Source organism: Cnephaeus nilssonii (assembly GCF_951640355.1).
Source record: "Cnephaeus nilssonii genome assembly, chromosome: 14".
Taxonomy (NCBI): Eukaryota; Metazoa; Chordata; class Mammalia; order Chiroptera; family Vespertilionidae; genus Cnephaeus; species Cnephaeus nilssonii.
The window spans coordinates 41,862,966-42,007,144 of NC_137085.1; the positions used below are offsets into that span (position 1 = coordinate 41,862,966).

Below are 144,179 nucleotides of genomic sequence, written 5' to 3' on the forward strand. Positions count from 1 at the left end.
TGATAAATTAAAATTCAGACATCTTTGTGGGCTCCTGAAAGTATCATAGATCCTCGGCACTGTGCCTCCTGCCTAATGGGTCAGTCAGTCCTGCTATTAACTGAGATCCACAGTCTATGGGACCAAACCTTAACTCTCTACCCTGGAGTTCAGGGCCTCCATAAATCTGACTGCTGCTCACCGTTATAAGCCCATGTTCTTCCCATAGGAAGGCCTTCCTTTCACCGTGGTCTTTCAGGACCACCCCTGAGTAAAGGTATATTACAGATGCCAGCATATTAGAAGGTCCTTCAGGAAACCAGGCCCATACACCTCCTCCAAGAGGTCATAGAAATCTTCCCATGAAGACATGTGGATGAGGCGAGGAGGGCAGTGAAACAGGGGACCAGGTAATGTAAGAGGCTGAGCCACCTGCTTGGCAGTTCACTTGACTCGTGGATCTGCATGGGACTGATCGCACATATCCCGTTTCCATTTGTGATGGAACGCTGCTGCACACACAGCCTTCCATGGTTCAGCGGAGACACCCATTCATGTCAGGGAGTTTGGGTCACACGGATAGATGATGGCCCATGGTAAGGCTTTCAGGCTCTCCCAGGCCACAAGAGCAAGCCAGAGTTGCTTTCATATAGTCATGGTTGTCAGCAGGTCGAGTCTCCTACTGGAGATTGCTAGAGGTTCCATAAGACAGTCTGTTGGTCACGGACATTTGGGTATCATTGGATACGCTGGTTTGTGAGGCTCAAGTGGCAGGGCAACTTGCACCACAGCCTGCACCTGCTTCAGGACACTTTCTTGCTCTGGATCCCACTCAAAACTACCAGCTTCACAGCTTACCAGGTAAATGGGTTGGAACTGCACACTCCAATGTGGCCTATGTGGCCTCCAAAATCCAAAGAGACCCAATATTCGCTGTGCCTTTTTACGGTGGTCAATGCAAGGTGCAGCAACTCACCTCTCACTTTAGAAAGACATGTGTCCAACTGCTGCACTCCCTCAAAACATCACACATGTTTACATTCCATTCCCTCAAGTAGATTACAAACCCCTGGGGCAGAGACTGCCTTACCCTTCCGTGGAAACTTCCCTAGCACTTGGGATAGTTTGTCATGAGCAAAGGAATGAAACTACTTCAATGTTCAGAGCTATGCCATTACATGTCCATAGACCAAGTTACAAAGCATGACTTGAAAAATGATCGGCCCAGCCAGCGTGGCTCAATGGTTGAGTGTCGACCTATGAAACAGGAGGTCACTGTTCGATTCCCAGTCAGGGCACATGCCGTGTTATGAGCTTGATCCCGTGTGGGTCTTGCAGGAGGCAGTTGATCAATGATTTTCTCTCATCATTGATGTTTCTATTTCTCTCTTCCTTTCTGAAATCAATAAAAATATATTTTTTTAAAATAATAAAACTTTTAAAATGATCTAAAGAAATAATCTGCCCTATGTGTTCTACTCAATTCTAATAGAAGAACATCACAGTGATTGGAACATAATGGGAAAGAGCAAATTAATTCAAAATTGACTGAGTCAGGTAAAACTCTGAGAGCATTTAATATAGTCCCAGCAGAACGATTTCGACTCTTCTTGAGTGATTCCATAGGTAGGCGTGAGCCAGTCCAGCCTCTGCTTTTGATTAGCAGGGCTTAAGATGAAGTCAGATCACCACCACCATGTGGCTTTAAAGTGATAGCTGACTAGTGGATGGTAATTTCCCGTCTATATTATAAGGCCCCCTTTCCAAGGGGTTTTTGTGCATTCTGCTAAATGACTCTGATTTTCATGTCCTCAACAGATTTTTTCTTCCCTGAATGCCCTTCTAATATGCCTTGTTTTTGACAATCAATGGCTTAGTACAATTTGCAAGGATTTGTTTCTCTCTGCTGCAGATCGATTCCTATCTCGCCTTGATTTATGAGGATGCATTTAACCTATCACTGTCAAGAGGGATAGTAAGATAATAAAAAAGCAGGCAGCTTTATTTCTTAGATTCTATTATAGGATTTTATTATAGGATTTGGAGAATACGAAAGAGATAGCAGAGGGTTGCTGTAAGAGAATCAATCACTCAAGTGTGCTGCTGCACATATAAACATTCAAGACCAACAAGGGCTTTATATGTATACAGAATATGCCTGGACACAAATAAATATTCAAGACCAACAAGGGTTTTATATGAATACAGACTATGCCCTTACCTTCACAGCTTGGGGCCACATAGATTGATACATACATTTTAATTTAATAACAACATAAAATCAAAGTGCTACATTCATCTCTGGTGACCAGAAATGGTACACATAAAATAATCCACTGAGTGATAATGGGCTGGGGTGCCAATTACTCCCCGGGAGGATTACATTTCCATTTTTTAAGTTTTTAATATTGAGAAATAACATACAAATGAAAAGTGCACAAATTTTAAAAATATAGCTCAATATATAGATATGTACAGTATATGTGTGTGTATATATATATATATATATATATATATATATATGTATATATATGTTCATGTGTAGATAGGCATGTAACTATCACTAGATGGAGAAGCAGGACATGTCCAGCCCTTGAGAAGTATCCTCCGTGCTCACTCTTACTTATTACCAACCTCTCCAAAGGGCAACCACTATTCTGACCTCTATCAGCATAGATTAATTTTGCCTGTTTTTTTAAAGTAATGTTTTTAAAAAAATATATATGCATATATTTTTAGTGATTTTAGAGAGAGTAAGGGAGAGAGACAGAGGGAGAAACATTGATGTGAGAAAGAAACATCAATCAGTTGCCTCCAGCATGCACCCTGACCTGGGTATGTGCCCTGAGTGGGAATCAAACCCGCCTCATTTTGGTGTAAAGGACAATGCTCCAACCAACAGAGCCACACTGGTCAGGTCTACTTTTGCCTGTTTTTTCTTTTCATTTAAATGGAATCATACAGTATTTCTATTTTCCATCCAGTTGTGTTTGTTTGCTTTTTCATTATTAAATTGTGAGATTTGGTATTGTTGCTGAGTACCTCACTAGTTTATTGTTATTGCTGAGGAGTATTCTATTGTATGTATTTACCACAATTTATTCATTCTATTAATGAGGGCTATTTAATTCCTTTTAATAAAATTGAATAAATTGCAAGTGAACATTTAACAAATTGTATTCAGGTATGAATCACAAAATAACATATCAAAAGTCAAGAAACACATTTTCCTCCTCTGCATATCCAGGGGCAAAGTTTTGAAAATGCTCTTCCTTCTCTGTTATAGCAACACCTAGTGGCCTAACAAGCCTGCAGGTCTGGATGGGAGCATTTGCATTTGGAAACAGGGGGTTTTAGTTGTAAGAGACCTCAGACAGTGTCTAGATGTCCATTAGAACTAAGTGACATCTGGGCTCCACCAGAAATCATTTAAATCAGAATCTTTGGCAGGCAGAGCACAAGACTGGTAGGCTATAAAAGCTGCCAACATGGTTTTAACTTCCAGCTAAAGCTGAGAACTAATCTAGACTAATGGTTCTCCAATTTTTGCCAAATATCAGACTCCCTCGAGGGCTGAGGGCTTGTGTAAACACAGATTGTTGGGCCCCACCATGGAGTGTGTTTCAGTAGGTCTGGGGTGGGGCCCAAGAATTTCAATTTCTTTGACTGATGAGAGAGAGAGAGAGAGAGAGAGAGACAGAGAGAGAGAGAGAGAGAGAGAGAGAGAGAGAGAGAGAGACTTGTTCCACTTATTTATGAATTCACTGGTTGTTTCTTGTATGTGCACTGACTGGGATGAACCTGCAATCTTGGTGCTTGGGGACTACACTCTAACCAACTGACCTATCTGGCCAGGGCGAGAATTTGCATTTCTGATAAGTTCCCAGGAAATGCTAATGCTGATGCTGATAGTCCAGGGACCACATGACAAGAACCACTGATCTATACCAACTCTGTTATTTTAAGCAAGGAGAACCTGCTGGCCCAGCAGGCTGGAGTTATTTGCTGGAGTCATAGACCCAGGTGGTGACAAAGTTATAATTACAACAAAGCCTCACCATCACTTTCCCTTTCATCTGAAACAAAACTGGATATTTCTGATTATTATGTCATCTGAAGCTTTGCTAAAAGAGAGACCACTTCCCCTCACACACATACACAAAGATATGTAAAGAGTAGAAGAGTGCTAGGGTCTTTCTGCAGATGCAAGGATTCAGGAATCTGGAGAAGGGCTGCACATAGATGGATTGAGAGACTAGACAAGAAATATAAATTTGGTAGGCATGGGAGAGCCAGGGGAGGCTCCACTTTCTAGTGAAGTAGGCTCCCCGAATGTCCGAATGTCCAGATCCATGGCTTTTTATTTCCACATTTTGCCCTTTAGCAAAGCAGATATACATATCAAAGGTAAGGTTTGGTAAACAATAAAGGACCATCAGGTTGGGGGAACTGCCCTCAGTTGTCTGGCAGCAGGCAATAATATGCAGATCTTCAGCCCTGCTGAAGGTGTCCATCAGCCTTCTGATGAACTTCTTGCATAATTACGACCTGCTGGAATTTGCCACCAGCAGAGGAGGGTTAACTCTTTTATATAAACCTATCTGCAAAAACTTAAGCATCCTGAGGAAGTAAGAAGATCATATACACTAGGACCAGGATTTGAGAGGGATGGGAGAGAGAGGCGATGACATTCCTTTGGGCAATTTGAACTCAGACCCCCCACTCAGGAAAGGGTGCATCTGCCTTCCAGCACCCCTCTCGGTCCTCCTCTCCTTCAGCTACTTCCCAAAGGCTGAGCTGCTGCCAACCAAATGGGCCACAAGGTCATAAGTCACCCATTCAGGAGGCCAATTGTTTGTTTCTTCCACATCTCTCATAGCACAAGATTCAGTCTGTTTTGCTGTATTTCTCTGTGACTTCTAAATCTCACTCACATTTACCCTACAATAGAATTTTTCCAAATATGGCTAGCTTGGCGCAATCTGAGGTTTAGACGGCTCTGTGCCTAAGCTTCTCTAGTACTTATGAGCCCATCCTCCTAGCTGTGCTAAGCACTCTGTTGTGACAGTGCACTTAGACCTTGGGCTGCTGAGCCATTTTGACCTGCTTTAGTGGCACCCTAACTATCAGGTACCAACATAGTTGAGGAGCTTTGCCTGTGGGGCCAGAGGATCTGTATTGTAAATACACAATACAAGTGATTCTGATGGAACCCAGATCTGGGGACCACTGCCAATATCATATCAGATATATACTGAGTAATCATTAATCTCAGTTTTGTGTGAGTTTTGGGGAGAGGTTCAGTTTAATGGCATTACACAGTGATTTCCAGTTCCACACTTTTGGGAAGCAGAAAAATTTTTTTTAGCTCAAGATTCTCATTCTACCAAATGGGAAGAGAGAAGATAGAAAAGAAACTGCATTGGCCACAGACTGCAGGTGCAGGACATTTGCATTTAAGATATAAAAATTGTTTTCTTTTTTTAAAAAAAATTTTTTCAAAAAAAATTTTATTGATTTCAGAGAGGAAGGGAGAGGGAGAAAGAGAAAGAAACATCAATGATGACAAAGAATCATTGATCAGCTGCTGCCTGCACGAACCCTATTGGGGATCAAGCCTGCAACCCAGGCATGTGCCCTGACCAGGAACTGAACCATTACCTCCTGGTTCATAGGTTGATGTTCAACTACTGAGCCAGATGGCTGGGCTGATTCAGCAATCTTTCTCCTAGGTATATATACCCAAGAAAAATGAAAACATGTCTACACAAAGACTTCATATGCAAATGATCACAACAGCATTATTAATAATAGCCACAAAGTAGAAACAATTAAAATTTGAGTGGGTAAACAGTATTAGTATATCCATACAATGGAATACTATTTAGCAATTTTAAAAAAGAAGAAAACAAAAAAAAAAAAGAATAATCAACTGCTGATACATGTTACAACATGGATATATCTCAAAAATGTTATGGTAGGTGAAAGAAGCCAGACTTAACAACCATATATTGTATGATTTCATTTATATAAAAGGTTCATAAAGAATTTTATAGACAAAGAAAGATAGTTGCTTAGGGGTTGGGGTTGGGAATGGAGAGTGACTAAAACCGATCATGATAGATCTTTCTTATGTGATGGGAATGTACTAAAACTGGATTGTGGTGATAATTGCACAACTCATAAAAGTATACACTTAATGGTCTATAAATTACACCTCAGCATTTAAAAAGTACAGAGACAGAATTATTACATTGTTGAAATAGTTTTTATAGAATTTTACAGAATTTACAGCACAATGAAGGCTGATTCTTTTTTTAAAATTAATTTTAGAGAGAGGAAGGGAGAGGTATAGAGATAGAAATATCAATGAGAGAAAAACATCAGTTGGCTGCCTCCTGCACGACCCCTACTGGGGATAGGCATGTGCCCTGACCAGGAATTGAACCATGGCTTGCTGGTTCATGGGCTGACGCTTAATAACTGAACCACACTGGTTGGGCTGATTTTTAAAAAAAATATGTTTTTATTGATTTTTAGAGAGCGAGGGAGAGACATTGATGTGAGAAACATCGATTGGTTGCCTCGGTATGGACCAAACCTGTAACCTTTTGGTACACCGGACTGGATCATGCTCAACCAACTGAGCCACACCGGCCAGGACAAGACTGATATGTTTATCAGAGGTACCCAACCATTCCCGGGCCAAGACCCCTTTCTAACAGCAAAAAAGTGACAATCCTGCATATTTGAATCAAACCTTTAATATAAATTGAGGAAATAATCATTTCGAGAATACTTTGAACTCTGTAATAATTTAATTGATTTGCATTTAACTAATCATGTCTACTGCATATAAAAACAGTAGATAGATATGCAAGACATAGTCCTTATTCAAGCTGCTGACAAGGCCTAGTGCGATGTGGATTCATGGGCTTCTTGCAACCTGGTGGGGTCAGCAGTCCCTGAGTGGAAACTCCCTCAAACTCTTTCGCCTCCTAATGCAACACTGAACAACAAAAGGAAAATTACTCCTTTATGTTCAATTCCATGGTGATTTTCGTCAACTCTGCAGTCAGTTTTCAGCTGGGAAAACACAATTGATTGTGGGACTATAGTCATGTCCCATGGCTGGGGAAAATGTGCTTGAAGAGTAGGTCATGGAGAAGGAGGAAGTTGTATGACTGAAAAACGACAGAAAGGTTGACTGGTGGATGCTTGTCCAAACATATAACGGAGCTGTTTTGTGGATTCCTGTTTTGGCTCCAATCTATCCCAGGGAGCCCATTTCAGTTAAAATCAGTTGGGTCTCCACAATTCTACAGTTCAAATGTGTATTAAGTGATCGTGCCAGGCAGAGACAACATGCCCCCACGTGGCTTCCTCCCTCTGGGATTTTCATTTTCCGTAGGATATCCGCTCAACTTTACGAACAGTGGCGCGGCATCACTAAGTATTTCCAGAACGACCAATTGAGTACTTTCCACATGTAAATCAATCACTTAATAGGATCTGAAATGTACTATTTCCATTGCCAAGAAATGGATTCCAAAACTGTTTCCAAATGATTTATAAGAAATACTTGCTTCTTTCAGTAAGTCTTGTTTTTGTCACTGGCCATTAGTGTTGCGAAGGTGAGAAACATAGAGGAAATCTATTTTAAAACGGTGTGTAACTGTTCAATGCATTTCCAAATAGTATGTTCAGTATGCTTTGGGGTAAAGTGTAATAAATACACTATTCTCCCAGTGTTTCCAGATGTTCTAGGCCAGTGGTCGGCAAACTCATTAGTCAACAGAGCCAAATATCATCAGTGCAACAATTGAAATTTCTTTTGAGAGCCAAATTTTTTAAACTTAAACTTCTTCTAACACCACTTCTTCAACATAGACTCGCCCAGGCTGTGGTATTTTGTGGAAGAGCCACACTCAAGGAGCCAAAGAGCCGCATGTGGCTCGCGAGCCGCAGTTTGCCGACCACGGTTCTAGACATTCTTAGTACATTAATTAAATATTTTCCCAGAATAACAATTGGACACCTATAGCTTTTCATCTAGAGCACTTCACCAGAAAACAGACTGTGGATACTACTGAACAGTGTGAATCGTTTCAAAGTCAGGTTACCTGCTGTTTCCTGCCTTTGCGGGCGTGCTGTAATAGCCTCTGCTAAGGGACGCCAGCTCTGTGCGGTGGGAGACCATCTTTCCTGACTGCAGCTGGTCCTGGCAATTTCCCCAGGGCCCATTCATTTCCTCTATCAGTCATTCAGGTTGCTGTTCCCCATGTTACCATCATTTTTTTCTTTTTTCATAATGGTAAAAGAAAAAACCTCTTACAGATGAAAGACAATAAACACCATAAATGGAACGCCTACTATGGGCCAGGAGCTGTATGGATACTATATTTAATAGTCACAGCAATCTTCTACTGTAGAAATCATTGTCCTTATTTTGCAGATACATAAGTTACACATAGGTAACCTCACATGGGTAAGTGCCTTGAGCCAGGGTCACCTGACCAGTAAGAAGCAGGGTTAGGATTCAAACAAATGTGCCTCCTACACTCCTAGAGTGCCTCTATCTCCTACTCTTCCTGAAGTCAAGATTTACATGGCTTTATCTCAAGGCATGAATTTGACAGAGGTGTACTATTAATTTTTTAAATTAAATATTATAATTACTGAAAAAAAACCCACTATTATTTATTTATTTATTTATTTATTTATTTATTTATTTATCCTTTATCCTTACCTGAGGATATTTTCTTATTAATTTTTAGAAAGAGTGGAAGGAGAAGAAGAGACACAGAGAGAGAAACATCGATTGGTTGCCTCTTGCACGTGTCCCGACCAGGACTGGGGGATGGAGCCTGCAACCGAGATACATGCCCTTGACTGGAATCGGACCCAGGACCCTTTATTCCGAGGACTGATACTTTAGCCACTGAGCCAAACTGGCTAGGGCTTATAATTACTTTTTAATTCAGGTGAAATTTACATACAATAAAGTGAACAAATCCTAAGTGTTACACTTTATATTTCTAGGCACTTGTGTAACCATCACCTAGACTCTAAATCCATGATAAAGATACGGGTGATTCCAGCACTCCAGAGGTTCCCTCATGCCCCTTCCTGGTCAGTCCACACCCCCAAAGGAAACCACTATTCTGATGTCTATCCCATAAATTAGTTTTATTTTTGAACTTCGTATGAGATCATAAAGTGTATAATCTCTTGTATGTGGATTCTTTTGCTCATCATATTTGCGAGGTTCATCAATGTATACAATGTATAAAAATGGAAAAGTTAATTTTCCCTTGCCTCAAAATGGAAAAGTTCATTTATATACTTCAAATTAATGTTAGTGGTTTCAGAAACTTCTAAACCGGATTTTGGTGAAATAAATAGCTTAGTCAACTTAACACTTAAGTACAATTTGTATTTTCATATCTAATATATTTTTTAAAACCTTCCACATTAATATCAAGTACCAACTTTATATTTCATGATAATGCAAATTATTTTCTTTAAAATAAAACACATTTTTGAGATTATAAAAATATTAAAAGATAATATAGAAATAAAAGGTGAAAATTCATGTGTAATTTTATGTAGCACTATCTTTTGAAAGCCTGGTGCTTCAATTCCTTAAAAAGTCTTGCAGATGAGATTTTGGGAAATCATAATTTTTTCCATATGTATAATTACTGACAAAAGTGTGGGATTCCTTCTATGGAGAGCTGAGTAAGTCATCCCAGCATATTCCCCTGACTGCATTAGGGTTGTCAGTAAAAACTGTGGAAAGGAGCCTTGCAACATTCAATATTACTAACAAATCTGAGCAAAATGAGTGACAAAATCTATGCCACAGTGACATAAAGGATGGCTATAGTTTTTTTTTTAATTTTTTTTTTTTTATGTAACTTCTTAACTGGGCAACCATTCAGTAGAGGACTAATGTTACCAGGGAAGGAAAAGACTTAGAAAGGATGTAAGGAAGGGACAGAGGTGTGTTTGAATTAATGATATTAAAAATTTCGCTTAAGAAAACCCCCAAAATGTTTAGGAACATAAAATATTATTTGTAGTTGAAATAATATAGGCTTTGGAGCCACAAAGACTTGGTTTGAATCTTAGTATTATCTTTTTTACTTTGGCAAATTATTAAACCTCTGAGCCTTAGTTTAGTCACCTGAAAGATGGAGAATACTTATTCAGAACTTACATGAAAAAAAAAAAAATATATATATATATATATATATATATATATATATATATATATATATATGCCAAGTACATGTAACAACTTTGTTTTTCCTCTCCTGATAATTATTACTGTATTAGGAGACAATCACTACAACTTAAGTACCCGGTACAGCTACAGACATATCCAGAATTGTTATAAACACCTATATTCCTTCTGTTACACAAGTAGGTCTCACAATAAAGTGACATCACCTAATTGGAAAGATTACAGGTGTTATGATTCATATGTGGAAATCAATAGTCATTAGGGAAGAATAAAAAAAAGTGAATTCAGTTGTATCAGCAACAGCTAAAAACCTAAGCACTCTCCAATGATGCCTGGGAACCAACAGTTCTTCAGACAAAAAAAAAGAGAGAGAGAGAAAGCTCTAAATTGTCTAAAATAATAGAAATGAGATCGTGACAGAGGGCCTGACTGTCTGCAGAGTCCTAAAATAGCGGTATTGAAAACAGTAGAGCCCTAACCGGTTTGGCTCAGTCGGCCTATGGACTGAAGGGTCCCAGGTTCAATTCAGGTCAAGGGCATGTACCTTGGTTGCTGGGCACATCCCCAGTAGGGAGTGTGCAGGAGGCAGCTGATCAATGTTTCTATCTCTCTCCCTTCCTCTGTAAAAAAATCAATAAAATATATTTTAAAAAGAAGAAGAAGAAGAAGGAGGAGGAGGAGGAGGAGGAGGAGGAGGAGGAGGAGGAGGAGGAGGAGGAGGAGGAGGAGAAGAAGAAGAAGAAAATAGTGGAGCCGAAACCGGTTTGGCTCAGAGTGTCGGCCTGTGGACTGAAGGGTTCCAGGTTCGATTCCGGTTAGGGGCATGTACCTTGGTTGCAGGCACACCGCAGGAGGCAGCTGATCGATGTTTCTGGCTCTCTGTCCCTCTCCCTTCCTCTCAGTAAAAAAATCAATAAAATATGTTAAAAAAGAAAATAGTGGAGTTATCCAGTCAGCAACTCACATATTCGTATGCACACTAGCCCTAATGTGCAGAACAGGTTCTGGGATCAGATGATCGTATAGGTTCAAAACCTATACAGTGTTTAGCTGTATGCCAAATCACTTAACCTCAGTTTCTTATCTATAAGTGTACTGGTAAATCATGTTAGTTATTGCTACACAAGGCCATAATGAATATTCAATGAGCTTCTCATGTAAAGGGCGTAGTTTAGTGCAGTGCCAGGATATATTAAGCACTCAATGCATGTGCCCCTTGCCTTCTAGGACATCTTTCTTGATTTTCCTTCTACTCTGGTCACTCCGCAGCCTCCTAAGCTGCAGCCAGGCACAACTCCAGCAGTCCTGGCAGAGAACAGCTGCCAGAGGCTTGGAGCTAGGCAGAGACTTCCGAGGTCCCAGCGCTAGAGTCCGGGCTTACCCGGGTGGTGAGACCTTGATGAACACCCTTGGCATTAAGACCCCAGAGAATACATGCTTAGGAATAAAGACAACACTCGAGGAGTAAGAGACAGAAATGAGGACGTCTAGAAAGAAGTGTGAAACTGAAATAGACCACCCCTAACAAATTTTAAGCCCAAGTTCTGACAGGAGCAAGGTGATCTACAGTAATTTATTTTTAGAGGGAGCCTCTATAATGTATCATCTATAATTTCTAGCATACAATAAAAATAATTAGACATGCAAAGCTGGGGATAGTGACCGAAAATCAAGAGATAAAATAATCTATTAAAAATAAACAAAAGTGAACAAGGACTTCAATAAATCTATAATTAATGTCAAGAAAATAGAGAAAAATATGGACAAGAAAGGTAACATGCAATATTTTAACACAGTTAAAATCTATAAAAAGATTCAGATGGACATTTTAGAACTGCAAAATTCAGTATCTGAAGTTAAGAATTTATTAGATGGGTTTAAAAGCAGACTGAACACATTAATCCTATTATAGAATTAATAAGTGCAAAGACAGACCAATAGAAAACATAAATTGAAGCACAGGAAAAAAATGTAAAAAAAGAAAACAGAGCATGAGAAAGACAGGAATAAAAAAGTTCCAACAGTAAATCTAACTGGAGTGCTGGAAGCAGAGTCAAGAATAAGAAAAAGCAGTATTTGAAGAAATAATGACCAACAGTTTTCCAAGTCTGTGTAAGGATATTAACCAATAGATTAGAGGTCAGAAAACCTTAGGTGGCATAAATAAGAAATTCACAACTTAGAAATTATAGTCAAATGCATGAAAATCAAAGATAAAAAACATATTAAAAGCATGTGATCTTACCTCTTAGGACTCTCTTCCTTAATCACTCTCTTCCTTGCTGTTCCTTAAACATGCTTGGCAAATCTTGCGTTAGAGGCCTTGTAGTGGCTGTTTCCTTGGCCTGGAACACTCTCCCCAAAAATGTCTCTCCAGACACCGTATTTAAAAACTAGAGGCCTGGTGCACGAATTCGTGTATAGGTGGGGTCTGGCCAGCCCACCCCAATGGGGGCCATTGGGCTGGGCCGGTAGAGGGGAGGGGATGTGGGAGGTTGGCTGACCCCACCCCTGAGGGGAGGGCCAATTGGGGCTGGGGCTGGTCCCACCCCCGATTGGGGTTGGGGGGCCGATTGGGAGTGGGGCCGGCCAGGGGGAGGGACCATGGGCAATTGGGGGGGCCAATCGAGGCCCCAATCGGGCTGGTTGGTTGCTGCAGTGTGCGTCATAGCAACCAGTCATCCCAGTCGTTCTGGTTGCTTGGCTTTTATATATAGAGATCATAGCCTACTTCCCACCCACCTGTGCACCCTCCTCTCCACCCCATCCATGCCCTTAGACTTCCAATCATACCACTATGCCTTATTTTTCCTCACAGAACCTTTCACCTTCTAATATGTAATTTACTTATTATGTTTACTGCTTATTGTCTGTCTTTACCCACTGAAAGGTTATCTCTGAAAGGACATTTGTTTTGTTGATTGTTGTACCCCAAGTATCTTGAACAGTGTTTTGCACACATAGGTGCTCAAAGATTATTTGTTGAATGAATGAATGTTAACCATTATATTGTTACCATTATTAATCCAAGCCTTCTTAGCCACCAAATAACTTGCTTGTGTCATGTCCTCCCTATAATATAGCTTTCTCTATTTATCTTTAGAAATGCTTTTGACATGTGACACATTGGTACTATGGGGTAGTAATTAAATAAAAAAACACAGACTCTGAAACCAGATTGTTATTTAGCAGGAAAGGAGTAAATGGGAAGACTAGATATAGACAGGCCATTTATACAGTTTTGTGAAAAATCTGCATTTAGCACTCTCCAAGTCTATTCTCTGCTGATCAGATGCATGCCCAACAAGGCCTGCGTAACATGAGAAAACGTTTGCCTGTCAATCACACCTAGAAACAGGAAATTGGCCAGCATGGACATGGCCATTACATGTGCATGAAATCTAAATATATATATTTCTAGACAAAGAAGGCTCTAGGTCTCTGGCTCCTGGAACTCCTGCTGCAGGGGGCTATGTCGCAGGCACCTGCATGGCACATAGCCATGTTGGGCTCCATTCATGGACTAATGAGCTTTAATTAGCCTGAATGCTGAACCACACCCGGCTACAACATGGAACAGGAGCTCTGGACACTGACCTTGTTTCTGACTTTGCTGGACTCCCAGCTACACCTTTTCCAGGACCGGTTAAGGAGCAGGGGACTTTGGAACCCAAGAAATGTAACTCCATGCCAATAAAGCCTGTTTCCACATCCCATCCTCCAGCGGGGGCTTCTGAAAATGCTTCTTTCAGAGGCGCCCCCAAAACCAAGTCTGGCCCTGAATTCCTCTGGCATCAACAGGATTCTATACACACACACACACACACACACACACACACACACACACATACACATTCTGCATTCCAGATACATATGTCTTCTTTCGTAGAATATAGGCAAACAACCAAATTGATGCTCATTACTAATTAATTTATACACACACACTCATAGTAGCAATAATAGCACTTGTGTAGTGGTTTTATAGGTTCTAAGTATTTTACATATTAATGCATTTAATCCTTCTAACAACCTCTTAGAAACCAAGGCACAGAAACATTAATTTGTATCAAGTCCTATAGCTATTGACTGAGCCAAGATTTAGATCCATGTTGGGCTTCAATTAAACACACACACACACACCTTTTTAGATTAGAAAGGATAATTCCTAAATAAATAAAAATGAACTAAATAGCCCTAGCTGGTGTGGCTCAGTTGATTGGGTGTCATCCCATGCACAGAGGGGTTGCCAGTTCGATTCCCGGTCAGGGCACAGGTTGTGGGGTCAATCCCTGGTAGAGGGCATTCAGGAGGCAGCCAGCCACTCTCACATTGATGTTTACTCTTTCTCCCTTTCTTTCTCTCTAAAAATCAATAAAAATAATTTTTTAAATGATCTACATATAACAGTTAAATTGAAGTCTGTTATAAGAAAACAAAACATTTGTTAGCACTAAAGAACGAAATGCAGATATTAGTAGATGTCACTAGGTGATGCTGTTTGTTAAATTTCCCTCCTGGTAATCTGAGGAATTATTACTTACTCCGATGGGAAAGAACTTATTCTAGGCCTAATAAAAATTTAGTCGTCTCTTTAGCCACAAAAGTTATACAGTCCAGAAAATAAATTTATATGCAAACAGGTAAGTCACACAAAGAAAATTTTAGTAAGACTGTAAGCTTGGAGTATTGAGACTTCCAGATAATGAACATGGTATCTCTCTTTACTTATTTTATCTTTCTCTATTTTTGTCTCCATTTTCTTTAATATTTTGATAAGATTTTGTCAACAGAGTTCTTGAGTATTTTTAAAATTTATTTCTGGTTAACATATCTTTGATGCTACTGTAATGTTATCTGTCTTTACTTTTTTATGTCAAAATTTTTCAAAACTTTTTTTTACTGATTGATTTTCAGAGAGGGAGACAGAGACACAGAGAGAGAAACACTGATTTGTTGTTCCACTTATTGATGCATTCATTGGTCACTTTTTGTAAGTGCCCTGACCGGGGATAGAACTCACAATCTTGGTGTATCGGGACAACACTCTAACTAACTGAGCTACCCAGGCAGGGACTATGTTGAAATATTTTAAATTGACATTACACTCTTAACAAGGCAAAATGTATGCTGCACACATATCAAACTGACAGAAATTCAACAATCTGATACCAAATGTTGGAAACGATGCAGAGCACTGGAACTCTGATACACTGCTGTGGGGAAGGGAGATGGCAGTCCTTCTGGAAAGACAGCTGGCACTGTAGCATTACTGATGCCCTTGACCACTGCTAGATTCATATATATAAAAATGTGTACCAAGAAATAAGACGTGTACCAAAAACACGTATAACAATGCTCTAAGCAGTATTGTTTATAATAGGGGAAAAGTGAGATAACTCAAATGTCCGTCAACATTATAGAATATAAAATAAATCGTGGTGCATAAATACAATAGAATAAAACAGAGACATCTCAATGAACTAGTAACAGCTTTTGCAACAACCTGAATCAATCTCACAAATTTCATATTAATAAAATAAAGAAGAGGTACAAAATAAACAAAATATATATCCATATCCACCTATTCAGATACAAACAAAATGGGCAAACTGTTAACAAATATGAATCTAGGTGGATTATACAAAGGTTCATTGCATTATTTTGCTACTTTTCTTTAGGTTTGAGATTTTTCATAATAAAAAGAAAAAAAGTTCAAAAATCAGATAAAGCTAATTTACATTGTTTAGGAGTAGTTTCTTCATCTGTGTGATAGATGTATGAATTTTCTTTATAGGTATTTACTAAACTATACATATTATTTTATGCAGTTTTCTGTATGTATATTTTATAAAAGAAAAAAGGTTAAAATGTGATGATAAAAATATATTTTAAAAAACTGCTACATACTTGTTAAACATTATTATTTTAAAAATTAACTTTTTGCTTTATAAAGCAACCAAACATTAAGTAAGGAGGCTTTTTTTATGGATAATTTACTTGAGATAAATTTATCAAAAGGTACATACTTGAGGACCAATTTTTGAGGCTAATAATAATGTCATCTGATTTTTTCTATGAGATAGTTCTTACAGAACCATCAATTCTGAATCTTATTACTTTGATATTCTTCTACATAATTCCCATGAACTGCATTATGATACCCCAATGCTCACTTGGCAGATCTTTTAGCATATGCTACTTGGAAATTTATTGTAAGAAAACTCTGCATAAGTTTTATAATTGTTCAAATATTATAGACAATTTATATTGTCCAGGTATAAATGTTATCATTTTCTATAGGTCATTCTAAATTCTTTATTAGGATTTCACAGTATTTTTCTGTAAAACCCTCAAAGTCTAAAATTGTTCAGAATTTCATGTTTTCACACTGATTTTTAATATATTAATCTATTTGACTGTCATCTTCTTCTGAGTCATCTAAACCAATATTAAAATCTAAATCATCACTTTCTTTTTTATTTCTTCTGCAGCTTCTTCTACAATTGGAATGCGGATTATTTTCAATGTTTTCTGTCTTTTCTGGTTCTTTATTAAACCTAAAGATGGAAGGAAAAACCTCGTTATTTCCCAGGCTTTCACTATTTACTTGTGTAGATTGAAAATAACTTTACACTACATTTCCTGATTAACAGAAGCCTAATGAAATAAGTAAAGAGAAAAAAATCCTTGAAGACTAAGTTAAAACCCAACGAATTATATTATTATAATTCTTTAATGTCTTTTTCAATATATAGTTATTGACTGTTGTCAAAAAAGTAGGCTCAAAGAAATTAATGCATGATGTCCAATAAAGAAAAGTAGTTACATAATAAGGAACTTTTAAATAATGAGTAATGAATATGAACATCACAGATAAATATTTTAATTTCCTAAAAATATAAAGTTTCACTTATAAAGTTTCACTTCAATCTGTAATGATAAATTAAGACTTTTTTCTATTAGGCATAAAAAGTCTACGTTAGTGTGATACACTGACACTTACTAAGACCCTCAGAGCTAATGAACATTTCCTTAAATAAAATTCGCTTACCAATTACTAAAACAGTAAAACCCAAACATAAAAGAAATACTCACGGAGTAACAATGTCTTCTTTCTTTCCACATTTTGCGCAAACTTCAAGTTCACAGGCACATGGTCTACACATTATGTGATAAGAATCTTTCACTGTCTTTTGTAAACATTTAACACTAAAAGTAGAAAATGAAATCAAACATTAATTTTTACTAATTACCTAAGATGTATGTTATTTGATAAAATGAGGAAGTAAAGCTAAATGTCTAGATAAAAAGCCCAAAAATCAAAACTCCTAAATTCCAATCTCAGAAAAAGGAGGCATATATAAAACTTTAGACGATAATAAAAAAAGAAATTCCAATCTCAGGTATTTATCTTATATAACTTTACATTAAATAAAGCATTTCTAGATAATAGGTTACAGATGTACTTGAGATTTATCTGCTTTCATAATGCCTTAAAAAATGTCATCTGCAAACAGTGACAGTTTTACTTTTCCCTTTCCAACTTGGATGCCCTTTATTACTTTTTCTTGCCTAATTACTCTGGCCAGGACTTACAATACTATGTTGAATAAAAGTGGTAAGAGTGGGCATTCTGTCTTGTTCCTTGTTCTGATCTTACAGGAAAAGCTTTCAGCTTTCTACTGATGAATATGATGTCAGCTGTGGGCTGACATCTATTAAGATGATCATATGATTTTTATCTTTCATTTTGTTAATGTGGTGTATCACATTGATTGATTTGTAGATGATAAACTACTAGTATCCTTGCATTCCTGGAACAAATCCCACTTGATTATGGTATATGATCCTTTTAATGTACTTTTGAATTTGATTTGCTAATATTCTGTTAAGGATTTTTGCTTATATATTAGTCAGGAATATTGGCCTGCAATTTTCTTGTGGTATCATTGTCTAGTTTTAATATCAGTGATGCAGGCCTTATAAAATGGGTTTGGAAGTGTTCCCTCCTCTTCTATTTTTTGGAAGAGTTAAGAAGAGTTGGTATTAATTTTCTTAGAATGTTTGGTAGAAATCAGCAGTGAAGCTGTCTGATCTTGCACTTTTGTTTGTTGGGAATTTTTGATTATTGATTCAATTTCTTTACTAGTAATCCATTCCGATTTTCTCTTCCTTAATGATTCAGTCTTGGCAGATTGTATGTCTAGGAATTTATCTGTTTTTTCTAGGTTGTCAAATTTATTGGTGTACAATTGTTCATAGTAGTCTGTTGTGAATCTTTGTATTTTTTGTGGTATCAGTTATAACATCTCTTTCATTCTGGATTTTATTTATTTGAGTCTTCTCTTTCTAGCTAAAGATTTGTCAATTTTGTTTATTTTTTAACTAATCAACTCATTAATATTTTCTATTGTCTTTTCAGTTTCTGTTTCATTTATTTCAGCTCTGATCTATGTTAATTCCTTCTTTCTAATTGCTTTGTACTTTTTTCTTCTTTCTCTAGGTCCTTGAAGTATAAAGTTAGGTTGTTTGTTTATTGTTGTAAGCAGTTATTGTTGTGAACTTCTCTCTTAGAACAATTACTGTTGCATCCCAATGTTTTGGTATGTTCTATTTCCATTTTCACTTATCTCAGGGTATTTTTTAAAAATTTCTCTTGGATATCTTTTGACCCATTGATTGTTTAATAGCATGTTGCTTCTTCTCCACAAATTAGCAAATTTTATGGTTTTCTTCTTGTAAATTGATTTCTAGTTTCATACTATTGTGGTTGCAAAAGATGCTTGATATAATTTTAATCTTCTTAAATTTTTACCACTTGTTTTGAGGACTAACATATGATTTATCCTCAACAATATTCGATGTGCACTTGAGAATAATGTATATTCCATCGCTTTAGGATAGAATGTTCTGCATACCTATAATAATAAAAGTGTAATATGCTAATTAGACCGGACAGCTGAACGACCTTCCCGATGAAACTGGGGCTTCGAGGGCCGAGGCAAGCTGCCATGGCTGCGAGGGCCGAGCCCCTTGCATGAATTTCGTGCATCGGGCCTCTAGTATCTGTATAATATTGTTAAAATGCCCATACTACTTAAAGCAATATACAGATTCAATGCAACCCCTATCAAAATCTTGATGACATTTTTCACGGAAATAAAAAAAAAAAATTCTGAAATTTATATGCACAAAAGACCCCATATAGCCAAAGCAATATTGAGAAAAATGAACAAAGTTGGAGGCATCATGCTCCCTGATTTCAAACTACATTACAAAGCTATAATGATCAAAATGGTATGATATTGGCATAAAGAGACATACAGGTCAAAGAGAACAGAGAGCCCAGAAATAAACTCACTCATATATAGTCAATTAATTTGCAAAAAAGAAGTCAAAAATATATTAACAGACTCTTCAATAATTGCTGGGAAAACTGGACAGCCTCATACAAAGGAAAAGAAAATGGATCACAATTATACATCATACCCCAAAACTAACTAAAAATGGATTAAAGACTTAAATGTAAGACCTGAAACCATAAAACTTCTAAAAGAAAACATGGGCTGTAAGCAATGATTATTTAAATTTGACACCAAAATTAAAGTTAACAAAAAACAAACAAAAAAAATAAGCAAGTGGGACTAAATCAAACTAAAAAGCTCTGTACAACAAAGGAAACCATCAACAAAATAAAAAGGCAACCTACTGAATAGGGGAAATATAAGTAAAACATATATCTATAAGGGGTGAATATCCAAAATATATAAAGGACTCATACAAATCAATAGCAAAAACAAACAATCTGATTTAAAATTGGGCAGAGAATCTGAATAGACATTTTTCCAAAAACAATAAACAGATGTTCAACATGTATATGAAAAGATGTTCAGTGTCACTAATTCTCAGGAAAATGAAAATCAAAACCACAATGAGATTATTCCTTCAAAAAGCTATTATCAAAAAGACTAGAAATAACAAGTATTGGTGAAGACATAAAGAAAAGAGAACCCTTGTGCACTGTTGGTGAAAATGTAAATTGGTATAGCTAGTGCTATGGAAAAAGTATGGAGGTTCATAAAAAAGTTAAAAAATACAACTACCACATGATTCAGCAATCTACTTCTGGCTATTTATCTGAAGAAAGTGAAATCACTAACTCAAAAAGATATATACACGCCCATGTTCATTGCACCATTATGTATAAAAGACAAGAAATGGTTTAACATCGACCTATGAAGCAGGAGGTCATAGTTCGATTTCCTGACAGGGCACATGCCTGGGTCTCAGGCTCAATCCCCAGTAGGAAGCCAACCAATGATCCTCTCTCATCACTGATGTCTCTCTGTCTCTCTCGGTCTCTCTCACTTTCTGAAATCAATAAAAATCTATTTTTAAAAATCCACTTTAAACATAAATATATAGTTAAAAAGAAAGTATAGTACCATGACAATGAAGGAATAAATTTTCCAAAAACACACAATATTCCTGAATGTTTATGTACCCAACAACAGGCTGTTAAAATAAATGAGGGAAAACTATGAAATAAAAAGAGAAATAGACAAGTTCATAATTACAACTAGGGACTTCATCTCCTCTCTCTGTAACTAACTGGGTAAATAGACAAAAAAAAAAAAAATTCAATAAAGATATAGAACACCTGGTTGACAGAAGACTATGAACCAAATTGACATTTATAGAACCCTCCACCCAACAAGAGCAATATGTCCTTTTCAGGTACACATGAAATATTCTCCAAGATAGATCATATCTGAGCCATAAAACCAACCTCAATAAATTAAAAAAACAAAACAAAACAAAAAAACACACCTGTAAACTTATACGAAATATGTTCTCTTACCAAAGTGAAATTGACTGGAAATCAGTAACAGAAAAATATATGGAAAATGCCCAAATATCTATAAATTAGAACACTTCTGAAGAATCTTCAGGTCAAAGAGGAAGTCACAAAAAAATTAGAAAATATTTTGACTGAATGACAATGAAAACACATAATCAAAATTTGTAGAAAGAAGCTAAAAAAGTTCTTAGGAAATATATATAATTACATGTTTATATTAAACAAGAAAAACAATCTAAACTTCCACCTTAAGAAAATAGAAAAAGACAAATAAATTAAACTAAAAGCAAACAAAAGGAAGAAATATTGATATAAACAGAAAATAATGAAATTGAAAACAGTGAAAATTAATAACACCAAAACCAGGCTCAATGAAAAGATTAATATAATTCACAAACACATAACCAAACTGATCAGGACAAAAAAAGAGAAGAAACAAATTACCAATATCAGGAATCGAAGAAGGGACAGCATTACAGATCCAACAGATATTGAAAGACTAATAATAAAATTTTACTGACAACTCTATGCCCATCAATCAAACAACATCATTGAAATGCACAAATTTGGGAAAGAAACGTTATCAAAACTTGCTTAAAAAGTAATACTTAATCTAAAAATTCCTCTATCCATTAAAGAAAAATTTAATCATAGTTAAAAACTCTCTAACAGGTAAAACTCCAGACCCAAATGGCTTCATTGATGAATTCTACCAAACATCTACACTAATAAAAGAGAAACATGCAAATTGACCATCCCTCCGCTACGCCCACCAGCCAATCAGGAGCGAGTATGCAAATTAACCCAACAAAGATGGCGGAGGCCACGGAGCTGGAGCGAGCAGGAGGCTTGGGTTGCCCCCCGCAATGGAGGAAGAGAAGCTTCCTGCCCACCCTGGCCTCCCTTCAAGGAGGGGCTGGAGGAAAAAAAAAAAAAAGGAGGGGCTGGGAGCCTGGGTCACCGGGGGTCATGGCCAGCCTGAAAATGGACCTCAGCCACTCACCCAGGCTGGCCACGCTCCCCCAGCAGGGAACCTCACCCCATGGGGCGTGGCCGGCCTGCAAACCACCACAGGCCCCTCGCCCAGGCCGCCCCATGCCTGAAGGGAACCCCCACCCTGATCTGGGACACCCTTCAGGGCAAACCAGCCGGCCCCTACCTGTGCACCAGGCCTCTATACTAATAAAAGGGTAATATGTTAATTAGACTGGGAGACCTTCCAGACGTTCTTCCGGACAAAGCCATGGTGGCGGGGCTGAGGTAGAGGCGGGAGAGCAGTTGTGGGTGATCAGGCCAGGATGGGACGGCAGTTGTGGGTGATCAGGCTGGTGGGGGGGAGGGCCGTTGGGGTGAGCAGACCAGCAGGGGGCGAGCAGGCCATCAGTGGGGGTCAGTTGGGGGTGATCAGGACAGTGGGGGGGGCAGTTTAGAGTGAGCAGGCCAGCAGGGGGCAGTTGGGGGTGATCAGGCCAGCAGAGGGGCAGTTGGGGGCGAGCAGGCCGGCAGGGAGGGCAGTTTGGGGCGAGCACACTGGCACGGGGGGCAGTTGGGGGTGATCAGGCTGGTGGGGGGGCATTTGAGGGCGAGCAGGCGGGCGGTCGGGGCAGTTGGGGGTGATCAGGACAGCAAGCAGAGTGGTTAGGGGCAATCAGGCAGGCAGGCAGGCAGGTGAGCAGTTAGGAGCCAGCAGTCCCGGATTGCGAGAGGGATGTCTGACTGCCGGTTTAGGCCCGTTCCCTGTAAACCGGCAGTAGGACATCCTTCTAGGGGTCCCAGATTGGAGAGGGTGTAGGCCGGGCTGAGGGATACCCCCCCCCCCCCGTGCACGAATTTCATGCACCGGGCCACTAGTTTAAGAAATAATACTGATTTTATACAAAAACCTTCCAAAAAACAAAACAGGAAGAAACAGTTCCCAACTTATTTGATGAGGCCCTATAGCAAAACAAAACAAACATAAAATTACAGATTAGTAATTCTAATAAACATAGATATAAAAATCTATGACAAAATGTTTGCAAATCAAATCTAGCAAAATATAAAAAGGATATATATAATGACTAAGTGGGGTTTACCCAAGGGCATGCAATACTAATTCAATATTAATATCAATAAATGTAATTCACCAAATCAGTGTTCTAAGGAAGACAAACCATATGATAATTTCAATAGATGCAGAAAAAGCATTTGACAAAATTTAATAACCATTCAGAATAAAAAGCCTCAGTAAACTAAGAACTGGAGGAAAATTCTTCAACCTCATAAAGAGCATCTACAAAGAATCTACAACCAATATCATACTTAATGATAAAAGACTGAATACCTTCCCCATAAAATCAGGAGCAAGGCAAGTGTATCTGCCCTCATCACTCCCAGACAGCACAAGATCAAATGAAATAAAAGCCATACAGATTGGAAAGCAAGAAATAAAACTGTGTTCATATAGAAAATCCCAAAGAATCTATTTTTTAAAGTATTAGAAATAAAATGTGAGTTTATTAAAGTCACAATATATAGTCAGTAAACAAAAATAAACTGTATTTCTACATTGTAGCAATGACCAGTGATTTTCTGTAAAAATTGACAAGCTGATTCTAAAAGTTATTTTTTTTAAAAAAGCTAAGAAACTATAATAGTCAAAACCACTTTCAAAAAGAAAAAAAAGGTTGGAAGATTCTCCTGACTGGATTTCAAGACTTACCATATAGCCCAGTAATCAAGATAGTGTGGTTGGTGACAGACACACAGATTAATGAGATAGAATGGAATCCAAAAATAAACCCATACATATGTCAACTAATTTCCAACATAGGACAACGGGAATTCAAGGAAGAAAGGGTAGCTTTTTTCAACAAATGATGCTGGAATAATTGAAGAGCCATAAAATCAACAGGAAATGAGTTATAAACCCAAATATAAAAGCAGAAAATATTTGCAAAACACATATCTGATAAAATAGTTATACTCAGGATATAAGAAAACTTTTAAAACTCAGTAATAAGTAAACAAAACAACTCAATAAAAAATTAGCTAATGAACAGAAAGAACTACCCCAAGGAAGAAATAGTGATGCCAAATGAGCACATGAAAAGGTGCTTAGCACCAGTGGTCATCAGAGACATGCAAATTTTAATCACAATGAGATTCAGCTTATGGCTAAAATATCTGGAACTCTCAAACTATTGATGGGAATGTAAATGGTATAGCCACTCTGGAAAAGTTAGACAGTTCAATATAAAAACAACCTTACCATACAATCCAGCAATCTCACTGCTACATATTTGCCCCGCCAAAAATGAAAACATATGTTCACACAAAACCTGTACATAAATGTTTATGGCAGTGTAATTCATAACCACCAAAAACTAGCAAAACCTTAATGTCCATCAACTGGTAGAATGGATGAACACTTGGTGGTCGAATCAGTGGAAAAATAAGTTTGGATTAGGAAAATTTTCAGCGTTGTATTGTTTTTTTTGCTTTAATTTTTTTAAAGTTTTAAAATAATTTTAAAGAAAACCTATTTTGGCTAGGTTCATTTCAGGATTTAAGAAAATTACAATGTTTTCATTTCTCTATGTTGTTTCACACCAGGGACTTCAGGGGTAAACCAATCCTTAATTATCTAAATAGCTAATTCAGGGATAAAATTATTTACTGAATTGTCAAAGTTAAAATTTACATGTAAACTAGGCATAAAAATGGGATCTCCTGTTTTGAAATCTGAAGTCAAAAGATCACAGATTCTACATTCTAGCCCAACTAATCCCCAAAACAGTGCCTCAAACACTGGCTCAATCACCTGCATAGCTTATTCGAATGCAGATTAATGGCTACACCCATTATTTACATAATCAGAATTTTGGGAATGGGTCCCAATCTGTCAGTTAAACTCTTTAAGACATTCTTATGCACACTGCCACTTGTAAACCCCTGACTGGATCAAAGAAATACTTCCTTGATGTGGGGGCTTTCTTTCCAGTGTTCCCACTGCTGGCTGAGAAAAGGCCAATTTGGAGAAGAGAAGGAATTCTATTGCTGAAATAGATTATTCTCTTTTCAAATTTAAATTCATTCTGAAAACCGGTTAGGTTATATTAAGCTAGTACTTCTATGACTATAACCTATTTGTAAGGAGATACACACATATTTTATAACTGACATGTTTCCTCATGTTTGTGAAAATGTAAATTATATACATTTTTAGATGTTTACCATCTTCCCAGTTTCTGTCACAGAAGTGGGACCTTGATGTGCCTTCTCTTTCAAAACTCTTAATCCATGCTTGACATCCTCACTGGAAGTAGAATGAGAGAAGGTCTGAAAGTAATTGAGTTTCTGGATTTTTTTTTTTTTTTTACCACAATAGAATATCTGCCTAGCCTTCGAATCTTTTTTTTTTTTTTTAAGGCAAATTATCATTTATTTATTTTTATTTATTTATTTATTTATTTATTTATTTTATTGAGGTATTATATGTGTACATATCTTATCATTACTAGCCTTCGAATCTTGATCTTAATAATTAAATGGTTTAGATATTATTTTAATGATACATTATATGAATTCCAAATTGTCATAAAACTCATGAAACACACTGAAACATCTTTAAAATAACTGCAAATTATTTAACCACTCCTGAGAATGTGTTTTTCATATAAAAAACATAGTAAGGAGAGACTTTAAAATCACCTAATATAAGTTTTACCTAATTTTCCTTAAAAAATAACTAGATTTAGAAAATTTTGTGAGTACATTGCAAAGAGAACTTCAGATATTAAAATAATGATGGTTTTTGCCTTTTTTTCATTTCTCCATAGCATATAATTCCTAGGAAAATCCAACAATCTTGACCATTCATATACCACAAGTAATTATTTTAATGAAAACTGTGTTCAAATAAAAAACACAGGTCATTCCTATAAACCATGTTTACTAACAAAGGAGATAGTAATACCCTTTTTTAGAATGTTATTTTAAAAGTAAAAAGACATTTACCTTTTTATAATGAAAAACACACAAAAAAGTAATTAAAAGTTAAAAAATGTTCATTACATATTTAAGGATGAAAATCAGAGACAAAATTTGAAGTTTTCAATGGACCACTTGTCTCACTAATATTTTTATTTTTAAAGTTATTTTTCATTGGAAAGTTATTGATATTAACACTTTATGGGCATATGTTATTTATATTCATATTATTTATTAAATAATTATTTTTAAATATGTCTATTCATATCTAATATAAATATCAATATACATAAAACCCATATACATATATAAACCAAGCTCTCTGCGGTCCTCAGTCATTTTTAAGAATATAAAATGGGCCCTAACCGGTTTGGCTCAGTGGATAGAGTGTTGGCCTGCGGACTGAAAGGTCCCAGGTTCGATTCCGGTCAAGGGCATGTACGTTGGTTGTGGGCACATCCCCAGTAGGGGTTGTGCAGGAGGCAGCGGATCGATGTTTCTCCTCATCAATGTTTCTAACTCTCTATCCCTCTCCCTTCCTCTCTATAAAAAAATCAATAAAATATATTTTAAAAAAGAATATAAAATGGTCCTGAGAACACAAGCATGAGAACCAGTGATATCTATATATACAAAAGCCTAATATGCAAAGTTTCCCTCCGGGCGGGAGTTAGACCAACTGAGCTCACTATGATGTGTGCTGACCACCAGGGTGCAGTGCGGAACAAAGGAAGGCCCTGGCCGGCATCGGCAGCCAGGAAGGGAGGCCCCGGCTGGCAGCCGGCAGCTGCTAGGGACCCTAGCCATGCACGAATTTCGTGTACTGGGTCTCTGGTATACAATAAATACCAATGGGGAAAAGAATTGATCTTATATTTCTAGTACTTACTAGAAATAAAAGGCTTACTTTACTCTGCCACAACTTTTCTGGCACTGCCTCCAGTTCTTGGTTATATTATTGCACTTTAACCTTTATCATAATTAAGCTCCACTTGTATACTCTCACATATTCGATGACTAAGTGCTTTCGTAAACAGTGAGCTGTGCTACTCCACCCTTACTGTGCAAATAATAGAAACCTAACATTGACAGAATTCCACAATACATTTCCTCCAAGGGCTCTAAGTAATCTGTGCTAACAGAGAAAGATTCTGAAACTATACTAAGGAATTACATCATATGCTACTTAGAAAATGTTTTTAAGAAAACAATATCCCCAAATTCCAAGAACTTTGAAAGTTATAATTCACTTTCGTGTGTCCCTAAATGAGGTGTTTGAAAATAAGTAGAAAGATCAAACCAACTTTCCCCTTCCTTCCTTCCTTCCTTCCTTCCTTCCTTCCTTCCTTCCTTTCTCGCTCTCTCTCTCTCTCTCTCTCTCTCTCTCTCTCTCTCTCTGTTTCTTTTTAATTGATTTGAGAGACAAAGGAAGAGGGAGGGAGAGAGAGACACAGAGAGAGAAATATCAATGTGAGAGTGAAACATTAATCAGTTGTCTCCTGTACACACCTACTGGAGACCAAACCCACAACCTGGGCATGTGCTCTGACCGGGAATGGAACTGGTGACCTTTTGGTGCACAGGCCACTCAACCAACTGAGCCACACTGGCCAGGGCTGGACGAACTTTTCTTGTTGCAGTAGATTTGATTAGAATAATTCTTAAGAGTATATAATAATTCACCTCTGACCAAGAGTAGTTTAGGAAAAAAGAGAAAATCAAAATCATTACACTTTAGGTCAGGCAATTTTAAATCAAACCTTGCTGTATCAATATTAATGTCAAAAAGTAGGCTTCATACACAGGTGAGCGATTGATGACACTAATGAAAACACTTTTACCTTTAATTAGTATGTTCAAAGCAGATAGAAAATCTTCTTTGTGACAGACAGCACTGATTAATGTTCATGGATCAACATCCTATATAATAAAAGCCTAATATGCTAAGTGTCTGGTCATCCGGTCGGCCGTTCAACCACTCAAAGCGTAATATGCTAATGATATGCTAAGACTGCTCAACCGCTCGCTATGACGTGCACTGACAATCAGGGGGCAGTCGACTGGTCGACCAGTAGCTATGACGTGCACTGAACACCACGGACAGATGCTCCGACTGGTAGGTTAGCTTGCTGCTGTGGTCTGGCCAATCAGGTCTGGCCAACCTCCCATGATCCCCACACCCACCCCCCCGGCCCCAATTGTGCACCGGTGGGGTCCCTTGGCCTGGCCTGTGCCCTCTCACAATCCGGGACCCCTCAGGGGATGTCAGAGAGCTGGTTTTGGCCCAACGGCGGAACGACTGGTCGCTATGACGCGCACTGATCACCAGAGGACAGATGCTCAATGCAGGAGCTACCCCCTGGTGGTCAGTGTGCTCCCACAGGGGGAGCGCCGCTCAGCAAGAAGCCCTGGCAAGCACAGCAGTGGTGGCGGGAGCCTCTCCTGCTTCTATGGTAGCGCTACGCATATCCCCTGGGGAGCGGGCCTAAGCCAGCAGTCAGACATCCCCATGAGGGCTCCCAGACTGCAAGAGGGCGCATGCCGGGCTGAGGGATGAATTTCGTGCACCGAGCCTCTAGTTATATAATAAGAGGAAATATAAATGAAAAAAATGACAATTTATGTGGAACCCCCAAAAGATATACAGGGACAGCTCGAGATTAACTGCATTGTCTATTAAAGAAAACAGGGTTCTTGATTATCTTTCCCTCCATTCTCTGGTGCCTTCCTCAAAATGTTTTCTATAAACATTGTTTATAGGAAGTGCTCTTCTACTTTTAATTTATAACTTAAAAAAATTGATTTTAGAAAGAGAAAGGGGAGAGAGAGAGGAAGGGAGAGAGAGAAAGAGAGAGAAACACACAGAGAGAAACATTGATTTTTGTTGTCCCATTTATTTATGCATTCTTTGGTTTATTCTTGTATGTGCCCTGAACCCATAACCTTGTTGTATCTTGAGGTCATTCTAATCAACTCAGTTGCCCAGCCAGGGCCTAATTTATAACTTTTCTAAATCTATCTCTCCTGTTTTCACTTCATCATTAGTCTGCAATTTTACCTTATGCCCTAAAAACAAGTAATTAATGCCAATTGATGGACAAAGACTCTAGTGCCAAAGAATGAGTGCAAGGTACTGCCATAAATATGACCTCAAGCTGGTGAGTATATCTGGTGCTCTCGGTGTATTAATTTGCTTTCTTTGATAAATGAGTGCAGTGGTCCTCTTTATTAAGCAGAATTTTAGGAGTACAAACTTCTTTCCTTTAAAAATAAGGGGTTAAAGAATGCTGGCAAGGGTATGGAGAAATTGGAATCCTTGTGCACTGTGGGTGGGATTGTAAAATGGTGCAATCACTATGGAAAAAGTATGGAGAGTCCTCAAAAACTTAAAAATAGAACTACTGTATGATTCAGCAACAGTCTTAAAGAGATATTTACACAATGTTCATAGCAATATTCATAATAGGCAACAGACGAATGATAAAGTGAAAACAGAGAGACAGATTTAGTAAAAAAAAGTTATAATTTACGCCCTGTCTAGGCAGCTGAGTTGGTTAGAGTGTCCTCCCAAAACACAATTGTGAAAGCAACACAAATGTCCATCAGGGGATGAATAAACTGTGCTGTACACACACACACACACACACACACTCACACACAGCATGCACACACACACACAGAAATATTATTCATCCTTAAAAAGTAAGGGAATTCTATCACATGCTACAACCCAGAAGAGCCTTTAAGACATTATGCTTAGTGAAATACACTGGTCACAGAAGGACAAATACTGTATAAATTTCATTTATATGAGGTCTTTAAAGTAGTTAAATTCATAGCAATACAAAGTAGAATGGTGGTTACCAGGAGATGGAAGGAGCACACCAGGGAGTTGTGGTTTAATGTGAATAGTTTCAAACTTGCAAGATGAAAAAGTCCTGGAGATGTGTTGAACAGCAACGTGAATATTCTTAACATTACTGAACTATCTACACTTAAAAATGCTTAAGATGGTAAATATTATGTTGTATGTTTTTTACTACCACCAGAAAAGTAGATAAATGTTAACTTTAAAAAAAACAGGGCTCGCCAAAACCGGTTTGGCTCAGTGGATAGAGCGTCGGCCTGCGGACTGAAGGGTCCCGGGTTCGATTCCGGTCAAGGGCATGTACCTTGGTTGCGGGCACATCCCCACTGGGAGGTGTGCAGGAGGCAGCTGATCGATGTTTCTCTATCATCGATGTTTCTAACTCTCTATCCCTCTCTCTTCCTCTCTGTGAAAAATCAATAAAATATATTTAAAAAAAAAAAAAAAAAACAGGGCTGATCTAAAAAAGATTATCTTGAAGGTCAGAGTTTGGCTAATTTGATTGAAAAACTTTTGTAGTAAAGAGGGAGCCAGCATATTGTTAGAGAGGTAAATCACGGAATGGCATGACTTGTTAGCAACATCTCATCCCCCTCTGTCTCATTTTCTCCCCAATAGAATTATTTTTTGTTTTCCCAGGCTCAACTATCCCATACACTATAGTAGACATATAAAAGCAGGACTTCTCTGGGAACAAAGCTCCCCTCCTGCTGCTAGAAACCCAACTCTTCCCCATAGGAGGCCTTAAAACATTTATGTGCAACAAGCCTTTTAAAAACATTCATTTACTCAAACTCCAGACCAATGGAGGTATCTATAATAATAAAAGCGTAATATGCAAATCGACCAAACAGCCAAACAGCAGAACGACTGTCTGGATCACTACGCTGACACGCACTGGCGCCAGGCCAGCCAAGGCAGGTGTGATGCAATTGGTCGGGCGGGGGGGGGGGGGGGCCTGCCATCGCCCCAGGATCGCCCTGCAGAGGGAGGCCCAGGCCACTGGCCAGCGGGGTGATCAATCGGGGGGAGGGAGGGGGGGACTCCACAATTGCCCTGCAGAGGGAGGCCCAGGCTACTCAGCTGGCGGCGCTGCAGTGGGAGATCGATCAAGGGGCTCCCGGACTGTGAGAGGGCGCAGGCCGGGCTGAGGTACCCCCCCACCCCCGAGTGCACGAATTTCGTACACGAACTCATGCACCGGGCCTCTAGTTTGAGTATAACTGAGATAGAAGATTATTTATTTATTTAATGCAATGAAGTATGAAGAGATAAGGACTGCCTTGGGCAGTCAATGGGAATAAAAACTAAAAGGCAATACATTTAAAAACTATTAGTTAGAAAGGGCTAAACACCTGGATGTGAAGACCAGGTCCTCAGGAGGAGTGCCTTTGTTTGATGAAAAGCAGTGTGTTAGGCAAAAAGCACCTACATGTTGTGAAAATGGTGGGCTAGACATCCCTAGAGCAATGTTGGTTCCAAGGCATGTTCTTTCCTTCTTCACCTGAATTACTTTTAGGATGAAATCTACTTTCAACCACATTCTTCTTGTGGCATTTAAGCTCCCTTCTCCCCATTCAGAACAGTTCTGTTTTAGCCTGCTGTATTTAATGAACTCCCTGGCAAACTTTTGTTTTATTCAAGAATTCTATAGCTGCAAAGTCTGAAAAACACTAACCTAAGATATTGAAGGGACCAAAGTTTTGCCACCCTGAAGCTGCCTTTTTGGCATATTGATTTTAAACTGTTTATTAAGAAACAAAAGACTCAGAAAGAACCTTTGCCCCCCCCCCCCCCCCCTTTCCTGCCCAAGAGATGCAGACAGAAACCTGCTTTGGGAAGGGAACCTTGGCTTAATCACCTTAAGAATCTTCACCCTAGCATTAGTCAGGAAGATTCCACCTTGACAGCAAGAATATTCCTGCCACTCATGGTCTGCTCTCCCTCAACAACCTATAAATTGCCCATTCTCACTCCTGAAATCTAAGACTCCATTCCCGCCTTCCCCGCCACCTCCCCCAACCCCCGCCTTTTCTCCTTTGTCCCAAAACATCTTATATACCCAATGTTGCCTCACTGTCTTTGGAATTTTCATGACAATGTGAATTCCCCATGAACATGTATTAAAACCTTGATTTTCTCCTGCTAATCTGTCCCTGATAATTTTATTAGTCCAGCCTACAAAAACTTAGAAGTTGAAGAGTATTAATATTCTTTTAGCCCCCACAGTATACAGTGTATGACGCTTCAGTGGCTTGACCCTGTGAGTATCCATTGATTTTGCACATAGCAGTTTCTCAACCAAGACACTATTGACATGTTGGGTTGGATAGGTCTTTGTTGTGGGGGCTGTGCTGTGTGGTGTAGGATGTTTGGTAGCATCCCTGGCCTCTACCCACTATATGCCAGTAGCATCCCTCCCAGATCCTATAGTCATGACAATAAAAAATTTCTCCAGACATTCCCAAATGTCCCTGGGGTCAAAATCCCCTTTCCTGTTGAGAACTACTGATACAGAGGACTTACGGGTCCAAGTCTAAACTCAGACCCCAATCTGTTTTGGGCCTGCTGCTGTGTTATTCCAGCTTCTCCTTTCTTTTCCACTACTATGGCCATGTTAAACATTAGCTAGCACTGTATTTTTCTTTTATGGGTAGGAAGAGAAAAGAAGCAGCTAGAGATTCTAACACAAGTTTGGGTATTTGCCTACCATACTTGTAAATTAATAGGAGAAAAGGATTACTTAGTTACCTGAAATACAAGGCAGAAGAAGTCTGTAGGTACCAGTTTAGGCATTTCAGTATCTGAATGTAAAATTTGTTTCTCTAAATACATGTTTGTTTTTTTTTAAAGGTAGGATTTAATAAGTATAAATCCTAACAAAAGAAAAATTTAATTTGTTAGTGATTATACTTGATCAAAGCTTCAGTGGGGGTCTAAAATACATATAAATACTTTTCCTCCCACTTTTTCTAAATTCTTCTGGTTTGGCTAATAACCAAATTAAAAAGATAGAGATTAACAGGAGAAAATAAAGTTTAATACATGCACATGGGGAATTCACATAGACATGATAAACCTATAAAAATTCCAAAGACAGTGAGGCAACATTGGGTATGTAAGACATTTCTGGACAAGGAGAAAAGGGGGGATAATAGATTTCAGAAGTGAGAATGGGCAATTTACAGGTAGTTGAGGAAGACAAAACATACCTGGCAGGAAAATCCGTGTGAGGTGACTCAGACACAATGGGGCACAGTGGGTATCTAGCTAAAACAGGCACCTGCCTGAAGTTCTCTTGTTTACCCTACTTAATTCAAATTGGACTAAGGGGAATATCATAAGATCTCCTTCCAGAAGCTGGGTTCTTTGTCTGAAACTCTTGGGCAGGGAAGGGGGGAGAGTCAAAGGTTCTTTCCGGGTCTTTTGTTTCTTAGTAAACAGCTTAAAAATCAACATCCCAAAAAGCAGCTTCAGGGTGGCAGAATTTTGACCCCTTCACATCCCATCAAGCATCTTTCATCACTGCATTTAAATCCCTTACAATGTTGGTCAAGTCTTAATATGCAGAGAAAGCAAGGTGGATATAGATGAGTTATCCTCTCAGTGCTAGATTAGAGTTTGAAAGTTGGGCTTTCTAAAATAACTCATGTGTCACATATTCAGTGTAATCTGAAATTCATAATGTTCTAGGCCAGACAGGTGACCTCTTAAGTAACACGTTTGGACCATGTTTGGACTAGTAGTTTCTTAGTCTCTCATTAGCCATCATTTGTTTTGCAATACCTAAGGCTTCTTTATTTCTAGAGATCTTCCTTTAGGCCTTAATGTCATGTTATCTGCATTTTGGTACTTATACAATATATTTTATTTCCCGCATTTTACACTCACCACCAGCTATTTTATGGCTAACCTCATCTGCCTCAGGGTGAAGCAGCTCCTGAGCTCTTCATCTCCTGGACCTAACTGAGGTCTCTCAAGGCCTCTGGGTTACACCATACTGCCCAGGCAGTGGCAACATCACCCTGAACTTCCCTGACTCCAAGTTATAGATTCACAAAACGTCTGACATAATTTTTCAATAAAAATAAACAGCAAAGGTTATATCATGTTTATTTTTTAGACTAACCTTCCAAACTTTAAGTAAAACTTCCTCCCATGAAGGAAGAGAGAATACATTTAAGGAAGTTGCCACTACTACTCAAAAACTAAAAGGAAAATAAAGCAAAAATGCATAACTGTGTTCTAAATAGCTACTACATAGACTACCAAACTAAAACTCAGAATGTAAAAACACTATCACATACATTAATGCTAACTTTTATATTTCAAATGATCACTTTTCTCTTTTAGGCAGAAATTACCCTCCAGTGTGGCCCTTATTCAGCTGAGCTAAAGGATATAAGGGAGCAACATTAGGATGCACATAAGGCTGATAAAACAAAATCCAAGAATTAAAGAAAAAGGCTGAGGGATAGAAGAATGAGAAACAAAGTCCAGTATCTTTTCATTTAAACCCAACTATTCAAAGGAATGAAATTATAACTTATCAATTTAGCAGTTTATTTATGATACTCCAGCTCAGCCATTTCAGTAATCTTCATGGGTTGCATTAAAAAGTCAGAGCTGTTTTAAGGCCCCCTTGGTAGAGATGATCCATAGTAAATATTGTTACCTCATCAGTGAGAAGTAGACTTGCAAAACAAATATTCCCCTCTCTGCCCTAACCCACCTTTTATGCACAAGAGTCTATAAAAATGGTGCATTATTACTTATGGAAGAATGGGTCAGGGAATGATCAATCCAGTTTTTCAATCTATTTGCCTTCACAAAGCAGGATTCAGCATATAAGATAAAATTGTACATGGGAGAATGGAATTTTTTTTCCATTTACCTTAATATTTATTTGAATACAATTTTAAAAATTGGGGAATGAAATAATAAACTATATGATACTGGCAAGGTAATTAATAAACTTAACTCACCATTTTTTAGGCTTTGACAATGGTTTGTATTTGCTGTATTTTACACGCCATTCAAGAACTTCTTTACAGCGCTGACATACTCCATCATGAAGTTTTGTATTAATTTTCTAAAAAAAACAAAGAGAAAAGCAAATTGAGAATTTCATCTGTGAGCTAGCATTGCAAACCCCATGAACAAGGCACACAAGAAAGTTAAGTTTTTTAAAAACAGCAACCTAACTGTAATCTGTGTTAACGCCTTATATGTATTTTTATGTACATTCCTCAATTTGCTTCTTTACAAAAGCAAAGATTCTTAACTGGTGTTCCTCAGAAACATCTAAGAAACTTTTTAACCTGCAGGAGTATTTTGAGAAAGTCCTCACCATTGATTCTGATGTGTACATATGTTAAAACTCAAACTGTACAGTTATGTGCATTTTACTGTATGTAAGTTATACCTCAATAAAAATGTAATAATAAAGAAAACCTAATTCACATTTTAAGATTTGACAATTCACACTTTACCATTGAAAAATGAGAAATTAGATATAGAAATGAGATCGTTCTAAATTGTCAGTCTATAGTGGAGACTATGAAACTTGAGAAAGGAGTGCCAGGGAGAAGCAGTTGCAAGCAAGAAGACATTTAATTACTCAATTGAATCCTTTTGTATTCTCATGTAAAGAAAAATGTTTTAGAAAAGTTACCTTACGTGTCCTGACCGGTTTGGCTCAGTGGATAGAGTGTCGGCCTGCGGACTCAGGGGTTCCAGGTTCGATTCCGGTCAAGGGCATGTACCTTGGTTGCAGGCACATACCCGGTAGGAAGTGTGCAGGAGGCAGCTGATTGATGTTTCTCTCTCATTGATGTTTCTAACTCTAACCCTCTCCCTTCCTCTCTGTAAAAAAATCAATAAAATATATTTCTTTTTAAAAAAGAAAAGTTACCTTGCTAATCTTGTTTCTTCAAGACAGAAAATAAATACTCATATGCAGTAAATATCAGTGGTGGGAAAAGGGCTTTAGGAGGGGGAAAACCCCATTTTTATTATAATTTTCTTTTCAAAGTGTGTTGGGAATTAAGGAGAATGGAAATTTTTTAAATGTGTTGTGTTCTCCATAATAGTTTTATATTCGATAACATGTTCATCTGATTCAGAACCTAGATTATATATTTTCACTAAGTACTCTGAGAATTCTCTAACTTACTTGTGGTGGAAGCCTGGTTTTTGCCTATTGTTGGAATAATGAGTGGAGAACATTTTACGTTTTCTTTGCTTTTATTTCCTTTTTGTGTTTCTCAAGAGGAAAAAGCAAAGCATCACAAAAAAAAAAAAAAAGCAGATTTCTGGAAGGTTATTTTTTTAAAATATATTTTATTGATTTTTTACAGAGAGGAAGGGAGAGTGATAGAGAGCCAGAAACATCGATGAGAGAGAAACATCGATCAGCTGCCTCCTGCACATCCCCCACTGGGGATGTGCCCACAACCAAGGCACATGCCCTTGACCGGAATCGAACCTGGGGCCCTTCAGTCCACAATCCGACGCTCTATCTGTTGCAGAAGACCAAAGAAAACCAAAGACGCTTCTAAGAAAAGGGAGGGACACTGTTTAATACACCGGCGGACTCAGGGAACAGCCTTCCAAATCTGAGTGAAGGAACACGCATGGGGCTTTCCTTTATATCTCCCTCCCTGTGGTCTTTGTCCCACAAACATGGATTATGCTTCCGGTCCTTTTCGAGGGCCTTGCAAGAAGGCCCCCAGGTGTTGGGGATCTCCAGGCCATATCTGATGGTCTGGACTGGCGCCAGCGTTAATAACCCTCCCTCCGGGGCAGTGCACTGTTCACAGTAACAGGTTCTGCAAGACCAGTATCTGGGAAGGAGAGAGGGACTTAATTATAGGTTATCAGGAATGTACACTGAGCTTGCTGGCTTGGATTTAGATCACTAGCCCCAAATATCAGGGTTATATTGGAATTAGCCCTTTTTAGCCTTCTCATATCCACTGAGCCAAACCAGTCAGGGCTGGAAGGTTATTTTTATTTGATACTGAGTTAAAAGTACAACGTTTAGTGACCATCTGAAACAAAACTTCTGAACAGTGCTTGCTATTCTTCCAAGTTCTAAACAAGAAGGCAAAATAATTTTACAAAACATTTACCCAAAGAGAAAATATTTCATAGGATATTTTCAAACACCATAAATTAAGGTATGAATATATTGTTTCAATTTAACTCTGTGGTGAAAAACATAATTCTGTTACTTATGAATTGTGTATGAGTATTCCTTTCTTCCTGACCTAGATGGAGAGTCCCTGAGAAAATAAATTCTGCATGCCATTACATTTCTTCTTACTGTGGTCTGCTAATTATTGCCCAAAAGAAGGAAACCTGTGCTTGATATCAAACTCCTCTTCTGAGCAACCTTGATACTTAGTTATCACCTACAAGGCTTGCTAAGAAATCCCCAGAACCAAAGTTCACATTTCATCATTTATTCTCCCTGCCTTCTGTTGCCTACAGTATCCTACTAAAAACATTAATTATATTTTCATAACTCTAGCAATGGGAATAGGATAATGACTTGACTATGATTACAATATGAATAAAGTATAAACTTTCTAATTAGAATATGCTTAGAATGCAGAGTGTTTCATTACCTGAAATTTGATTATATATAACACTCTGCTTGTTAACTAGGAAGCATTACTTGGTTTCTTGTTTGTTTCTGTATCCAATTTCTGACTAGTTCATCTTGATTTACAAAGCTGCGCATAGTTTTAAACTGGTTTCTTTAGGTGGATTGACAGTAGAACAAAACAGGTCTTTGTGGGAACTTGTCCTGTGAGCGATGTGTGAAGCAGTATAAATGGAGAGGCTGCACAAAGCTCACCTAGCTAACAGGCACTGCTACAAAATTAAACTTGATTTCCATGGGTTAAGAAATGAATGGAAGTAAGAATGAGAATAGTATTTTCACTTAAAAATAGCTGCAGAAAGAGAGAGAACTGAACACCTTGTTTCCTGAATTTTGGCAAACTAGAGAAAGTTAATTCCAGAGATGTGAGCAATGAAAGCAAAGTCTTAGCTTTAGGAATCATTCTGCCTGGGGCAAATCGTACTCACACCTGTGATGTTTACAGCTAACCCTGTTAGGGCGATTAATTTTTAGCATATCCCTCATGGTAGAAGATTCACTGGAAATGGATTTTCAACAGCAATTAGAATCGGAATTTTTCTTGAGAATTTCATTTTTAACCCTATATTTTTAATTAATGAAGGGAGGTATAATATGCCACTGTTTTAGCATTCCTGAAAGAATTACGGTGTACAAAAAAAAAATCTTAATGAACGATTATATTAGTTACTCTTGAATGATATTCAAATTCTTTTTCCCCCACAATAGTACCATCTTTCTGTTAAAGAATACTTTATTTTTTTAAAAATCTTTATTGTTCAGATTATTACAGTTGTTCCTTTTTTTTCCCCCCCATAGCTCCCCTCCACCCGGTTCCCACCCCACCCCATGCCCTTACCCCCCCACTGTCCTCATCCATAGGTGTATGATTTTTGTCCAGTCTCGTCCCATACCCCTCACACCCCTTTCCCCCCGAGGATTGTCAGTCTGCTCCCTTTCTATGCTCCTGATTCTATAATATTCACCAGATTATTCTGTTCATCAGATTTTTTATTCACTTGATTTTTAGATTCACTTGTTGATAGATAAGTATTTGTTGTTCATAAATTTTATCTTTACCTTTTTCTTCTTCTACCTCTTCTTAAAGAATACCTTTCAGCATTTCATATAATACTGGTTTGGCAGTGATGAACTCCTTTAGCTTTTTCTTATCTGTCAAGCTCTTTATCTGACCTTCAAATTCTGAATGATAGCTTTGCTGGGTAGAGTAATCTTGGTTGTAGGTTCTTGCTATTCATGACTTTGAATATTTCTTGCCACTCCCATCTGGCCTGCATAGTTTCTGTTGAGAAAGCAGCTGACAGTCGTATGGGTGCTCCCTTGTAGGTAACTAACTGTTTTTCTCTTGCTGCTTTTAATATTCTCTCTTTGTCTTTTGCTCTTGGCATTTTAATTATGATGTGTCTTGGTGTGGTCCTCTTTGGATTCCTTTTGTTTGGGGTTGTGTGCGCTTCCTGGACTTGTAAGTCTATTTCTTTCACCAGGTGGGGGAAGTTTTCTGTCATTATTTCTTCAAATAGGTTCTCAGTATCTTGCTCTCTCACTTCTTCTGGCACCCCCATAATTTGGATGTTGGTACGATTGAAGTTGTTCCAGAGGCTCCTTCCACTATCTTCGTATTTTTGGATTCTTTTTGCTTTTTGCTTTTCCTGTTGGGTGTTTTTTGCTTCTTTGTATTTCAAATCTTTGACTTGATTCTTGGGATCCTCTCTAGTCTGCTGTTGGATATCTGTATATTATTTTTTATTTCAGTCAGTGTATGCTTAATTTCTAGTTGGTCCTTTTTCATATCCTCGAGGGTCTTGCTAAATTTATCGGCCTTACCTAGAAAATTCTTGGAAAACTTTATAACTGTGGTTTTGAACTTTATATCCAGTAGTTTGCTTTCCTCCATTTCTTTAATTTGTGACCTGTTTCTTTGTCTCCGCATTTTGGCTGCTTCCCTGAGTTGATAGAGTGGCTTTGTGTGTTAGGTGTCCTATAGGACCCAGTGGCTCAGCCTCCCCAGTTACCTGAGGTGGACACTCTTGGTGCACCCCTTTTTGGGCTCTGTGCACAGTCTTGTTGTAGTTAAGCCTTGATTGTTGTTAGTATCACTGGGAGAAATTGTCCTCCAGGCCAGCTGGCTGTGAGGATCAGCTGTGTCTACGATGGGAGAAATTCTGTGCTGGAGACACCCTTATGAGGCAAGACTTGCTTCAGTGGGGCTTTGGTGCTTACTGAGTCTGCCCCCTGAGTGTGTCCCTTATGGATCTGAGGAGTTGTAATCTGGATGGTCCCACTCTTACCACTGGGTACACTGGCTCTTGGATCTCCAAGGCGGTGCTAATTTAACCTCTGCCTGAGGTCACCCAGTAGGAGCTACAGAGAGATCTGCAGATTCTTCTTCTTTGTTTGGGGTTTGGAGGTGCCCAGATGAGGCCCAGCTATGAAGCAATGCAGGCTGCTGTGGGGCCTTGGGCCTTCTTTTGAGTCTCTTTGACTCAGCTGCAGTTTGTTAGGTAATTTTAGATGTCCTGGGTCTCTTTGACTCAGCTGCAGTTTGTTAGGTAATTTTAGATTTCAAAGGACCAGGCCATTCATATGCAAAAGCCTCTGCACACAGCTTGGGTGGGGCAGGGTCTCAGGGTGGAACAAACAAAATGGCCTGCCCTAAGAGGCCCCCTGGGTCTCAGTGTCCCTTGGTAATCGCTGCAAGCACCTCTGAGAGAAAGCCGTCCTCGAGTTCCGCCCACTGCCAGTCAGTCCAGTTTCTCCCCGTATGAGTCTGGGTCCCCAGAGTCTCACCCGGAACTGGAGTTCAGAGCAGTCAGGAGCTTGTGTCTCCCTGCAGATTGAAAAATCCAGCCGCGTACTCAGTTGCCAGCCCTCTCCGCATGCGCGCCTCCGTACCTCTGCCTTCCACACCTCCTCTGAGTCTCAGTGTGCTTTTCTCTTTCCTTCTAGTTTTAGAATTTCCACTCAGCCAGCCTTCCTATGGTTCTGGATGATGTCCGTTTTGTCTTTTAGTTGTAGTTTTGAAGTTGTTGTGCGAGGCAGCAAGTTCAGGTGTTTACCTATGCCGCCATCTTGGTTTCTCTCCAAAGGACACTTTATAGTAAGGTTATTAAGGTTAATATTTAAGCATCTATACTAATTAAAGGGTAATATGCTAATTAGGATGGACGTCTTCCAGGCGTCCATCTGGATGTTCATCCGGACACAGCCACAGCAGCCGTGAGCCCCAATGGCTGCGAGGCACGGGGCTCAGGCCTCGCAGCCGCCATGGCCAGCAATGGCAGCAGCATTGGGGTGATGGGGGTGGAGCTTTCCCCTGATCAGCCCAGTTGCCTCCTGCAGAGGGAGGCTCCCCAGGGGGAGCGGGCCTAAGCCACCAGTAGGACATCCCCTGAGGGCTCCAGGACTGTGAGATGGAGCAAGCCGAGCTGAGGAACGCCCCCCCCCCAACCCCAGTGCACAAATTTTCGTGCACCAGGCCTCTAGTATATCTATAAAATAGAAATATAAAATCAAAACTTAGTTTTCTAAGTGCAAAAGCCTTGAAAGATCATTTAATTTAATAAGGCTACTTTCAAGATCTTTAAAGGAAAAAGATCTTCTGTGGGAGATTCCACTGAATTTAGGAATCTTAGTTAAAGAAGAAACCTTATTTATCAAGTGAATACTTTTTTAAAAAGGTTAGAATAAACTTAAGGTGTATCAAAAAACACTACTACTTAACATATACATAAAGTCTTAGCCACCACTAATTCATACAGCATATTTTATAGTAAATGTTATCCCTGCTCTAAATATTCTGCTGTCAGACAATGCACTTTGTTAATATAACACAGCAACCCCAAAATGAAATTGGGTGAGGACTTCAAAACCCAAGAAGATAGCAAGAATAAATTGTAAATATAACATCTGTATCAACATGCTGATGATGAAAAATATTTTACAAAATATAAAGTATTCTTTAACAGAAGGATGAAACTATGTGTGTGTGTGTGTGTGGGGGGGGGGGGTTTGAATACCATTCAAGAATAATATAATCTTTCATTATAATTTTTTTGTATATCATAATTCAGAAATGCTTTTAAATGTTAACTTTATCATTCTTTCTAAATTAATTAATTTCTTTAAAAGGTCACAGCTAATGTGACAATGGCATATTTCACTTCCTTCATTAATTGGGGAAAGATAGGCTTTAAAAAATGAAATTTTAAGGAAAATTCCAGTTCTAATTGCTGTTGAAAATCCATTTCCATGGAATCTCCTGCATTAAACCTCCCCACAAAATAGGGCATTTTATATCTTACTTAATCATATTTAAATATATAATTTTTTAAGTTTTCTGGTAACAGTCCCTTAGTATAAATTTGATTAGAGAATAAAAGATCTCTGGATTTGGGAGCAATAACTTACTAGTACTAGTATATGACTGTCTTTTAGGCTGTGGCTTTCAAATCATAAGCTACATTTTAAATCTTTTTAATATGGCTAGCACATTGTGGGGTATCAAGTATCTTATAAAATAAATACAAGCAAAAAAAATAGATGAGGGAGTCAGATTGGGGGGAAAATGAGGGTAGGTATGGAAAATTTGGAAGCAGTCAGGAGTGCTGCTGGGAAGTACACCTGCTAGTGATGAACTACAAGGGGGATTTGAACTTTGTAGCAGCCAGTAAGACATAAGCTCTGCTTCTACCTAACTCAATGTCTGTAACATGCCAAAATTCTCGAAACAGCATAACTAATCTTGTTATTCAAACCCAAAGTTTCAGCTTTCCCAAAGAGAACACCCACCATACAATATAGTAAGCAATGGTCTCTAAAACATCCTTACAATACAAAGCATTTCACAGAGCTGCTTTCTACTCCAGTTCTCAAAGTGCACGTTATATAATGCTAAGCACAGTATGGTAAAAAAAAAAATTTTTTTTCTCAGGGGTGCAATGCAGGTACAGCTGCCTGATATTCATAGGATCTATAGCAAGGCACTGCATAGCATAATGACATCATGAATAGTACTCAATTGAGTCTAAAAACATTCTTCTCTATTATGAAAATTTCCAAACATGCAAAAAAGTTAAAAAAGTAATACTGATACATAGCCATATATACACTGTATAGAGACAACTATTGGCATTTTACCTATTTGCTTATGTGTGTGTACATTTAAAATAAGGTGAAGATATCAACTCACTTCACCTGTTAATCATATATATCCTAGAAATATTTTCTCCTGCTTAACCACAATACCATTACCCATACTTCAGAAAAATGAAAAATAACTCCATGTTATTGAATGTAGCCATATACACTGACATTTCCTCAACTACCCTGACTTGTTTATCTCTCTTTTGATCTAGAAGGGTTTCCTCTATTACACTGTTTTTGAAAATACTAGGCAAGTTGTCTTCAAAAATATACCACATTATGGTTTTATCTGATTGTTTTCTAATGGTGTAATTTAACTCACTGCTTTCTCTCCTATATTTCTATAAAGTGGAAGTTCAGCCCTAATTGGTTTGGCTCAGTGGATAGAGCGTCGGCCTGCGGACTCAAGGGTCCCAGGTTCGATTCCGATCAAGGGCATGTACCTTGGTTGCGTGCACATCCCCAGTAGGGGGTGTGCAGGAGGCAGCTGATCAATGTTTCTCTCTCACTGATGTTTCAAACTCTCTATCCCTCTCCCTTCCTGTCTGTAAGAAAATCAATAAAATATATTAAAAAAAAATAAAGTGGAAGTTCAGTTTAAAGTCTTGATTGGATCCGGGTTTAATACTGTTTATAATAGTTCATACAGGCTGCTACTATGAACTTCATATTACTCTAAGTCACGAAGCACAAAGTGTCCCATTCTTGCCTAGTCAGCAATGAAAAATTTGACGGATCACTTGGTTAAACTGGTGACAGCATTGATCTCTTCAAAGTATAAAGATTAGCAATAATCTATGGGGGTCATTTCAATGCACTGTTCCATAATAGCATTTCATTTCATGATTTTAACATCCATTCAATATCCTTTGCCTGAATAAATCATTTTAAATGTTAACTTTATCATTCTTTCTAAATTAATTAATTTCTTAAAAAGGTCACAGCTAATGTCAGTTTTGAGGTATAATCTCTATACAGTAAAACTATGATTCTATGAATCTGACAACCAAAATATAGAACACTTCCATCACTCTAAAAAGTTCCTTTATGCCCCTCGTGGCCAATCCCCGCTACCACTCCCCAGGCAACACTGATTTTTTAATATGTGCCTATAGTTTTGCCTTTCTCAAATGTCATAAAAATGGAATGATAAAGTATATAACTATCTGAGGAGCTCATTATATATATATATATATATATATATATATATATATATATATATATATATTAACTGATTTTAGAGAGGAAGGGAGAGGGAGAGGGAGAGGGAGAGATAGAAACATCAATGATGAGAGAGAATCATTGATCAGGAGCTCATTCCTTTTTATTGGTGAATGGTATTCAACTGTATGGATGTGCTATAATGTTTATTCATTCACCATCTGAAGGACATTCTGAGTTGTTTCTAGTTTGGAATGCTAATAAATATTTGCATACAATAACTGTTATCTTAACAATATTATATGCAAAGATGTTTCTCTTGAACTAATATCTAAAAAAATGGTATTTGGGGTTATATGATTATACTAGTGACCCAGTACATAGATTCATGCACATTGAAAGGAAATTAATTAGAAAGTGGCTGGCAGGGTGAGAAGGGCCAGTCACGCCCTGGAGCCAACCTCCCTTGGTCCCTCCCCAGCCGGCCGGCCAGCCGAACCTGGGGTGGTGCCACAGCTTGAAGGGCATCTGTGGAGTGAGCGGGGTCCCTCTGGCTGGTGGGGTCCCTCCACCCGGCCTGTGGGAATTTAGCCGAAACCAGCTCTCTTACATCCCCCGAGGGGTCCCGGTGTGCAAGGAATCGGGCTCCTTCCTCTCTGGTTCTGGGGTGCGTCACCAGAGAACCACCACTGCCAGGTCACTGCAGCTTGTCAGCTCCTGTGTTGAGCATCTGCTCCTTGGTGGTCAGTGGACGTCATACCTACCAGCCAGTCAGCCTGTCAGCCAGTCGCTTAGCCTTTTACATATACAGATTATGCTTAAGCCTACCAGACCGCTGTACCGATTTTTCGGTAATTTCAGAATCTAAGGTGGAATATTGGCGCTAGATGAAAAGTAGACCTATTTTCTACAATGTCTCCAAGTTCCATCTTATTCTAACCACTTGTTTGCATGTAACTAACATTTTTCTATATCATGTTGATTTTTTCTCTTTAATGCTCAGGAGCCCAGGTATAGGGGACAGTTAGGTTCAGGGCCTCAGGTCTGGTAGGGTTAATTTTATAAGAAACAGATTTTCAACATGGCTGTACCATTTTGTATTCCCACTAACAATGTATGAGGATCATTTTTATGCATCCTTTCCAGTGCTTGAAATTGTAAAAATTTTATTTTAGTCATTCAAATGTGTGTAGTGTAGTTTTAATTTGAATCTCCTTGATAACTAATAATGTTGAACATCTTTTCATGTGCTTACTTGCCATTAAAATCTTTTGCCCATTTTTCAATTGGGTTATCCCTTTTCTTATTATTGACATGTGAGGGCTAAGTATATATTCTGGATACCAAACCTTTATTGATAAGTGCTTTGCAAATATATTCCCTCAACCTGTACTTTTGTTTTCATTATCTTAACAGTGTTTTTCTAAGAGAAGAACTTTTAGTTTCAATGAAAAACAATTTTTCAATTAATTCTTTAATGCACCATGTTTTTTGTTTCAAATCTAAGGAGTCTTTAAAGAATCATGAAAATTATCACCTATGTTTTCTTCTGGAAGTTCCATAATTTTAGGTTTTACATTTAGTCTATAATCCACTTTGAGTTAATTTTTGTACATGGTGCAAATACTAATAGAGGTTCTTTTAAAATTATATATGTATGTCAAAGTTCTAGTGCCACTGAGTTGCATTTGTATATATGTATATTTTAATCCTCACTTGAGGATATGCTTTTTATTGATTTTAGAGAGATAGAAGGAGGGAGGGAGGTAGAGAGAGAAACATCAATGTGAGAGAGAAACATCACTGATCAGCTACCTCCCATATGTGCCCCAACTAGAGACTGAATCTGCAACATAGGTATGTGCCCTGATGGGGAATCAAACCCACAACCTTTTCGGTGTATGGGATGACAATACAACCAACTGAACCACCCGGCCTGGGCTTACTGCAATATTCTATCACATTAATCTATGCATCTATTCTTTTACTAGTACCACCTCGTCTAGATGATTGTAGCTTTAATGTTTTGAAATCAGTACTGTGCATCTTGCAACTCTGTTCTTTTTAAAAATTTTAGCTATTCTAATTCCTTTGCTTTTCCATACACATTTTGGAATCAGTTTGTTGATTTCAACAACAAAAAGCCTACTATGATTGTGATTCGGATTATATTGAAACTGTAAGTAAGTTTGGGGGAGAATTGACATCTTAACAATATTGAGTATTCCAATCCATGAACACTGCATTCCTGTGATAAACTCCACTTGTCTGTTATGTATTGTCCTTTCTATTTATTAGTGAATATAATGTTGATGATTTTTGTGTCTAAGTCCAATGAGGAAAATTGTTCTATAGTTGTATTGGCTTTTTTACTCATAATGTCTTCGTCTGGTTTTGGTGTCTAGCTCAGTTGCTAAAGAAATTCACCCAATGGGAGAGGCTCAGTGATTGAGCATCAATCGACCTGTTTACCAAGAGGTTATGTTTCGATTCCTGATCAGGGCACAAGAAGGGTTGCAGGCATGATCCCCAGTAGGGGGTGTACAGGAGGCGGCCAATCAATGATTCTCTCTAATCATTGATATTTCTATCTTTCTCTCCCTCTCCCTTCTTCTCTGAAATCAATAAAACCATATTTTAAAAATAAAGAAGTTCACGTGCATGCATTAAAAGGACTTAAAACAGAAATAAAATTTTTATATATCTTAGAAGAACACTAGAATATTAAAAATCTTGTAGAGTAAGCTCAAATCCATATTTTTTTAAAATATGAGTGTTTACATATAAATGTTTATATTATAAAAATTTTATAAAAATTACATTTCACCACTGAGATTCTATACTTTCTAGCATTTCAAGCACATATATAACAGAAACTTGCATTTTTTCTGTACATGTGATTTTATAACTTTTGTTCTTAATTTTTTTCATACTAATACATACACTTTTACATTATGTTTTTATTGGCTGCATTATATTCTCCAAGAGTAACACTGTAATTTACTTAACCTATTCCCTAGTACTGGTCAGTTTTGCGGTTTCCATTTTCTAGCTGAATATATTTTTAAAACGTATTATGTTATAAGCATCAGAAAACTTCTAATGAACCTGCAAATTTTCATCACATTATATTTGCACATAAAAAGTTCTGATCCTATTTCAACAAGATAGTAAAAATAATAAAAATTTATCAGAGGCAAAGAATAATTGTACCATTCCTTTTTTAAAATATATTTTTATTGATTTCAGAGAGGAAGGGAGAGGGAGAGATAGAAACATCAATGATGAGAAAGAATCATTGATTGGCTGCCTCCTGCACACCCACTATCGGGGATCAAGCCCACAACCCAGGCATGTGCCCTTGACCGGAATCAAACCCAGGACCCTTCAGTCTGCAGGCCAACATTCTATCCACTGGGCCAAACCAGCTAGGGCTAATTGTCCCATTCTTTAATCAATTATTTGGATATTGAAAAAGCACATGTTTCCTAATATTGTTTATAAAAATTTGCTTTTTTATCCAGGCAGTGAAAATATTAAAAATAGAAGACATTGCCGTTTCCTTTTTTAAAAATGGAATTTAAAAAAATTATTGCTATAATCAACTTAATATCACATTTACTACAGATAGAATACTACTATTACATAATTCAGAATATCAATACTGAGTTCTATTCACTTAAAACTTTCAAACCTACAAACTCTTTTTTTTTTTTTACTATGATAAAAAGTAATAGCTTGAATATCTACTAGTTACTCATATAAGAAATACCTTATTTGGGTAAGTTACTGAGTCTGACTATTTTTATGTATTTTATTATTTCACAAAAAGAGCTAGTAATATTAATAGCTCAGAAATACTTTTGGAGTGAGTTCTAGGAGTAAAGTTGGTTTTATTGTCATTTAAGGAAAAATACAAAGCTAAAGTTAATATAGGCTTATTTCTTTTTAGGAAAGTATATCTGTTCAGTGTAGCTAGAGATTATAAGATTTTCTTTTACAAAAAATTTCAGCCCATTCTCCTTTAAGTAAAATATTATCCTAGTTTTCTAAAATGCTTTATATATATATATATATATATATATATATATATATATATATATATAATACATACATTTTATCAATATTTTATTTTTGCTATGTAAAAGTTTAATTAAAAGATACCCAAGGCATTAAGAATAAGATATATTTCTACTATAAGCTAAAATAATTAATTTTCTTCCTTGAAGTCTAGTCTCTCTTCTTCCCATTCACTCTATATTCATAAGTCCATAAAAACACCAATATCAAACTGAGAGAAGGGAAAATATATACTAGAAATACTCAAAATGTTCTTGTTCAATATACATGCAACGTAAGCTTTTTTCTAGTCAAGAAATAATATTTGGTTCCCTCTCCCACTTTTTTTGTTATTGCTGGAATCCTTAATAAGCAACATCTGCAAAAATAAACAATTGCATTTTTATCTAAAGACTGAATATAAAATGAGTTCTGATCATCCCCAACAGAGGACTATTCTTTCAATAAGAGGGTAGAGCTATTGTTAGTTGCAATTATACAGAGAGGGTTTATGTAGAATCTACCCAAAGTACCTACTGATTTATTTCAGCAGCCAAGCAAACTACTCAGATTTTCACTGGCAAATAATGCAAAACGGACAATGCTGCAATATCTGCTTCTGGCAGTAGAGAAACCTATTAAGAAAGTAAATTCTTTTTCCTAATATTCTATTTCACTCATTTATTTTTAAGGAAAAGTTAAAATAAGTTGGTGCTGTGTTTTAACAAGCAAATATTCTGTAGTATTCTAATAATTGAAACAATGCTTTGATAAACTAATCATAACTTTCAAAGGTATGGACAGCCCTGGCCGGTGTGATTCAGTTGGTTGGAGCATCATCCAGTGCACTGGAAGGTCGCAGGTTTGATTTCCAGTCAGGGCACATACCTAGGTTGCAGGTTCGACTAAGGCATTCACACATTGATGTTTCTCTCTCAATGAATGAATGAATGAATGAATGAATCCTATATAATAAAACCCTAATGTGCAAATCGGCCAAATGGAACGACCATCGTTATGACAGGTTGCCATGATGTGCACTGACCACAGGGGGCAGATGCTCAACGCAGGAGCTGCCCCATGGTGGTCAGTGTGATCCCATAGGGGGAGCAACGCCTGCCATTGCAGGCGGGCGGTAAGGAGTGAGGGATCCCAGACTGCTAGAGCCCCAGACTGCGAGAGGGATGTCCTGGATTACAAGAGGGCACAAGCTGGGCTGAGGGAGTCCCTGCTCCCCCATGCATGAATATCGTGCACCAGGCCTCTAGTATATATATAAAAACTGTGGGCAGTTGAAACAAAGAGTATTCTGGTATAAAGATTTTTAATTCTCCTCATTTTGTTCTATAAGGTACAATTCAAAAGATATATTATGAATGTTCAAGAATATTTTTATGGAAGGACCCACAATGAAATGCTTAAAACATATTATAAGTGGAATATGGAAGGAGTAATCTGACAAGGAAATTTTGCCTTTCAACAATTAAAACATGGGTACTTAGTATTTTAAGATAATGTGCCTTCAATTACTTTTGAACCATCTTCATTATTACCTATAGGACATTTTAACTTATTTATTTATTTTTAAAAATCCTTTTATTGATTTTAGAGAGAGAGGAAGGGAGAGTGAGAAAAACACTAATCGGCTGCCTCCTGCATGTCCCCTACTGGGGATCAAGCCCACAACCCAATCATGTGCCCATGACGGGGAATCCAACTGAAGACCTCTCTGTGCATGGGACAATGCTCAACCAACTTAGCCATACCAGCAGGCACTATATTTTTAGTAAATGAATAACTCAAGAACAACTTCCCTAAATGGACATAAACAGTTTTATCATCAGAGCAGTTCTATGGGAAGTAAGCCTTTTCTTCCCCAGAATTCTGCTGTAAATGATCAAAATGTTAATGGTTTTATCAAGGAATATTTTTTCTTACCTCAAAAAAGACTGACATTACAAAGTAGGATTGTAACCCCAACTCAATTTGATCCTTTTCAATAGCCTTTGCTAATACTTCTTCCTCTGTTTACCCCTTAAAAATATCCACTTCCCAATATTTTTATGTTTCGTAAATGATTTTTGGGTGGGGAATGGAAGAAGGGAGAGGGATAGAGATAATAGATCGATGAGAGAGAAACATCATCAATCAGCTGCCTCTGGCACACCCCCTACTGGGGATGGAGCCCGCAACCTGGGCATATGCCAACCAGGAATAGAACTGGTGACCTCCTGGTTCCTGGATCAGTGCTCAACCCCTGAGCCACACCAGCTGGGCCATTTCCTAATATGTATTTAATCATCAATTCACTTCACTCACTCACTCTTTGTCTCCGTCTCAGTACTCCTTTCTATTTAGACTACTTTTACTCTTGGTCAAATGAACCTGTAACTATAGCCTCAGTAATGAGCTCAATGAGGATTACATCCAAAACTATGTCCCCAGTCCTAACGTCTCTCTGGAAAGCATGTGGGATACCCATTTTCCCCCTAAAGAAAATCCTTGAAACATGCTCTAGGAACTTAGTGAGAACTTCAATAGCATAAAAAAATGACATAGAAACTACAACAAATAACCAGTTAGAAGTGAAGAATACAATAATTGAAATGAAGAATACACTAGAAGGAATCAACAGATTACATGAAGCAGAGGATCAAATCAATGATTTGGAAAACATGGTAGCAGAAAATACCCAATTAGAGCAGCATAAAAAAAAAAAGAATTTTTAAAAAATGAGGGAAGTCTAAGGGACTTTTGGAACAACATCAAGCATAACAGCATCTGCATCATAGGGGTACCAGAAGAAGACAGAAAGGGTTTGTACATCAACTGTAATTATAAAATAAAAATTAGTTTTCTGTTTAAAAATTAATATTCACAGTTCCTCACAACTACCTTGGGAGATAATATTATTCCTTTTTCACAGATGAAAAAACAAATCCAGACAGTTTTAATAATCTCCCTATGATTACATATTTACAAAGAAATACAACCAGGGCTCAAAACCATGCCCTCTGACTCCAAATTCCACTATTCTGCCCCACTATTCCATATTGCCTCAATTTTAGAAACGAATCTCAGTCTGATTTCTAGTTTCACCATTCAGAGCATCATTTCTTCAGGAAAATTAGACTATTTGCATGCTAATTTAAGAAACTTTTCCAAATTTTTATATCAAGAGACATCTCATACATGCCCCCAAATGTAACTTCCCCTAATTTCTTACTCTGTATTTCCCAAGTCCCTTAATTCAGACATGGTAGACACAGTATAGAAACCATCTGCTTTCTACTCTCACTTCCTCATGGTCAGTTTCTGGTCTTTATTCCTTTTCCTGGAATTTAAGCCAAACCTAAACACATGGGAAAGCTGAAAAGTTATTTCTTCTTTGCTCTTTCCTATGTTTTAAACCTGCCTTAGTTATAAGATCAAATGTCAGACCACAACCAAAAGACTTGTATGCATGCATATAAGCATAACCAATGGACAGAGACAGCAGGGGGGTGAGGGCATGTATGAGAGTGGGGGAGGGCAATGGGGAGATATGAACACATATGTAATACCTTAATCAATAAAAAAAAATTGGGAAAAAAAGTGTCAGACCAAATCTCAATTACCTAGGCAACCTAAAATTAGAAACATGCTCAGAAATCTGGGTAGCTTCTAGATCAGTAATTCCCAACTTTTGTTATTGCTTCCACTGTTCACATTCCCATGTTACTCTTATCAAATATAGAAAATAGTATATCTGAATTAACAGGAGAGTAATAAGTATTTTGGGGAAGGACAGGGAAGAGCGATCCTAATACATTCTCTCCCAACAGAGAATGCCTCTATCAAAACTAAGGGAGACAGAGGTAAATAATGTGTGTGCTTCAGTCTTCTCAAGTCAAGAGATCTCTACTATCCTTATCATTTAACTCCCTGCTTGGTTGTTTACAGTTTCTGGTCAATGTTCTTTTGCTTACTCATGTCCTTGAGTGATTTCACATACATGGGACATGTCTATACTTTGGCCAGGTGTCTAGACAAAAGCATGCATAGGAAAGATTTGTTTAAATGGTTTATTTAAAAAAACAGGTCTTTTTGGTTTTAATTATAAAACTAAAACAAACCAAATAATTTTTACACAAAATACTACTATCATAAATCTATAAACCACATGCCTAATCCTTTATAAAAATTCTCTCTGCTGCTATTCTTAGAACATTCCTGTGGCTAAGGGCAGGCATAATTATCTTCATTTTCCAGATGAGAAACCTGGGGCTCAGAGAATTAAGAGATTTGCTTGAGGTCACACAATTAATCAGGAGCAGCAGAGGCAGGACCCATAAAAAGATGCCTTTTAGTTTAGGGCATTCTATTAAAGTGACAAGTAGAAAGTGTTTCCCTACAGCTTTCAAGGTTTTCTAAACAGTAAAAGAAAAAACAGCTGAAATTTTTGCAGAGTACACATTTCAATTTGTACTGTGTTTTTAACTTAAATTCTGACACTGGTATACTGTTTTGCACAGAGGGCCAAAGCTGCTAGCTTGTTCCAAAGGAAACGTTGCAGTATTATCCAGTAGTTTTAAAAGCACAAGACAAAATTCCAAAGTTAGAAAAATTCACTTAGGAAAGAAAAATTATGTTTGCTAAGCAATGTTCTAAAAGAGGAGGATTTACTTTTTTATCATGTTCCGCACAGATTTTTCAATACAGAGACCTAAACAATATATGGTAACTAAGTGGTAAGCCACATATGCTAACTATGTACAATTCAACTGGAATGCAAAAAGCTCAGGCAGCAATTGTGTAGTGTCATGAGGCAACACACATGTTTTTATTAGCACTCATTAAAAGTTAGTCACATTGTGAGATCTTGTCCAACCAGAATGGTATGCCCCAAGTTATTGATCTTAAAAGAGACAAAAATACTGACTGGCCATTGTTTCACAATGTTAAACAAAAAAGAATAATAATATTAATTTCCTGCTAATAGCATATGAGGAATTTATGGATTTAACTCTTTCAAGCAGAATAACTGGTAATGTCCACTAACCAAATGATTTTACCCTTTATTTTTTTATTGAATCTATTGGGGTGATTTTACCTTTTAAAATAAATCTATATTCTAAGTCATTTGCTTGGGGCAGCCATATAGAATAATTACCATACTGAAGCTAGTTAACTTCTTCAAAGATAGTTGCCTTGTTTTGGTCGTATTAATATGTCATACAAATAACCTATGTATGCTGACAACTAATTCAGGAGGCCAGTCACATCAGGAAAAAATTAGGCTGTGCCATGATTCATTTAGTCTAAAGCTCAGTATTCACATGTGACTTCCTTAACTTCAGTTGACAGCATTTCCTCATTCTTCAAAGGAAAACAAAGATGTTTTTGATGACAAGAATACAAAGAGCTAAGGGATAAAATTAAGGTATATTTTGAATGACAAATGCAAGTCATGTATAACAAAATATTACTACATTTTATTTTTATAGTTTTTTTTTAAATATTATTTTGTCCTATAATGCTTCTCACTTTATTCTTACATCATCCCTGTGTGGAAGAAAGAAAGTGTTATTGTTATTTATTTTTATTCTAACTTGTAGAGTTGATATAACTTACCCATGGTTATAGAGAGAGTGAGTCAGTAGCCACACCAGGAGTCTGAAGAGTCTACTCCTGATGCTGCCCTGACCCCAAGCTTAGGGCTCCTTCCAACATGTCAAATTATACAATGTGTCATAGGTTAGACTTAAATACAGCACATAGCATGGCTATCTCTCTGCCGTCTATAGGAACAATCTGAAAAAGTATGAGTTAGCATGTACTCAGCACTATCCTAGGCATCTCAAGAATTCAAAAGATTTATGTGCTTTAGTTGGAGAGATGAAAGTAATTGTCATGAAGTAAAATTGGAGAGCAAGCAATATTTGCTGGAATTTAAATGGTGTTTAAAATAAGAGATTAACTGGCTGGCTTTTTCAAACGGGGCTTTCAGAAGTATTTGGATTGAAAGGGAGTCACCAGAGATCCAAGGCTGATTGGCAGCCTTACAGATTTAAAAACTGTCTTTTCATTCAGCCCCAATCCAATGGGACAAAGTGAGGGAGTCACGTATCTCTACTACTTACGGCAAATTTGCAAAGGTGTCTCAGAATGGGAAAGGCATTTTATGTTTTCAAAGACCATTGCTAAATCTTAAGCAAGCAGGTCCTCAAAAGGTTAAAGCCTAAAATGATACACAAGTTTAATTTAGAACATCAGCAACTCATCTTCCTTCATACATTTCTTGTACCTCTTCCAGTCACATATTAAAACTAGAAACTGGGTTCACCCACAGAAGCAGGAGAGATTATGTTCGCTATTCACACAGGCCACTGTGTTTCAGCCTTTCTTGAAATGTCTATAACTTGATAATGAACAGAGAACAAGATGACTTAGATAACCACTTCTACAGAGAGGAGAAATTCCATGTTTTTAATGTTAGATTGTATGAGTAGTATTGTATGTAATTCAACTTTTAACTTTACTAACTGAACTAAAACTACATTTCAAAGCTTTAATTCAGCTATTTTAAATCAAAAGCCTTTTTATATTATAAGGTCTTGATATAAGTACTAATTTGCTCACTGTTGCTTCTTTTTATTTTTATTTTTTTAAAATATATTTTCATTGATTTCAGAGAGGAAGGGAGAGGGAGGGAGAGAGAGATAGAAACATCAATGATGAGAGAGAATCATTGATCCGCTGCCTCCTGCACGCCCCACATTGGGGATCGAGCCCACAGCCCAGGCATGTGCCCTTGACCGGAATCAAACCTGGGACCCTGGAGTCCGCAGGCCGACGCTCTATCCTCTGAGCCAAATCGGCCAGGACTCACTGTTGCTTCTTGTATACTGCCCTTATCTCCCCAGCTAGACTATCAACAGCATGGAGGCTAGATCAAGGTCTTATTTTCATCTCAGTATTGCCTACCACAGATACCACTAGGAACTCAAAGACTTTAAAACTGACAATGACACTGATTTTTCTTCCCTATGGCTTCTCCAGCACCCAAACAAGACAGGATCTTTAGCTTGCTCTTATTTTTTGTGTGTGTTTTTTAATGCTCCAGCTTCACTTTTACTGTCTCATCTGATAACAAAAAACAAAAACAAAAACAAAAAAGAGCTTGCTTTTAGTTTCAATTTCCAGGTTTGGCTAAAATCTGGAACTGTGGGTATAGATTTTATATTCCAAAAAGTTTACCTCTTCTATTTGATAATTGGCATAAGACAACAGCATTACCTTTTACCACCATATTATCAGTGATTATTTAAAGTTAACTCAGATTTAACTAGGTTCTTCGTTCACCACTGTTTCTTCTACCACTTATCTCCTCATATTCGGGAGTATATCCCTAAATACAGGGATGGGCAAAAATAGGTTTACTGTTGTGAGTATGTGAAAGAGTTAATAAAGTTATTGTAATAATCAAAACTTGCATGTCTTTTTCCCTACCGTTGCCCACCCCTGTATTTTTTAAATAAACTTTTAGTAAGGATGATTCTTTTGCCCTATCAAGAACTCTAAATTAAAAGTACTTCCCTCACAGCACATTAAAGAACTTGCTCTATTTTTTACAAGTAGCAGATGAGAAGTCAGATATCTACAGCATGATAGTTGCTTTATGGCTAACCTCTTTTTTCCCTTTCTCTGAAAGTTGATAGGAATTTCTATCATTGGAGTTAAAAAATATCACCATATGTCTAATATCCTTCTATCTGAAAGCCTAAGATTTTCTTAAACTTTATGAAATTGGGCTTTTTTCTTCTTTACTTTTCATCATTTCTTCTGAACTCTCCTAGCTTTCTGGAATTTCCTAACTCAATCTTCCATATCTCAAATTTCACTTCATCATTTTTATAACTTTGGCCTTTTAGACCAATCCATTGGCTTGATCTTCCAAATTACTAATTCAGTCTATTCTTTTCCATCCTGCTATTCATCCTACTAAGATGTTTACTTTACATTTCTACAGCCACAGTTGCAGTTTTTAAGAAATGTCATAGATTTCTTTTTTTAAAAACAGCAGCCTATCCTTGTTTTATGGATATTGAAAGTTTTTTGAATTACTGATGGATACCAATTATACCTTTTAAAAGTTCTTTTCTTCATCTTATATTACCTCTGTTAAATGGGCGTAGGAGGTAGGGTTTCCAGTCAGTCTCACATCTCATGGTTTTGGTTTTCCTAAAAAGTGTAGTGCTTCTTAGTCTGCTAATATTTATAAATGAGAGCCTAGGTCTCATGGTAGCCACATGTGCCTATTTAAGTTGAAATAAACTAAATTAAAATTCAGTTCTTTAGTTTCATAAGCCATATTTCAAATACTCAGCTGGTACATATGGCTAGTGGCTACCATACTGGATAGAAATGATATGACATATTTCCATCATCATAGAAAATTACTCTGGATAGTACTGGTATAAAATAAGCCATATTCAATACAGAATGAATTACTAAAGCAGAATTGAGAATCACTACTGCTTTGGAAGTGAATTCAGATACTAATTATATAATCCTTATCTCTGGTTGAAAGGATAAAAAATAATAGTTTGATAGCTTTTGCTTTAGCAGGCATAGGAAGCATGTTGAACACTTCCATGTATAAAAGATTCCTTGTTGAGCTCTGAGACCAACAATGATCAGGGATATTGCTCTGCATTTGCCGTTCATGGCATTTCCCCACTTTAGAGAGCTGTTCTTCTGACTTTATCTTGAGGGCAACTGTTAGATAACCATTGGAGTGATACAGAGCTTGTTAAATCTGATTTTGGCATTTTAGAGTTTTACTGAAAAAATCTTAACTTCCAACAATCCTATCTAATAATAGAGTAACATGTAAATTACCATCATTCCGCTACGCCCATGACTGGGCGGCAGGAGGCTGGGGGGCGGGACTCGGGGTGGCCTATCCGACCATTGAGAGGCACGGATCCGCTGCCACTGAGGGGGGCTACCCTGCTGTTGAGAGGCGCAGGGGGCCGAGGGGGCCTGCCGCAGACACCCAGCTGATACCCTGCTCTCAACGGCAGGGTAGCCAGGTGTCCGCGGCAGCCCCCCTCAGCAGCCGTTGAGAGGTGCAGGGGGCGGGACTCCCGCCCCCTGCGCCTCTCAACAGCAGGGTGGCCCCCCCTCAGCGGCCGCGGACCATCAAAAGTGGGGGAGCTGGGTGCCTGTCTGCTCCCGCACCAGGCCTTTCAGAAGCCTCCGCCGAGCCGGAGGCTTCTGAAAGGCCTGGTGCACCAGTGGACAGGCACCCAGCTCCACCGCGAAAAGCGAAAGCGTGTAGGGGACCCTACACGTGCATGATTCAATCATGCACTGGGCCTCTAGTCTATATAATAAAAGCCTAAGCAACTGTTACGGCAGAACGACCAGAACGACCGGTCACTATGATGCGCACTGACCACCAGGGGGCAGATGCTCAATGCAGGAGCTGCCCCCTGGTGGTCAGTGAGCTCCCACAGGGGGAGCACCGCTGAGCCAGAAGCCGGGCTCAAGGCTGGTGAGCGCAGTGGCAGTGGCGGGAGCCTCTTCTGCTGCCTCCGTGGCAGCGCTAAGAAGCAGCGAGCCAAGCAGTAAGGAGCAGTGAGCAGGCAGGCGGTAAGGAGCAAGGGGTCCTGGACTGCAAGAGGGCGCAGGCCGGGCTGAGCCCCCCACCGCCCAGTACACAAATTTCATGCACTGGGCCTCTAGTATTGTATAACAGATTCTTAAGCTGTTTAGCTGCATTTATTTTTTAGCTGCATCCTATTTTATATCTTAAATTTACTTAATTTTCTTTTCTGATTTTTTCAGTTTTTTAATATTGCAGTTTTATTTTTTCTTCTGTCATTTCATTGAAATTTGGGGGAAAATGAAAGATAAGTACATTTTTAGTCAGCCATTTTGAATTAGAAGCCTTAGTAACATTGGACTTACTTTTCTTACTAGGTAGCTCAAAGAAGGCCTTAATAAAGGTGTCCCTAGAGAAGCCTTAAGATTAGAGTTAATTGCCTCTGTAAACCAGGGAGTTTTTAATTTAAATTTACTAGAGAATAGCTGACCTTGCAGTCATTATATGAGGGTCAAAGAACTGTCCATGGTTCAGTAATAAAGAGTTTAAATTAAAGCAACAGCATCACATGTGTAAAAGCAACAACAATATTTTAATATAGATGATAATAACTTATCCCACATTACTATTTTAACTTTATTAAAAACTAGATGTAAACCCACCAGTGTGGCTCAGTGGTTGAGCATCAACCCATGAACCAGAAGGTCACAGTTGGATACTGGTCAGAACACGTGCCCGAATTGCGGGCTTGATCCCCAGTAGGAGGCAGCAGATCGATGACTTTCTCTCATCATTGATGTTTCTATTTCTCCCTTTACCTTCCTCTCTGAAATCAATAAAAACATATTTTAAAAAAAACTAGATCTAGCATCATGTTCTATAAGCTTTCAAGTTTACAGGAAACACAAGAATCAAATTACTATAATGTCTTCTGATAAAGGCTAATGATGGAATATAGAACATTGACATATATAAGTATATACTATGATGTCAAACATATTACTCAAATTGATGACTTCAGTGACATGAGTAATTTCAAAACAAACAAGTCAGCCACCTGGTAATAGAAGGCTGAGATTTAGTAACATATAATTCTTCACAGAACAAAAAAGCATTTAAAATAATCCCTAGCTTAGTTTGGCATTTCATATCCATGATGTTGTAAATGGCCTACATCACCAAATGACCTTCAAAACCAGATCTGATTAATATAAAGTTACCACAGAATTCTGACTACTAACAGTATAAATTTACTGGAAATTATTATACATATATAGCTCCATCACCTACAAGAATACTTCCTTGTTAATGGTATATGTTTGAATTTGCATCTGCCAAAGCAAAAACAAAAAGGAAAACAAAACAAAAACCAAAAAAGAAAAATATATATAACTTAGTTCCAAAAATAAAACCCAATTTGAATAATTATATTAACTTTAGAATGTAAAGCCAACTATTCCAACTAGAAATAAACTTGATAAGATATCCAAGAAAATGTCTACCATAAAGTTCTAAAAAAATGTCACTCAACCTTATGAATAAGCAGATAAAGTGGAAAACAATTAAGACCAAGGTTGAAATAATCAGCTCCAAAGCTATGGGGAAATTCAAATTTACTCTTGATACTTTTAGAAGCCAAAAATCCTACAGGTACCAAATTAATCACTTTGGGGAATCAAATCATAACAATTTCTTTCAGCCAAAGAAGTATTACATGAAGCATTAGGATGCTTATCTACACCCACTAATACCATTTCTGAAGAGAGAAACAACAGGTCACCCGGGTACCTGTATCTCTCTCCTCTTTGCCCTCAAAAGCTGTGACTTTAAGGTTATTTTAAAATACTTCATATTCATCAAGACGATGGTTACATATGAGGAGGAGAGTGGCAGTGACTAGGAGAGGCCAGTGACAGTCTCTTGATCTAGGTATTGGTTACATGACTGTGTCCACTTTGTGAAAATTCACTGAACTCTTATTATGACTTTGGCACTTTTCTATGTTTATGTTATACCTCAACAAAACTTTATTAAATGAAAACATTTCATATTTATCTTTTTTCCACTTTTTGAAGTAGTTACTAGTCTAAGATTCCTGAATAAAGGATTTGTATCATTTCAGTGCTTGGGACCCAATAAAGGCAGGAGAATTAACATAGATCAGTAATCTATTGTACAATGGCAATAAGAACTACTTGATTTCCATTTCTTCATCCCACAGGACAGAACTGCTGCTGCAGGTGCATATTATACTCCATGAGTAGTTCAAAATTGCTTGGGTCCCTGTCCTCTAAGAGATAGATGATATTTGTGTATGTATATGTGAGAGAAAAAAGCCAAGACACATAAACTAGAAACTATTATCACATGTACCATATGTGCGGGGAGGGCAATAAATGCCATTGGGAAGGAGAGACATTCCAACAGGATTCATCAGGTAATCACTACCTGAGGGAGTAGCATGTGAGCATGATGAACATCTTAGGATGAAGGAATGGGCTAGCATTTATAGAATACTTAATACCAGGTACTATGTAAGCATTTTCATAAACCTTATTAAACTCTCACAATACAGCTAAACCCACTGAGACCCTGACAAGTTAAGGAACTTGTTGAAGATCATACAGCCAATATATAACAGAGAATTTGACCTAAATCTTTTTATTCCAAGATCAGTTTCTTTGTACCACGCCATGCTGCCACTGTTTTAAACAAGAGCTTGTTACCTTTAGCCAAAAATCCAAAAAACATCTGAAATCTGACAAGTGGCAAGGAATTTTCCTAGCCAATGTATACACTTTAAAATATTTTTACTCTTTAAAGTAACCTGACCAAAACCAAAATAAAACACACTACATCTACTTAGAGAAAAGACCGATGTGAGAGAGAAACATTGATTAGTAGCCTGGTAACCTCTTGCGTGCACCTCAACTAAGGATTGAACTTGCAACTTGGGTAAATGCCCTGACTGGGAACTGAACCACCACCTGCTGGTGTACCGGATGACGCTCCAACCAACTGAGCCACACTAGCCAGGGCTTAAGATCAATCCATTTGGCAAAAAAGGACTTAGTCAACTACACTCTTCTAACCAGTACATAAGCGAGGCTTCCAGTCTATGTTTTTGTAATCATATGACATAATATGTTCATTTTGAAAATAAGCATAAATACCTATTTATAATCTTGTTTTAGAAAAGAGCCTTCACTGACTCTTAGCCTTTTTGGCCTCTCTTTTAAGGTGACCTTTATTCATTCAAACATTACTGAGGAGACTTTAGTGTGTCACAAAATCTTCCCTCAAAAATAAATAAACGAAAAGTCTTGTTTACAAAAGATTCCCCAGTGCAACAACAATTTTACCTGATCCTTTTCACAACCTACAAACTTACCAGCACTCAGTCTTCTTTCTGCCTTATTCATCTGATCCCATTCAACTTTTCCTTGACCCTTTCAACCCCAAGATGTACTATCTCTTTGAGGATAATACTATATTAATTATTCCCTCTCTCCTTTTATTCCTGAATTATTGTGGTACTCCCGTGTACTATCTTCATCACAGCATTTAAAACACTGTTATAATTATTTATTTACTTTATTCAATCACCAACCCCTGATCTAGGTTTTGAGAATGTGAAGAAAATCTTTGGCCTCACAAAAGTCATATTCTACGAGTGGGCTATAAATAAGACAAACAATATGCCAAAAAGTGATGAGGTTATGAAAATAAAAATAAAGTAAAAACTCATAGTTTTGATAAATTGAAACAGGATGCAAGAAAAGGCCAAGAATCAAGGGTGATTCCTAAATTTATTTGAGAAACTGAGTAAATGGTGGAATTGTTTACAGAATTGGAGAATATTAGAGGAAGAAAGGTTTGAAAGAGAAAAATGAAGAGTTCTTTTTTTTCCATGTAAAGAAGACTTTTTGATATTTAAGAATAGAGGTCAAGTAGGTAGTTAAACAAACCTGCAGTTCAGGAGCAAGGTTAGCCTCAAAGGTATTTAAAACAATGAATGAAGAAATTATTTCAGGAGACTGAGAGGCAAATGCTACTGAGCAATTGAGTGAGATGAGGGCTGAGCATTATTAATCAGGGATTTGGAAACAGATCAATAACCTTGACAAGAGTGGTTCTGGTGAAATGATGGATACAAAACTATTTGGATAGGGATAGAAACAATGAGAAATAAAGACGTAGAGAACAAGCTTTTCTATTAAAAAAAAAAAAAAGAAAATAGGATGGAGCTTTAAAATAACATGGATTCCATCTGAATCCATTAGTGATGGAAAGACTGATGATGCAAGAGAACATGAACAACAAATAAGAAGCCTTAAGCCTTTAAGTCATTTAGGGAAACAGGTCTAGGATCAAGTGGAAAAACAGGCCTTTCAGCCTCTGTAACAGAAAGGCAACACATATGGGTAGTTTGGTAGATGTGATGATGGGATAGCAAAAAGCCGGATCTAAGGTTAGGATTCCGTCAGGCAAGTACCACAGAGGGAAAGAAGATAAGGGAGCTGAGATATATGCAAAAAAGCAATTGTATTCATGAAGCATGGACTCCAAGCTAGAAAAGGAAGGGGGAAAGGACATAAGTGAGTACAGTGAAAAGTGGAGGAGGAGCCAATGGAGTAAAAAGAATTATTTTGAGGAATAAGGAAACCAGGTAAGCAGATAGTAGCCAGTGTTTACAAAAAATAAAACAAAAAACAAAACAAACAAACAAAAAAACCATTGTAAGTGGAGCAATTATATGCATAAGAGAGTTTAAGGTTTAACTATGGGAGGAGATTCCCAATATTGGGGGGAGGGTGGGTCTAAAAGCTGAAGGATCAAATGTTGGATTATCCATGGGAATATCCTAAATATGATGACAGGAATTATGGAAAAGCAGTGAGCCAGGTACAAATGAGGAGGTATAACTAGAAGGTAAGGACAGATTGGGAGGGGATAACAATCTGATGGTATGTATGTATTTCAGAAGAGCTGGGGTTTTGAGTGAGGAAGAAATGGACTGAAGCAGCAAATGGGAGAAAGGGTTCTAACTAGAGGGTTGAACAAACATCGTTACTTAAGGACTATAAGGAACAGTAAGGTAGGGCAAGAAAGTGAACGAAATTTTATTTTCAACACTCTGTCTCTATTTGATGCTAATAAAGTATCAACTCCAGGAGGCAAATTGGAAGGGTTAGGGCAGGTGGCATTGAAAGTTTGGAAGATTGTATGAAGTTGGATATACACAAAGATAAATGAGAATAAAATTTCCCAGCAGTAATGCCAACCTGGTAATTTTGAATACAAAAACAAGTAAGCAAACACCTTGTATAAGCTTCATGAGATCAGATCAGTAGCTTTCCAATAATTTCCCTTTGTGCTTAAGTTAGCAACTAAGAAATTCTAATGATAATTACCTTCAGATAGAAGGCCTTGCATGACTAAATAAAAAGTGTACCTGAAGAGGAATTGTGCTGGGAAAGGATACTTTCACTTTTATACTTTATTCATTTCTCTATTATTTCAAATATTCTTCAACAAATATGCATTTCTTTTTTTTATAATATACTAGAGGCCCAGTGCATGAAAATTTGTGCACTGGGAGGGAGGGGGGTCCCTCAGCCCAACCCGCCCCCTCTCACAGTCTGGGAGCCCTCAGGGGATGTCCTACTGATGGCTTAGGCCCGCTCCCTCTGGCCTCCCTCTGCAGGAGGTGACTGGACTGATCAGGGGAAGGCGCCGCCCCCATCACACCGCTGTTGCTGCCACTGCCGGCCACCGCAGCCGCCAAGGTGTTTTCATCAACATGGAGTCCAGTCCCTTCACCACAAAAAATGACAAACTTTCTTTAGGCATTTTCAAGATGTCTCTTTCATAGGATATGACATTTCTTTTTTCCTTCCTCCCCTCCCTTCCTCCCTTCCTTCTTTCCTTCCTTCCTCCCTTCCTTCTTTCCTTCCTTCCTTCCTTCCTTTCCTCACCTGAGGATATGTTTCCATTGATTTTTAGAGAGCGTGGAAGAGAGAGGGAAAGACAGAGAGAAACATCAATGTGAGAGGGACACTTCGATTGGTTGCCTCCTGCATGACAGCACTACCAGCCAATGGCAAGAGACTTCTTTTAAATAATCCCAGTCAAGGGGAAATTTAAAAATCCTTTGCATGCTCCTCATTATTAGACAACTCCCTTACACTAAGCTAAAACCTACCTCTGTTAGTTTGACCCGTTGGTCTAATTTGCTTACACAGAATGCCACAGAAGAGTTTCTCTACTCTTCTAGAAAATATTCAAGTATACGAAGACAGCTATCAGTCTGTCCTTTTGGGAATGGGTGCTTTACCTATATAAATTTCCCAATAAAACATCTGTCATTATCCATCTTCTAATTTCAGTCAATTCCTGACAAACTGCTTAGCAGAGAAGGAAAAGGGGAACTAATGTAGATCTCCTAAAAAAACAGTGAGGCACAAGTAATCAATTGTAACTATAATCCTTTAAGGAGAGTTACAGATGATCATGTAGTTATTACTCTTTCTTTGTTAGATGTCACTGAATCCAATAGCTTTCTGAAATAAAGCATACAAATGAAGACAGGGTCAGATGCTTCTGACAAAATTTTGGCTTTAGATCGCGGCATCTAACTGGCTCAAGAATTTGCTATAAATGCAGCCAATTATTAGTCCTCCATTAGACAGATGAACAATCAACCTAATGATCTTGCCTCAGTAAAATATTTCTTGCTGTTTTTGCCAGTATCTCCAATAACAAAACACCTGGTGTTTCTACCAATGGACAAATGAGGCTTCCTCACAGTAAAAAAAAAAAAATGTTTTTAATCAATATTTTCATTGATTTTTAGAGAGGGAGTAAGAGGGAGAGAAACATCAACAGATTGCCTCCTGCATGCCTCCTGCACACCCGCTACTGGGATTGAACCAGAAACCTGGGCATGTGCCCTAACCAGGAATCAAACCAGCAACCTTTTGGTGCATAGGTAGACACCCAATAAACTGAGCCACACAAGCCAGGGCACTTCCTCACAATTTAAAAGAAGCAAAGGAATGAATAATAAAAATGATAAACAAAAATAAAACTTAGTGATTAATCTTGAGGCTCATGAAAAGGTTTAAGACCATAATGCCACAGCTGGTAGATAACACCAAGAAAACGGACAATGAGAAGTATAAGAAGTCTACAAAGAACTGATAGCATAAGAAGTACAAGTTCAAGAAGTCTTGTACTTATAAGAACAAGAAGCACAGTATGGTACACTGTGGCTAAATGCTTATTAAAACTGCATTATCATCTGATGAAAAACAATCAGAATTGCTTGTGCCAAAACTTACAGTAAGAATACAAGACCAGACAGTCACTTATTAGGAATAACACAGCCTTTTATTTAGGTTTACCCAATGATAAGACACACACTTGAGAAAATCTTCCCAAATGTTGCTTCAGCTTTTTTTTTTTTTTTTCTGAATCTGAACCTAAGGAAAAGAAGAGGTCCCTTGAGCGCCTAATTGAAAATATCCCTCTTTATTCTTCTTTACTGAACTGTCTTCCCCCTCATCAGTATGCATTATAATTCATAACTATATATCTTTGTGCTTGCTTATTGTCCAATGACCCAGGAAACTATAAGCAAAATCAACTATAAGCAAAATCAACTCTTTTTAACATTGTATGCACTGAAGCACAGGGCCTTGTACATGGAATGTACTCATTAAATATTTGTAGTTAGTGAAGACAGAAAGAGAAAAAGAAAAGGGGACCCCAAGTTACTATAATCAGTTTGCTTCCAACATTAATTTCAATGTTGAGAAATTAATCACTTGTTGGACACTTATTACGATCTAGACCTTTTATATACATCATTTAATTTAGCCTCACAACAATCCTGCCAGGTTTCTCGTTTGAAACTAAAGTAAGGCTCAGAGAAACTAAATATTAAAATAATTTACTTAAGCTGCACAACTAGGAAATCTGAATTCCAGATTATGTGAATATCAGGTTTATCCGATGTGAAGGTGGCCCCCAAGATGCCCTTGTCTCCAATTATCTCCTCTCCATACAGCTGTGGAGAAGTTGGAGGGGGAGACACCTACAGCAAATTAGTAGCTTTATAAAACCCAAGACCTGTGGCTATGTAGACAGTCTTAATTTTCTTTCAGGTTGCAGAAATCCTGCTAAAGAAGTAAATGAGTTATAAAAAAGCAAAACAAGCATTTTCACATTAATCAAACAATTCGATCCTCAACATACCTTTACAAGAGACCCATTACGTGAGTGAAAGCACTGGGCCTACGAAAGTTTAATCCTTCACATTCCCCCTACAAACATATGGACGTGGGGTTTTCCAAAAACAAACAGTTGCTGCACAAAGTTGGCACAAAATTTTAGAGACACTCGTGCCACAGAATCCTCCTTTTCCTACTGTAAATTATGGGATCCAGATGGGAGCGTTCAACAACTCAATTTACCCATTTGCATTTGAAGTTTGACGAGGGACCCATTCACTCTTGGTGCAATTAGTTTAAGGGGTTGACTGCCAAATACATTCAGGAGGAGACAACACATCCAGGTCAAAGAAAGGGTGTGGGAATATCATCTCAGAAAGGGTTGCGCGGCAGCCAAAACTAACTCTGGGCTGCGGTCCACACTCGCCCTCGCCAGCTCCTCTCATTTCCTCTTTCCCCTCCACTGAACCATTCCTTCCTGGAGTCAGATTTAACGCTACAGGCAGGTTCCTACCTTGGTCTGAACCGTCTTATCAAACTTGTCATTTTTGAAGCTAAACGTATTTTGATGTCTCTGAGGCCTGGAACGGGTCACGTTCCCTCTCTGGGAGCTCATCGCCGAAATCACAATCACCAAACGCTGGGGAACTAGGAAGATTCAAGAAGCCAGAAACTACCTCCTGGAGAAGACGCCTGTCACTGACCCGGAAGAAACTGATCTAGCTTCCTCGCCCCGCCCCCCGCCAGTCCACGTGACGCCGCGCGGAGGTCAAAGGACATCCTCCGTCCCTCAGCTGCTTGAAGGCTCTTCCTCGAGGCCAAGACTCGATCCCTCCGCTCTCCGGCACTCAAAACTCCGCAGACAAATCCCGCTTTCTTCGAAGCGAGAATTCCCCCATTGGTCCGATCGTGGATGTCCATCAAGGCGAAGGGGCGGGGAAGCTTCACTTCCATTGGCCCTTCTTTTCCGCAGTCCCCGCCTCCTGCCGACCTCAGCTCAGCCTCTCCTGGCGCCCGACTCCACTGGACGGCTTGTGATTGGTGGAAATCGGGTTAAACTGGACTGCGTCCCGCCCCCTGCCTGCTCGGAGGCTGGAGCCCGGGTCAGTTTTGGCATCTCCCTCCAGTCAGTGACCAAGTCCTGGCTTAGCGAGACTTCTGCTGGTCCCCCCCTCGGTTCCCCTCCAGCCTCCCTCCCGCCACGAGGGCGAGCCCAGCGACTGGCAGGCAGAACCGGAGCCAGAAGGGAGGGTTAAAGAGAAGAAACACCTGGCTGGGTCTGGGTGGTGTCTGCAGTGCCATAAAGGGCGGTGGTGGCGGCGGCGGCGGCGGCAGCAGCTGCGATCACGGCTGCTCGGGACCTGAGGGCCGACCGAGAGCCACCGGCGGCGGCGGCAGCTCCAGCGCCTCGCGCCGGGGCCGTTAGTCAGCAGAACGCGAGCCCGTGTGGAGGAGCAGGGCCGGCGCGAGGAGGCGAGGAGGGAGCGCGAGTGGGCCCTCTCGGGCGCTGCCGCCTTTCTTCGTCCCGTCGCCGGCACAGCAGCCCTCGTCCCTTCTGCTCGGCCGGTCCCGCCCGCAGGCCGGGGGAGTCCGGCGGCGGCGGCGGCGGCGTCGCGGAGCGCGCCCCGAGGAGGACAGCGCGTCGGCAGAGGTTCTCTCCCAGCCCTTTGAGCCCGACACCTTGACTGCGGCCCCTCCGGTGCAGGTGCGTGAGGCGGCGGTGGGGGGGGCGGGGGGCCTGGGCCGCTGCGGCCGGGCGTGGGGAGGGGGCGCTAGGCCCGGAGCCGCAGCGCGGGCGGGTCGAGGCGAGCCGGGGCCCGGCAGGGGGAGGGGAGCGAGATGCGTCTTTGTTGTTGGGAGACCGGGATCCCACTGAGCGCGGGGAGAGGCGGGGGGAGCCCCTCCCGAATTTGGAGAGGGTCCTCCAGGGGGGTCGGGAAAGGGAGAGGTAGAGGAGGGACCGTGGGGTGGGCGAGGCGGCGGGAATCGGGGGGCCTGGGAGAGACCGGCCGGCGGGTGGGAGAGGTCTTACTTAGGTCCTCCTTGCCGAGAAGGTCTCCCTTTCACTTCCTTCGCTTTTCGAACCGGCGACGGGGAGAGGCGGTCAGGTTCACGGTGAGATTCGCGGTGCCTGAACGCTTCCTCCCGAATTGCCCGCGTGTGTCAGCCTCGAGGTGAGATCGAATCTGCCGGGTCCTCAGTGATTTGCGAACTCCGGTCGGGCCGGAGGGTTCCTTTTCTCTGGAGGGGTCAACCTATTCTCCAACTCTAGGGTAGAGTGGAGAGGAATTTTGAACCGGAAAATTGGAGTTTTATGTTTGGGTGTTTTGTTGTGTGTTTTTTTTTTTAACCCTGAAACGAAAGTTCTTTCCAGTTAGGTTGTATTGTTGTGAGGGGCTTTTGTAAAGAGAATGTAACCCAGCTTCTTGTTTAAAACAAAAATCTTCATGATGATCTGTGGCGAAATGCCTGGCCATGCCAGAGCATAATTTGTCTTCAACGATGCTTTGTTGTAAGTCGCTGTGAGGTGGATTTGGTAAGCAAAGGGATGAATTAACGGAATACAGAGAGGAGGATGTTTAGATTTTGGGTGTTTATGGAAAGATATTACTGTTCAATACTTGATCCACAAGATGAGTCATTGATTTGTGTAGGCTCCAATTAATAAAATGAATGTTGGATATCTACTGCCAGCATTTGAAACTACCTAGTTGGGTCTGAGTAAAAGCCAGGTACCTGTTGTAAGAGTATTCATCTGTTTGCTAGTACATTAACAGGAAGACTTAAAAGAAAATGAACTCTTCTCCATAAAGAGTTTGTCTCTTTATGTATGTATAGCATAAACTCACTTGGGTGATCTGTCTAATATCTAATAATTACCAGTGTTTTTGATAGTTATCATAATTGCAGTGTTCTAATTGGGTACTGCCAACTCTTTGCTTGTTGGTAAATTTCTGTTTTTGGAGCAGGGGTAGTGGGTTACTTGAACAGTGGAGATAGCCACGTTTCCACTAATAAAAAATATAAAATCCCTGTTGTGTAATAATCGCTATGTTTTTTTTTTGAGATCCAGGGGTAAATGAATAGCATCCTCATCCATATTTTGACACCTCTTTTGTCTTACCATAGTATTAACAAGGTTAATTGGCGAGGATGGGATTAGATTTTTACCAGGCAAGGCAGTTTTAATTTTGTCCCTCACTGTATGGTACTGGAGGTAAGTGGATTGTTTTCTTGAGTATTTTTGCCCATTTTGAAATGTGTGTGAAATGACATCTGACAAAGAATTTTCTGTATCCCTGTGACAAAATAATGTTTTGGTTGCTTAATGGACACAGAAGAACTAGGCAATTAGTGTCTGTTCCAAGTTCTGTCACTGAATTGGTCTACAGGCCAGCTATCCCACATCTGAGTCAGTTTCTTCATTTGTAATATAGGGCTAATAAAATGTGCCACCTGCTCACTTTATAGTAAGGGCAATAAGAACCAACAGTTACTCTGGTATGTGACATAGATTGTTTCAGTTAAATAAGAGTACTTTTTAGTGCAGTTCTCTTATTTGTTTTGATGTCATGAATTTTCAATTTCTTGGTGAAGAATTAGCATAAAGTAGTTATAATAGGGAGAATGCCTATCTATATGCATTTAGGAATTTATACTAGTAGACACAAGTTTCTTCCATGTTAAGATTGGTTATATCTTTAGAATCAGTGATGACAAGAAAAGAGAGTGACAAATTAACTTGGTTGATTTATTGACTGATAGATTTTATTTGTAATATATCCAAAGATTTGCTCTTACTGCTCTAAAATTATGCCTGCCTTCCCTACCCTGTTAAAAATGTTTCACATACATTGCTCTACATGCCTCTCAACCAGCTTTGTGAGTTAGAGGGGAAAAGTGATGTCATGTACAGGTGGAATAAAGCCCAGAGTACTTAATTATTCAAATTGCCTAAAGCTACACAATTTGTAAGATGCAGAATTGAGACTTGAAGCTGAGTTTTCTGACATCTATTCCTAAATCCTTTCCTCGGGAGCAAGTGTGTTTCAAACACTTGACTGGGCCCAACAGATTTTGCCAATTCAGGTGAAATGACAAATAATATAGCAATATTAAGTATTGGCAACACACAATATAACGAATATCCATGCATCCATTACCAATTTAAAGAAATAAAACTACAAAACAAAATGAAGCTTTCTCATAGCACTTTACATACCCCTCTATACCCTTTTCCTCATTCCTCACCACTGCCCAAAATTGATACGCATCCATCCTCTCCATGTTTATACTTTACTTCCTACCTTTACATCCATGAACATTATATAATTTTTCTTTGTTTTAAGACTATTTAAATATGAAGATTTTATCTGTAGCTTTCTTCACTCAATTTGCTAAAATTTATTTGTGTTTAGTCAGGTAGTTCTAGTTTCTTTATTTTTCTGCAATATGGTATGTGTTCCATTATGTGACTATACCAAGTTTTTGTTGTTTATTTTAGTTTTTCCACTTGTTTGCTTATTAAACAGTCTTGTGGGGAATATTCTTTTATATGTTTACTTAGGGCAGTGGTTCTTGACCCTATATCTCATTTTTATAGACATGTTTTGCAACTTTCCCAATACTGTCCTAAAAAGAAATTGATAATAATAAACTTACATTCATATTTTAAGGAAAGTAATGCCCTTACTAAAATATAAAAAGTAACTTATAACAAAGTAATACATTTTGTTCTGTGATTGCTGGGGCTCAACCACACTAAATCTTTCTACCAAGTGTGATAGTAGACCAGTACCATCAGAATTCTGGGAGCTTGTTAGAAATCAGAAGTTCAGGCCCTACTCTACCAACTCAGATGCTGAATTTGAACAAGATTCCCAGGTGATTTGTGTGCACATTAAAGTATAAGAAGCACTCCTAGAAGAAATGTAGTTGTCAGCTACTTTGCACCAATGGGTAGTATCGCCATGAATAAATAGGACAGCTACTAATGCAGATTAAAACAGGTGTTGAATTGGCCATTCAAACACCAGTGGTGGTACTAATGATGAAAAATAAGTTTCTGAAATAACAAACTATTTTCAGTAAAGTTTGAACAAAAATAGAAGTGCAGTCTTACCTCTTTAAATAGTGGTTGCATTCTTTATAATCTACATCTATATTAAAACAAAACTATATTTTGTGTTAAGTCCTGTTTATAAATATCTGACCTTAGTGTCCAGCAGAATGTTCCAGAGATATAGGATGTGGAGCAGCATTATCTCCACGCACCAAGAATGCTTGGCACCACGGCATCTGTTCAGTAGTGCCCCACCATTCATTATAACAACTAAAAGCCAACATTGAGCAAGATTGCCCTGGGATACAAATCTAGTAGTAGATTCTAGAACACCGGGTAGATGCTACTTCTTCAACTTTAAACTACCAGTTTTCTCTCCAAAGTGTTTGTTTCCATAATGGATGAGAAAGTCTATTTTCCCACCTTCCAAGTACTTTAGATTTCTTAAGTTTCTTCATTCTGAGTATGAAATAGTACCTCATTGTAGTTTTCATTTGCATCTCCCCAATTAGATGACCTGTAATTGAGAACTCTTTTATTAGCCATTCACGTTCCTTTTCTATACATTACTTACTTGTGTTTTTTTTTTTTATGAGATTGCTCATTTTAAATGATTTGTAAATGCTTTTTATATACTCTGGTAAAAATACTTGGTAGACTTTAAAATATCTGTCTAGTTTTTAGCATGCCTTTTCACTTTAAATATATTGTTAATGTTAATGTCAAGTTTATTCTTTTATGATTGTGCTTTTTCTCTTTAAACGTTTTCTTTATCCTGAGGTTATGGGTTCTGTTATAGCTTATTTTAAAAATTTTACTTTTTCACATTTAGATCTTAAATTTACATAGAACTATTTTTATGTAATGATGTATTTATGAATCTAAATTCGCTTAATAAAAATGACTAACCTTTAGCCCAGCAGGTGTGGCGCAGTGGTTGAGCATTGACCTATGAACCAGGAGGTCATGATTAGATTCCTGGTCAGGGCACATGCCCTGGTTTAGGGCTCGGTTCCTGGTAAAGGATGTGCAGGAGGCAGCCAATTAATGTTTCTCTCTCATCGATGTTTCTATCTCTGTCATTCCAACTTTTCTTTTTAATTTAACTGGTATTTGAAATCTGTAAGGTTTGAGAACCACTGCTTCAAAGTACTCTGATTCCTGTGTTTCATCTATGACTCACATTCAGTCTCTAAAACATCATAGAAAGTGAGCAGGCACTCTTAAGTACTGATCTATCATTTGTATCCTCCACATTCCACAGTTTATTTTACATGTCTTTTCATCACTTTTTTATTCTGGCTAGAATTTTTTTAAATGATTCTTATGACCCTACTTTTTTAAACATAATTTTAGAGTAAATATAAATAATATTTTAATGTTAATTTGGCTCAGATATAGGCCCTGATTTCCCCCCCAAGAATTTAAAGCAAGGATGGTTAACAAGTTCTTGCATACAGGTAAAGATGAAAAGTGGAAAGGAAATAATGGGCCAGACTACTGTGAATTGATCACTATTCTAGGTTTGGGAAGATAGATATATAAACAAAAGAAGCAAAGGTCCCTAACTTCCTAGAACTTATTACCTAGCAGAGGACCACAGGGAATATGCACAATAAATAAAATAATATATATTAGATTAAAATATATATGTTAGAAAGTGATAAACACTTCTAAAGAAAAAGAAGAGAAGGGTACAGGGAATTATTAAATAGGATGATTAGGGTAGGTCTCATTGAGAAAGGGAGAATGAACTGAGATGTGCATTGAGGGCATTAGCTATACATGAAGAAGACAGCAAAATTTTGGAAGAGTAGAGAGAATGTAGTCTTTAAGTTAAACCTGTGTTCCTGGCTCTCCCACTTAAGTTGTGTGAACTTAGACAAATTAATTGACTTAACAACCTGAAGCCTTGATTTCCTCATGTGTAAAAGGATGATAAGCTCAGAAAAGTATTATTAAGATAAAGGAGATGATAAGTGAAAGCATCTACCTCCTACCCCCACCTAGTTCTCATGTAGCACTCTATATTTTCATAGCATTTATCATCCTGTATAATAATCTGTGTCTAGTTGTAAATTTTATCCCACCCATTCACAAATATTAATGAGAAGAACCAGTCAGTGTGGTAATATATTTCATTAACACAGTAATTTATAAACTACCTTCCCACCTGTTTTTATTTGAGAATCATCTCATGCAGATCTGTTGATAAAAGGTTTTTTATTTATAGAGTCTTTATGCTAGAGCTCCACATTGTATTATAGGCATTAACTCATTAATCACCACACATCATTTTTGTGATGGAGCCAGTGGATATGTATCATCTTGCACTTGAAGAAATTGAAGCTAACAAATAACATAAAGGTGACACAGAAAGTCAAGTAGAATTTGGATAAAATCTGATTACATTTGGCTATATTTTCACTCTGTTCTCCCTTTTTTCTTTCTGCAGTATTGCTAAAATTGACTAAATTATAAAAGCGAAATTATGTAGCTTATGTTATATTAGATCATAGCCTTTGGAAAATCATTAAGACACAAAACAATATTTAAGTTATGACTTTCTTTTCAGTTTTTCTTCTTTAAGTTTCTCACATTGTCTCAGGATGTGACATTAGGATTGGAAATAGTTATAGGTCTTTACCCTTGAAAATACATAGTGCTAAAGAAATTCTTTTCATTATGGCTGTCTTGGAGTATTTAAGATTTATTTTTAGGATGTAGTCACACAGGGTTAAGAAAATAAATATATGCTTAATGTAGGTCAGGATGAATAAGAAAGGGGTTGAAATAACCTCATTAGCTTGGTGTAGGCAATTCTCCGTTCCAGTCCCAACAAACCATTGTCTCCAAGAATAAAAGTAGAAGACATCATCAGTTTATCAATTTCAATAAACTTGCCCTAGTAGGTTGGCTTAGTGGATAGAACATCCGCCTGAGGACTGAGGGGTCACGGATTCAATTCTGGTCAAGGGCACATGCCAGGGTTGTGAGCTCGATCCAAGTGGGGGGCGTGCAGGAGGCAGCTGATCCATGTTTCTCTCTCATCATTGATGTTTCTATCTCTCCCTCTCCCTTCCTCTCTGAAATCAATAAAAATATATTTTTTAAAAATTCAATAAACTTGTTTGATTTCTGAATTTAGAAGATTGATCTTTAAATGCATTTTAAAAATTAAAATCCATTGAAATACTTCCTATAATACTTTTCCCAGAAATGCCATCCATAGACCTGTGACCTAGATATTTTGTTTCTGATTAGTATCCTGCTTGGTATACTGATAATTTTTTACTCCCTAGCTTGACCATTCCCACTCCCAAATGTAAAAATTCTTCTCTGCACATCAATTATCAGCAGGAAAAGAATGCTGATCAGTAACTTGATTTGGCAAGCTTATATCCGAAACACAACAGGTTACATTTTGTTCTTTTTTTTTTTTTAACAGACCTCAGTGTCCCTTTTATTAATAAAGATTTAGGGTAGTAAAGTTAATAGGTGTGAGGACTTTTTAAAATTATACATTAAGGATATTCTGATAAAATCCCCAAGGGTAAAATGGCTTTCAATTTTTTGGTTAGAATCCAGGTAAGAACATTTTGGTTCATGAGCTAATACATGCATACGAAAACAGAAGAGATTATCTATATGGTCAGTGTGAGCATGGTTCAGGAGATTTTTTTACCCCTGGAGAAAGAAGTAAAACTTAAACAGAATCTTTTATTTTAAAAAAAACACACCAAAAAACAGCAAAAGTTGTTTTATTTATTTATAGAAAGGAGTGTAAGTTGGGGAGAATTTTACATTGGGAGGATTTTACCTACAGAGATGGGAACAGTGTACAAAGGCGGAGAAGCAAGAAATAATTTTTCTTAATGAGGAACAGTATGTTTAGTAGAATGAATGAATGAATGAATGGGGAAATGCTCAAAAAGCATAGAGTCCAGGAAGCAGGGAGGGTGAGGAAATCATGTATGGTATGCTAAAGAAGTTAGATTTATTCAAGAGGGCTTATACATTTCATTGAAAGATTTAAATTAAAATAGGAAAATGACATTACCTGGCAACAGTGTTATGTGGATTTAGAGGGGTATGACATATTAGTGAGTGATTTTATAACTGAATGAAAAGTGGCTGAACTAATAAGATGTGACTGGGAGGGAAGGAGGGGTACATAGGATTAAATAAGAAGAGGGAGAGAGAGGGAAATACTGAGATTTTCAGGGTCTATAACCTTAAAGATCTGTGCTAGAGATAAGTTTTTAGATTTAGTCATTATTATTGTATAAGTAGTAGTTAAAGCCATAGGTGTGGTTGAGATAAAAAGACAGGAAAACAAAAGATGACCAAAGTAATAGTTAAAGTCTTGGGTTAGACAAAAGATAAGAAGACAAAAGATGCCCAGTCTTTGTGTGTGTGTGTTTTTTAATTAATTAAATAAGCAAATAAAACCTTTGAAGGAGGTCACCAGAAAATGAAAGATTTCCTTCACTACAAGAAGGAAGGAAAGGCCCTAACTGGTTTGGCTCAGTGGATAAAGCCTGCAGACTGAAGGATCCCAGGTTCAATTCTGGTCAAGCGCATATACCTTGGTTTCAGGCACATCCCCAGTAGGGGGTGTGCAGGAGGCAGCTGATCGATGTTTCTAATTCTCTATCCCTCACTAGATATGTAGACTACCAAAAACTAGCTGTAACATTCTTCTCAAATCAGGTATTAAGGATTTGCCTCAACCGTTGTTTTTTGTTTTTGTTTTTGCAATCTCTGTTAGCCTTTCTTCCATCCTTCTCCTGGTGCATTACTTAGCATATAGTGTCAGTGTATTATTCTGTCAGATTCACCTAAAATACTTCCTTTTCAGACCTACTCTAGAAATTGTCTCTAAAAGAGAACAAAAGTCTACCAAAAAAATAAGAGTCTACAATATTTACTTGTTTGCTACTTGTGTCTTTAAACTATAAGACAACATTTTTATTAACTGAAATACCCAGTAAATCAATAATAACTTTATTTTGCATAGTAGAAAGTTATGTATGTTACCAAATTGTAGAAAATTACTTTTAAGTGTAGTCAAGTATTGATATTTAACTAAAGGATGTAGTTTACACATTTTGCAATATAAACCATCAGTATTCATTTCTTAATTTTTTTCCTCTCCACCATGTACTCTTTGTTTTGGTTTTTTCTCACTGTCATCCTTTTCTTAAAAAACTATATTTTTGTTGCTTTCAGGGAGGAAGGGAGAGGGAGAGAAAGATAGAAACATTAATGATGAGAGAGAATCATTGATCAGATGCCTCCTGCACACCCCCTAATGAGGATCGAGCCTGCAACCCAGCATGTGCCTGACTGGGAATCAAACCGTGACCTCCTGGCTCATAGCATAGGCCAGTGCAGCTCAAACACTGAGCTCCACTGGCCAGACCACTGTCACACTTTACACATATTATTCACCTAACCTGGAGGGTTTTCCTTCTGCCTTGGAAATCATATCTAACTCTAAAATTCTAAATCCTTCCCAAAGTCTTTCCTAATTATTGATACCTACTTTTGTCTGATAATCTGAAGCTTAAAATTTACTCCACATTACATAACACTTAATTTTTTATAAGTTGAAAAAACCCTCTTAGAGCATTAACTTATTAATAATAAATTATATATTCATTCATTATAATGCATTTAAAAAATATTGAGTACCAATTTACAAAAAGCTCATGAATTTAGAATTAAAAGAGACTTTAACAAACATTAGGTCAGTTACCTTATGTTTTCAATTGAAGAAACAGAGACTCGGCAGTTAAATAAGTGATTTACCCCAAGTCTAAAGAATTAAAACTGACTCAACTCTGTTAAATATGTTGTTTTTATTTTCTTAGGTATTTACACATTCTTTGAAATAATTATTCTATTCTTGTTATATACCATGCAAAAGGTAAAATTTCAGTATTCTAAGAAACCTTGGCAAATATTGGTTTGTTGAGTCCAGGAAAGGAATTAAGCACAACTTAGAGTAACTAATGTTTGTTACACATTTTTTAAGAGTGCATACTGGTATTTCTTCAAACCTTGACTTGCAGATGAGTATAAATAACTAAAGGGAGGCAACTGGCAATCAGAGGAAAAGGAAGTGGTAGAGGTGGCAGTTTATGTAGATAGTTACACTGTTGATAGATAAACTAGTCATAGTACAATCTATGTAAAAAAAGGTAATGATCCTTGTTATACTGATGTTACATAAATGTCACAACTCCTGCATCCCTACTAAAATGAAGGTCCAATGTGCCCTCTCCCTTCACTTCTTTCCCCACAGACATGCATCTCCTACCAGTGATGGCGAACCTATGACATGCGTGTCAGCACTGACACGCATAGCCATTTCTGATGACACGCAGCCGCATGCCGAGGATGAAACATTTGCTGCTCCTGAGGATGAAACATTTGCGACTAGAGTCTTGGAGTTAGTCTTTTCCTCAAAGTGACACACTACCCGAGTTATGCTCAGTTTTTTGGCGAAGTTTGACACACCAAGCTCAAAAGGTTGCCCATCACTGTAAGGGACCCCATGGGGCTTGCAACCAGGGCAGCTGCAGTTCACCTGTGGCAACCCCCCTGAACCTGTCTCCAAGGCCCCCTTTTCTCTGACTTCTTAGTGAGCCAAAGCAGCAAGCCTAGGCTCATTTCCCCAGCCCTTCGAGACCCTTTCAGGGCCAGGTCCCCTTTCTGGTAACAAGAGAAGAAAGCCTAAGAATCCAAAGAACATTTTAAAAGGAATAAATTATTACTTCGTTTCATTCTATTTAGACACTCACTCTTAGTTATTTACTACTTTATACTTATATTCAAAATTAAGAAGCCTATATGCTAGAGTGTAATTTAAGTGCTGTTGAACTCAAGCCTTTATATAAGAAGTAAAGAAACAAGTTCAAGGAAGGAAGGAAAGTGACTTCCCTAATGCCTCAGAGCTAGTTAGTGTTAGAGTGTGGACTAAAATCCAGCCTTCCTAATTCATGGACTGGGGTTCTTCATACTATACCACAGGCTAATTATTAAAATTGGGGGGTGGGGTAGTAGGGAGGAACAGACCTTATACATTGTTAAATTTAGACAGTAGTTCTTCTGATTTTTAAAATAAATGATAGTTGACATTTCTTCCTCACTTGTGACAAGGGGCACCTGGTTTTCTCCAGTCCTTGATATTGTTACATCCTTGGTTTTATAGCTTAGGAAATAATTTATTCCTTGCTGGGTGACTTCATATCTCATGTATAACAGGGTTGCAAGAAGATAATAAAATAGAGTGGTTGAAGCCCCTCTAAACCAACTATTATTAATTTACTAGAGGCCCAGTGCACGAAATTTGTTCACGGGTGTGGTCCGTAGGCCTGGCCAGTGATTGAAGCGTGAGCGTCTGGCATGGAAGGACAGGTCCGAGCTGACCTCTGGGCCCTGGGCAGCACCTGGGCCCCCAGGACCCTGCGCACCCCCCTCCACCTAAGTCACGGCGTTTGAGTCCCCATGCAGAGATGTGATGAGCATGGTCGGATACCGCAGGCCAGGGCACAGTGTGGGCCTCTGGGCTGCCCAGCAGCGCTGCATAGAAGCCGGGCAGGCAGCGCGCTTGCTCCCGGCTGACCTTGCAGACTGGCTCCTGCACGGACCCACAGGGAGCCTGACAGGCCCCTGCAGTCCCGGCAGCTGTGGCCTGGCTCACCCAGAAGAGGCCGCACAGGTGTAGGACAGGCTCCTCACGGGCACCCAGTACCTGAGTGTGGGGGCTTCTCCAGCGCGCGAGCCCTGGCATCCTGGGGGAGGGTAGCTGGGGGAGTGAGAGCAAGCTCAGTGGACACCCCACATTCTCACCGCACCTCTGTTCCCTATCACTCCTGCCCCCAGGTAGCCGGCGAGAGGTCGCAGCCCCCTGCCCAGGTGCCTCGGGAGGTTGGTCGCCGCCACCCACCCCCAGTTCCCCATCCCAGCCTGGGGCCCAGCCCTGATCAGGCAATCAGGGCCTGCTAGCTGCTGGTCACCATCTGCGGGGCGATCATTCGGGGCCAGGCCCCTCGCCCGGCTCCCTCAGCACCTGGGAGCCGGATGGTGGCCCCTCCCCCTGCTGCCGCCGCTGGTCACTATCTGAGGAACGATCAGTGGGGCTATTGGGCCCCCACTCACACGTGCCTTGTCTGGCGCCACCCGCTCACCTGCTCCACCATCCCGCCACAGTCTCGCTCTCGGGGTCCATTGGGACTGGCAGCACCTCCACTGCCGCCCTCTGCTAGCACCACGTCGCTGACGCCACCATGTTCCATGCTGCCCCCTGGTGGTCAACGCATGTCATAGTGAGCGGTCAAACTCCTGGTCAAACGACTGCCCAAGAAGACAATTTGCATATAAGGCTTTTATTATATAGGACTAGAGGCCCGGTGCACGAATTCGTGCACCGGTGGTGTCCCTCAGCCTGGCTGGCAATTGGGGCCAATCGGGGGACCGGCTGGCTGGGGGGAGGGACTGCAGGAGGTTGGCCCAGCAGCAAGCTAACCAACAGCTGATCCCACGAGAAATTGGGCTTCCTCCTCCCTCCTGTCTGGGTCCGGGGTGCAGGTGAACCAGATTTGGGGCTCTCAGGGCCTCAGCAGCAAGGTCTGGGTCAGTGCGCATCTTAACTACCGGCCAGTTGTCTGGTTGTTCTGGTCATTACAGTTCTTCGGTCGCTTAAGCTTATTAATATATATATATATATATACATACACACACACACACACACACACACACACACACACACACTCTAAATTTCTGCATGAAGGGGGGGTTCCCTCAGCCCAGCCTGCACCCTCTCCAATCAGGGACCCCTTGGGGGATGTCCAACTGCCGGTGGGATTGAGCCTAAATCGGCAGTCGGACATTCATCTTGCAATCTGGGACCGCTGGCTCCTAACCGCTCACCTGTCTGCCTGCCTGCCTGCCTGATTGCCCCTAACTGCCTCTGTCTGCCTGATTGCCCCTAACTGCCTCTGTCTGCCAGCCTGATCTCACCCCTAACTGCTCTCCCCTGCCGGCCTGATCTCAGCCCCCAACTGCCCTTCCCTGTAGGTCTGATCTCACCCCCAACTGCCCTCCCCTGCTGGCCAATTTGGTTCTGATTGGTTGGTTTCTATGCCAGTCAGCATCAAAAGCTCCATCTCCTAGGCATCCATTGGCTCCTCACAGTTCACCCAGATTTGGTTCTGATTGGTCAGTTCCTATGCCAGTCAGCATCTCCAGGCCTGATCAGAGAGGCAGGGCTGATCAGCAGGCCCGCGGAGGCCCGGAGAGAAACAGAGGTGTGGCTTCTGGCAAAGCACGGAGAGAAAGAGAGAGGCAACGGCTGATCAACAGCTGCCATGGAGGCTGTGGATCAGACCCTGCCTCTCTCTCTCGTCCTGATCCACAGCCCCCTCGGTAATCAGTGCTGGGTCACTGCGCCCGCACCGGTGGCAGTCAGTACTGGGTCGCCATGGCAACCCAGCACTGACTGCAGGACTGATCGCCAGTGTTCAGTCAAGCCTTCGGTCAGTCGTTCCAGACCCTGGGTTTTTATATATTAGGATAGATAGATTAGTACCTTTTTTACAGGTCTTCTACTAGGAAAAGCTGGCAGACTTACCAAAAATCCAGTATCTCATTATATTCACAGATGAAAATTCCCCAGTATCTGTAAGTCTTCCTTCAATAAAAATTTAAGGTATTTTTTTAAATTTATGATGTGTCTTGACTGAGTTCTCTGAAACCTCCACTGGGTAGGTAACAAAGCTAGGAGTAATCCTTAATGCCCAGTCAAGGCATATCCCCAGGCCAGTAATAAGTCTGCTACCAGAATTGTAATCTGAATTGTGCCCAAAGGAAAACAAATAAATTGAAATTTGGAGAACAAAGTGGAAATTCCTGTCTAGAGTCTAGAATATTAATTATATAGAAGTTAGGAACAGAACGAGAATTACAGAATCGAGTGTAAGTAGGTTAAGATTCAAATTCATTCCTTTTGTGACAGAAATGCTTCAGTGCAACATTGGAGACATTCATCTTAACCACAAATGAAGGGCAAAATGGAAGCATTCTTTTATCTTTCTAAATACCTCTGAAGAAATTAAAATACTGCTGCTATTCTAGATTGTTTATGTGGTAACATTTGAGAAACATAAAATGAATATGTAACAAATCTTAAATCATAACCTCTTTTTTATATATATGAGAGTTTTCAGGTCATTAATATTGGCTATTTTAGGTCCTTTGCATTTGGTTTCAGGGGTCATAGAACCACATATCCCCTTAGTAGTGCTGTTGCTGTCTAAATAAGGTAATTTCCAGGTTTGACCCCAAGCTGGTATCACATTAACTGATTTTACATGGAATTTATTAAATAGTACCTACCTCAGAACCATCCTGTCAAGTCTGAGAGCAATAATACTGCATTGTTATTCTGATACATTATTTTTGGGAGTAAAGGATGTTAGTAAGAAACAACTCATAAGGCTGAAGGGCTTGATACATTCTTCAAATTGCTTAGACTTTGCAAAGGAAGGTGATGTAGCACTTCTCTGCCTCACAGATCTTTATTAGTTTATGACCTTCACCCTTTCCTAGGTTTAGGGACAGCAACAAGCATAATTTCTAATTTATCACTGATTAAGGTTGGCGGAGCTCAGATTCTCCACACTGGTATGCTAGAAAAGTAAGAAGAATCTTGAGAGAAGGATATAAAAACACTAGAGGCCCAGTGCACAAAAATTTGTGTACTCAGGGGGGTCCCTCAGCCTGGTCTGTGCCCTTTTGCAGTCCAGGAACCCGCAGGGGATGTCCACCTGCCGGCTTAGGCCTGCTCCCCAGGGAATCAGGCCTAAGCTGGCAGTCAGACATCCCTCTGGCAGCCCAGGAGCCCTGTGGGGAGCGGGCCTGAGCTGTTAGTCAGACATCCTTAGCGCTGCCGCAGAGGCGGTAGAGGCTCCTGCCACCACCACTATACTGGCCAGCCATGAGCTGGCTTCTGGCTGAGCGGTGCTCCCCCTGTGGAAGCTCACAGACCACTAAGGGTCAGCTCCTGCATTGAGCGTCTGGCCCCTGGTGGTCAGTGTGCGTCATAGCAACCAGTCATTCCCAGTCATTCTGCCATTAGGGTCAATTTGCATATTACCCTTTTATTATATAGGGTCATTTGATTCTGAGAGATAGTATATATACCCATTTGGCCAGGATATAGGCCTTAGACATTAAGTACTTGGTCTAGTCAATTCTTGAGGGGTTAGTACTTCTTGGCTTCCAGATCTAAGAACATCTCACTGATGGAAACCCCTGAAACTCATAAATAAAAATACTGTTGACATGGTGGGGAGATGGAGGATAGAAATTCCAATCAATGGGATTGATTATTTCTACTGAGCCCCAGCACTGAAAGATAGTAAGGAAGTAGCATAAATACATGATGCTGCTCAAAGTACCTCTCAGACCTCTCGGGCAGATAGTCTTTGTAACAACCTTATGCACTTATCTACTGACTACCCATCAGTAATAGTAGCTTTTTGGATAGTGGTAAGTTTTAGTTTCCATTACAACAGTGGTTCTCAACCTTTCTAATGCCGCGACCCTTTAAGACAGTTCCTCATGTTGTGGTGACCCCGACCATAAAATTATTTTCGTTGCTACTTCATAACCGTAATTTTGCTACTGTTATGAATCGTAATGTAAATATCTGTGTTTTCCAGTGGTCTTAGGCGACCCTGCTAGCGGTTCTCAACCTGTGGGTCGTGACGAAAATAATTTTATGGTTGGTGGTCACCACAACATGAGGAACTGGATTAAAGCATCGCGACATTAGAAAGGTTGAGAACCACTGCATTACAAGCTCTACAGAGCTTCCCAGTGCTCATGGAATTTATCATGTCCATGCCTCCTAATAATTCAAAGGGAAACTTCGTAGGGATGTGAAAAGCCTAAAATGAAACAGAAAAAGTGGGATGGACTTGGAACCAGCCATCCTGGCTTATTTCCTGGTTAGAATTGTGAGAAATGGCTCACCTGTCCAAATATCAAATGATGGATTAGGAAACAGGAACATGGCGAAAATGAGACTTTTAATAACACACTCCAGAGGTGGTGTCCATTGTACAGCACACACCTGGGGCAGAGAACATAGCCTATTTAGTCCCTCCTCCAGTTCCTCATTGGCTGAGTACTATTTGGTCACCTGTTTCCTAATACATTGCCTAGGTCTTGCTGTCTCCCATTGGGCTATTCTATCTAATAAAAGAGTAATATGCAAATTGACCATCACTCCAACACACAAGATGGCCACCCCCATGTGGTCAAAGATGGCTGACCCCATGTGGATACAAGATGGCCGCCACAAGATGGCCGGCAGGGGAGGGGAGTTGGGGGCGACCAGGCCAGCAGGGGAGGGCAGTTAGGGGTGACCAGGCCTGCAGGGAAGGACAGTTAGGGGGGACCAGGCCTGCAGGGGAGGGTAGTTGGTGACAATTAGGCCGGCAGGGGAGGGCAGTTAGAGGCAACCAGGCTGGCAAGGGAGAGCAGTAAGGGGTGACTGGGCCATCAGGGGAGGGCAGTTGGGGGAGACCAGGCCTGCAGGGGAGGACAGTTAGGGGCGATCAGGTCAGCAGGGGAGGGCAGTTAGGGGTGACCAGGCTGGCAGGGGAGGGCAGTTAGTGGCAATTGGGCTGGCAGGTGAGCAGTTAGGCATCAATCAGGCTGGCAGGGGAGTGGTTAGGGGGTGATCAGGCTGGCAGGCAGAAGGGGTTAGGGGCAATCATGCAGGCAGGCCAGTGAGCGATTGGGAGCCAGCAGTCCTGGATTGTAAGAGGGATGTCCCAGATTAGAGAGGGTGCAGACTGGGCTGAGGAACACACACCCCCGTGCATGAATTTCGTGCACCGGGTATCTAGTTTAAGATATTGGCCTGAAACCTTCCAAGCTGTCTCCACCTCCCTTTGTTTAGGGGAATCTTCCTAGAAAATGTGCTGTCAGCCACTTGCACAGCTCTCATACCTTCTCCCCACCCCCCACATCCTGTTTGCTCTGGGGAAATTCAGTAACTGTCTGGCCACATGTTGTTTCTTTTCTATGAAGATGAAACAGAGGCATGTTTCTTACAGAAAAGAGGTATTTTAGATGGCCTGTTCTTGTTTAAATGGCCTGTCTCCCTGAAGCAGAATTATGATTTTTCTTACTTCCAGTAAACCCAATAAGCATATATTTATTTGACTTCAATTTTTTTTCAATTATAGGCCACCTAGGGTCCCCAATGGACCCAGTGGCTCTCAGTCTAGTAACTAATCTCCCCTCTAACAAGGTACACAGTAACCAGTTTGCCTGGCTCTATTCAGTGCCCTCATTGTATCACTCTTTTTTCCTCTACCCAAGTAGAAGCTTTAATATAGGAGATCAGGTAGCTGATTTATGTGCTTCTAAGCACTGGGCTGAGGGTGATTTGAAAGTGAAATAAAGCTTAACCAAACCCCTCAAGATTGAAGGGAGAACCTAAATATCAGGTAGATGGATAGAAACTAAAAATTCAGATAGGAGGTAATAGAACAAGACACAGAAAAATCAGGCTTGAATAAGAGCATTCAAAAAGAAGGGTGAAATGTAAAATCCTGAGATGCAGCCACATCCTATCTAATAAAAGAGTAATATGCAAATTGACCATCACTCCAACACAAGATGGCTGCCCCCATGTAGTCAAAGATGGCTGCCCCCATATGGACACAAGATGGCCACCTCAAGATGGGCAGCAGGGGAGGGCAGTTGGGAGGGACCAGGCCTGCAAGGAAGGGCAGTTGGGGGCGATCAAGCCTGCGGGGAGGGCAGTTAGGGGTAACCAGGCCGGCAGAGGAGGGAAGTTGGGGGCAAACAGGCTGGCAGGAGAGCAGTTAGACATCAGTCAGGCTGGCAGGGGAGTGGTTAGGGGGTGATCAGGTTGGCAGGCAGGTGAGCAGTTGGGAGCCAGCAGTCCTGGATTGTGAGAGGGATCCCAGATTGGAGAGGGTGTAGGCTGGGCTGAGGGACACCCTTTCCCCCTCCACCCCCATGCACGAATTTCGTGCACCAGACCTCTAGTTAGCCATAAGTTCATTTATGTCCCCAGGTGGGGAAGGGGCTGTTCAAGGGCTCTAAGCTGCTCATATTCCAAGTGGTTTCTGTACCACCAACACCACTCCCATATCCTTGTTCATGCTAACAGGGAGCCTGCCAAGTTTTCACAGAAACTAATTCAAAGCCAGATTTAAAGCTTGAAGGTAGAATTCTGTTACTAATAGTGGTACCTCTTACTCATTTTTTGCAACAAACAACCTCAGTTTGAATTTTAGATTTGTGTTAGGTCTTCTTATTTCACTGATTTTTCAGAGCTGCTCTGAGAGAAGGGTAGTAGTCCATTTATAGTTGATTGCAGGGACAGGCCTCTTCATTTGTCTTCCAGTAGTTGACAATGTTAAATCTATAAACTCTAAAAGTCACTATATATCAGGCATTGTTCAGTTAATATTCATTATATTGCCCTAGCTGGTTTGGCTCAGTGGATAGAGCATCTGCCTGTGGACTGACAGATCCCAGGTTCAATTCCAGTGAAGGGCACATGCCCGGGTTGCAGGCTTGATCCCCAGTAGGGAGTGTAGTGTACAGGAGGCAGCCAATCAATGATTCTCTCTCATCATCGGTGTTTCTCTCTCCCTCTCCCTTCCTCTCTGAAATCAATAAAAATATTTTTTTTAAAAAAAGACTTATATTAGTTTCTGTGCAGTCAGCACTGTTGTTTTGTGAGATACCATTTACTCATTGGAACAGTTATTACTAGAGAAGTGTTTTTAATAAGAGTTAATGTAACATTGAGGGAAAGAATAGCAAGAAACAATAGAGAACACAGAAAATCATTAGGGAAAAAATGTCATAGTAAACTAATTATTGGCTATAAAAAGATTTAACTAGTTTTTCTTTAGCACAGAGAGAACACTCCTCAACTAAATTGTATTAGGTTAGTATAACCTTAATACAAAAACCTGAGACATATGAAAGGGGACAATTAAAGACCATTCTCAGTGTTGAACATAAAATATTCTGTGCAAAATATTAGCAAAGTGAATCTACCAATGTATATAAAAGTATACATTATCATCAAATTAGGATTATTCCAAGAATGCCAAGTGGTTTTTGTGGAATTTATCCCATTAAAACTTTTTTAAAAAGGAAGCTTAAAAAGAAGTTTTTTAAAATTAATTTCAGAGAGGAAGGGAAAAGGAAAGAGAGAGAGAAACATCAATGATGAGAGAGAATCATTGATTGGCTGGCTGCCTCCTGCATGCCCCCTACTAGGGATCAAGCCTACAACCCGCACATATGCCATGTCTGAGAATCAAACCATGATCTCCTGGTTCATAAGTCGACACTAAGCCACATCTGCCAAGCCAAGGAAACTTTATCTTAATCTCTGAAGGATAGCTATAAAAATTCTACAGGAAACGTTATACTACCATCATTGTTTCACCATTGAAGACCAGGAGCTTACTCGACAGTGTACTGGAATCCCAGCCAGTGCAGTAAAGCAAAAAGCAGTAATGAGAGAATAACAATTTGCAAACTTGTTGTATATTAAATCAGCACACAAAAATGTATTGCATTTCTGTACATCAGCAAACAATTAGAAAATGGGATATTTTAAAAGATGTAAAAAATAGAGATACATTGTCAGGAATACTAACACTCAAAGATTTTAGTTCTTCCCAAATTGATTTCTAGATTCAGTGCCACTCATCAACATCCCAACAGAGTGTCACTTAAAAGTATTAAGATGTCAGTTAATCCAAATGACAAATCCACCTGGGGTGGTTTTGTAGGCGTTACTGCAAACTGATGCTACCTGCTCTCAAAGGTACATTTTATTTTTTTTATTTATTTTTTATTTTTAATTTTTTTAATTTCTTTATTGATTAAGGTGTCACATATTTGTCCTCATCCCCCCATTCCCATCCCCCACCCCTCCCCATGGATGCCCCCACCCCCCTGTTGTCCCCAACCATTGGTAAGGCTTGTATGCATGCACACAAGTCCTTTGGTTGATCTCTCCCCCCTACCCCCACCCTCCCCTACCCTCCCTCTGAGGCCCGACAGTCCGACCAACAGTTCTTTTGAGACCCGATTTCAATGTCCACCAGTTCCTTATGTGTACATATCGGCACTGACTTTTCAGCTCTGGATGGTGGACAAATGGTGGTAATGCAGGTCCGACTCCCTCTGGTTTGGTCTCACCCAGACCCAGGGGCGCGGCTTCACCTGGACTCAGGGGCACGCGGCCTCACCCGGACCCAGGTGTGCGTGGCCTCACTCGGTCCCGGGATCCAGCCTCACCCGGACCCAGGGGCGCGGCCTCACGTGGACCCGGGACCCAGCCTCACCCGGATACAGGGGTGCACAGCCTCACCTGGACCCGGGATCCAGCTTCACCCGGACCTGGGACCCAGCCTCACCCGGATCCAGGGGCACACGGCCTCACCCGGACCTGGGATCCAGCTACACCCGGACCCAGGGGCGCGTGGCCTCACCCGGACACAGGGGCTCGTGGCCTCACCCGGACCCAGGGTTGTGTGGCCTCTCCCGGACCCAGGGGCACGGCCTCACCCGGATCCAGGGGCGCACGGCCTCACCCAGACCCGAGATCCAGCTACACCCGGACCCAGGGGCGCGTGGCCTCACCCGGACCCAGGGGCACGTGGCCTCTCCCGGACCCTGGGGCGCGTGGCCTCTCTTGGACCCAGGGGCACACGGCCTCGCCCGGACCCAGTGACGCACGGCCTCACCCGGACCCGGGATCCAGCTACACCCGGACCCAGGGGCGCGTGGCCTCACCCAGACCCAGGGGTGCGCGGCCTCTCCTGGACCCAGGGGCGCGGCCTCACCCGGACCCGGGACCCAGCCTCACCCGGATCCAGGGGCGCACGGCCTCACCCAGACCCGGGACCCAGCCTCACCTGAATCCAGGGGCGCACGGCCTCACCCGGACCTGGGATCCAGCTACACCCGGACCCAGGGGCACGTGGCCTCACCGAGACCTCGGGGCGTGTGGCCTCTCTCGAACCCAGGGGCGCACGGCCTCGCCCGGACCCGGGGGCGCACGGCCTCACCCAGACCCGGGACCCAGCTTCACCCGGACCCCGGGGCGTGTAGCCTCTCCCGGACCCAGGGGCGCACGGCCTCACCCGGACCCGGGATCCAGCTTCACCCGGACCCAGGGGCACGCGGCCTCGCCCGGACCCGGGGGCGCACGGCCTCACCCGGACCCGGGATTCAGCTACACCCAGACCCAGCGGCGCGTGGCCTCGCCTGGACCCAGGGTTGCAGCCTCAACCGGACCCGGGACCCAGTGGGGCTTCGTCTTCTTGATCCCAATTCCTGTCGGTCAATTCCCTCTCAGCAATTCCTTCGGCCATTTTCTCAAAGCTCCGGGGCGGCTGCCGCGGAACTCGCTGGGCGGCGGGCTCGGCGAAGCTCCGGTGCGCCCGGTGCGCGGCGGCGGGCTGGTCCAAGGTCGCTGCGGCGGCACTCGGGTCTGCAGCAGCAACCAGTCACCGGGCGAGCGCACCTGGATCCGGGACCCAGCTGGGCCTCGTCTTCCCGATCCCAACTCCCATCGGTCAATTCCTTCTCAGCATTTCCTCCGGCCATTGTTCTGGATGGTGTCTGCTCTGTTTTCCAGTTGTAGTTTCAAAATTGTTGTGGTAGGCTACAATCAGGCGTCTGCCCTATGCCGCCATCTTGGTCCTCCCGAAGATTCTTAAGTAACCTTATAAATGTGGTTCTGAACACTGTGTCGTCCATTAGTTTACTTTCCTTCATCCCTTCTGTTCGTGACCTGCTTCGGTGTCTTCACCTTTTGGCTGCCTCCCTATCGCTCAGCTTCCCCAATCTCCCTAGGTGATCGCTCTTGATACCCCCCTTTGTGGGCTGAGTGCAAAGTCTTGGTGTTGTTAAGCCTTGATTGCTGTTGGTACACTGGGAGGATTTGACCTCCAGTCCAATTGGCTGTGAGGATCAGCTGTGTCTACGCCGGGAGACAGCCTTATTCAACTAGACTTGCAAAATTTTAAAGCCTCTGTGCTCAGCTTGGATGGGGCGGAGTTTCAGGGTGGAGCCTACAGCCTTGGCTTCCCGTCAGCCCCGCCCTATGAGGTTCCTGTGTCTCAGTGTCCCTCTGTACTCCCTGCAAACACCTCTGAGAGAAAAGCGCCCTGGAGTTTCGCCCGCTGCCAAACAGTCTAGTCTCTCCCCCAATGAATCCTGATTCCCAGATTCTCGCCCGGAACTGGGTTTCAGTGTAGTCGGAACTGGGGCTCAGCGCAGTCTGGTGCTTTTGTCTCCTTCCCACCAGGGCAATTCAGCGGCACAGTCAACAGTCCATCCTCTGCGCGCATTCCCGTGCGCGCCTCCGGTGCTCTGCCTTTCGCCGCTTCTCTGCATTTCCGCCTTACAGCCCAGATTCCCCCAGTATAAGCCTGGCTTTCCAGGGTCTTGCCCAGAACTGGGGTTCAGTGCAGTCGGAACTTGGGTTCAGCATGGTCCGGAGCCCCTGTCTCCTCCCCGCCCGGGCAATTCAGCGGCACAGGCAACAGTCTGTCCTCTGCGCGCATTCACGTGTGCGCCTCCGGAGCTCTGCCTTTCGCCGCTCCTCTGTGTTTCTGCCCCACAACCCAGATTCCCCCAGCATGAGCCTGGCTTCCCAGGGTTTCACCCGGAACGGGTTCAGTGCAGTCGGAGCTGGGGTTCAGCGCAATCTGGAGCTTTTATCTCCTTCCTGCTAGAGAATGCCGGTCAGGCCGTCAGCTGCCCCTTCCTCTCGGCTCCGTCCACCCCGCACGCGTGTGTGCTGGTGTCTCCGCCCGTGTCTCCATACCTTAGGCTTTTACGACTCCTCTGATTTTCCTTGTGGTTTTATCTTTCCTTCTAGTTGTGGGCATTTCAGTCAGCCAGCTTTCCTGTGGTTCTGGATGATGTCCGTTTTGACTTTTAGTTGTATTTTTGAAATTGTTGTGCCAGGCTGTAGGTTAGGTGTTTAACCTATGCCGCCATCTTGGTTTCTCCCCTCAAAGGTACATTTTATAGAATAGAATTTTTACAATATTGAAAGACCACTGAAATATATCACTTTCTAATATTTAACTAGTAAAATTTGCCTTTTTTTTAAAGTAACTTCAGAATCTCAGAAGAAAACAACAAAGTTGTGAATTTATTAGTATAGATACCAGTCCAGGTTTTACTGTTTGTTTGTTTTTCTTTTGCCATCTGGTAGCCAAGACCATTTCCTTCCTCTTTCCACAGATAGATATTTTCACATTCTGAACAACTACCTCACCTTTCTGTTTTTCATCAAATCTTTGATTTTTAAAATTTTTTATTTATTTTTTGGTTGCATTTGTTTTGGTGTGGAATGGGAAGTTCTTTTATCTTCATTTTTCTTTCTCCACTGGACTCATTACATTCTCTATTGTTCAAACGGTAGCAAAACATTCGTTTTCATTGCCCCATACTAATCTAACTCAGTGAGTAAACGCATGGGCTCTGAACCCAAACTGAAGCCTGGCTTCATTGTATTCTTAGGGAATTTAAATTCTGTTTCCTTACCTGTAAATTGGGGGGGGAGAAGGGAGGAGGAGGGTAATGGTATATAATAGGGTTGTAATGAGCATTTTAAAAGGTTAATATTTATGGAGTTTTTACAATAATACCCAGCTATATAAAAAGTATATTTTGATAAATAAACATTACCCTGGTTTTCATAACCAAGGAAAATTTTGAACTTGCAAATATAGATTCTTCAGTATCAAAAGTTAATGCTCCCATTTAAATTAATTCGAAGACAGTTTCCCGTGATGCCAGTATTTGCAATGACTATTAATAAATCACAAGGACAGACTCTAGACAGAGTAGGAATATTCCTACCTGAACCCGTTTTCGGGGCTCAGTTATATGTTGCTTTCTCTCGAGTTCGAAGAGCATGTGACGTTAAAGTTGTAAATACTTCATCACAAAAGAAATCAGTGAAGCACTCTGAAAGTTCTTTTACTCTTAATGTGGTATACAGGGAGATAGTAGAATAAGTTTAATCAATTTATCAGTCATTGTTTTTATCAATGCTGTTTTTATATCATGTTTTTGTTGTTTTATATCATGTCTTTGTTGTTATATCATGCTATTGTTTATTATTCAATTTATATATTATTTTCATATACATTTTAATAATTTTCTTTCATCTCTGATACTTCTATATAGATAAAGGGTGAATAGCGATATTAAAATATTTCTTCTAATTAATTGCCTTTCAATGTGCATGAATCCGTGCACCGGGCCACTAGTTAATATATATAAAATCTTAAAAATGCAGCTTGTTTAATAATTATTTGAATGTAGTAGTGTTATCACCATTTACATTTGTCTTTTGACTGGCTCCGGTTTATCTTACAGCAATTTTTATTGCCTGAGAACAAAAGCAGCTTTTGTTCGATAGTTTTTATTTTATTGGAACAGATTATTTTATTTACTACTTGTTAAGGAATGGCTGATTGGAAAATTGTTCATATGCAGTGTTGACTGTACATGGTTTTATAATCTTGTTTATAACTCATAGAAAGTCAAACCAGGATACCAGAAATATGAGCCCTATTTTTAAAAATCATCATCCTATGTAATAAAAGGGTAATATGCAAATTGACCCTAATGGCAGAACGACCGCTGGACCAGTCACTATGAGGTGAACTGACCACCTCTTCTTCCTTTTCCCCAGCCGGCAGGCTCTGATAGCCTGATGGTCACCCGCGGCAGGGGTGGGACCAGTGAGTGGGTGGGAACAGCCAACCTCTTGGTCCCTTCCCCTGTCCATCGGGCACTGATCACCCAATGGCAAATGGGGAACTGGGGGTTGGTGGTGACAGGGAGCGGGGCCAGGTGCAGGCAGCCGGGGAAGATGGCCCTGAACACAGGCCAGGCCTAGGGACCATACCTGTGCACGAAATTCGTTCCTGGGGCCTCTAGTTTATAATAATCCTTAAATCTTTAAAAAGTTATGGCTACTTTGATTAGATTATATCAGTGACTTCTTTCCCCAGCTTTTTTCATCTCATGGCACACATAAAATAATTACTAAAATTCTGCAGCACACCAAAAAAAATTGCCAATATAGCAAAAAAAAAAATAAAAAAAAATAAAAAGGTATCATTTTGATTCATTCACTCCAGACTATTGTTGTGTTGGCTATTGATATTTTTTTTATTTGACAGTCTAAGGGGAAAGCGGTCAGTGCCCCTCTAATAGTCAGGTATTGCATGTTTTTAACCCTTTGCACTCGCTTTTTTCTCGATTCCTTTATTCTAATGCTAACCGTGTCGAGTCACACTCGACATCCGAGTGCAAAAGGTTAAAATTCCTGTGGCACACTATTGCCACTGCACATCAGTTAAAATCACTGAATTATAGTGTGCTATAGACCGGTTCTGTGTCCATGGAATCAAACAACCAGGAATTGAAAATATTCACAGAAATGTTACATTGTTGCTGAGGTGCACTATGTAGTTATGCCTACAATGGTTACATCTGTACTGAACATGAACAGTTTATTTTCCCTGTCATTATTTCCTTAACAATACAATATAACAACTATTTAGATGGCATTCATATTGTATTAGGTACTATATAGTAAGAAGAGGTAATTTAAAGTATACAAAAGGATATGCATGTTGTATGCAAATATGGTGCTATCCTATATAATAAAGAGGTAATATGCAAATTGACCATCATACCATCACACAAGATGGCTGCCCCCATGTGGTCACAAGATGGCCAGCAGGGGAGAGCAGTTGTGGGTGATCAGGCCAGCAGGGGAGGGCAGTTAGGGGTGACCAGACCATCAGAGGAGGGCAGTTGGGGGGACTAGGCCTGCAGGGGAGGGCATTTGGGAGTGACCAGGCCAGCAGGGGAGGGCAGTTGGGGGGACCAGGCCTGCAGGGGAGGGCAGTTGGGGGGGAACCGGGCCTGAGGGGAGGGCAGTTGGGGGCAACCAGGCCTGCAGGGGAGGGTAGTTGGGGGCGATCAGACCAGCAGGGGAGGGCAGTTGGGGGTAATCGGGCCGGCAGGGAGCAGTTAGGCGTCACTCAGGCTGGCAGGGGAGTGGTTAAGGGGTGATCAGGCTGTCAGGCAGAGGTGGTTAGGGGCAATCAGGCAGGCAGGCAGGCGAGTGGTTGGAAGCAGTAGTCCTAGATTGTGAGAGGGATGTTTGAGGGGTCCCAGATTGGAGAGAGTGCAGGCTGGGCTGAAGGACCTGCCCCCGACCCCCCAGTGCACGAATTTCATGACCCGGCCTCTAGTTTTATATAAGAGACTTGAGTGTGTGCAGATTTTGGTGTCCTTGGGGGTCCTGGAACCAATCCCCCCTCAGATATGAAGAGATAACTGTATTGAATAAGTATTCACCTGAAAAGCTTCCCAGAAACAGATTTACTTATAAACTAGTGACCCAGTGCATGGATTCATGCACATTGAAAGGAAATTAATTAAAAGGTGACCAGAGGAGCGGGACTGGGCAAGACAGGCTGGGCACAACCTGGAGCCAACCTCCTGTGGTCCCTTCCTGGCCAGCCACACCTGGGGTGGCACTGTTGCTCAAAGGGTGTCTGCAGAGTGAGCAGGGTCCCTCTGGCAGATGGGGGCCCTCAGCCTGGCCTGCGGGGATCCGGCTGAAACCAGCTCTCCAATATCCCCTGAGGGGTGCCAGAGTGCGAGAACTCCCTCCTCTCTGGTTCCGGGATGCGTCACCCAAGAACTGCCACTGCCAAAGCACGCCAGCTCAGGCAGCTTCTGCGTTGAGCGTCTGCCCCCTGGTGGTCAGTGCGCATCATACCTACCTGATGGTTGGACAGTCACTTAGCCTTTTATATATATAGTATAGATGAGGAGAGAATGATGTGTATTTGTGGAATGTCTCTACCAATGTACTGTGATAGCTCTTCTGTGAACTTTGAGGATAAGCATGTGTTGGAAAGCCTTTCCATAAAGGTGCCAAAAACTGATAAAAGAGGGTGGGATGTGTGTCCATGGTTTAGCTATGCTTGGCATATATAGAGGTGTGACTTTGAATGATGAGCTAATTGCACTTTCCAGGCACCAAAAGCTTGACAGGAATCTGTGGTATTAGCATATGCAAAAGTTGACAACTTGTCCTGCTTAATATGGAATACTTGATTCACTTGTTAGAGCATTGGTTAAGTGGATTATCATGATTGTTAAGTGTTTAGAATACTGTATGGGCTATGTTCAGAAATTAGTTGGCTCATAGTCTCAAATGTTTTTATATTTTCTTATGGTTTACTTACAACTCTAGCTTACAGGGGACCTTTCAAGAATGTGGATCCTATGACTATGGATTAAAATGTATAGATAGCCTAATTAATTTGAATTGCTCATTTTTTTAAAAAATGGCTTTTATGATAGAATTGGGTTAACTGTTGTAATATTTTTGTCAAGGTAACATTCTTCTAAAACAGTATAGTATGGGTATCTCGTTTCATTTTATGTGGTTTACAGTGTTCAATAGGATCTATAAAAATTGCCTACACGAATTTTGATGGGAAGATCAGTAAAGCTCCAACATTTCAAGGTAGTATGGATCTGAAACATGTAAGCTCTGGTCCTGGGTTGCCACTGTTTTAATGGTCTAGTTCAACACTGCCTAATAGGACTTTCTGCAATGATGGAAATGTTCATTCTGCACTGTGCAATTTGGTATCCACTAGTCATATATGTAATATTCATTAAATTTAAATACCATTATATAGTTAGTGGCTCCTGTATTGGACAGTGCAGTGAGAATAAAGAAACTGAGGTAGGCCCTAGCTGGTTTGGCTCTGTGATTAGACTGTCGGTCTTGGACTGAAGGGTCACGGGTTCAATTCGCGTCAAGGGCACGTACCTCAGTTGTAGGCTCCACCCCAGCTCAGGTTGGGGCTCCTGCAGAATGATGTGTCTCTCACATCAATGTTTCTCTCTCTGTCTCTCCCACTCCCGTCCACTCTAAAAAAAATCGATGGAACAAATAACCTCTGGTGAGGATTAATAAAATAAAAAAAGAAAGAAACTGAGGATGCCCAGCTAGTGTGGTTCAGTTGGTTGAGTGTCATCCCATGCACCAAGAGGTTTGCCAATTCGATTCCCTGTCAGAGCACATGCCCAGGTTTTGGGCTATCACCAGTAGGGGCATGCAGGAGGCAGCTGATCAATGTTTCTCTCTCACCAATGTTTTTGTCTTTCTCTCCGTCTCACTTCCTCTATCTCTAAAAAATCAACAAGAGCATATTTTAAAAAAGAAACTGAGGGAAAATAGAAGTATAGAAATGGCTACATTGACCTATGTAAAACTTAAGTTTTTAAGTTGGTATTCCCATGTAGCACAGATAATGCGGTCTGTGTCTTTAGAATTTTAATTCTAGCAAAGTTACTCAGTCATGTCCTGTGATCTCTCAGACAGCAGAGTGCCTCTGCTGCTGATTCCTATAATGTTCTAGAAAAGGAAAGAAATACAGCCTACCTCAAAGAGACCTAAGTGTTTTACAAGCTATCTATAATAATCTATAATAATAAAAGCATAATGTGCTAATTAGACCGGACAGTCGAACGACCTTCTGGATGACCTTCTGGACAAAGCTGGGGCTGTGAAGACCAAGCCCCTTGCACGAATTTCATGCATTAGGCCTCTAGTATTTCTATATAATGCATATACAAGTAAAATAGAAAATGTGTTAAAAAAACAAAAACATTGTACTAAACACCTAGTTTCTAAGTTACACTTGATCATTTTAAATCTTTTGGATGCTCCATCTTGACTGAAAAAGCATATTATTAAACTTATTATGAGGTGAATATTCAGCTTCTCTGTATACACTAAGCTCTAATGTATAAGGATCTCTAAAGATTATAACATTTATGGTTTCTACTTAATCACTGTACTTTGGTAAATGTTGCTGCAGATTACATACTGAATCTTAGGGCAGCAGTGTGTAACTTGCTTGGAACTCTCAAAAAATACTGAAGTTAGTTTAATTTTATTCATTTTGGTACTTGCTTTAAGCTACTGAGCTGTTATATAATTGACCACCTTTATATAATATATTATGGTGATTTTTTGGGGTCAGTCCATTGGATGTGTTAGGCTCCTGGCCCTCTTGTGCAGAACTCACCTAAAATCTGTTTCTTTTTCATAGTTGAATATGTATCTTCTCTACTGTCACTTCTGACTTTAGTCCATTCTGATCTTTGCTATCTCTTGCTGTTAATAATCAAACATCCACCTCATTTTTCTATTTCTGGTGTGAGGCTCTGCTATAAATCTATCTATCTATCTATCTATCTATCTATCTATCTATCTATTTATTTATTTTTAATCCTCACCCGAGGACATATTTTTCATTGCTTCCAGAAAAAGAGGAAGGAGAGAAAGAAAGATTGATGTAAGAGAGAAACATGGTAGCAAATGGACCAGTCTTCACATTTTTATTCAGTCTTTCCATTTTCAATTATTTTTTGTGTTTAAATGCTCAGAGACTTATTTATAACTTTAGAAGATAATGTCCGGGAAATGTTGCTGAATCATTTGGGACCTCTAGAAGTCTGATTTCTAAATAAATGGTCCTATAACTAACTGGAAGTAGTTGCAGATTCTCTAGGTGGCATGATAAACTCTGATATTCTACAGAATAGAATACATAAAATTATTTTTCCAGATTTATTCATGAATGAAGTCAAATTCAAAATAATTCCATTGGACTTTAGAATGTAGTTCTTAACATGAAATTTAGTATATCACAATTTAAATGGCTTATCACATACTATCTACACTTCAGATTGAATAGAGCATTAGTTGTCAAAATATCACCAAAATGAAGAAAAGATATAAGCATTTTAAAGTGTTTTCTCTGAAACCTCTTTAAGAGTCTATTGAGTACTAGGTCATTACAACAACATCTTGAACCTTAAAAGAATCAGTTGTCCTTTGTAGATGTAGTAATTTGAGTCTACCTACATTACCAAGAAACTGTTAAAAAGGATATTGATGGGAGATTTTTTTTTTTTTTCAGTAAATTGTTATTACCTTAGGAATTGACAGAAGTTATTTCAGTAATTTTTTCTATCAGAAGAGAGGAAGGAGATATAGTAGGTCATTCTATTTGGGGACTTTTTTTTTAGCGCTAGTCTTCCTGTTTTGCTGAGAAAGAATTCAGATGTTTGTCTTTGTGTGTGTGTGTCATTGAGCAGAAAAAGTTAACAGGAGTTAAATTAATTCACAGTTTTAGGAAATTCTTCCTGCTGTAAGTGAAGTAACTCTGAGTCCCCTGCCAAAAGAAAAACTTTAATTTTCACAATGGCCCATCTGTTTAACATTGAGTTGACCTTTCGTTTTGTGAATTGATTTTGAGAGAGGCAACATTTCCTTCTCCCTTGAAGACTATCCTATGCTGAGCTTCATAACCCACTGAATGATTTTAGTGCCTACCAATTTTTTCACCACATACACCCACCCTCCAGACTTCTGTTCATAGTTTTTATTTGACTGCTTCTATTTTATCCCCATACAAGAAACGTAAGTAGTTATCACAAAACGTATTTGCTTTCTTTGTTAATGTGATTTGGTAAACTTTTTCCTTTTGTGGGGGCTTCTTAGATGCAGAGTGTTGAATTAATCTTACTCATTTACTAACTCATTCGCTCAAAAAATTTTAGAAACCCTATTACTTGTCAGGTACTCTGCTTAGCACTAGGTGCCCAGTGGTACACAAGCAGATATGATTTTGCCCCCTGTGTGGCACATTTTCATCATCAATGAACATGGGTCCTGCTCTTGTTTTACTTAATTTTTATTTTTTCCCCTTCAACCTCCTCCTTTCTCCCTCCATAAATATCCATTCAAGTATGCATGTCTTTAGATAATTTGTCCTTGAAGATATATAACATTTAAGTATTTTTAATTTACATTAATGATAGCATAGATCTGTTCATTCCTTTTTTTCACCTAGTACTATATTTTTAATTTCTACCCATCAAAACAAAGTACTATATTTCTTATTCTGCAAAATATTCCATAATCTGTATCCAACATTTTAATATTCATTTCCCCCGTAATGGAATCTGTGTTGCTTCCTACACCTGATACAAGTAATGCTGCCGTGAGCACCTTTGTACATGTTACCTTAAGGCCTGTGCAAGTATTTCTTTGGAGTACTTAACCTAAAAGTGGGTTTCTGGGTCATAGGCAAACAAAATGGCTTACCAAGAAGTTCACAAAGGTTCCTCTTTTTTCCCATTCTCACCAGTACTTGATATTACTTAGTTTTTTAATTTTCATCTTTCTTATAGTGTCCAAATGTCTTACATTTCTTTGACAGTTGGGTGAGAGTGACCTTTCTTCATATACTTGTTAGCCTTGTTTATCCCTCTGTAAATTCGCCATTCATATATTTTGTCCATTTGTTCTCTTGAATTACTTGTGGGGGTTTTTTCCTAGTTTTTGCAGAAGTTCCTTATATTTTAATATTAACCCTTGGACAGTTTGGGATGAAGAAATCATCTTTCCCAAAGCATTTTTCACTGCATGAAAATCCTTTATTTAAATGGAACTGAATCAACCAATGTTTTATTGTTTGTGGAATTTTTTTTTAAGTTATATTAGTTTTTCCTTTTAGGCCTGTAATCTCTCTGTGGTTTATGTTCTACATACTGAGAGGTAGGGATCCAACTACTACTTTTGCCTATCTGGTAAATTTTTCCAGAACCATCTCAAGGATCCATCCTTTCCTACTGCCTTGAGAAACCAGCTGTGTCATAGAAGATTCTCATTTATGCACAGCTCTGTTTATAAGCTATGTCTTCTGTTACTGGTGTTATTGGAGAAAACCATGCCTAGTCTTCCCCATTGCTAATGGGAGTGGGGTTCTTGGGGTACCGCTGGAAGAAGCATTTCTGGAGAACCCCACAGGAGGATGAGATATTGGTAGAAAGCTTTATTTCCATGGAGTTACATCCCTGGGTTTACAAGTCCCATTTCCCTTAGTCCAGTCATAAAAGAAGTATAAGCTAGGGTTTTAGTAAAGCTAAAAGCAAAGCCAGCATCCAGAGTTTCCTTTCCATGTTGGAACTGGGTCAGTTACAGTCCATTAGTCCATTGTGTATGGGTTTCACATGGCCATGTGCCATGTGGGCAAATGCAGGGAAGCTGGAGCAAAAGAGCCCCACACGCCCAGAGTCACTCAAGTCCCAAGAGAGTGAACTTTGTTTATGGAGTTTTGTATCCCAAATCTTCTTCATGCCCATGCAACGGCCTCACCCATTCTTCACCAACTGTCCCTGTCCCCAGGTGTGTGTGTGTGTGTGTGTGTGTGTGTGTGTGTGTGTGTCCCCACCACCAACTTTACTGGAAATGTGTCTATCTTCTCTTTGCTCTGGGCCCCTGGGAGTGTAAAGTTGTAGCCTCCAGATGAAGCTGCCCAAATGACATGCCTACAATATCTGGTCTTCCCTTTGCTCCTTTCCAATAATAACTAGTTAATTACAATGCTATCATTAAGTCTATTTGTTTCTGTGCCAGCACCAATTTGTCTTTATTACTTTATTTTTGTGTAGTCTGTCTTAATAAAAATTCCACAAACAATAAAACATTTTTCCTTAATACATAAAAGGAAAAATTCCCAGCCACCCAACAAATGCATGGGTATTTTTGCTCTTTCTTTGCAAGTTACCTTAGCTTTCCAAACACCTTTCCTTTTTTTCTAACAGCTGTATTAAGATATAATTCAGATACTCTACAATCTGTTCATTTAAAATGCACAGTTGGTTGGTTTTTAATATACTATTAATAGAGTTGTGCAACCACTACCCAAATTAAGTTTAGAACATTTTTCTTATCCCCAGAAGAAACCTCATACTCTTTGGCCATTATTCTCCAACTCTCCTATCTCCCATAGCCATAGATTTGCATATTCTAGACGTTGCATACAAATAAAATAATATAATAAACGATCTTTTGTGACTAGCTTCTTTCACTTAGCATAATTTTTTCAAGATTCATCCAGTTTGGAGCATGCATCAATACTTGCTCTTTTTATGGCTGAATAATACTTCTTTGTATATTTATTCATTGGTTGATGGACATATTATGGTTATTCTGGCTATTATGAATTATAGTGCTGTGAGCATTTATATATGTTAGCATTTATATACAATAAATAGAGTCTCTTAGATTTATTTTCCTCCTTGCTGGAATTTTTAAAGAGTGTCTTGGTTTGGTAAACCTTCTAAGCTTCTACATGTCTGCAGATATTTTTATTTTATCCTCACTAAAATGGTCAAATTCTAAGTTTGACATTTTTTTTTTCTTTAATACTTGCCCTCCACTGTCTTCTGGTTTCTAATGTTACTATTGAAAAGTCAGGTGTTCATCTGATTCTTATTCCTTTGTAGTTCGTCTGTTCTTAAGTATCTGTTTGGCACTGAGCTATTTCAATCTGAATTTACGTCAATTCTGAGAAATTCTTAGCTTATCTCTATTTTTCTCCTATTTTCCTGAAACTTCTATAGTATTGATAATGCTATTTCTATTTCTATCCTCCTTAAATTTTCTTTTATATTTTCTATCTTTTCATCCCTCTCCCCCTGAAAAATAGCATATTTGGGAATTCCTCAACCTGATCTTTCAACCTACTAATATGTTCAAGTATTATCAATTCTCATACCCAACCAATCTGTTAGATTTCAGATACTGATTTTTTTTGTTTTGTTATATCAGCGATTCCAGCTGGATGGATTTTTCTGGCACACTTTTTTACTTCATCCTTAAGTAGTTCGTTCTCTCTCTCTCTCTCTCACACACACACACAACTTTATTATAGCTTATTTTAAATCCTTGTTTGTCTGGCTCCCAAATTCTATAAGTCATTCAATTTATTGTCTGTCCTTTATGGCTTTTTTTTTTAATTCAACAAGTATTTATTGAGCGTCTATTATGAGCTAGGTATTGTTCCAAATACTTGGGACACAGCAGAGAAAAAAAACAAAGGTCCCTGCCCTCATGGAGCTTACAGTCTAGTGTTTATGACCACTTTGCCTGAATGCTGTCCATGACCCTGGGCAAATCTCTCCTCAGCTATCCAATGCAGAAAGAAGCAGGCCTGGCCCAGACATGGATAACATGTCTGATGCACTGTAGATGCCAAACAGATATCATCTCCAACCCACTACCCAAGGAGTAGATCAGGCTGGAAGTTGACCTTTAATAATAAAATCCAGGGGGGAGGGCAGAGGGAGTGCAGCTGGTGGTGTGGTGTGCTGCTGCACCAGGGTCTGCGCTGGCTACACAAACTGCTGCTGCTGCTTCTTGGTGGCTGCCTGGCTGGCAAGGTCCTTGGCCTTCTCTGTAGCTGCCAGTGCCTTCTCCTCGGCTTCCTTGGCTGTCTCAACAAGGGTTTTGGAAGGGGCCTCACCTTGCAGCTTGGCCAAGGTGCATTCAAAACCCTTCACTGACTTGGTCGCATTGCTTTTGAACCGGGCGAGACCAAATTCCTGGACAGCTCTGGAGACCCCAAATAAGCTAGAGGAGACCCAAGCTTCCCGGTGGATTTCACTCCAGCTGCTGTTATCAGAGTTCACACAGTAACTCCACCACCATCAACCAGGTGTGGTTGATGTTCCAATGAAGATGGTCATGGCCTGGTTCTGTGGGTCCACAATAGAATCCTCCAGGATGTACACCGAGTGAGCAACATTGGCAGGAAATAGTCGCTCAGCCCAGGGGGCATCCTGTTGGTCTTGGTCAGGAGTCTCCGGGACCGGAGCTTCTGGTCAGGGGTCACCTCCCGATGCACTATGTCGTTTGCTATAGGGATTCGGGTACTGCTGCCATAAGGTAGCGAACACTTGGTCCTGGGAACTCCGGAGCACGCTGTGGCCCAGGAAATACTTCACCATTGTCCCGGCCGGGTGGGGTCAGCACCCGAGCAGCATCAGGGGTGCAGAGCCCGGGGGGCACGTGGAGGCCAGGCCGGGGCTGGGCGCACACCCGCCAGGCACCAGTCACCGCCCCACTGCACCCCACCAGCAACAACCACCATGAGAAGTTGTCAGGCCGCCTCTTTATGGCTTTTGTGTACTCTGAGTTGTCTAATACTTTCCCCCTATGATTATTCACTGCCATCTCTCTTCAAGATTTTGTTGCCATGAAATGACTAGTAAATGGCATTTTTATTCAAATGTGTTTTATATAAAACAAACAAGACTTAAAATAATCTAAATTTGACAAGATATTTTAATGATTCTTAAAATTTTTTATTAAGAATAAAATGTTTTTCCTTAGTAACTACTCAACTCTGATTATTTGATTTATTTATACTTCTGTTGTGAAATTTTTCACACAGAAAAGGAGAAAATAACTTTTAACCCTTTGCACTCGCTTGCTTTTTTCTCGATTCCTTTATTCTAATGCTAACCGTGTTGAGTCACACTTGACATCCGAGTGCAAAAGGTTAAGCGAATCCATGTTGCTGCTCTATATCAGGCTTATTATTATTAGGAAGGTGCTAATTTGCAAGTGTTTGTTACTGAGTGGACATCAATTATATCTGGATTTGAGGCAGTGGTGATGGGAATCCTTTCTTCTGCCACCCTGAAGAAGGTCAGGTTGACTTCATTAAACCAGGCCCTGGCACTGCAGCTTTCCTGTGTGCTGCTCACCTTTGGTGTTCATCCCCAGAGGCATCTCTGAAGCATTGTATATGTTCAGCCAGCCATGTTTAATTCAAAATTACTTTCTTAGAGTATATAAAGGTATTCATGTTCAAGAGGTAAATTATAGAAACATAGTCTAGCTATGTACATTTTACTTATTAATCAAGCTTTTAATAAGCTATTGTGGGTCAGCAGTTGATGGCATATACTAGTAAGACAGGGGGGCAAGAAATAACACAGCATTGCTATATTGTACCTTCCACCTCAACTTTTTTCCAGGTCATCCCTTTCTCTGGAACTGACCCTTTGAACTCCCCTCCCTTTACTTCCATTTTCTTCACCAGGTCTTTTATCCTCCTGACCAGAATAATAAATTTGTAGCCAAATTCTGTCATAAACATTGCTAATTTATCACACATTCTTTGCCTGCCAAGCCCTGGATATGCCCTCAGAATCCTATTTAGCACATAACACTTCAGGGAGTTTGCCACTAGAGACAATACCCAGTTGTCATTTTTGTTCTAGCTCTTGTTCCAATCAGACTAAAACATTAACATATTCAGGCTATATTTGCTTTGAAGGCTGAAGAGGAATAAAGGTAAAATAACAAGTAAAATTGTTTCCCAGTATCCAAGAGACACTTTCTTTTAAAGCCCTTTATGTCGCTCCAACTCTTGTTTCTATCTGTGCTGTTTTTGCTTCTTTCCATCTAATTAGCTCAAAGTAGGAAATAAACACACTTGTATTGAGCAATACAAACTAGATTTTAATTCAGTAGTAAGTGAAAAGGGCATTCTTTTCTTTCCAAATATTTTCACCTCTTTAGTCACTCCTGAGGTAATTTCTCATTTTTGGTATAATGTACATTTTTTCCTATCCTTGTATTTAGATTTTTTTGGTGAAAATTAGGTACCAGGAACTAAGCAAAGGTCTTTTATTGATAAAATAACATAGGAATTTGAGAAAAGACAACATAGAAGGAAATGCTGGTAGGGCAAACAAGCATTTATTTTTGTTCCTGAGTTAATATGAGGTGGATATTTTTAAAATATTAATAAAAAAGACAGAAGAAAGTAGAGTATTCCTAAGTGAGCCAATTATCTGGCCATTATTCTATTGTGTGCCTAAACTATATTATTGTACTTGTTCTTCACAACCACTCTGTTCAGTATAGGTATTGGCCTCACTTACAAAAACAAGGAGAGTAAAAAAGGTAAATAATTTGCCCAAAGACACACAGCTAGTAAGTGGTAGAGTTGGGATTCCACCCCCATCTCTGGCTACAAATATTTTTGTTCTTTCCCACCTAACCATTTAAGAAATTTTACTCTTAGAGGATTTTACCTTTTTCCATAATGGACTTTATATTACAGCCTTTTTAATATGGGCAGTGATTACGTGCATGCATACATTTAAAGTTTTATAAATTATTTGGGCCTCTGGCACTGTAGCTAAAATGATAAGATTCTGGTATAATAGTGTCGAGAGCCCTTGACAGTGTAGCCCAGTGATATATAGTGATTGAGCCAGGTGTCAAATCCTGACTCCACCACTGCCTCACGTTGTGAGAGACCAACATACAAGGTTGTTTCGAGGATTAAACATGGAAATATGCATAGAACACCTAGCACAATAGTAACAAATAGTAAATGTTTCATAACTCTATTACATATTTACTATATTATGTTAAATCCCTAGCTTCTCCATGAGATTCTGAGAATTTTCACAGAACTTACAAACTATACTAAAGATATTGATTTTATACTTACTGAGTTGATATTTGTAGGGAAATAAACATTACTTCTACTCTTATATTTTTCATATTTTGGGTAAATACTTTAAAATATAATCATTACTATTTGAAACATATAGTCTCTCTCCTGATCAGGAACATTTGCCTCATCCAGGAATTACAGTATTGCTAGAAAGATTCCCCAAATCTGTTTTGGTTGAAGATACTTGAAATAAATGTAGTAGACACTGACTTCTGGTGTCTTTGTTTTAACCTTCTATTGTATGAGAATGCAGAATGCACAGTTCAGCGATTAAAACATTTGCTATCTTCTTTTCTTTTTCAGAAGATGAATAATCTTTCATTTAGTGAGCTATGTTGCCTCTTCTGCTGTCCACCTTGTCCAGGGAAAATTGCTTCAAAATTAGCATTTTTGCCACCTGATCCAACTTACACACTAATGTGTGATGAAAGTGGAAGCCGCTGGACTTTACACCTATCAGAACGAGCTGACTGGCAGTACTCTTCTAGAGAAAAAGATGCTATGGAGTGTTTCATGACTAGAACCAGTAAAGGCAACAGAATTGCCTGCATGTTTGTGCGTTGCTCACCCAATGCCAAATACACCTTACTCTTCTCACATGGAAATGCTGTTGATCTTGGTCAGATGAGCAGCTTTTACATAGGATTGGGATCACGGATTAACTGTAATATATTCTCATATGATTATTCTGGATATGGTGCAAGTTCTGGGAAACCATCGGAGAAGAACCTCTATGCAGACATAGAAGCTGCTTGGCTTGCTCTTAGGACAAGGTAAATGGTGATTGAGAATTATTTTCCATACTTGGGAAAATTGTCTTGTATTAGAATAAAGACTTTTTATAACACATTTTAAAGTGCTAAATAGAGACTATATTTATCTTATACCTATGAAGAGTTAAAATTAGATTGTAGTTGAACTTATTAAAGTGTAATATAAAAAAATGTATTTTCAAAATTGCAGCATTTCACGAGATTGAGAGAAAATGTGATTTAGCTAATTACTCATTGACTTGACCTGTCATTAACAGTATAAGAGGATGCATTGTTTTTTGTCAAAATCCTTAACCCAGGTTTGCATTATTTCATATAATTATTTCCTAGAAGATGTGGCTTAAAGATATCTTAATGGAACTATTTTTAAAGTTCTCATTCTATAAAACAGATTTTACTTTCATTCTGGACTCAAAATTTGGAGAGGCTCTCAAGTGAAGAAAAGTTAATGCTATGATAAATCATTTACATAATTTCTGTTACTATGTCAGTTATTTTTTGTTTATAACTACATTTTTTTGGAAACTAGAAATTGTGTTAGTCTTATCTAGTCACCAGGATACTTACAAATCTTTTTAAAAATAACGCAATTTTTAAAACATCGGTGTATTATCTCATCATTTAGCATACATAAGTAGATATCTTAGTATAAGTTATTCTTCCTATTAGACATTGATAAGCTCCCTGACTTCCACAGTATTTTAGTTAGAAGCTAGGGACATAAAGAAAAGAAAAAGAATATATATGCATAACCCATGGACACAGACCAACAGTGTGGTGATGGCCAGAGGGAAGGAGCTGGTGGGGACTGGGTAGAGGTAGGCAAGGGCAGTAGGGAGGAGGAGGTTAATGGGGATATCTCTAATAGTATCAACAATCAAAATTAAATTTAAAAAAAAGAACTGGAGAGAGATGAAAGAATATAAAGAAAAAGAAAATTTAATGTTTAAATAGGAATGATTTCCGTTAGTTAAGAACCACTTCAATTTTGTTAGTAGGCATAGCCTTTTTTGGAAAATGTCTTTAGAACCATTTACCCCTTCAAGATATATAATAAAACTCAACTCTCATAGCAAAGTTCTATATAAAGGGGATTCTTAAATCAGTTGAAATGATATGAAAACGTATTTGATGAATAAGAAAAAAATAGATGGTAAGTAATATAAGTAGCAGGAAAGGAGTTCAGGGTTGGGTAGAAGAACAGAATGTTAAAAACCACCTTAAATGACAAAATTGTTTTTTAGAGAGACTGTAAGGGAGAAGAGAAAAACATTGATGTGAGAGGGCAACATAGATCAGCTGCCTCTGTATGTCCCCCACTAGGGATTCAGTGCCCTGGCTGGGAATTGAACCAATAACCTCTACTGCACAGGATGATGCCCAACCAACTGAACCACACCGGCCAGGGCAGTAATATGTATTCTTTAATAATAGATTTGAGATATAATTTGTATACCATAATTCACTATTTTAAAGGGTAACTCCAGTGGACTAGTATGTTTCTTAAATATGCTTAGTTAAAGCAGACAGCCTTTATTGTTAGTGCTTCTTAAGTAATCAGGAAGGGAAAAGTAAATAATGAACTTAAGTGGTTATTACGTGAATGGTCTGGTCTTCTTTTTAGGATAATTGATAATAACCCTAAGTTTCTGAACTTCTGATCTATCAAGAGAAAATAAGGGACTAATATTCACTAGGGAGCCTTCACCTACAAATTTTGAAATCATCATCTTTGTGTTGTAATAGAAAAAACACTGGACTGGGAGTCAAGATTCCTGTGTTCAAATTATAGGTCTGTCACTAACTTACTCTGACTTTGAACATCTGCTCAGTAAGCAGCTGAACCAGAGTAGATAGTCTCTAAAGTCTTTTCTAACTTTTATTCTGAAATTCTGTTATTGCTCGGAGTCCTCTGATGTGACATTGGCAGCTGCCTCTGCTGCTCTGGAACCTTGCCCATTACTAACTTTAGCCTAAAACCCATAGTTGCCACCAACAATGCTGCTACTCAGCTAACAGCAACTGTGCAGCCTTAAGAGTTATGCTGATGCTGCAAATGTTCATTTTCCCAACTTTCATTCCTATAAAGTATGCACAGCCAGGTCTGTTGTAAAGAAAACTTTTCTGAGTTTACTTACATTTAGAGTCAGTCTGGAGTAGATGGAACCCAAACTCTGGAAATATCCAAATGCACGCGTGTAGGACTGATTGGAAGAAACTATGGGAGGGGATGTCATTAGCTGGATAGTTCAAATAGGTGTGTGCCCCTGGAAAGGGCCATAGGGAGCATACAGGGCTTGTCTTGTTCTTTCCTGGTGAATGCTCAGATAATTTGGAAAGCTCTATTACCTTTTCAAAAGATTAGAAGCTGTTGATCAAATGGCCCTTAGCAGCCAGAAGTGATTACTGAAGTGGAAAGGCATATTTGATGTCACTTAACCCTTAACCCCACATTCATTAGCTCCTGTAGCATCTCACTTGCACTTGCAGTAGTTTATAGTTGGGACAATTATATTGTAGACAGGTAATAGTGCCTAGAACATAGTGTGTGCCCAATATTACTGAGTTCAGTGAGTTTATGTATTTAAATCCAAACCCTTTTTAAAGGGAGTAAAGCAATACTCTTGAGATTTTAGCATGAAGTGTATTCATAATTAACTGAATTGTATGTCATTGGAATTTTCATTCATCTTATCTTTTCAATCACTAATCCATTTCTATGGTAAGTAATGGCATATTTCAAGAAATATAGTAATTTGCTCTTGGCTAAAATAATGTGTACATTCATTCTATACTGTAACTATATGTCACATTTTCACCAATATGACCAACTTCAGAAAAGGAAACGATCTACTTTTGATGTCTAGAGAAGTAATGTTTCTTACATTTAATGGAAGATAAATACTATCTATTAAATATCAATCATTAAAATATTAGTGATAATAATATGTTCCAAATTTAGTCAATAATATGTTGAATTATATAAATGGTTTAATAAATAAATTTTTAAGATTAAAATTTAAAGAGACCTCAGCAATTTTTCCCAAAGATGAAATTGAAAAATGAAATAAGCTAAGACAATAGATTTTACTATAGCATTAAATATAATAGTGATGACTAAGAAACTTAAAGTTTAGATATAAATTTGTTGACATTGTCTAAGTCATTCGGTTACAACGTTAAGTTGTTAGGGATGATTGAACATTTCCATACCAGTCCAACTCTTTTTTTTTTTTTCTTCCAATTTCTGAACTTTGTAGATATGGCATTCGCCCTGAAAATGTGATTATATATGGCCAAAGTATAGGGACAGTACCATCTGTGGATCTTGCTGCTCGGTACGAGAGTGCTGCTGTTATTCTTCATTCTCCTTTGACCTCAGGAATGCGAGTTGCTTTTCCTGATACCAAGAAAACCTACTGTTTTGATGCATTCCCAAAGTAAGTATCAATATTCAAAATACTTGAATTCAAAGAAACTTTTGAGGGGAATTTTATTCCATCACTTAAGGTATTCATGATACAAATCACTCATCCATGAGCTACTATTTTTCATATCTTATAGAAATTGTGAAAAGTTAACTTAAGCAGGTAGTAATAGACACCAGTCAGGAAACTGAAATGTTTGAGCAGTAGTGATCCAGGTGCAAAGTACTGAGGGCCTTTTAACCAGACAATGGCATTAGTATTAGAGACAAAATGATTTTGAGAACAAAACTGATAGAACTAAATGTCAGGCTGGATATAGGATAAGTAAAAGAACTTGAACATAATTCCCTGGGTGGTGGTACCATTCATTGAGACACAATATTGGAGGAAAGGAAGAAGTAGAGGGAAAATGAGACACATGTCATAAAAATGAGTGAATGATATGTATTGGTATCTAATTGACAAAAGTAGTGAATTGCAAAAAAGGTTGAGTCTTAAATGAACTAGGGTAAGTATTGCCGCCACAAAGTCTACAAACAAAAGGTGTTAGACAAACTTGAAAGAAGGGCTACTTCTACTGTTTCTTGAGACAAGAGGGTAGTTCCCACCAACTCAAGAAGTGAAAAGCTGGCAAATTTAAGTTTTATTTTCTTTGCCTAATTGGCAACAATAAAGAGGATATTATTTGTGAATGATAGGTGGACCAAAGGCCAACTCATCACTTGGTTCTTTTTTTTTTTTATGTTTTTTATTGATTTTAGAGAGGGAGGGAGAGGGGGAGAGAGAGAAACATCAATGATGAAAGACCAAGTCATCACCGTATTTTCCGGTGTATAAGACGACTGGGCGAATAGAAGATTTTCCTGGGTTAAAAAGTCGTCTTATACGCCAGAAAATACGGTAGTTCTTTTATTTTTATTTATTTATTATTGATTTCAGAGAGAGAGAGAGAGAGAGAGAGAGAGAGAGAGAGAGAGAGAGAGAGAGAACACACATAAGTGATAAGAATCATTGATCAGCTGCCTCCTGCATGGCCCCTACTGGGGACCAAGCCTGCAACCTGAGCATGTGCCCTTGACGGGAATCGAACCTGGGACCCTTCAGTCCGCAGGCCGACACTCTATCCACTGAGCCAAACCGGCTAGGGCAGTGGTTGGCAAACCACGGCTCGCGAGCCACATGTGGCTCTTTGGCCCCTTGAGTGTGGCTCTTCCACAAAATACCACGTGCGGGCGCGCACATACAGTGTGATTGAAACTTCGTGGCCCATGCACAGAAGTCGGTTTTCAGCCTGGACGAGTCTATTTAGAAGAAGTGGTGTTAGAACACTCAAGGGGCCAAAGAGCCGCATGTGGCTCGCGAGCCGCGGTTTGCCGACCACTGGGCTAGGGCATCACTTGATTCTTTATAAGAACATCAAGGGTCATTTTAAAAACTTTTTTTTCATCATTAGCAAGTCAGGAGTCACTTTTGAAGGGATGCTTATGGTACATGTGATCTTATCACCAAAACAAGCTATTGGAGGGAAATTTGATTTTTATTTTCGGTTTTTGTTTTAGATATTGGTAGGTTGGAAGGTATGTGCATTACATTGCTTCTGTTTAGCTGAGTCATAGCGATGATAGGAAGGTATTTGAGGTAATGCTATTGCCATAAAACTTATATCTCTTGCCGAAACCGGTTTGGCTCAGTGGATAGAGCGTCGGCCTTCGGACTGAAAGGTCCCAGGTTCGATTCCGGTCAAGGGCATGTACCTTGGTTGCGGGCACATCCCCAGTGGAGGTTGTGCAGGAGGCAGCTGATCGATGTCTCTCTCTCTCATCGATGTTTCTAACTCTCTATCCCTCTCTCTTCCTCTCTGTAAAAAATCAATAAAATATATTAAAAAAAAACAACAACTTATATCTCTTGTCTACCTCCCTCTTTCATTATTGCATCAACAGAGAGGACAGCACTAACAGTTAACTGTTATAAAAAGACCTTTAGTATTGAATATCTGACAGCAAATAATATACCCAAACATTCTTTCCTTAACCAAATGCAGCCTTGAATAATTTCATAGATAATGTTTTTACTTTTTATGATTCTATCCTCATTTTATGATTACAGTGCCCCCATGTCTCCCTCCCTCTCCCTCTCTATCCAGATTTTTTAAGTTGTTGTTGTTGTTGTTTTTATGTGTAATCTCTGTAATTTATGTCTCCTTTGCATTGCCTTTTAAATTCTGATTGTTTTGATCTCTGTCTTATGTTAGTGTAATCCTCTGATGTCTGGTAATTCTTGGTTGTCTGCTCATAGTAAGGCAGAGGAACTAAAGTGCTGATCTGAAGCTGGTGATTAAGACTTATTGACTGTGAACTTCACTGTAGAGTGATCAGGTCAAGCCAATTAATTGGGGATCCTCACCTGAACCCCCATACCAATATTTATATATTTTTCCTTTTAAAGTGGGTATAGTCTCCAAAGAAGACTTTCTAAAACTCCCCTTTGGTGGATGAAGTCCTGGATGCCAGTTCTGGAAGCCCAGTAGGGAGAAGGGGTTCACAGCAGCCAGTATGTATATGCTCGCTTGGCCTCTGATACCTCTGCCCTAAACTGTGTCTGGCAATCCCTTAGTCTACAAACCCCACAGTTTTGGGTGGAGTGCAGTTACCCTGCTGCAAAAAGTAGGGGAAAGATGCTGACAGAGAGGGACCTAAATTATTTCTTTGAACAAATTGTAAATATTTCAATCACCCACCTTCATCCCCCTGTCATTTCCTAGTTTTCTCCTGTATTCCGTGGTATAAATTGGGTTGGTTCTTCACTTTACCTTCTATCCTCTTAAAAATTGTTTTCTCCTATCTACTATTCAACTCCAACATTTTTTATGTTTAATTACATTTGCTCTATTTTTGTGAGTTAATACCGTAAAACAAACAAAAATCCTGCCGTATATGAGTGCAGAAAGGTATGAAATTAACACATATTGAAATGGTCCTTAGTTTCCTTGCAACCTTAGTTTTTCTGTGCTAGACATTAACATTGTATGTAAAGGTGCTGTAGGGTTTGAATCATATTTTAAATTCCTTCTGGATAGATTCTGGTTTTTGAATTATCTCTCTGATATAGCACAAGAAAGTTTGTTTTACATTCCTTTTCATAGTTAATTCATTGACTTTCCCCCCTCCTTTTTCTCTACAGTATTGACAAAATCTCTAAAATAACCTCTCCAGTATTAATAATTCATGGGACTGAAGATGAAGTCATTGACTTTTCACATGGCCTTGCATTGTTTGAACGTTGCCAAAGACCTGTGGAGCCTCTGTGGGTTGAAGGGGCAGGTCACAATGATGTGGAACTTTATGGACAGTACCTTGAAAGGTTGAAACAGTTTGTGTCACAGGAATTGGTAAATTTGTAAAATATTCTGTAAATTTGCATACCGGGTTTTCTTTTGCTGAACTGCACTCTTTGGTAAAGAACATAAAACCTGAAGGTTTTGTTTGCAAATCATGTCAGTTGCCTTCATAAATGTACAGGTAATGATTTGTTAACAGACTTAATGAAGGTTTTAATTACCAGAACTATAACTGGAAATAACAGTATCATGCAGTCAGGCTGTGTAATTTATATTTTTTTCTGTGAATTTTTTTTAACATCAAGATATAAGTACTGTATGAAATTTTAATTCTATGAAATCAAATGCTGTAAAAGTATTGCCAAATGCTTTTGCATATGAGAAACAAATTTATAAATATTTTTAAAACATCTCAATGTACCAAATCTTATCCTGGTATACAAATGTAATATTCTTTCAATAAAAAGCTGTGTATCTGAAACAATTCAAGTACTAAAAAAACACACAAATTCACTAGAGATGACCTAAACCCTGTTGTACAGGAATAGAGGTGTAAACAGTTACTCTATTGTAAAGTACATTGGATTTTCTGTATTCCCTGGTTATCATACATTTTCTCCTCTAAAAAATAAAAAATAAATGATTTACGTCTTAATTTTTATGCCATCTGTTAATTTACCAACTAGTTACCTTGTAAATGAGAAGTCATGGTAGCACTGAATTTTAACTAGTTTTGATTTATAAGTTTGGTACTGTGAGGCAACTACTTAAAATTTTTATTTTAGTTATTTAAAAGGCATATAGAGCTTCAAGAATGACTTTTGTATGCAATGTTGTTTTAAATTTTGCAGTACTCTTCGCTATAAGACAACCTGAAAGTCTATTGGATGTTCTTCCAGACCACAGACTGGCTTTGGTCCCTTTTCACTTTGACTATTTTTAACAAAAGGATTTATTGGTTTGGATTATTATCTAAGAATTTCATGGATTCACTCCTGATGTAGGAGATCAGAAAACATTTAATTCATAACTTTTATATTAACCAATGTAGTAAAAAAATAAAACTCACAAACAAAAACTAAGTTGCCTTTCCTTGAATGAATCATTCCTGAGTTTAAAAAATGAAAGAAAAATAAAAAATTAATGGTATGTAGTCTAACTTGTAAATGAATGATATTGAAATAATACACACTGTGGATATTTTTAAGGCCTTATGTAGTTTTAATTGTTCTGCTTGTTCTGCGGTTATGTCTAAGACTATAGTATATGATTCTCTTCAAAGTATATCAAGTATTGTGAATGCTTTGGATCAGATGTGTCAAATTAACAGTAAAACAACAAATATACCACTCAGCTGTGCTTGTTTGCCTTTTTCCATATTCTCTACCTCCTATAAAGGGTGAAGAAAAGTTACTGTTCATTTAATCTATAGTTTTCTAAATGTTATTACTTCTTTCCTTTGGAGAGGTTTTTCTTTCTCAAGATTGTCTTGGAGCCTATACAATTCCTTCTTTGTACAACATACACCCCAGAGTTTAGCTGAGTGTTTTCTTTGGTTAATTCTGTATTCGTGCAATGAATAGTTATTGCATGTTTAAAGCTTGCAAAACTTTAAAGATAGACATTGGCCATGTCCTCATAGACTTCACAGTATAGCTGAGGAGCCATACCTCATTACACAAGTATTACTATTTGGATAAAGGCTGAAGGAGATTAGTTGGGTATTATAATAGGTAAAAGGTACTCTTGGAAGGGGAGGATGTAGAGAAGGGCAAGGGAGAGTCCCATGAAGTAGTTTTTCAACTGAGCTTTAAAAAATGACTAAACCTACATGGCCCAGGTGAAACATTACTGGCTGAGGGGAATAGTATGTGGAAGCCTGGAAGAAGAAGGGTGTATTTGAAATTAAGATTGGCCAGAGGTCAAATGGAAAGGATGGCATGAGGCTGGCAAGCTAGTTAGGGGCACAGTCATAATGTGGTATCATGGACCCTGATTACTGTCCTTGAAACAATAGAAAGCCATTGATAGAAATATGAAACTGCATTTGTCAAAAGTTCACAGACAGAATCTGGAGATTTTAGCTTAACTAGAAATAATATGGAAGCCAACTTCAGAAACTGATTTATTCTTTTTGACAAGAGTAGAACAAAGTGAAAATGGCAGATTAGAGCTCAGTATGAAAAATAATTATAGGCCCGGCCAGTATGGCTCAGTGGTTGAGAGTTGACCTGTGAATCAAGAGGTCATGGTTCAATTCCAGGTCAGGGCACATGCCCAGGTTGCAGGCTCAATCCCCAGTGTGGGACATGCAGGAGACAGCCCAATTAATGATTCTCATAATTGATGTTTCTATCTCTCCCTCTCCCTTCCTCTCTGAAATAAAATAATTTTTTTAAAAGAAAGAGAAAAGCAATCCTATAAAAAAAAAGAAAGCATAGTTTTTGAATGTCAATGAGCTAAAATCTGTTAAACTGTTGTTTTTTATTAGAGCCAGATAAGACTTGAAATTATTTCATACCCTCTATTTCCTCCTGTAGGCCATGTACTAAACTTGCAAAATCTATCTAATAATAGAGTAGTATGCAAATCATCACTCCGCTACACTCACAAGCCACGCCCCAGCCACGCCCACCATTCAATCTGAGTGAGTATGCAATTAAACTGAAAACATGGCGGCAGCCCCGCCCCCCAGCCTCTCCAGGTCTCTGGGAGTTGGAGAAGTCAGGCGCCAGCGCCTGAGGCTGGCTGCAGCCACAGAGACCAAGAAGCCGCCTACCCCATGATCCCAAGCTGCAGCCAGCCTCAGAAGCCTCAGGTCCGCCTGCCCAACGTCCTGGGGAGACGGAGAAACTGGGCTCCAGCGCCTGAAGCTGGCGGCAGCCACAGAGACCAAGAAGCTGCCCGTCCCATGATCCCAGGCTGCAGCCAGCCTCAGAAGCCTCAGGTCCGCCCGCCCCATGTCCTGGGGAGACGGAGAAACCGGGCCCCAGCACCTGAGGCTGGCTGCAGCCACGGAGACCAAGAAGTTGCCTGCCCCGTGATCTCAGGCCTCAGCCAGCTGGAGAAGCGGTTCACCCCACATCCTGGGGGAGACAAGAAACCAGGTGCCAGTGCCTGAGGCTGGCTGCAGCCCGGGAGATGAAGAAGCCGCCTGCCCTGTGATCCCAGGCTGCAGCCAGCAGCAGAAACCTCAGGTCCGCCTGCCCCACCTCCTGGGGGAGACTGAGAAACCCGGCCTCAGCGCCTGAGGCTGGCTGCGACCTGGGAGATGAAGAAGCCGCCTGCCCTATGATCCCAGGCTACAGCCAGCTGGTGAAGCAGCCCACCCCATGTCCACCCGCCCCACGTCCTGGGAGAGATGGAGAAACCGGGCACCAGTACCTGAGGCTGGCTGCAGCCTGGGAGATGGAGAAGCCGCCCACCCTGCGGTCCTGGGCACCAGCACTTGCAGCTGCAGCACAGGCAAAGCCCCCTGTCCACCATCCCCTAAGGCTGCAGCCAGCCTGGGCGCCTATGGCTGACCAGAGGGAGAGAAGCCCGGATCCTGGGTGCCTGTGGTCAGCTGGAGGAGGGAATCCTGGGTACCAGGTGTGGGCCGAAGCAGAGGTAGTTAGGGGCAATCAAGCCAGCAGGGGAGCAGTTAGGGACAATCAGGCTGGTAGGCAGAAGCAGTTAGGGGCAATCAGGCAGGCAGGTGAGCGGTTAGGAGCCAGCAGTTCTGAATTGTGAGAGGGATGTCCAACTGCTGGTTATCCCATGAGGGGTCCCAGATTGGAGAGGGTGCAGGCCAGGCTGAGGGACACACTCCCCGCTGCCCCCCCCCCCCCCCGTGCACGAATTTCGTGCACCGGGCCTCTAGTACAATTATAACATCTATTAAAAAGTTTTAGTAGTATGCTTTAAGAAATGAGATTCTTACATTAGAAAAGTGGAAGAAATGCTGTTTTAAATCTGATATTTTGTATCTAGTGATAAAATGTAAATTTCAGCTATTGTACTAAATGAATCTAGAGTTATTATTCCTAAAATTACTGCGTAAGGCAGCTAATTAAAAAGGTAAGAAGGGTAGCCGGTAGTTGAAAAATTTTAAATGTACCTGCCAAAATGGTGGATTCATAGACTTTAAATCAAAACTTCTAATTAGCCTTTTACATTATAAACCTTTTCAGGTGATATTTATAAATGTTTATATTTAAATACTTAATTTCAAATTATGTAAATACAAGTTTAAAACTTTGGTGAAGTCAGACCATTTATATTCACCAAAGTTGAAGATTTTGGTGTATGGTGTTTTTTTCTGGTATATTCCAGTTTGTCTTTGAGTTTGGAAGTCTAGGCTCCAAGTCTCCTACTTCCACCACTACAAAATAGAATGGGCAGGTGGGATGGACACAAGAAAATACTTATATATCCCTGAATATATGTAATGTTGTCAAGAATGATAATGAAATTTGCTAATATCCAATGTAATACCAAATACAAAAATATAGGTAAGTGGTTACACCTCCATAAAATAAAATGTGAAAGCCTATGGAATAAAACCAGAAGGGAATAAATACAATCAAGTTTTTTTTGTCAAAGCGATAGTGGGGAAGGGCATGTAATAAGAATGGAGCCACAGTTGTTTAATAATTAATTATTCACCTTACTAACTATAGATACATTTTCTTACCCTGGAAAACTGGAGGATGAAACAGTTTAAAAAGATAAGATAGCTCGATTCGTCCATTGCTCAGAAAAAAGTATATATATTGAGAACAGACCAAGGACAGGACACACTTTGATTTGGTTGCTGTGCCCGGACCCTGACCCCCTCCGGGAGTTTGCCTCGGGAACACTGACCATTCTCCGGTCCCAGGAGCAGGCTGAATCGTTTGTAACATTATAGAAGATTAGCCACCTTGTTATCGGACTTTGAGCTCTGAAGGCCAGACTGCAGACCCTGCCCTCCCCTTCCCATGTTACACTTGCAGCTCACAGCTGCACATAGCTATCTTCTCCCTCGTGTGTATATAATCGGCCAACTGGCGGGGCGGGGGTCAGTTTCAAAAGTTATCTTTTACATTGCTATGTTATTTTTTTATGATTATAAAAGAAGGGGGAAAAAACTTTTTTTTAAAATTTCAGGCCTCTGAAATCAGGACCCCAGTATAAACCAAGGAGAAGTAGCTTGCGGACATATTTTTATCCTGGCTGTCAGAGCAGCAAATAAAAGTAGCCAAAAGAAGCAATTCCTTATATTTGGGTGGTTTTGAGGTTTGTTTGCTTTTAGTGTTTTTGTTTTGGCAAGGAATATAATGAATTGTACCATATAATATCTAAACTTACTCTCATATAGTACTACATGTAATGAAAGTATTTTCTAGGCAATGCCTACATATTACAACTATTCATATTACAAATCCAACAATGCATTGTTGCAACTGTTTACCATTTGCAGTAATTTCTTCAGGCTAATATAGTTTTGCTCACATTCCCCTCATTTGTGCTGTTGTTGGCAATTATATTACACATATATTGCATTTCTATATGTATAGGCCCAACAATAAGGTACATACATATCCTATATAATAAAGAGCTAATATGCTAATTAGACCAGACAGTGGAACAACCTTCCAGAAGACCTTCCAGAATGAACAGTGGGCAGGGGGCAGGGCCATGGGGCCGCAGGGCCGAGCCCCTTGCACGAATTTTGTGCATCGGGCCTCTAGTTATTTTATAAAAATGCTTTTTAAATCTGACCCCCTGCTCAGTCAAAAATTCCCACATACTTTTTTTTTTTTTTTTTGGTTAATCCTCACCCTAGGAAATTTTTTTCCATTGATGTTTTTTTTTCTGAGAGTAGAAAAGAAGGAGGGAGGGAAGAAGGGGGAGAGAGAGAGTGAAACATGGATGTGAGAGAGATACATCAATTAGTTTCCTCCCGCACACACCCCAACCAGGGCCATCAAACCTGCAACCCAGGTAGGTGCCCTTGACTGGGGATTGAACCCAAGACCCTTCCATGCACAGGCCAATGCTGTACCCAACTTAACTCCCCAAAATTTAACTATGGTTAGCCCTTTGCCAACTATATTTAACTCCCCAAAATTTAACTATACAATCCACAGACGGATACAACCAGGGTTTGGAATCTACAGTTGGGAATGTGAAGATACTGTTTTCTATCCACAGTTGGTTGAATCTGCAGGTAGGAAATCCAGGATAGGGAGGGCTGGCTGTATTTATTTAAAAAAAACAACCCGGATTTAAGAGGACCCAGGCAGTTCAAATCTCTGTTGTTCGAGGGTCGACTGTGTGTGTACCCTTCCCTTAACAACTGAAAGTTTCCTGGCAACTGAATTCATACTGTGTGAGAAGAAAATGTTCGAGAGAGGTAAGACTTCATTTTTGTTCATTTCAAAGTTTTAAGTCAATAGGATAGCTTCGTAATTTGAAGCTGTAACTTTATATTTTCCTTTTGTATTTTTAAATTATGTTAGAGAAGAAAATAGCAAAATTAACAGTACAAAGGGGGATGGAAGGTAGGTCGTGTTTGGAAGCTTAGCCATACTAATTGATCTCTTGGAGCCACAATATTACTACCAATTAAAGAGGATACTGATAATATCCATTTTGTCGACCTTGGAGGTATACTATGAAAATTAAATGATAATCCTAAATGGGAATTCTCTCAGTGCTCTCAAAGAATATAAAAATATAAGGGGTTGTTTATGTTCTAAAGATTGATCTATGTTTAGAAATTAAGAGGATCAGGTCATGAATTGTAGATAATTTGGAGGGAGTTTTTATTCTTGATAATGTGCCAATTTACTAACAAATTTGCAGAGAACACTCTTAAGTCTATGATGAAAGCTGACCCATTTCTTACTTTAGCCATATTCATGTGACTGGTAGAATCTAAAGCAACCAAAAGTTCCTGTGTGTCAAGCCTTAAAAATGATGGTCCTTCCGGGGAAAGTGGCAACAGCTGAATGAGCCACAGCAAATGTGCCTTTTGTCCTGTCCAATCCTGTTCCGACAGTTTGGCTCCAAATATGTACTATATTCCCCAAACATACTGCCTTTGTGTTCTGAGTTTTGAGAGTGAAACTAGAAATGCTGGAGGAAAGACAAATGATGTTGGGACAGCTGACATGAAATTCCCATGGCTTCAGAAAAGATTTCATCAGTACTGGCAAATATTGAGTGCACTTATTTCCAGGGGCGGGGATAGGGGGTAGAGGGGGAATTCTGAATACATTTTTTTCAATTACAGTTCTCCACTATTATAAGAATTAATTATTCAAATTTAATTTGTTAGAGGTTTGATGTTTAACTTTTAAATATTAATAAATTACCAGCAAATACTAACAAGATTTAATCTCTTATGAAGGATTTTAAAATGTAAACCCATTTATTTCTTAATGTATTTCCCTTTATAAGAAACAAAAATGATCCACAACAAACTCTATCTTGATCAAGTTTTTATTATAATGTATTTTTATTTTCTTTTAAAAAAATATGACCTATAAGAAATTATACCTTGACCAAATTCTTATAATCTGTCTTTTATTTTATTACCAGAGGCCCGGTGCACGAAATTCGTGCACAGAGGGGGGCGTGTCCCTCAGCCCAGCCTGCACCCTCTCCAATCTGGGACCCCTCGAGGGATGTCCGACTGCCCGTTTAGGCCCGATCCCACTGGGATCAGGCCTAAACGGGCAGTCGGACATCCCTCTCACAATCCAGGACTGCTGGCTCCCAACTGATCACCTGCCTGCCTTCCTGATTGCCCCTAACCGCTTCTGCCTGCCAGCCTAATCACCCCCTAACCACTCCCATGCCAGCCTGATTGATGCCTAATTGCTCCCCAGCCAGCCTGTTTGCCCCCAACTTCCCTCCTCTGCCAGCCTGGTCACCCCTAACTGCCCTCCCCTGCAGGGTTGATCGCCTCCAACTGCCCTCCCTTGCAGGCCTGGTGCCTCCCAACTGCCCTCCCCTGCTGGCCATCTTGTGGTGACCATCTTGTGTCCACATGGGGGCAGGATCTTTGACCACATGGGGGCAGCTATATTGTATGTTGCAGTGATGGTCAATCTGCATATTACTCTTTTATTAGGTAGGATAGAGGCCTGGTGCATGGGTGGGGGCTGACTGGTTTGCCCTGAAGGGTGGGGGTTCCCTTGGGACGTGGGGCAGCCTGAGCAAGAGGCCTGTGGTGGTTTGCAGGCCAGCCACGCCCCCTGGCGACCCTGGTATCTGGAATTTATTTACCTTCTACAATTGAAACTTTGTAGCCTGGAGCAAAGCCAAGCCTGCTGCTCGCTCTACGGCCAGCAGCGATTTCTGTTGGAGTTAATTCACCTTCTATAATTGAAACTTTGTAGCCTTGAGTGGAGGCTTAGGCCGGCAACAGGAGGCATGGAAAGCTTGGCTTCTTTTGTTACCAAGGAAACCCTCCCGCTCTCAGTGGCTGTAGCCATCTTGGTTGGGTTATTTGCATATTTGCTCCTGATTGGCTGGTGGGTGTGGCTTAGGCATAGCGAAGGTGCAGTCAATTTGCATATTACTCTATTATTAGGTAGGACAATGTGTTGATCACAGGGTCACTACTTTGCTTTATCTAAGAACCAACGGATTAAGATGGAATTTTTTAAAGCAGCAGTTCAACCCAAAGGGACAATCCCATTAAAAAGATTGTCCAGGTAGAGTTACCATTCATTTAGCTACCCTGAAACACAAGCTAATAAATACAAAATCTACTTCCAACTGTCCTGGAGTTCTCACAGTACTTCTCAGTGGTCACTTTGATCCCCTGTCAGGGCACAGACAAGAATGAACCAATGAATACATTAATAAGTGGAACAAATTGATGTGTTTTTCTCTCTCTTTCCTCTCTCTAAAATCAATAAAAATAAATAATTAAATAAACTCATTTTGCCAGAACTTGGAGAAAGGGGAAGGAAGCACACTTTGATTGAAACTACTCCATGAAGAAAATATTTCTTCTCCCTAATGTGACAAAATGCATAAGTTAACAAATTTTATTTGATTTCAACTTCATCTGTACATGGTTTGTATTTTCCGATTCCATCAAGTGGTTTACCTGTTTGTGTTTAATGAAGTTCTAAAATGCTGTCTTAGTTTGTTATAGTTCTGAGAAAGAAGTTTTTAGGTTGGACTATCCAGCTAATGACATCCCCTCCCATAGTTTCTTCCAATCAGTCCTACACTCAAGCATTTGGCCATTTCCAGAGTTTGGATTCCATCTACTCTAGACTGACTCTAAATGTTCTCCATCACCCACACTTCTTAAATTTTCCTACTTCCATGCCTGCCCCATCATAAAAGCTCTGCTAATTCCCAAAATAAGAAAAACTGGAAGTTGGAATAATAAACTCAGTATAAGGAAAGAAGTATATTTAAATGTATGATAAATCTTCATGGAGGAGATAAAATTTGTTCGTCCTTTAGTGTTCAATATAATATAATTGACCAAGTTACTTGTTATAGTTGGCTTTCCATCTGCACAATGCTGCTGACATCAAAGGATATATGATAATCCTATGAGATGGTATATGTGAAAGAGCACTTAAAATTGCAATGCTATATTCAATTCTAATGATTGTTATTATTATACAAAAATGAGCATGATAACTGTGTATAAAATATTCTATTCATGCTTCCAATAAGATGCTGTTGTTGCCTTACTTATATTCCCTCACTCTTGCTACTTGAGGGCACACAGGCCCAATTCTTAAAATTCTAAAAAACAAACAATTGTCTTACTAGCTGTATGACTTTATGCAGTCCTGTCTAAACCTCAATGTCCTCATCTATAAGTGGTTGCAGCATGACACCTGTTCAACCTACTTTACTGGGTCATCTAAAGAAATCTATATATATAAAATCCTAATATGCAAATAGACCAAACGGCCGAACAACCGGTCACTATGATGTGCGCTGACCACAATGGGGCGTGCACAGAACATGGCAGGTGTTGGCCGTGGCGGGATGGTGGAGCAGGTGAGCAGGGGCGTCAGACCAAGTCGGGGTGCCGGTTGCTATCATTGGGTCGCTGTCTCTAGTGGTTACTGAAAATTCTTTGCTCCCATGAGCTGCAGTCCCGCCCAGAACTTGCACCTGCTGCCAGTGCCGGCCCCGCTCGCACCCTCTGCCAGCGCCCGGTGCCAGCCCTGTTAGCACCTCAGGGCTTCTCCAACTCCCCCTGCTCATGAGGGGCGATTGGAGCAGCTGCTGCTGCTCGCACCCACTGACGGTGCCGGCCCCAATCACTCTGCGCTGTCAGCAGGTGCGAGCAGGGCCAGCACTGTCATCACGTGGGAGTGATGGCAGTGGGAGTGGGGCTGTCTGCAGACAGGGGACTGGAGGCTGCGGTGGGAGGGGCCCGGCGGGGGCACAGAGGATGGGCCAAGACCCACCCCTGTGCCCACCGCAGCCTCGTGGCCCACAGTTCCTTTCAAGGTGCACTGGGCCCCTAGTCTATATAATAAAAGCCTAAGTGGCCATTATGGCGGAACGACCAGAATGGCCAGTCGCTATGATGTGCACTGATCACCAGGGGGCAGACACTCAATGCAGGAGCTTCCCCCTGGTGGTCAGTGCGCTCCCACAGGGGGAGTGCCGCTCAGCCAGACGCCGGGCTCACAGCTGGTGAGCGCAGTGTCAGTGGTGGGAGCCTCTCTGCAGGAGGGCGCAGACTGGGCTGAGGGACTCCCCCACCACCACCACCAGTGCAGGAATTTTGTGCACTGGGCCTCTAATATAATCCATGTGAAAGAGATGATAGATAGATAGATAGATAGATAGATAGATACATACATACATACATACATACATACATACATACATAGGTAGCTCTATAGAAAGAAAAGGCATACAGAAATGATTGTTGTAATTATTAATGGAGAAAAGCTTCAAGACACTAGTTGAAATTGGAGTAAGTGAAGAAAGATAGCACTCCATGTCTGAGGCAGGTGATTGGTTATAGGAGCAGTGCTAATATACCAATTAGATGGAAAACAAAGAATTTGCCGGAAAAAAATAGTGAATAGAACTTTAGAGATTATACAATTTCTTTCCTACCCAGGCTGAAGAGGATGTTTCTATGTAATAGACCATAGAAACCATGATATGCTGTGCAAAAGGCACACAGAAGGAGAAAAAAGAAATTTAACAAAATTACACTAGACAGAGGGCCCAGTGAGGTAGAGAAATCTTGGCAAGCAATATAATTTCCTGGTTTCTCTTCTATATTCTTACCACCATTTCACATCTCCATACACTGCTGTGGGTTGGCAGTGGCTATAAGCATGAAGGCCTTGCAGGTGCTGTCAATCTTTATGGACCCAGCAGAGCTTGATAAGACCGATCCAAAGCTCTCCTTGACAACCTTTGGAATTTCCAATGCTCTCCCCAAGGTTTCTGTGAATTCCTGGGAGATTAGGCTCTCTGGTGACAATCCTGGCTCTGAACTCCTCTATTTCTACAGAATTAACTAAGGATTTTCTTTCTTTTCCATGTACAAAGTTCCTATTTTGTATCTTGTTGACTCAAAATAGAACTTGCCTTTCCCCCCCTGATTTACACACCCTCTTTACCCAACACACATACCTCACACACACACACACACACACGCACACACACTCCTGTGAGGTGTTTACACATATGTCAGATTTTACTGAAGGTTTGGAAAGTCAGAGGGGATTTGTAATTTTTTAAAGATATATTTTTATTGATTTCAGAGAGGAAGGGAGAGGGAGAGAGAGGTAGAAACATCAATGGTGAGAGAAAATCATTGATCGACTGCCTCCTGCATGCCCCCTACTGGGGATGGAGCCTGAAACCCCGGCATGTGCCCTTGACCGGAATAGAATCTGGGACCCTTCAGTCGGCAGGCTGATGCTCTATCCACTGAGACAAACCGGCTAGGGCGGGATTTGTAATTTTAACTCTGTTAGATATCCCTATATCTGTAAGAATTCCCTTAGCCATTTCATGTTGCTCAGCCTGCCTCTCCTTTATTCTTTTAATTTTTAAAATTTTTTTCAATGACAGTTCGCATTCAATACTATTTTGTTATTAATCTCAGGTATACAGCACTCTCTTTTATTCTTGAACCATGTCCACAAATTTCTCAGGTCTCAGGATCTCACTTTCTACCCCAAAGCAGCATCTCAGAGTATATTCCTAAAAACATAATTTTTTAAAACATGGTGGGCTTGGGAGTGCACACCTCTCATCTCCCTCAAGAGAGCTTGCTATAGGACCATAGGTAACAAACAGCCTGCAGCTGACCAACCTTGTTCTCCACTGTCACAGCCAATGACGGACACAGTGAGGCTCCGAGAGTGGGCCAGCATTCTTGCCTGACATGGAACTTTGCTCAGGAACTCCCCATTGACCTGGCCAGACTTTCTCAGACCTATGCTATCGGTCCGAGGTTCAGTCTACACATTCTTTCTTCTGGTCTCCTTTCACAATCTGAAGGCTCTCCTTGCCTACTCTGTCCTCTCCTCGCCACCCCTCTTTATCCTTTACATCTTTCTCCCCAGTAAGTCTATTGCATATATAATTCCATCTGCTTCTTGGAAGACCTGAGTTGAAATACTCCCTCGGAAGTATGATGATGCCAGCATTTAAGATCATTTCCCCCAACTCTGCTATACAGATAGAATCATGGAATCTCTTTGTTGATGATATTTGCATATTATAAATTATAGGTATTTGTAGATAACAGATATATATCTCCCCATGATAACCAGATTAAGCTTGGTCTAAGGTCTCATCACCAAATTCAAATGGCCAAACTTCAGAACTCTTCTTTCCTAAACTAAATACAGAGATCCTGGTTCTGCCTATGGTGGCTTCAGAAATTACTCTCAGTCCGTGCAAAGACTAGTGTTTGTGCTAGAAGCTCTATGGGTGCCTCATAATTAGTAACTTTGCTGGGGCCTTAAGGGCAGGGCACTTAGTGCCTGGTCCATATAGGCAACCTGTAGCCTTTCCCAGAACTAACCCATAAACAGGCTAAACCTTACAAACTCACAATTTCTCTCCCGTCTTTAGGAATATATCCATCTTTGAAAATGGGTTATTCTCCTCTTCTGTCTTTGAAGCAGCTCTTGGAGCTGATAGAAGAGCCATGATTTGTAGCATTCGGTTATTTTCATGGTATAACTATTTCTTCTGCTGTCAATTTCAAGCTCCCAACAGTTTAAAAAATGACTGGCAAAATTTCTGAAAATTTAACAATTGCCTTTCACAAGCCCATATGAGCTGGCACAGGCGGGCTCTAGCACGCCACAGAATGGACATACGTGGCATATAGTAAATACTCAATAAACATTAGTTGCGCTCTAATCCTCACAAGGCTCAGGTTCTTTCTACCATGCCATGTAACTATTGTTTGATGAACACAATCTCTCTGAACTCCCCAAGAGATGAGAGAGTCAGGTCTTGGGCCTCTTATTGAAGTGGCTAGTGGAAAGGATATCAGATTTATGTCATTTGCGTCACTAGTAGGGAGGGATCCAGCACCAACCTTAATCTTCTGAATCTCTTTGTTCTTCCTGTTGGCTTGCTGTGAGGACTAAAGGAAAATAATGTTTGAATACTTTTATTAACCAACGAGGGGCCCAGTGCACCTTGAAAGGAACTGTGGGCCACGAGGCTGATGTGGGCACAGGGGAGGGTCTCAGCCCATCCTTCATGCCCCTGCCCAGCTGCTCCCGCTCCCACATGCTGACAGTGCCAGCCCCGCTCGCACCTACTGACGGCGTGGAGCTATTGGGGCTGGTGCCAGCAGTGGGTGCGAGTGGGGCTGTCACCGGCAGCGGGTGTGAACTGCAGCTCCAGCACCAGCAACGGGTGCAAGCGGGGCTGGTTCCGGCAGCAGTTTCAAGTGCCAGGCGGGACCGCAATGCATGGGAGCAAAGAATTTTCAATAACCACTGAAGGCTCACCCTGATGACAGTAACCGGCATCTCGCCTTGGTCTGGCACCCCCACTCACCTGCTCCGCCATCCGGCTGCAGCCAACACCCGCCATGTTCTGCACGTGCCCCCTGGTGGTCAGTGAACATCATAGCAACCGGTTGTTCTGCTGTTTGGTCTATTTGCATATTAGGGATATATATATATATATGCACTTTTCAGGTCATTTGAGAATATTAGCTATACTCTGTAATATACATTGAAAAATAAATATTCAAACAACTTGTCAGAGGGATCTTATGGGTCATTTGATTATAGAAGCTGGCAAAGAGAATAGGCTTACTTCCAGATGGAATGAATAATATATGTGGTTATTGTGTTTAGTTAAAAACAAGTAAACAAAACCCACACCATTCTGAATGGTATTTTCACTCGAATGTCAAATTTAAACAATACTTAATATTAAATACATTAAATAAATAACAATTAATTTATTTTTAAATGCTCACATCCTGATTTTACTCTCAGTCTGACTAAGAAGATAGAAAATATGAAAGTTGTAAACAGTCATACTAGTGGCTTATGAAAACCAGTCTCTCCTCAAAAATCATTCCCAAACCACTGCAGGGGTTCACCAGTTGAATGAATTGCATACTGTATGTTTGCTTAGCAGATGCACTCTTCTCTAAACAGATGCCACTGATCCTCAAGTTTTTATTTTTAACTAGAGGCCTGATGCACGAAAATTCGTGCAAGAGTATGTCTTCCTTCCCCCGGCTGCCAGTACCGGCTTCCCTCTGGCACCCAGGACCCAGGTTTCGCTCTGGTCGCTGCCTCCAGGCACCCGGGACCCAGGCTGCTTCCCTCCTGCTGCCGCTGCCAGACACCCGGGACCCGGGTGGCTTCGCTCAGGCCCCAGCTTCGTCCGGAAGGACATCCGGAATGCCGCCCGGAAGGATGTTCAGTCTAATGGTCTAATTAGCATATTACCCTTTTATTATTATAGATGTACTGTGCCTAATGCTATGACAATATTGCTATAAAGTAATGTTCTCAACCTTTCTGTTTTTTAAAGTTTTTTGTATGTTTAATTGATTTCAGAGAGAGGAAGGGAGAGAGAAAAACATAGATGAGAGAGAGAAATTTGGATCAACTGTCTCCTGCATGCTTCCTACTGGGGATCAAGTCCATGACCCTGGCATGTGCCCTGACCTGGAATCAAACCAGAGACCTGGTGCGCTGGACGATGCTCAACCAACTGAACCACACTGGCCAAGCTCACCCTTCCTTCTTCCCTTCCTTCCTCCCTTCCTTCCTTCCTTCCTTCCTTCCTTCCTTCCTTCCTTCCTTCCTTCCTCCCATTCTTCCTTCCTTCCTCCCTCTCTCTCTCCCTTCCCTTCCCTCCCTCCCCCCTCCCATCTTCCCTCTCTCTCTCCCTTCCCTTCCCTCCCTCCCTCCCCCCTTTCCTCCCTCTCTCTTTCTCTCCCTCTTTCTTTCTCTTTTTTTCTTTCTAATGTGACCCACCTGACTGTGTAGTTGACTTCTGTTTTAGGGCTCCTTCCAAAGACAAGGCTTGGCACTAGATTCTCCTTTTGGGGAATTGCCAAATTCCTTAAATCTGTAAGTTTGTCTTTTTTTTTTTTTTGGCCAAATTTATTTCTTTGAATACTTTTTCACCCCTGCACTTTCTCCTCTCCTCTGGGACTCTGAAGACACAAATATGTTATCTTTTGTTATAGTCCCACAGGTCCCTAAGGCTCTGTTCATTTTTTCTTTTTTTCCATTCTGTTTTCTTCCTGTTGTTCAGATTGGGTAATTTCTGTTGTTCTCTCTCCAGGTTCATTGATCCATTCCTCTGATCTCTCCATTCTATTAATCCAGTTGGGTTTTTTTTCTTATTTATTGCATTTTTCAGTTCTAAAATACTTATTTGGTTCTTTATATTTTCTATTTCTTTGATGAAGTTTTTAATTTTTTCATTTGTTTCAAGTGTGGTTGGAATTCCTTGTTGAAGCATTTTGGTTTTTATGATGGCTGCTTTAAAATCCTTGTTAGAGAATTCCAGCATCTAAATAGTCTTGGTATTAGTATCTATTCATTGTCCCTTCTCACTTAAGTTGAGGTTTTCCTGTTCCTGATATGAGTGATTTTCAGTTGCATCTTGGACATTTCTGCCATTCTGTTATGCGATTCTGGATCACATTTAAACTTCTTGTAGCACCATACCGGGGGAGGAAGGGTAGTGATGTCTGGTTATATTACTGTCACATGTGGACACCCAGAATCCCCACTTGGCCTCCATTGAGCCCTGGGAAGCAGAAGAACATCTCGTTCTTGCTGGGTGGGGGTGGGAGTTTGGGCTCCCCACTCTAGGCTTCTGCTGACACTACAGGGTCTGGAAAGCATAGTTACTGCTGGGATGTGGTAAAAGCCCCAGCCTCCCGCTCAGCCCCCTCCTGTACCACCTGGGCAGGGAGGGGTGCCTCTTTACCACTGAGAGGGGGCTGAAGTGCTGGCTCCCCATAAGGTCGTTACTGACAACCTGGGACAAAGGACGGGGTGCTCTCATTACTGCCAGGTGGGAATAAGTGTTCCAACCTCAGGATTCTCTCCCCTCACTCCCTACCCCCACCCCACCACCACTCCCAAGTTCCAGTCCATCTTGGTGGATATAAAGGGTTTTAGCTCCCACCCTGGCCAGTTTGGCTCAGTGGATAGAGCATCAGCCTACGAACTCAAAGGTCCTGGGTTTGATTCTTGTCAAGGGCACTTGCCTGGGTTGCAGGCTCGGTCCCCAGTAGGGGATGTGCAGGAGGCAGCCAATCAATGATTCCCTCTCATCATTGATGTTTCTACCTCTCTCTTCCTTTCCCTTCCTCTCTGAAATCAATAAAAATATATATATTTTTAAAAATTTACCCAAGAAAAGGGTTCTAGCTTCACACCCAACACAACACAGTTTTCCCCTTCCCGGGACATTGCAGCAGGTGGCAAAAAAGAGAGCTCTGGTGCTAGAAATCCAAATGTGCCAGGTGTTGGGCTGTTGGCTTCTGCTTTGGCAAGCATGGCCCCACCAGCTTAGCTTCTTCAGGAAACATACCTGCCAGATAAGATCTCTGTTCTCTATCACGCAGGCTCCATCTGCTTTTAGGGCACATTAGAGCTTAACGAGCTATCTTTTAAGGATAACCTCTGAGTTGAGGTCAGAGAAGGAACCGTCACGTTTCTGTGACAGTCCATACTCTCGCACTCTCTAACAGCCAGCCCAGGCACTCCAGGCCTTGAAACCCTTTCTGCTGGCACACGTCTCACATAGCAACTGGGGCCGCCACTTCAGGAGGTGCCATGTGTGCCTTACACAAAGGCACCCCGCTAATGGGACAGAAGGGAGCTAAGCTGCAGGCCAGGCTCTGCTTGCCAAACCATGTCCCCACAGGGCTGCATCACCCAGAGGGAGTGCCTCGCTCACATTTGCACAAAGGCTCCCTGTAAGCAATCAGCTGGGCTCTGAACCTAACAATGGCAGTATTGCAGCATCGCAAAAGAAATGTTCTCTTGTATTCCATAAACCCATTATGCTTGAATACTCAATTGATACTCATACATAATTTATATCATCACTTCAAAATAATTTCTTTTCAGAGACCCAGGCCTATTACCGTGAGCTCCAAATCATCGAAGGTAGGACACATGGCAAATTTTGGCTGGGGTCTCAAATTGGCTTTTTAAAGGGATTTTTCATTATCTCCCTGGGACTGCACCTTTCCATTAGTGCAGGATATTATCTGGTGAGCAGATAAGATAGGTTTCCTCTGTGCACAATCCCCTGTCCCTCGGCTGTGAACAAACCCCTCTTCACACCCCCACAGATCTCTGACACCAGGATGTCCGTCCGTGGCCGTTGAAAATCCCTGCTGTCTTGGAACGGCTACATCGCTGATTAAATCTGGGTCCTGAAGTCGAAACAGGTAACTAAAGAATTGGGAGAAGAGGACCAGTACTTGTCTGCTTAGCCAGCTAGTGCCCACTTAGTGAATATATCTCTTCTCAGAATAAGAGTTTTAACTTGTATGGATCAGCCCTGGATGGGTAGCTCAGTTGGTTAGAGTATGATCCCCATAAGCCAAGGTTTCGGATTTGATTTCCAGCAGAGGCACATAGAGGAATCAGCCAATGAGTGTATGAGTGGGTGGAGCAGCAAATCGATAATTCTCTCTCTCTCTCTCTCTCTCTCTCTCTCTCTCTCTCTCTCTGTCTCTCAGATCAATCAACAAATTAAAAAAAATGATTAGGTACTGCACACACACATTTAACAATAAATAAATTCATTGGATCAAGTAAATGTTATAAAATATACCATTGGGCTTAGTCTTACTATAAACCAAGTGGTGATCTTGCTGTAAACAGTGGACTCACATCAAGACAAATAACAGGGAGAACCAAAACCTATGCTGGTTTCTTTTTATTTTTTATATGTTTTATCATTATTACTATTATTATTGAGAGGGAGGGAGAGGGATAGAGAGATAGAAACATTGATGAGAGAAGAACATTGATCAGCTGTTCCCTGCATCCCCCAATAGGCATGTGCCCCAACTGGGAATCGAATCAATGACCTCTTGTTTCATGGGTCAACACTCAACCACTAAGCCACACAAGTTGGCCATTCGATGCTGGTTTCTTTTTTAAAAAATATTTTTATTGATTTTAGAGAGGAAGGGAGAGGGAGAAAGAGATAAAAACATCAATGATGAGAGAGTATCATTGATCGGTTGCCTCCTACATGCCCCTTTTGGGGACCGAGCCCGCAACCCAAGCATGTGCCCTTGACTGGAATCAAACCCGGGACCCTTCAGTCCGCAGGTCCATGCTCTATCCACTGAGCCAAATCGGCTAGGGCCTATGCGGGTTTCTTAATCCACAACACTGACCCATTATTCTTGGCTTCATTAAAATGTTAACTAGTGTTTTGGAAAATAATAATATTTTCAAAAGTGAAAATGATGATGAGCTGGTCATAGTGCCAAAGCACGGGCTTCGCTAATGCCATTGACTCAATTCCGCAAATCCCAACACCACTGCACCCCAGGACTGTGTACTAGAGGAGGAGTTTTAGCTAACTCTAGCACACTCGTCAACAAGCACGGCTTGAGTGAGTAATGTCCTTTGAGTTGCATTTTTTTTTTCTTTTAAACGCTTACTATAATTTTCTTAATGCATTTAAAATCTTTACCTCCTTTATTTGGAAACTGATTTCCCAGCTACTAAACTCTCCTTTTCCAAATGTACTCGTTTTTAACAGCAAAGACAAGAAATCTATAAATAGTCACAACCCTTTTTGCAAAACACTATTATGCCACAAAGAAAGCTCTTTTTGAAAATCCCCGGTAAGGAAAAATAAAAACCAATGTGGGACACTTGCTATATGCTTTCTTTTAATAGTTAAGGGTGAGCAGACTAAATTCTTTATTACCTTCCCATAGTTTGAGTTCCACTGCATAAGTGTAATGTGGAACATTGTACAAAAAAACAGTATTTTAAAAAGTAGATTAAATCACAGAACTTGGCTAATGTGGTTCACTAAAGTGCTTGTCCTAAGTCCACATCTTGCCATGTGAATGGTCTTCCGCTATGAAAGTGTTTTTAAAGTGTGTGGTTTGGAAGTATTCATCCAATGTGAAGGATTTAAACAAAACAAAGCGCATTAAGAGACCAGGATTCTCTTCCTCTTTCTGCCATGTGCTATGCGATCTCAGATAAGACACTTTCCCTGCATATGTGTTTCCATATCTAAAAAGTAAAGAAGCTAAACTAGATACTTATTAATGGCTTACAGTCCTCAAACTCTGTCAGTTCTTGAACTTCTCTTCAGAAGTCTCAGATCGTTAGAACTAATAATTCCTAGTTTACAGATGAAGATGCTGGGATTCAAATAAGCTAAGTAACCTGTTCAAAGTCACAAAGCTAAACTGTCTGACTCCAAAGCCCACAAGTTTAGCTCTACCTCCAAAGCAATCTCCCCTTTCAGGAGGAAACGGTGGCTTCCGTAGCTTTAGCCTAAACCTGAGTCCTGTCGAAGAGCCACCTTGGACTGCTTGAGGTTTGGTCTCTCTACCTTGTCCTTCAATGAACTACTAGTAAGACAGGGGTTTTCATACCGTGGTCCCTGGGCCAGAAGCATCAGTAAACACCTAACAACTTGCCAGAAATTCGCATTCTCAGGCCACATCCCACACAACCTGAGTCAGAAACGCGGAGCATAGGGCCCAGCAATCTGTCATTTGGCAAGCCCTCCCGGTGACTCCATCACACACTGCAGTCTGAGCAGCCCCGCACGAAGATCATGACCTTGGAAATGGATGCAGGAGCTCCGAGCCCCGGCTTCCGGCTCTGAAATCCTGTGGTCCTTCTCTGGCCTGACATCTGAATTATTAATAGAAGGATAGATCAGATTCATATCCCTAATTTTGAGAACCGATACCCAGTAAAGTGAAGAAGGAGGAGGCGGACAAGGACGGGGAGGACGGCCTTTCATCAAGCCCCCAGTTAGTCCGAGCAGCAGGGTTGTTTGCGATGATCTACGGCGGCGATGGCGGTGACATCCCAAATTAGAATGTGTTTTCTGGGGTCACTCTGAATGCAACCAGCTCTTTGGGAACTTAAAAATTTATTAGGCTACTTGAAGCTCTGCTCAAAGAAAGGCAGAATCAATTAAAAGTATGCATTCTGTTTCCTTAGCCCTGCTTTAAGTCATTCAGGAGACAGTTTCTGGGAACGGAGTCTAATCGGTCTTTTTTTGCAAACTGGAACAAAATAATAGCTCACTTCCAGGAGTTAAAACCTCTCCCCCCACCCCCAATCCCCAGGAGATGACATACATTTCGGGATCCATTTCAACCAGAGATGACATAACCAGCCTTCCAGGTAGCTTCAGGAACTCATGTTTCCCCAGCTTCACAATGACTCAGCCGGAGGCAGGGAGTATGAATGGCCTTAAGTACCACACTGGCGCCAAGGGTCATATTTTCATTATTTATTAAACATTTTACTTGCCCGCAGCCGAAGTCTCTGTAACTCCATCCTTATGTTATGCACGGCTTGGGTTAGAAATCTCTTCATTAGGTCTACCCCTGAGGTTAGAAAGGATGCCATTTTTCACTTGGAAGGTTGAAACTACAGATGTGTCATCAGAATGTCTGGTGCACAGTAACCATGGAACACATGACTGTTGAGTGAAATAACGAATTGACTCCCGTAATGCCCAGGCTTAAACTTAGCTTGTAAATAGCAATAATAGTTGTACACCATTTTGAACACACACACTCTTACCTGTTTCTTTTATGCTGGGAAAGGAACTGAACACTTACTATGCACCTAGTACTTTGTGCATCTTTGTCTCATTTAATCCGCACAGCAACCCTATGAGGATGGAGTGGTTAGTCCCATTTTGTAGGCAAGAAAACTGAGGCTGAGATTCCAAAAATTATACAGCTGATAAATGGCGGGGCCAGAATAAGAACATACTTCTTATTCTTCTGTTTTCCCTGCTGTCTGATACCAGATTTAGTTTGTAGGCAAAATGGCCCCTCAGAATTGAGCTGAGACTGTGGCCTTGAAACAGGTTGATGTTCAAGAAATCTAGGATCTACCTTGAAATAACAGAGACAACTGGTTATGGCAAATAACGGGAGAAATAAGTGCCCTGTACTTTTTGTTTGTTTTATTCAATATTTTGTACATATAAAATCATTGATAGATATGTCATTTATATCTATACTAGAGGCCCGGTGCATGGATTCTTGCACCGGTGGAGTCCCTTGGCCTGGCCTGTGGGGATCAGTGGACCTCCCTGCCACCGTCACAGCCTGGCTTTACCCGCCTGCTTGTCTGGCTCTAGCTTGCTATCCACCTCGATCCTGCTCATCCCAGCCCCGCTGCTCCTGCCTCCGCCACTGCTCAGGTGCACAGGGGGAGTGTCCACAGGAGAGGCTTACAGCTGCCAGTGTGAGCCCTGCATCTGGTGTGCGTCTGTCAGCTGAGCAGCGCTCCTGCTGTGGAAGTGCACTGACCACCAGGGGACAGCTCCTGCATTGAGCATCTGCCCCCTAGTGGTTAGTGCATGTCATAGCTGTCGGCCAGTTGTCAGGTCATCCAGTCATCTGGTCATTTAGGCTTTTATATATATAGATAATATAAATAGAATTTAGATAAATTTAAAGAATATAATAAACACATATGCTTATCACCCAGCTATGTGTATTATTTCTTCATTGTATCTCTCTTTTTCTTAAAAAAATGTTTTTATTGATTTGAGAGAGAGAGAAAGGGCGAGGGAGAGAGAGAGAAACAACGGTTTCCTCCTGCATGCTCCTTACTGGGGATTGAGACCACCCCCTACTGGGGATTCAGCCCACAATCTGGGCATGTGCCCTGACCAGGAATTGAACCTGCAACCTTTTGGTTCATGGGACAATGCCCAATCAACTGAGCCACACCATCCAGGGCCTTCACTGTATCTTTGACCCAGATGTAACCACTAGGCGTGGCTAGTACAGCTCAGTGGTTGAGCTTCAACCCATGAACCAAAGGTTCCTGGCTTAATTCCCAGTCAGGGCACAGGCCCAGGGTGCGGGCTCAATCCCCAGTATGGGGCATTTAGGAGGTAGCAGATCGCTGTTTCTATCTCTCTCTCCCTCTCCCTTCCTCTCTCTCTCTCTCTCTCTCTCTCTCTCTCTCTCTCTCTCTCATCAATAAAAACATATATGTAGAAGTAACCATTAACCTGCGTTTTGGTTATCCTTTCTTTTCTTTATGGTTGTATTACATCTTTGTATATGTATGTAGAAAATATATTATTAATTTTGTTTTAAAACTTTATATGTATTCTACAATTCAACTTGTTAGATTGTGAGATTTATCCATTTTGTTGCATAGAGCTATGGTTCATCCATTTTCACTGCTATACAGAATCCCATTGTGAGAACATATCGTGCTCTATTGACCATTCTGTCTGTATGTTTCTTGAGGTAAATGCTGCCTAGAAGTAAATTGCTGAGTGGTAAGGGATGCAAATGTTCACTTTGATAAAGTAATGCAAACTGCTTCCTAAAGAGTTTGGACCAGTTTACACTGCTTCTGCGTGGTAGAAAATGAGAAGAGGGGACCATGCCCCACCCCCTTCCTCCATAAGTGTCCTGCACACATTGAGCTCTAGCACGCGGAGGGGCATTTAATTTTAAATCAAGTGTGGTGTGGTATGAGACTAGATGTTTAGAAATTTTGAACTGATAATGTGCTGGACACTGGAAGTGACCATAATATTTTCAATTACCCGATAGGGAACCAAAAAGTTATTAAAACTGTTGTCATTTTCATCCAAGGATGAGAGACGAGACAGTCACATGGAAGGTTAAAGGGACAGTGGGAGACAGATGTTGTTTCCTGATGACGTTCTATAAGTACTGAGTTTTATTTTATAAATTTCTTGTTTAAAAAAATCTTCTCAAAGGCTTAAAAAGAATCTTTATTGTTGAAAGTATTACATATGTCCCCCATTTTTCCCCCATGGATCCCTTCTAGCCTGCCCCTGCTCCCCGCCCCAGGCAGAGAGGCAAGAGAAGATGTTACCAGAAAGGGGACCTGGCCCTGAGGGGTCTGCGTAGGCAGGTAGTGTTGGTTCTTGACTTTGTGCAGGAAAAATGTTACAACAGGAGTCCAGGTGAATTTTTGAGGATGTTTATTAAAGCTGGGGACAATGAAATAAGGAAGGGCTGGGGAAACGAGCCTAGGCTGGCTGCTTTGGCTCATCAAAAAGTCAGAGAAAAGGGGGCCTTGGGGACAGACTCTGAATGGACTGCCCTGAATGGACGGCCGCTGCCCACTGCTGCAGGTTTGCAAGCCACATGGGGTCCCTTAGAGTTCAGGATGCCGGTGGGGAAAGACAAGAGGGAAGATGAGGGGGAAAGGGAGGGTGTGCTTCCAGAGTGGGGAGAGCTCAGGGTTCTTTTAAGGGTGGAAATCTTAGAGGAGGTCTCAGGGGAGGGTCTCAATAGAATATTCATCAGCTTTCCAGCAGGGTCCTTTCAGGGTCACGGTCTCCACTGATTGGTCAGTGCCAGGGCAGGATTCATTAATCAATGCAGCTGTCCTGACCACAACTGAGGCCTAGATGTCATCTCTAGGGAGGTGACCTTCTGTCTCTGGCTGTAAATTGCTCAGCCAGTTTGTTCAGTTCTCTGTCTCAGTTTCCCTATGCCACTTGCCAAGGAATTTTCCTAGCTTCTTACTAGCCTGCCTCTAAGAGGTCAGAGAGAAGGTGGCAAGGGCCAGATCTGAAGGCAGAATGAGTCACGTGAGTATTTGAAACTTTCCCCTAATGGCCCTTGAAAGTCATTGAAGAGTTCTAGGTAGGGGAATTTTGTGATTGAAATTGTGCCTTTTAAAAAAAATGTTTTTATTGATTTAAAAGAGAGAGAGAAACATCAATCAGCTGCCTCCTGAATGCCTCACCTCTCCCCTCTCCCCCCGCTCCCCCCCGCGGCACCCCCCCCCCCCCCCCCGGACTGGGGATCGAGCCCATAAACCAGGAATTGAACCTGCAACCTGGGATAAGGCTCAATCAACTGAGCCAGGGCTCAAAATATGCCTTTAAACAGAACACCCTCTGGTTTCAGGGTATATGATGATTCGAAGGGTAGGAGAGCCAGGGTCACTGGTTAAGGCGGTTTGGTCCAGACTTGTGGCCGTGAGGATAAAAGAAAGGGAAGGTTCTGAGGTAAGCCTGGAAGGAAATGGTGGTGAGAAAGGTCTAGGGTGGCTCCTACACTTCTGTTTGGATCCACCAAGTAATCAGCAGTGCTGTTTCCAGAGCCTGGCCATTCTTTTGCTTCTTTACTAATCTGGGGAGCCAGAGCAGACAGTAGTGTCTTCATGTCACTGATACAGTGATAAAGAAAACCAAGCCATTTGCAGCAGCCCACATATTTCATTACAGACAGAGCTGCTGGCATCTTACATTTTCTGCTTCGAAGGACAATGCTTGAAATAGTTCTCTTTGGTCGCATTTAGAAACGAATGCCCCACCATAGGGGAAGTTAAGAATGCAATGTAAAGGGGAGAGAAAGAAACTGAGTTCTGCATTAGTCCTCAAGCTTAAGATATTTATATATTCAACAATGTTAGCAAAACATAATTAAGCTTCTTGTAACCATGGAAACTTTCCATAAAACCCTAGCTTGCAATGCAGTGGAGAAAAGTCTGAGCTGGCCTCAGTAACCTTTGTTTCTCTCACAGCCACAGGATTCTGCAATCTTTTTTTCTTTTTCTTTTTTGTCTCCCCGCCTCTCCTCCCCCCCCCCCCATTTATTTTATTGTTATTATTTATTTTATTATTATTATTATTTTTTTGCTGACAATGCTCAATGGTGGAAAATAGCGGTGTGTGAGAAAGACGCTGGGTAGTATATGAGAGCAGCTGCCTCTGCTGACTCCATGCTCAGTTCTGCATTTTCTCCACTCCACTACCTCCGCCCCCCCCCCCCCCGCCCACCCCATGCCCTCCCCCCACCCCCACCTCCCAAACCAGCTCTGGTGCAATTTATTTTTTAGAGCAATAGTTCTCACACCTTAATGTGCACATGAATCACTTGGGGTTCGTGTTAAAATGTCAATTCTGCTTCAGGAGGTTTGGGGTGTGACCCAAGGTTCTGCATTTTAGCTCCCAGGGGATGTCCAGGCTGCTAGTCTGACTTTTGAAAAAAGCCAGGTTTTAGATAAGCCCAGAACTTTTCGAAGTGGCTATGGGCACTGAGAGAGATCAGACGGAACAGACCCAGAAATGGCCTTAGGTTGGGGATGAACAGAATCAAACCTTGCAACATGATGAGGCAAACAAACTTCGTCAGCCCCCCCTCCCCACTCTCCCCCCCAAATTCCCTTCCTCATTCAGCACTTTGCCTCTGCAGATTAACTAACTAGTCCTTCCCTAGGGGGCAGACTGGAAGGTGGTTTTTCTTGTTCCCCTTCTCGGAAGCTGCATTTTTCAACTTCACCTGCAAATTTCAAGACCCAAAGAAGGAAAACTTTAATGTGGATTAACAGGCGATAGTTGTGGGGAGGGTCCCTGCTTAGTACACACCTTCAGTATCAGACAGAGACAAACCCTGGTGACGTGCAGAGACTGCCTTGTTCTGTGGGGAATATTTCATCCTGCTTAATTCCTGGTGCTTTTTTGAAACCAATCTTTAAGATATGCCAAATGTTAAAAAGGAGAGTTTCTCTCTCTCTGCAAAGAATATCTGTTGGCAACTCTGTCTGTGCTCTCCTTAGAAGCGATGTGGAGCTTAGGGACACTGTAGGACTCTGTGAGTTGAGGGATAAACATGTGGGGATGGATTGGATTCGACAGAATTATTCCAATTAATCACGCTGAATTCAGAGCTGGGAGATGTTAGGTTCTGCTCTGGATTTTGCCATTTACACTCGCTGTGACCTTGAGCAAGCTATTTCACATCTTTGGTTTGGGCCTTTTCATGGTCTTCGTTTTACAATTAAACAAAGGGACAAAATCATCTTTAAAATTTCCTCCTGGTTCTAAAAATTTGGTTTTGGAAGTTGTTTCAGGTGAACAACAACCAAAAAGAAAATGTACGTTGCTGGTATTTACAATGGCTGTCATCGGGATCATTTGGGAGAGCTTTTTAAAAACACAGACCTCCTCCTACCCTGTTCTAATGGTTTGCAGACTTACCCTGGGGAAGTTCTCCAGGTAAATTATGTCCATCCGATAAATTTGGGGATCAATTAACTGCGCCACAAGGGGGCGCCTAGGAGATGCTGAGTTCCATCTCAGTGATGTAAACCCATTTTGAATATTAACATAAAAATGAAATTGACTTGCTGTTTCCGTACCTAATTTTACTTTATATAACTTGAAGTGAATTTTTGGTTAGAAGCACCTCTTACTCTTTGATATTTTGGGTTTAATTTTCTTTTCTGTGAGCTAAGACTATACTAATGTGATATTGGCATCGTTGTAATTAACTAGTTATTAATAATAGGAAGGAGCAAAGGGAAGGCATGTCATTTGGGCAGCTTCACCAGGAAGCTGAGACTTTGCACTCCCCAGGGATCTGCCAACCAATTCCCCACAGAACACTGGGAGAAGGGATCCAACAAAGGGGACAGAGAGGCGTGCCCAGTGAAGTTGGGGGTGACACAGGGAAGGTACTTGTCTGTCAGCCACACCAGAGAGGGCATGGCCACTGCAAGCGCACAGCAATTTGGGGCCACATAACCTCCTAAACGAAGTAACGCTCTCTCTTATGAGTCTTGGTTCCTCTTGGCTCGTGGGGTCTCTTAGTCCCACTTCCCTGCGTTCGCCCACACGGCCCACAGCCATGCAGACCCCACATGCAACAGACGAATGGACCGAAGCTGGGAACACAAGCTAAGCCAGCCTGACGCTGGACTGGCGTGTGTAAATAGGGGATGGAAGTTCTGAACACTGGCTCTGATTTTAGCCCTGCTAAAGGCAAACAAAATGGGACTTCTTCTTTGGTGGGACTAGGGAAACAAAACTTTGGAAACTCAGGGGTATAATTCCACAGAAATAAAGTTTTCCACAATATCACATCCTCCCCTGTCTCAGAAAACTCCTTTTCTCGGGATATCGCAAGAATTCCACCCCATCCCCCCCTTCCTCCCGTAGCAATATGTATGTAATTTCTGGCGTTACACACATATAAAATTAATGTGATTTTCAGCATTCAGGATAAGGTTGGAGGTTTGGAGAGTGGCAAGCCATTTCCTGAAGTGAATGAAATTTTCCAAGACAATCCCTTGACCCCTGGCCCTGACATTTCTCTTGCCTTTTTCTTGGACACTTCTAGAAAGACTGCTTTTCTTGGCATTACGTTACTACTCAGAAACTGACTCCATCATCTTTTCTTTCAAGGTATTTTTTTTTTCTTCTCATCTGTAAAATGAAGTTAATAAGGACTAACCCTGTAGGGTTGTTGTGAAGATTTAGTAAGTTAATACATGTAGCATTTGGGACAGTGCCTAGCATATGATGAGCATATAAAATATGTAAATTATTCATGTTGTTGTTGTGCTGTTATCATTACTTTGTCTTGGCAGGGCCTCTACCTCTCAGGAACCCTGTCCCCAAACCCAGATCCCATTTCCTTCCTTGTTCTTCAGAGAGAGATAAAATGGTAAAGTCAATGGGACAAAATGTTAACAATAGGTGAATTCGGGTAAATGATAGGCAGGGGTTCTTTGTACTCTTTTTATTGTTGCAACTTTTCTGAAAGTTTGAAATGATTGTAAAAAGGGAAGTTAAACAAACAAACAGAACACTTACTGGACTAACAGGGCTCATTTGCCCGTGTGTTTTAAAGCCCGATCCAACTTGAACAGGAGTTTGCAGCCAAGAAAGGAAGGGTTTATTTATTTGGGGAAATGGTGCCAAGCTCAGAGTCACAGGTAAGCTCGTGCTCACAGACTTGGCTCCCTGCTGGCTTCCAGGGAATAGGGGGAAAATCATTACTAGTGGTGGCTAAAGGAGTTGGGTCATGGGCTCTGCTGATTGGTTGGGACCAGGCTAGGGAGCGGTTGATCACTGCATCAGGTCCTTTGTCAGCCAAGGCATTGTTCTGTCCTGTTTCCTGAGGGTATGGTCTGAAGGGTCAGGTTGTTCATGGGCCTGGGGCTGAAACACAACTGAAGTTAAGATGTTATCTTTTGCTCTTTTTTTAAAAAAAATCCTCATCCGAGGACACCCTTTGACTTTTTCTTTTCCTTCTTTTTTCTTTTTCTTTTTTAGAGAAGAAGAGAGAGGGAGAGAGAGGTAGAAACATTAATGATGAGAGAATCATTGATCTGCTGACTCCTACACGCCCCCTACTGGGGATCAAGCCCGCAATCCAGGCACGTGCCCTTGACCGGAATCTAACACAGGACCTTTCAGTCCACAGGCTGACACTCTATCCACTAAGCCAAACTGGCTAAGGCCACTTCATTGACTCCGTTCCCCGCCCGCAATGACGAGAGAGAGAGAGAGAGAGAGAGAGAGAGAGAGAGAGAGAGGAATATTGATTGAACCAGCAATGTAGGTATATGCCCCCAGCATGAATTGAACCCTTGACCCTTTGGTGCACAGGACGATGTTCCAACGAAACGCGCCACCTGGCCAGGGCTGAGGCTTTGTTCTTAAGACAGTTTGATACTGACCAGAATCGGATGTCCTAAGGGCTTAGTGATTAAAAAAGGAAGTGGACAGACAGAAAGGAGAAAGGGTCCTGTTAAAGACATGGAGTTTCTGCATAGTTACAAAAACACTTCACTGACTTCCTCAGTGTAATGTCCCAAACCCTTGCCTCCTTCTTCAGACACATCTCCTACTGATTCCCCGCCTTGGTGTGTAAGCTTCAGCCATAATATGTGATTTTAGTTCAGTATGTTTGCACTTGCTGCTCTCTAAGTCGGAATGCTAGGGTCTCCACCCACTGGTCTACCTGGAAAACTCCTATTTATACTTCAACTAGAGGCCTGGTGCACGAAATTCATGCACAGGAAGGGTCCCTAGGCCTGGCCGGCGATCAGGGACAATCTGTGGGGCGACTGGTGGAGCGATTGGGGGGGCCCCCACTGGTACCTGCCTTGGCCAGCCTGGCGCCGCCCCCTTGCCAGCCCTGCCCCCTACCACCACCCAGTCACCTCCCTCTGTAGGCAACTGGCGGGGTGATTGAGGGGGCCCCCCACTGGCACCCACCTTGGCTGGCGTGGCGCCTGCAGGCTGGGGGGCAGCTCCTGCACTGAGCATCTGCCCCCTGGTGGTCAGTGTGCATCATAGCGACTGGTCGTTCCACCATTCGGTTGATTTGCATGTTAGGCGTTTATTATATAGGACTAGTGGTCTGGTGTATGAAATTTGTGTGTGTGTGGGGGGGTGTCCCTCAGCCCGGCCTTCACCCTCTCCAATCTGGGACTCCTTGGGGGATGTCCAACTGCCGGACATCCCTCTTGCAATCTGGGACCGCTGGCTCCTAACCGCTTACCTGCCTGCCAGCCTGCTTGCCCCCAACTGCCCCCCCTGCTGGTCTGATTGCCCCCAACTACCCCCCTCCCCTGCCAGCCTTCTCACCCCCAACTGCCTCCCCTGCCGGCCTGATCACCCCCAACTGCCTTCCCCTCCTGGCCTGATCACCCCTAACCGCCTCTGCCTCAGCCCTGTCACCATGGCTTTGTCCGGAAGGTCTCTGGGTCTAATTAGCATATTACCCTTTTATTATATAGGATACCCAGGATATAATCCCTCCTGTGCAATGCCTGTGCTATTTGACAGAATTAATCACCAGACTCCCCTGGGCTGACTGTGTTTCTCATTTTGACTCCTGGGTCCTTTTCTCATGTAGTATAATTAGACTGTTTTCTCTAATAAACTCAGAGTTCTTGGAGAACAGTCCCCCATTTCTTATTCATTATTGCATCCCAGAGCCTGAGATCCCGATTTCTGTCCTCTTGTGCCCATAGACATCTTTATTTGCCAGGCCATGCTGGTTTGTCACCTTTTGCCATTTGAAGTGGCCACAATGACTCTTTATTTGCTGCTGCTTCCTGTTGCTCCCAGCTGAAGCTTGGCTCCTGGCCACTCTTCCTACTTTGTTTTTAAAAAGTGTTTCCCCATGAGGAGGAAGTGAGCCTTTTCTGATGGGGCGAGGGACTGAAATCTGGTGGTCATCATTGTTACTCACCGAGTTCCCTCCAACCCAGTGACCTCCTTTCTCTACTCTAAGTCTGTGTTTTAAAGCCAGTCACTTATCCTCTCGGAAGTCTCCATTTCCTCACCTATAAAAAGGGTCCACTCCAGTCCAACATCCCTTGTAAGATAGTTAAGTAGAGGAGGAAAAATAATGTTCCCTCTGCTCTTCTATGCTTTTGGCTGAGACTCCTGAAGCAGAATTTGCCACCCCAAATATGCTTTTGGAATAAGGATTATCTTGAGCTGCTTATTTTAAAGAAACAGCAGACACAGGAGAAACTCTGGAAAGAGAAGTTACTATTTTGTAAGAGGCATTTACATCTATAAGGGAAATCTCCATTTAAAAAAATTTAAATTCTTTATTGTTTAAAGTATTACATAAGTCTCCTTTTTCCCCCATTGACCTCTCCCTGGCCGCCCACACCCCCCAGCACATGCCCGCACCTCCCCCCCCCATACACCCACCCCCACCCCATCTGTGTCCATTAGTTGTGCTCATATGCATGCATGCAAGTCCTTTGGTTGATATCTTACCCCCTCACCCCCCGCCTTCCCTCTTAGGTTGGACAGTCTGTTCGATGCTTGTATGACTCTGGTTCTATTTTTGTTCATCAGTTTATGTTGTTCATTAAATTCCACAAATGAGTGAGATCATGTGATATTTATCTTTCTCCAACTGGCTTATTTCACTTAGCATAATGCTCTCCATTTCCATCCATGCTGTTGCAAATGGTAAGAATTCCTTCTTTTTTACAGCAGCGTAGTATTCCATTGTGTAGATGTACCGGAAATTTCCAGTTTTAAGGAAGAGAAGGATGAGACTAAATCTCCTGAAACTCTATCATTGGAGAAGGTCTGATTTAAATCAGAAAGGCCACCTTACCCTTGTTTGCCATGCTTTTCCTGGTAACCTTCCATAACTGCTCCCACCCCCATCTTTTTTTTTTTTTTTGTCATTAGCTTAAAGATGGTATTTAAGACGGGGGTTTCAGCTAAGAACCTAGAATGGAAAAAGTAAAATTACTTTTCTTTCCCTATACCCACCTGTAATAAAAAACAGATTAACAAGAAAAAAACAACAACTCAGAAGTTGAATAGCATGTATACCTCCTATATACATGCTGTAGACACACAGGAAAACCGAGAACTCCCTGAAATGGCCCAGCTACCACCTTAAATACCATCTTTAGCTAACGAGAGAGAGAGAGAGAGAGAGAGAGAGAGAGAGAGAGAGAGAGAAGGAAAACACATTGGGGGTGGGTGCAGTTATGGGAGGTTATCAGGAAAAGCAGGGTAAAGAAGGTAAGGTTGTGATGCAGATTTAGTCTGACCTTCTCCAAAGTGATGGTTTCTGGAGGAAAAGCTGCTGGAGAGAGGGAGACACCTTTGCATACGGAGATTTCCCTTGTAAACTCCCTCAAAAAGGAGCCTTTACTCTGTTTTCAGACTTCTCCTGTGTCTGCAACTTCTGAAACTGAATCAGACCAAGATAGTCCTTATGCCACAGAGGCCTGTTTTGAGAGGGCAAA

General features: G+C 40.5%; 2 protein-coding genes and 1 pseudogene across 4 annotated transcripts; 1 reads left to right on the plus strand and 2 right to left on the minus strand.

Moving 5' to 3' along the window:
- Window positions 1-15,584: 15,584 nt before the first annotated feature.
- LOC307111323 (uncharacterized protein C9orf85 homolog) lies at window positions 15,585-66,593 on the minus strand. Its single transcript, XM_079791121.1, has 4 exons — window positions 66,300-66,593; window positions 34,914-35,020; window positions 17,324-17,437; window positions 15,585-16,785 (listed from the first exon to the last, which is right to left on the minus strand). The coding sequence occupies exons 1-4, from the start codon at window positions 66,399-66,401 to the stop codon at window positions 16,632-16,634; spliced, it is 477 nt and encodes a 158-aa protein (XP_079647247.1). The 5' UTR covers window positions 66,402-66,593; the 3' UTR covers window positions 15,585-16,631.
- Window positions 66,594-66,857: 264 nt separating this feature from the next.
- On the plus strand, window positions 66,858-113,298 carry ABHD17B (abhydrolase domain containing 17B, depalmitoylase). Of its 2 annotated transcripts, XM_079789991.1 has the most exons (5): window positions 66,858-67,490; window positions 104,708-105,177; window positions 108,438-108,617; window positions 111,054-111,158; window positions 111,789-111,906. In XM_079789991.1, the coding sequence occupies exons 2-4, from the start codon at window positions 104,711-104,713 to the stop codon at window positions 111,133-111,135; spliced, it is 729 nt and encodes a 242-aa protein (XP_079646117.1). In that variant the 5' UTR covers window positions 66,858-67,490; window positions 104,708-104,710; the 3' UTR covers window positions 111,136-111,158; window positions 111,789-111,906. The 2 variants fall into 2 exon arrangements, with proteins under 2 accessions (XP_079646117.1, XP_079646116.1); XM_079789990.1 differs by lacking the exon at window positions 111,054-111,158 and having other exon boundaries at window positions 66,861-67,490; window positions 111,789-113,298.
- On the minus strand, window positions 101,212-102,074 carry LOC307111048 (PRELI domain-containing protein 1, mitochondrial-like; annotated as a pseudogene). The gene has a single exon. The product of its transcript is annotated as a PRELI domain-containing protein 1, mitochondrial-like (transcript).
- Window positions 113,299-144,179: the final 30,881 nt, after the last annotated feature.

Excerpts from the sequence above, each read along its gene's own strand:
- ABHD17B (XM_079789990.1), top strand. The coding sequence starts at position 104,711 with ATGAATAATCTTTCATTTAGTGAGCTATGTTGCCTCTTCTGCTGTCCA. Across the intron at positions 105,178-108,437 it reads TGGCTTGCTCTTAGGACAAG|ATATGGCATTCGCCCTGAAA; the intron begins GTAAATGGTGAT and ends TGAACTTTGTAG. Across the intron at positions 108,618-111,788 it reads TGTTTTGATGCATTCCCAAA|TATTGACAAAATCTCTAAAA; the intron begins GTAAGTATCAAT and ends TTTTCTCTACAG.
- LOC307111323 (XM_079791121.1), bottom strand. The coding sequence starts at position 66,401 with ATGAGCTCCCAGAGAGGGAACGTGACCCGTTCCAGGCCTCAGAGACAT. Across the intron at positions 35,021-66,299 it reads ATAAGACGGTTCAGACCAAG|AAAATTAATACAAAACTTCA; the intron begins GTAGGAACCTGC and ends TGTTTTTTTTAG. Across the intron at positions 16,786-17,323 it reads AAAGAAGACATTGTTACTCC|GTTTAATAAAGAACCAGAAA; the intron begins GTGAGTATTTCT and ends TTCCATCTTTAG.